Source organism: Falco peregrinus, chromosome Z (genome assembly GCF_023634155.1).
Source record: "Falco peregrinus isolate bFalPer1 chromosome Z, bFalPer1.pri, whole genome shotgun sequence".
Lineage (NCBI taxonomy): Eukaryota > Metazoa > Chordata > Aves > Falconiformes > Falconidae > Falco > Falco peregrinus.
Window position 1 is genome coordinate 60,260,426 of NC_073739.1, and position 107,428 is coordinate 60,367,853.

General features: G+C 39.8%; 1 protein-coding gene across 1 annotated transcript; it reads right to left on the reverse strand.

The window, feature by feature from the left end:
- Positions 1–7,815: 7,815 nt before the first annotated feature.
- On the reverse strand, positions 7,816–104,106 carry HOMER1 (homer scaffold protein 1). The gene is made up of 9 exons (XM_055791559.1): positions 103,619–104,106; positions 76,814–76,970; positions 69,264–69,395; positions 64,217–64,309; positions 56,167–56,309; positions 32,484–32,640; positions 18,659–18,769; positions 16,917–16,997; positions 7,816–11,522 (listed from the first exon to the last, which is right to left on the reverse strand). Exons 1-9 carry the CDS (start codon positions 103,621–103,623, stop codon positions 11,334–11,336), a joined length of 1,068 nt encoding a protein of 355 aa, XP_055647534.1. The 5' UTR covers positions 103,624–104,106; the 3' UTR covers positions 7,816–11,333.
- Positions 104,107–107,428: the final 3,322 nt, after the last annotated feature.

Sequence of the window (107,428 nt, forward strand, 5' to 3'; positions counted from 1 at the left end):
AGAAAAGCTCAAATCAAAAACATGTGACTTCTCTGTTACTGGATTTTTTGGTATATATGTACAATATACTATTCCAAAACCAAACTAGATTATATGAAGAACTTGGATACTTTAGATGTACAGTTATGACTGTTCAAAGAGTTTAACCATTTTTTATCCGGGGCAGGAGAAATACCCCAGAATAGATGACCGATCATGTCCCAGACTACAGTTGCCACTGTTTGGTTCTTTGGGGTTTTTTTGGGGTTTTTATTTTTCCTATAGCCATATGCTGTTAATTTTGGGTTGCGGCAGAACATGTAGAACAATTAGGAAATGTGTTTTGAAATAAGCAAGTGTTTTGGTTATCACTGCCAGTTGTTATGAAGGAGGGTTGTATCGGTACCTAATGCTCTCACTGTGCCCTTGGTGGTGTATGTGACCCTGGTACAGGTGCCTTCATATGTTCTGCTCTGCACGACAAACTTCTGTTTCGGAGTATTTGCTACCATCACCTGGTGTCTACTTTGTCATTGGCATCAGTAGGTAAGTAGCCCATTTTTTATGACTCTTACGGGTATTCCTGCAGGTTGGAAGTATATTTAATACATGCATCGGAATTGCAAATTAGTGAACACTATCTGTAGGCACGCTTGGAAGGCAGTGGTGTGCTACTTGGAGTAAGGCCTAAATGTTTGTACAACACATAGAAGATGGGAGATGGGTAGATCCACATTTATTTTTTTCATGTTTATTACATGTCAGATGTAAGTGAAAGGTACATTGTAAATATTCACTGGGCCACAGTCCTTCTCAAGTTTGTAGAAATAAAACACCACCTCTTTCCTCACAGAAACCATTGGTATATGTAGGGTTAATTTCTGTTACACTGCTTAATACTCAGTAGAGGGGATGGGGAGAAGGGAGAGAAGGAAAAATGGAAAGTGAGTTTTCCTGTTCATTTTTTCCAAAACCAATGAACTGTTCCTTTTCTCAGCAATTCTAACTGCTGCTTCCCAGTGTAGAGAGAAACCCATTTTACAGGCTTTATTTTCCCTGCTGTAGGAGCGAGCTTACACAAATCCTGGACTTCTGCAGTATCTCTTGAACCACCAAACCACTGCCACCACCAAAAGTGGTGGTGTCACTGCCATCACCAAAGCCCAAGCTTTATGCTCATGTCACGGATCACTTGTCTAGGTCTAGTTTTGCCACTGTGTTTCTACCTTTTAGGGAGGGAGGGAAGGATGTAATAAACCTAATGATAAATTAACCTCTTGTAAACTTCAGATGTAAACATGTCGGCCATTTAACTGTTACGAGTATCGCTTTGCTGACACAAACTGTGCAACGGTAGAAAACTATTTGAGGTTTTACCAGGAAGCTATAGCAGCATTGTCATATGGCCTGCCTCTCTGACAGAAGCGCTGCAACCTTCTGTCCACTTCTCCATCACGCAGGACTGCAGTCCTGATGTGTTCCCACAGAGATGTCTTCAGGCCCTCTCCCCTGTGCATGTGTGATTCTCAGTCTCTCTTACTTTCTCTATAAACCTTATGCAGATTGTCACCGCTGTCTGTGATGACAGCATGCTGACTGTCCAGGCTCCCTTGAAATATTGCCTCAAGAGGAGGGACTGGTGGGTAAAACCAGGCAGAAATTCTTAACTGTGCTGTTACCAGCTGCTGCCTGTATGCATTAGCGCAGGGGTCCTCAAACTGTTTAACCAGGGGGCCGGTGCGCAGATGCAGTGGCAGGCAGTCATCTGCGGCTGCTTGGCTTCCCCCCCAACCCCCGGCGGGGGGGTCTGTAAATACCGGGGGCCGGATTGGAGACCCTGGGGGGCCGCATCCAGCCCGTGGGACATCGTTTGAGGACCCCTGCATTAGTGCTTGAGCTCAATCTGTCCTCGTTCATCAGCCAAAGCTCTGGGAAAAATCCAAACCAAAACAAAAGTTAAATCCAAGATCACTCCCTGTATCTATTGCCTTACCCCTTTGTTCCTACTGTATTTGTGTGCATATGTGTGCATATGTGCATGTGTGCATATGTGCAACATGCGGGATGTTCGTAGGAGGTGCTTGTGCCACAGAAATAACTTGTATTACCTTCTTTTCATTCTTTCTTCTCACCATGGAAGACAGTGGACTTCTCTTGGAAACATCTCACTATGCCCCATATTGCTTGTATAAGGCCTAGCACATTCACGGTCTTTCAAACAAAATTCACTGTTTACTCCATTGTTTTATCTTAGACAACTTCCCTGAGAATTTGCATAATGTTCCCACTGTATATTACTGTTTAAAAGTCACAGGAATAAGAAAAATTGAAGAATCATGCAATTCATACATAGCATTTATATTAACTATACTTCTTCCTCAGTACTTCATTTGAGACCCATTAAATTTCAGTAGGAATGTAAATGAGCTCTTAGCATACAAAATCATCAATGCGTGCTCAAACTGTCATGCATTTAACTGCACAGTTTAAACAACACAATAGATGTTTTCTGAGTCAACTTCATATGAAGGATCATAAAATGATGGCCTTCCCCCCCGCCCCTACTTGCTGTGAGTAAAATGACTGTTGGAGTGGACAGAGTCCTGCAAAAACAGTTTGACAAAGAAGCCATTGCACACTTGAATTGACATTAAAACATAAAAAGTTGTAATAAAAAAAAAAATTACACATCCTTTCCTTTTGTGCTGCACCACATATATACCTGTGCCATTCCCATAACAGTTTCCTGAAGGTTTATACCCATGGAAGGTCACAGCCTCTCCCAAGTGACTATACATTGCAGTGTCTGCAGGTTGGAGGCTTCTCTTGGTATCAAACTAAGCTGAAACACAAGGTCATTACTACTCCTGTCCACTGCCGCTGTAGGAATAAATTACTTCCACTCATTCTGCAACAGCGTTTTGTGTGTCCCATCATCCCTCAACCTGCCTTGCTCTGCCACTCACCTTTAAACTAAACTGCACTTGGTGGGTCAGCCTGGTGGCCCCTGCGAGGTTGCCTGTGGCCAGCAAACAGAATTAAGAAAAGCTGCACACTAGTGAGTGACACTTGGAGCATGTCCACTTAATCCATTCTGGGAAAAATGGGAGGAGTGCAGAACTCGTCCTCAGTCAAAGGTAGCATTAGTTAATGATGCTTGATTGATAGAGTGAACCTCTGTTCAGAAAATTAAAATTGTCACTTTTCTTAAAAAAAAAAAGTTTTAAAAATAAAAAAAACTCTACTGAGGGTATATTTTCAGGGAGAACATGAGGGGCACATTACCTACCAGGACATGCTTTGCTTAATTTGCATACAAACTAACAGATACTGCATCTAAAACACATTTAGATACTCAAAAGCAGTTACAGTTCCAAGTCAATTCCATTTCACAGAAGAAAAAAACCCAACCACCTTCAAGTCTTCATCTTTTAATCTCAATTTGCAGTAAGAAACTTTAAAAAGAAACTCTGTGTCCCGACCAGCATCTGTCAAGCCTGTACTGTCAGCCACCTGGCATAAACATGGGGTCTTCTCCCAGCCATCAGATGCCCAACAGCTCTGAAGTCTTCCTGCCATTCAAGGCCCAGATACATGGAACTGCTGCAGTCCTTAGTGGATACTCAAGGTTTCAGGGATGCTTCTGAATAAGAAAGCATGTGGTACTGTCAGTACCAGTTTGGTTAAGTGACTGAATGCAAAATTTAGCTCCTGCTCCCTTTGGAGTTCACCCAGTGGTAGGAACCTAGCTGTTTCCCAAGAGGGCACCAAGATGTTTTCTGTTAGCCTGTCAACATCTCATTGCAACAGTAAGTCATGGGGTTTCCTTAAAAAAAAAAAAATTCTGATACACTGAAGTAACTGTAGATTAGAATTTCTTCATTTATATCTGTGAAGACCTTTCAGCCAATGAAGGCCTGATCCCTTGACACACAGCTGTCACCAACTATTTTCCAAGTCGCTATGCCCCAGCTTTTATCCAACGCAAGACACAGAGCTATGCTTACAGGGGTGATGGAGGTCAGCTTACAACTGCCTCAAGTAGCTGCTCTCACTTCTGGTGCAGCATGTCAAAAGAGAGACTTAAAACATCATGGAAATTCCACAGCCACCTAGTAGCTGCTCCCAAGCTGTAAAACCAGCCTCAATGGCTGGTTAATGCATGTTTCTATGCTGTAAGTAAACCCTCCTCTCTGGCCAGATTGTGGGAATGAAACTGTAACAAGTACATACATATCTAAAAATAAAAATGAAAAGGAATTAAGGCCTCACAGACTGCAGCGTAAGTGAGCCCTGTAGATGAGCAAGGAACCATACCAGGGGACTCTTGGTATGTCCAAACATGCAGGCAACTCTGTAGCCCTGGCAAAGTGCCACAATTTGTAGCCTGGCAAAGTGCCTCAAAAACCTTTGAGCCTATAGCATGGTTTGCTACCTTGCTAGTCCTGCCAGTCCTGCAGAAGATGCGTCTCCTGTCATAGCTGACAAAAGAAATCCTCTGGCTTGACAGGAATTTTTGCTGGCTGGTATATGATCCCTTTGTTTTAGCAGGAAGATCAGCTCAGTATCTTCTGAAAACAGCCTGCCAGTGCTGACACATTACTGTGTTTTGACTTGAGGAGTTACACATGCATTATAGGAATTTTCTATTTCTACAATGCAGTCATCATCAATAAAGAGCATACAAACTCCTGTCTTCTGAAAACGCTTGCATTGCTCTCTGGTTTAGCCAGCTTTCGTTCAAAAGACTTCCTTGTAGCATGCTTCAGTAACACTTGTTAGAACGTTCCCAATGCTTCCTCATTGCCTCTTTTGTCATCTTCTTTGCTGAGGCTAAGAGATGTTCATGCACAACAGACAGCACCCCATCCCTACGGACATCTCTTGTGTTTTGTCGTTCGGGTTGCTGATGTGCCTGCCCAGTGAGCAGGACACTGGATGTTTATGCATCTCATTCCATAAGCAGTTTGGAACTGACTTTCTTACATTTATCACAAACATGTGCTTGGCTGCTCCATGTTATGCAGGAGAAAAGAACATAAACAGAAAAAAGGCAAAATAGAAGAAATACAGGACAAAAAAGTTTTGACTTGTAGGTTCAAATGGTAACAATTATCACCCCAAATAAAGCCTTCATAATTTCTCTTTCAAAGAGGTGGGGAAAAGATGCATATATCAAACCAGCACATTACTCTGTTTCTTTAAGATCTGCAGAATGGAATTTCCCCTCTGTTTTCTCCCCCTGGAAGCAAATCTCCAAATGTGCAGAATGCTCTGGAGCAAAAGGGCTCGACTGGTAACGACAGGCCTACAGTTCGAACCAGCACTTCTGAACAAAGGACAACAAACCCTGCACGGTTGCTTCTGGGCGCGAGTGCAGCAAGTGCAGCCATGTTTGGGCTCCCACACAGCTAGCAGGGGGTAGCAGCGGGGCTGAGCAGTAGGGACTGGGTGCGGGATGCTCACACTAGATACTACTTGAGTCACTCAATCACACATTACTATCCTGGCCCCTCTCACTAAGTCAAGAGAGAGCTGTGCCTTTCACTGATGTATTTCTGGTTCCCATTGCTGCAGATTCCTGAGAAACAACACTACTGGAATTAGAACAACAACAGTATATTCAGATGTAGAGAAAGCAGATGTAATTTTTAAATTTCTGTCCACAGGTAAGGGCTGTGATGTCTCTCTTGCAGGGAGGTCACGACCATTTCGCTTCCCATTTCTTTTGTTTTGTTCAGAGAAAATTCCTGTCATCATTTAACAAAACACAATTCAGACTCAGAGAATTTCAAATGTTCCCTCTCTGAAAAACCTTAAGCTTTGCAAGTACCTGCATGACCTTACTTAACTCAAGAGGGAGAAATGCATAAAACCAAATAAACGTACCTTGTCACTGTAGCTCTTCCTCTCCCCTTAGCACCTGGATGCACGTATTGTTTGTGAAGGTCCTGGACTCTGCCTCCTTCTTGATCTACTGGGAAAAAAGTTCTTCCTCTTCAAGAATTACCACAGTGACAGAAATGCAAGTTGTCTTCCAAGGAAACTTCTAGATTGCTATTCTCAATCTAGTGGAAGTAAAAGTGGCTGACACTGCTGCATCCATGCAGTGGGATGAGACTTGGCTGAGACCAGACGAGAATCCCCAGAGCAGGGATGGACAAGGTCTGAAACTGCTTCATAGTTAAAAGAAAAGAAACAAAACCCCCAAAACCCAGCTCAGAACTTTGTTACACAAACACCACAAGTGATAGGAATTGCTGGCAGGAAAAAATAAGGAGTGTCATCAGCTACTGCCAGTGACTGATACTGATACCAAATCGCCAGCTTTGTGAAGACAGAAGACTGAAGGGATATGAGGTTTGCAGACTCTCAACTTCAGCTGTGTCCATAAAACACACGTGATTGAGCTGGCAGTCACAGTGCTGACCCTGGCAGCCCATAGCAATCAGAGCAGTGTTCTGGGGCAAGCCAGGTGTGCTCAATATTAGCATGACGTGAACACCTAAGGAAAGCGAGAGCCTTTCTAACAAACGTTTTGTCACCTGCTGTGCAGTTGAGGTGGCCTGTCCTTTGCCAGGCAAACCATTCTCACCTATTTTACAGCTACCATGTAAGCAAACCTTTTTGATGACTCTGCATTTCCCTCCTCTGTCCCAAATCTAAACTATCTTTGATGGTTACTCCTCCTTCCCACGCCTGTATCTGGAAATGACACACGCTGGCAGATGTATTGTTGCAGCTGAGGTTTGCTTTAGAAGACCAGTGAGGGAGAAAGTGGGTATAAATCCCGCTAGTGTGTCTTTGGTTCTAGGATGAGCTGCCAGCAATGCAGAGGCAGTCCTAGCAGCTACAGGTCCCTGAGAGGTTGTGGTGGGCAAGCTACAAGACTCCGTATGGTGTGAAAACCCACTTCTATCTATAGTTATCTAGAGGTATTGTGATATAAACACTTGCATCTGCTTTCTGCCTATGTTGCACGGCCAGAAGACTGGACATGAGCTGAACTGACTCCAGGATCTAACACAAAACTCTGTTCGCTGTTTTCAAACATTCACCATAATGGGAAAAATTAATCCTACTTGTCGGAAGTAAGTGGAGTAAGCCAATGAACCAATGCTACCAAGCAAAAACAGAGATTTAAAAAAAGTATCTGTTATTCTGTGATATGTTCTCTGCTTCGCACCATTCCAGAGGTAGTGCACACATGCAGCATTACTCAAAAATTGTAAACAAGACAACTTGAACATTGCTTTGCAGAGTCAGGTCCATTTCCTGAAAAACATCAGTGTATAGCTGTGTATAACTGGCATGTCCAGTTACCGAGACTGAACTACATGCATTTGGGTGAAGTTTCTTGAAGGTCCTTTTTTGTAATCCCTCTTTCGACATCCAGACCTAATCTCCAGTCAGATTTATTATTGGGCTCAAGATCCAAGATTTCTGCAACCAACCAAATTAACTGCTTTTACTGATACCCACAGTTCTACAGAGAATTGAGGTCTGCACATTCCACTCTCCATGCAGTACTTCTGAAAAAGGTTTTGATTTTGACTTTTGAATGTGGTGTTCACAGAGTGCTGTTCAGTAGTCACTTCAGTACAGAATATGAAAGATGACAGAATGAACTGAGGTTTAGCCTCTTATTGAAGGTGAACCTGAAGCCAATCCCTAACTGGTAGAAAAACGAGCAGAAATCAGAAACTTTTCACAACTGACAACTGAAAAGACACATCCCAAAATATTCATCTTTAATGGACGTATTGTTCATTCTTGCAGGGTCTTCTTTAAAGGAATTATCCTGGGAATGCCACCAATAGCATTAAATAATACTAATTTGTGTTACATCTGGTTTAGCCCTTTATTTATTTATATTTTACCTGAAAATGTATTTTTTAGAGACCTTATAACAGCATTTCTGCATTATCAGTTCATTTTCTTCTCCTCTTTCCTGGACATACTAGCCAGGAAAAGCAAATCCCAGTCTGTAACAGACAGATTAATTCACAGGTTTTACTTCGTCCACATAGAAAAATGCAATTTCTGGATCATTGAGGCATATGGATTATGAACAAGACACTCCAAAAACTAACTATCCAGACCGGGATATACTTACAAAAATCATTTATGTCAAAGTCAGGATTTCACAACATAACACACTAATGCAAAATCCAGTAGCACCTGAAAGATTAAGGTAGCTGCTGCTCTCACTTGCACATACTTGAAAACGTTTAAGGAAAGAAAGAAAAAGTACATTCTCCAGAGAACAGCAATTGTATTTCAAAATAAACACCCTGTACTTTTGATTTTCTTTTTTCCTTTTTTTTCTTTTCTTTTCCTTTTTTTTTTTTTTTTTTTTTCTTAATTTTTTGTTTTGTTTTGTTTTCTGTTTTTTGGCAGGGGTTATTTCTGTTATGTTTTTGGTAATTCTTTTTGCCTTTTTTTTACAACACTGTTGTTGCCATATAACAAGTTATACATGATGTGACTGCTTTCCCCTCCAGTGCAAGTTCACTGTCATGTTTTCAGGCTATACTACTCAACACTGTTTTCTCGTATAGATATCCCCATGGTTTCATCAAAGATAGATACAATATATAATATCTGTCTCTGGGAAAGTAATGTCTGAAAACAGCAAACTTTTATCTGAAAACACAAGTGGAGGGGCTACAGTAGGTATAGCCACCGAAGTATGAACTGTAGGTCACAATTTCAAAACACTCATCTACTGTACATAAACAGTAAAAATAGTCTTAGCAATATAATTTTATTTATATGTGCACGTATATCCACCTTATCCCATATTTATGTTTGGCAACTATTTGGGAATTCAAAGGTGCAGCCCTCAGTAATTGTATTTAAAAAAAAAGAAATGAAGCATATCTACTCTATGAGAAAAGAAATTCTCAAATATCAATTTCCAATGTTAAATTTAATTTCAATAGGAAAATATTAAAAATGTGCACATCTAAATTTTTCCATGTTCTGTATATACATATGTGTGTGTACGTATACATAGAAATACTCATGTACCACACATATTCACAAAATTTAAGTGGAAGTATTTCTGTCCACTATTTTCCCACATGTAAATGACATCATATCTTTAAAAATGTCAATAATAATAATATCATTAAAAATAATATTACATTTATTCCATCATCAGTTTTATGTGGTTTTATTCTTTCTTCATCCTTATTATGTCCATTGAGCATTAAGAGGGCAGATTCTCCTTGCACTTCCACAGATGTTATCCTAACTGAATGTCGCTGACATTACATCAAGGACACATCTGGTTTACAGCAGCTCAAGTGACAGGAAAATCAGGCCCAAACATCCCCAGGAAAATTAAAAACAGGTCGTATTTGCTCATCTGGACCTGATGAAGATATACACACCACCATCTAAAATCCACTGAATGGAAAACATGGAGCTCACCACAAAGTTTTCAACCAGTAGCACGCTGAACCAGGCTCCCCCCCCCCCCCCCGCCCCTTTAATAAATAAATAAAGTGAGAAAATACCTAAAAATATGAGGAAAAACTTAAACATTGTCTACATTATATACTGTATAATACATGATGGTTTAGCATTTGACCTAAACCATTCTCCTGACTAGTCAGGGGAGACCTGATACATCACTGGTAAAGAAAAAAACCCGGTATTTTAGAAATAAAGCATGTATTTCTAAATAAAGGAGAACCTGTGTGTATTATATGGTATATACACACAGTACACACATGAAAACAAACTTATCTTTTCTAGTTTTGAATAGCAGTCTCTAAGTGGAGAAAATTGTGTTGTACAAATTTAATAAGCAGCTAGATTTCATGTTTAACATTCAAATAAATCTGGGGAGCAAACAAAGGTCCGTGCATCTTTTGACTCTGAAGTCTGACACTCATTCATACATTTTAAAAAAGCCCTCTTCAACATTACAAGCAATTTATGGCAAGAATGTACTTTGATGCAAGACACACGATGCTTGGCTTACCTTTCAAAGAGGTTGTTTTTTTTTAAATAAATCTATTATATAAAGAAATGTGTGTTTGCCAAAAGTCTGTTAAAATTACATCAAAACAACTTTAAAACCTGCTCACTGAGGATAATTGAATTCAATTTCCTGTTTTAAACATTTAGTTAACAGTTCAGAATATTGCCTGCTGTAGTTTCAATAAAGATGTGATATGAAGACACATAAAAGAGTAAACATGTCTCCATTTCAATTTGCTATGACGACAAAACTTCTAGAAACAGCATTCTTGGCTGGACAAGTTCAGTGTATGAGTAATCCCTTGCAATAGCTCTATGCCCTTAACGCAGTCTGTAATAAAACAGTGCTCCACATAAGCCATTGTTCACAAAACCTGAAATTCATGTGACTATCTGAAAAAGTCTCCTGCAGAACAGGTTAACAGTTAATTGAACATATATATTCTATATATGTATCAAGGCCAGGAAACAACTGGCTATTCCTTGCTGTCTGTGCATGTCAAATTTTACATTTAAAATTCTCAGGCATTTTTTGCCTTTTTTTTTTCCCTGGGGGACTCACCTTCCATCATTAGTTGGCTTTAAAATATAGTTAAGTGGAAGATAGTATCTCACTGCAATTACATGGAATTCATATGAAAAAGTAAACCTTACATTGGACAATACTGTAGAACACCAGAGTAAGCTCCATAAAGAAATACGGCATCTTCCAGTATATACATATATATAAAAACCCAAAAAACAACCAACCAACCAACCAAAAAAAAAAAAACCAACCCAAACCCAAAAGGAAGAACTTTATACAAGCAGTTATAGTAACTTTGTTTCAATTAAAGATGCAACTCTCTCTCACTCCTGGCAAGAATAAATTGGTAATGGCACTGCTTCTCCACAGTGCAAAGTATCCTGAGAAATTATTAAGAACAACAAAATACAGGGCTGTCATCACTAAGTTCTTGCACAAAACACTGCAATTAAATATCTTAAATAAACAAAACAGCAGATAACCTATGTTGTGTCTATCACAAAAAGGGGATGTGACCTGGGACACTGCTAATTCTTCCATTACTGACAATTAGGACAGGATTGCATTCAATTACTGTTAATATCTTTTAAGTTATATGTGGCCAATAATGTGCAAGGAGGTAATTTGTAATTCAAGTTTTTTTGTTTGTCATTTTTTTCTTCAACTAGCTACAAGCTGAGTTCTAAATTTTACATTGAATATGACTCAAATTTAAAACAAGCCCTCTCAGAGGAGCATTTTCTAATTTTGTGCAACTTTGATGCACAGCCCACCACAGTCCTATGAAGAGAGACAGTGCATCTTTAAGCTGATCGGCACTGAAATCCCATTTTCTTTAGCTGCATTCTATTAGCTTGGCCAAGTTATCTCGCAGCTCTGTTAGTTCAAATATTTTTCCATCAAGAATTTCTAAAAGTGTCTTCAAGTTATTGCGAAAAGCTTCTTGCTCATTCTGACTTTTCTCCAGACGTTGCTCTAGATCAGACAGCTGGCCTTCCAGGTCTTTGTTTCGAATTTCTACTTCCTTCAGAGAAAATACATAACATGTTAATGCGCTGTCTGCAAACACAAAGCAGTCTAACCTCCTGCTGGTAGTCATGTGCTATTTTTGTCTACTGCATTTTAAAAACAACTTGTTTTCCACAGTTGTTTAAAAACAACTTCACAGATTCCACTAAGGCAAAACCAGAACCCAAATTGTTACTACAACTGAGTATGTACTGGTACTTCTCCATTTTTGCAGTCATTCATCTGAAAGACATAAACTTTTGGAGAGGGATAAAATTCAGTCAGTGAACAACAGATGCTTGCTCAGGTGAGTTATGGCTTCCATCATTCAGAAATGTGCTACCTACTGAAAACGGCTTCTCAAAGGTTTACTTAAGTTCAAGTACTCCCTGATTTAGACTACATGAGTTGCTCAAGGACACAGTCCCCATTAAATGGTCTTATACAGAAACCCATCCACAATACTGCTTAAAGGGTGGAGCAGTACTACCTTACTCCTGTCCCACATTATAGGCCTTTTCACTGTGAAAATTAAGACAGAAGCATGAACTAGCAAGACTGATGTCAAGGTGACATGGGCTGTAACAAATTTAAACCAGCAAGTGAAACTGAATGTCTTGTCTAGTTGCATGGTGCCCTGGAGCACCCACCTGCAAGCCCCATGGTAGTGCAGCTGCGGGGGCAGGGAAAGCATGTGAGCCACCAGTGCCCTATGGACAAGTCATTCCCATACAGTGGGTGGAAAGACGAAGCAGTGGCACATTACACACAGCTGAGGGGGTCTGACCCTGAGCAAGCTCAGCTCTCATGCATGAGGAAGAGAAGCCCCTTGGCACCAGCCCACTGGGACCTCTCACAGCTCTGGCTTGTGCCTGACACAGGACAGAGGTCATGGCTGCTCAGGTCTGTGCAAACCAGGTGCCCTCTCTTCTATCAGATTACTAATGTTGCAGCCACGTGGGTCTGGAACGCCATATTGTTATTTGTCTCATTCATTGCACATCTCATAAATTCGTGCTAAATTTCATCATTTCAGTTACAAAAAACACTTTTGAAGCAGCACAAAGACAGTGTATTTAGTACAGCCACACACCCTGTGCAGCCACTCTCTGGAAAAGTGCATAGTGAATTCATATTTGCATATGTTAACGTTTTTTTAACATCGCTTCCCTTTACAGCAGCTTTGTGTCACAAAGCTTCAGTGGGCCTGCTCTGAGTTTCTATGGCTAGTTTCACAGAGCTTGTAGGGAGGGAGATTTGGCATAAGAAAATCCTCTGCCAGGCTGGATGTGGCTTTGAGCAACCTGTAGTGAAAGGTGTCCCTGCCCATGCAGGAGGGTTGGAACTGACTGATCTTTAAGGTCCATTCCAACCCAAACCATTCTGTGAGTCTATGATTCTGCCCCCGACTCTCCCCCTGTTTTTCTTATGATTCTTCCATCTCCCTCAAAGATAACAAATATATTCATGTTTACATTGGAGAGATCTCAGCTAACCGTAAGAAACAACTTGACCCATACAGAGTATGTATTTGGGCTGTCAAGAGTAACAGGTATAAGACAGCAGCCTTCTGTCAAAGTCTGTGGGCCAAGACACATTTCCCCCCATGAGGGTCCTGATGGCAGCAATGACCGGCCACCACAGCCCTGGCCAGAGGAGGGGTGGTGTGGTGTGGCTGGTGCTCAGTTTGGTTCCCAGTCTCTGCCATGGGGGAGAGCTCTGAGGTGCCCAGCAGTGGTGCAGGTGGAGAAAGCAGAGCCTTGGGAACCTGATCTTGTAACAAGGGTTATGACCACAGTGAACTGTAATACCTCCCTTCTAGTTTGTAAATGGGCAGGTTAAAAATCACAGTTTTGAGCACTGGCCTTAAACTGCACAGCTGAGAGCAGGAATCTACTCCTTGCTGCCAGGACCAAGAGAAGAATTAATTTAATCTGTTTAACGCTGAACAATACAGTTGCCAAAACACTAAAGGAAGCTAACTGGAAAGAAGATTTGTAGAAACAGTATAAATTAAAATGTATACATGCTTATGTAGAGATTAGCTACCCTACCATGGGTATAAATGAACAAGCTAACTGATGATAACTCAGCCATACCCTCTGAAGGCTCTCTTTCACCGAGCCTACTCCTGCCCCCCAAACCGAGCACTGACAATTACTATTTCCATGTAGTGACTGCATGGGTTCAGGACCCTCCGAGGCCAAGTGACTGCAGTACAGGATAAAAAAGGAAATTCAATGTCCTCTCAGCTCTGCAGAAATGACACACTCTTTTCTTCAGCTCACACTAAACTGATTGCTGTTTTCCCATGTTTGCTCACACATCCTGCTTCTCCTGCCACAGCTCCTCTTCTCACCAAATGTGTGTGTTCTAGAAGTCTCCTTGACACTGCTCTTACCCTAGAGATAATTTCTGTAAGTAGGCAAGCCAGTGATGAAAGAGACCACTTTTGAACAACTTCATGGATACATATATGACTTTACTGCTTGATATCTGGGCCTGAAAAACATCCCACTGGTCTGTATCTAGCACCGAAAATCATCTTTCGGCCCTCCTCAGAGGCTCTTAAACTGCGGAATTGTTCTGCTGTGAGCTGTTGGGGTGGGAGCACCCAGGTAAAACCAAAAGCTTTACTTTAGATGTAGGAACTTCCATCCATATTCAGTAAAAAGGCTAACAGTCTGTTGTTAGTCCTTGCCCTGTATCTCTTCAAATCAGAAGAGCTCCCTTCTTTCGTTTAAACTTCCAGATTGCATATTTTTATTCCATTTTTGACGTCTCTTCCCTAACCCATTTACATCTAGTTTCCCAAACGTTTCCTCAGATACACTTTCTCCCATACTTTCTCCTGTTTTGTTTTCCCCAACTTATGCTTAACGTATCTAGTGATGTGTGGGAAGCAGAACTAACTGAAAGATGCCAGGAGCTGTTGCTTTTCATTCCCAAATTTTACATTTGATCCTTACACATATTTACCCTAGATTAGTATTACTGATTTTTGCAATAGTATTGCATTACAAGTTCATGTCCAGCTCATGTGCAGTTTCCTATTACAAATCAGTCTCCCTCAAAATTGTTGCTACTTGATTGGAGGCAGTGGAGAGGTATCCATGTAATGAAATCTATTCCCCAGTTGTGTCATTCCACTTCATTTGCAGTTAATCTCATCTAACAATAAACTGATTCGTCTGATAGATCCAGGCCCTTTGCAAAGTGTATTTTACATAGGTTTTTTTCAAGCTTTTCTTACAGCAGACACAACCATTTGTCATTCATTGTTTTCTTTTAGAAAATAAATTAATTATTAACAAGTTATATTTGTTGTTTGCACTGTAACAATCTTTTGTGGAATTCAGTGCAAGGATCTGAATAAAATATTCAAACCATACACAACGTCTATATTTAGGAATCAGCCACAGTAATAAAGACATCCTGACTTACTGTGAGCGTCACACTGATCATGACTCATTGATATGTCTTCTCTACATTGCTAATGAAATTATTAAGTAACATGGGCCCTGATACTTACCCTTCACAGTTATAACATACTGCTTTTCACTGGAATTTGCCAATGCTTTATTTCTAATTCATTCCCTGATATAAATGTGTCAGAAATGCAATACACCTTGAAACAGTAATTTCTTTGTATAGCATTTTTCATACAGTCTATATTCCAAAATATTTTAGAGTTTCATAATCCATTTGCAAGCACAAAAAGGAAAAAATAAAGCAGAAAAAAAAAGAGTGAGACAAACAGATACAGACCCTGGAGACAACCATCCTGAAAACAGGTGATGAGTCAACTAGGTGAACAGATGTGAGATGGTTAGTCTGGAGCTACAGAAGAAAACACTGTTTCACTGACATCACAGGTGTAGGGCGAAGTGGCTCAGAGAAGGCCAGTATAATCAAAGCAGGATGATTACAGCAGACTCAAGATCTTTTAGATGGGTTGCGTAAGGTCAGTAATAAGCTTTAAGCTTAAGAAAGGCAACTTTTAACTCAGATCCTAAGTGAGCTTGAAATTTACTTGAATAGAACCATACAGACCTATTTTCAGAAACTGATCGCCTACAACATGAGGTACTAAAGTTATAGATATACCAAAAGGAAGCTACTGACTTCATCAGGTCAAATTTTAATAAAAACCTAGCATTTTCTAATTTTTCATCTCTTACTAGTCTCTCATAATTCTGCTTGCTAAGGATAGCCAATTCCTGCCTCACTATTACCTTTCATATGATTGTACACTGAAATTACTGCATACGCTACTGCTTGAACAATTTCCAACTTTCATTATAAACTCCCTTTCGAGTCTCTCAGATAAACACCTCTTCAGCTGAACACTCCCATTTTTGCCTAAAGCCAGCAACAATCTTGGAATAGTGGAACAGGCAAGCTGAGGTGTATTCAAAACAATCTTTAAAGACTGTTTAAAGTAATAACATACTTTTTTCCAAATAATTTGACTTAAGAACAGGGAAAGACAAATAAACTAATTTTGTTCTTATGTGGTTTATTCTGTAGGTTAAACTGAGATTCAAGGAAGCTCCAGTTCATGTAATGTGTTTCAAAGAATATTTGCTTAATGATTTTTAAGCTGTGGCTGGTCTGATGGGTCTTGCTTGCACGATTTAGGTTGAGCCACAGAACAGCGAGGATCACCTTTCCAGCCCTTTGGATTTGGAACTACTTAATGCCTGAGCTTCCAGTCCTGTCAAAACTCTGAAGTCTGAATGCAGAGTTTAACCCACCTAAGCTTCGGGTCAGCCTCAATGCAAAGGCAGGTTTCACAAGGGAGGTGCCTGTGTGCTGAATGGTCAGCCCAGTGACAGACAGACAGGAGCTCAGATGTAGTAAGGGAGGATATACTTAAGGGCATACTGATTCTGGTGGGCTGAGGTATCTGGCTTTACACACAGTAAAGAAACAAGCAAGAAAAAACACTAAAAACACAGTGATTCCAAATAATTCCAAGAAAATGTCAAAGTGTGTACTACATAAGAATGCTTTAACCTTTACTTTCTCAGGGCATGTTTAAAAGCTGAATACAAACTCATCCCAACCTGCTGATACACAGCTTGACAGTTTCAGTGGCACACAAGACCTATGGGAAGACACTGCACTGAAATCAAGACCAGAACTTCCCAGGATATGTTTCTGCTAGCCTGAGAGTACTCTGTGGACTTGTAAATGAAGTTTGGGTCTATTCCTTCAGGTAAAACCAGCAACTTAGAGCAGGTGGAAATCTTCATACAAATTCCTAAGGATCATCTCAATCCACCATTTGCAATGCAGTCTAACTTGCATATTTTTTTCAGTAAATATTGCACAAGTTGCTGATGTGAACTGCCCACTTGATCATTTTCCCCTTCTGTCTAAATTAAGATGATGCATTATAGCTCACCTGTAACTTCTGGGTCAGAGAATCCCTCTGTGCCTGGAGCTCTCTGGCATTGTCGATTTCTTGTTTCAATCCTTCTATTTCCTAAGGGAGTAGAACAACTTTACTAGGCAACACATTTATGGGCTTGGCCTCAGTGTAAGTAAGCTGGCTACTTCTTCTCCTGAGCAAGCCACTGGAGTGATACCAAAACTGGCAGTTGACTACTGCCCATCACAGCACATGAAGTTTAAGCCCTGCTCTCAATACTCCTGAATCACAGTCCCAAAACAGCAATTCCATTGTGAATAAACAATAAACAGATAAGCATTTTATTTTATGCAAGTCCAAGTTTTCCTCTCCCACACAATAGATCTGAAACATTTTTTTCCTGGAAAATTAAGGGTCCTTGTAATTACAGAAACAATTTTGTAATTTGAAGTGTATTAGAATCTACCCTTGTCCATTTTTTCAAGGGAAAAATCCAATTTTCATCTGTGAGCTGCTTATTATGTCACTAGCAGCATGGCTGAGCATCAAAAAATTGCCTGCTTTGACCACTGATTTCTGTAAAAAGAGAGTCTAAAAGAAATGGTATCTTTAATTCAGCAAGAAAGTAACAAGGTATAAAATTAACAAATACAGACAATATAATGAACTGAAGAGAACCCTTTTCTTAGCTTACTTTCAGGGAACAAGAATAGAAACAGATAATTAAACTAAAAGGTATCAAACTCAAAATGATTAAGTATTTTTCTCTGGAAGGGCATATTCCCATCCCAGAACTTTTGAAAGATCTCTTTGCAACCAATAGCTAAGCATAATTCAAAGTGAATGGGCACCAAAATGGGAAACATTACCAACCTGAGGCTAATCTCTTAAGTATGACAGAGTTTGGAAAGGCTTTGCTCCATTTTGGGTGGATATTCTGTAATTACTGTGCCTCTCCGGCATCCTTCATGGAAACACTTAACAACTGCCCTGCTGGAGGCAAGGCCCTTCAAGACACATTGCCTCTCTGAACAGGCACACCAGCGCCCACCATGTCTTGTCACAGAGGGTTCAAGAGGTCTTGGTCTCAAATGGGGCAAACAATCCTTCATACGTGGCTCCTTCCACCTCTTTTTCCCCATTCATAAAGAGGCAATTCTTGATCACTCTGTGGCACAAACCTGCTTTCCTCTAGGACCTCTGCCAGTGCAGGTGTTACTCCAATTCCTTTTATTTTCTTGCTGCTGGTTCAGCCCAAGGCAGATGGCACAACAAATATCAAGTTTCAGGCCCAGGGCTTGGCATGCATTTAAGGAAAGGGCTGATCTTAGGGATCATAAAAGTCAGCTATATTTACATAGCCTGAAAAACAGATCGGCCTGAAAAAGGCATTGATCTATTACTTGTTCCAAACCCTGCTCTCCAGAAAAAGGAAAGCATGCTTACAACAGCTTCCCTTCTCAGTGAATTTGGACCGCATCAGTGTGATGACTGCTCTGTGGAAACCACTTATGACTTTACTTTTGCAGAGATGCTTGGTAAAAGCAAACAGGAAAACATGATACTTCTTTTGTGGTTCAGATACCCAGTTCTATATTGGACTGATGTTATTATATACATGGAAAAATATTAATAATTTCAAAGGAGCTGGAAAAAAATTTACTTTGTAACATCTACAGGAAATAATACAGTATTTACCAGCCAGCACAAGCTTAATATTGAAAGCCTTTAGAAATGACATAATAGAAAAGCCAAGAATAAATGTCTGTAAATACCTCTTCTTTTTTCTTCAATGTAGACTCTAACTCCTGTATTGTCTGGTTTAATTCTGTTTTATGTGTGTGGACTGCATTGGCTTGACTGCTCACACACTCTAGCTCAGTCACCTGTTGAAATAAGTATAAGAAACACAGAATTCATTTCAACAAATTCAAGGTACTATTAAGTCTTTGCAACAATAGCTGCATTTAAAATATTCTCTTAGTCCTGGGTGACTTACGTTGATTAAAATGGTGAAGATGTTCTTATGAAGTTAGCATAAAATTCCTTAACAAATTGTTTTAGCATGAAATTGTTGCTATGACTTCTTGGAAACAGACTTAATACACTGCAGGCTGAAAAGAACATTAATTAAAACTTATACTTACTTATTATTGAAAATTTTATGAAAGCAGCCGAATTACCATTTCAGAAACAATAATGGCTAGACAATTAAACACAGATCTGTCTAAATAACATCTCCATCTGACACTTTTTAATGTTGCACCATCTTAATCAACTAAGCCACAATGCCCACCCACTTCCTAGCAAGCCAATTAACATTTCACAGTCTCAATTTCTGACTCAGCATCAACAATGCAATAGACACTCAGCCACCAATGTACAGCTGCCAGCTTCTTACTTCCTCTAGTTTTGGATCTCATCTCTCAGTTACAAAGCCAACAGCTCATGGCACAATTTGGATTTGTACAGTTCCTCTATTAGCAGACAGCAGACACCCTCCATCTGCCCTTGGATAAGTCAAGATACCTGGCAGTTGTATGCCCTTTTAATTTTTTAACCAAAGAGATGTTAATATCCTGCCCTTCACAGACAAACAGTTGTCAAAAAATAGCTTCTGCGCTGAAGAAATAAAATCCATGCAGCAAAAGTCTATGCAGAAAAATCTCTCTTCATGTATCTCTCAAATTACAGATCAAAATATTAGAGAACTCTCACACTGTATGTCTGCATGGATGTGTACACTACAACTTCTTTGTTTAAAAACAAACTGTTAAACTGTTAAAAATACTATTTAAAACCTAATATCCATTTTTTCCAGAAGATATGAGCCTGTCAGTCTTAGAATACAGTGTTCAACAGAGCTGCATCATCTACCTACAGTAACTAACAAGTCTGGCCCATAAACTCCTTTGAACAAAGTGCTACCCAATTCTGCAATGAAAACCTTTAGGTTTCCTTTTAGTTTTCTTGGAGAAGTAGGGCAGGCATTCTATGGGACCATTTTATTTCTTAGATAAAAGAACATCTTGAGGAATCAAGGTTGCTGCCCTCCAGCACCAGTGTAGTCTAGCTAGTGAAGCTACTGTGATGCCAGTAATTTCAGACTCTGAACTACTTGCAGGTTCAAAAGGTTGATTACTGAGTGAAGTCAAAGGAAAGCCAAGAGGAAATACAAGAAAATTAAAACAAAATCCCTATCAACTTCTCCTTTCTCAGTCACAGGGCATGAACTGCCCCTCTGTAACAGCCATGATGAGTCTTGTTTCTTCTACTGGAAAACTGTGATTAGACATTTTTGCACATCAGGTTTACAAATAGAGAGAACTGAGATTACAGCAAATTCCTTGGAGGGGCAAGGGGAATGAGGGATGAGGACACAGCTTGGTAACGTAACACTCCACCCCCCACCCCAAAGAACTAAGTTATTTGCTGGAATTGTCCCAGAAGAAGTGCAAGTGCCAGTGCTCATGGCAAAACGTAATAGCAGTTTGCTCCGTTTTATATGCCACTGAGCATTACAACTGAAGTCTTAGATAATGTTCTCAATTTGCTTCTATTACACAAAAATGCATCTATTTAGATTCTTTATGAATGCTACCAAATGTGGCTGTTACAGTACTCACCACTACAATTACACAAACAAGCACAATTGGAACACATCAACTGGGATAAACCTAGGTCTACACAGTGTCTGAACTAACACTGAAATACAGCAAGAATCACGCAGGCACAGTGTAATTTAGGCTGTAAATTAGGAAGGGGACCCTAGCGGTCATCTGGTTGAGGCCTTCTGCTCAAAATAGGGCCAATTTTGAAGTCATGTTTCATTGCCTTTTGCCCAGTTCAGCACCTTTCATTATGTAGCAGAGCTGCCACAGTTCTACACAGGTTCCTCTATTTCTGACATTGTGGGTTTATGGAGAGCTCCAGCTCATTCCTGAATTTTTCTGGAACTGTCAAACTCACTCACACCGCGACCACCCCCACCCCCCCAGTCTTCACACCTTCTGACGTTTAACTGCTGAAACATTTCCAAGCTTTTCTGCTGAACTGAGTAGAATTGGAGGTGGAAGCCTCTGAACCAGGGCTAGGGTTGTTAGGGGAACCCAGTGTCAGGTCCTCTCCCACCTGTTGTGAAAGACTGCAAGGTTGTATGGTAACCTCCAAGAAGGTCCATCTCTCTTTTAAAGCTGCTGCACTCAGCAATACCCACTGGCTCTTACCAAGCACTGCCACAGTGAATACTCATTTACAGAAAGTTTAAGACCTCAACTGGAGAGACGGAAGAAAACCGTCCCCAAACCACCTCTGTCCTAGCACCTAGTGCTTTGGAACAAGTGTACAGAGGTGTCTCATCCTGTGACTAAGGAAGTGCTTAGACCCACCACTGTTCTCCACATGGTTTCCTCTGGGCTGCTACACACGGAGAGGATGCATGTGTTGGTGCAGGCTGGAATCCAAGAAGGCTGGTGGATCAAACTACAGTAGATGAAATGTTACTGCTCTCAGCCGCATGTATAGCTGAAGGCTGAAAACACCTTCCGCAACAGCCCCACCAGCTGCGTGGCTCACATGAACGCTCCCCAGCATGCTCTGTTCCGTACTAACTCAAGACACCTATTGAAATTGCTTAAGCAAACATAACTAATTTTGCTTGCGCAGAGTAGGGAGTGCTCTCACAACCCTCCTTGCCAACAGAGGCAACTGCTGTCAGAAAGGCAATTAATTACCAACACTAAAAGGGATGTGACGCCTTACTCTGGTCCAGCTTTTCTCTGGGCAAACATCCATCTCTTACCGCTTATGCAAGAAAATAATGCATTGTTCAACTGTTCTGTTTACTGTAAAATCAGTAAGTTGGAAAAAAAGACAAAATCAATTTAAAAAAATGGGGTTACATTAATCACTGACTTATTTAAACGCCCATTCCTATGGAGATCTGAAAAGATGTCAAATATCTTCGTGATGTTACCTACTGGAATGTACACATAAAAAAGAAAATCATACTGTGGCCCTTTCAAAAAGATCTGTAGAGTAAGATAGGCTAGAAAATGATGCAATATAAAGAATATGCAATTGAACACAGAAGTAACAAAAGATAAAGCTCTAGGCAAAAATCTGGATAGCATTTACTTGCTCTATTTCCTTGTTTCAAGTTGAATTTATTTTTCTCATGACCAATGGTCCAAAAATCATTAAAAATAACTGTTTATGCATTATGCACAGAAGAGGACATAAAAGGAAGCTAAAATGCTTTAGTCTGACCCTCCCACATGCTATTTTCAGGGACATCTCATTCAGTGTTTTGTGTTTAAAAGCAAGGCTCAATCAATCATTCAAGCCTTTGAACAACAACGTTGAGCAATGTACCTGTGATTAAGCCTTGTTTCCAGGATAGAATTGAGACTGAAAGAACAGTCTTGGAACAATAACTGATTAAACAAGGTTCTATTGTACTATCATAAGACTGCACTGACTTGCATATCTGAAAAAAAGTTAATACTATGGCTTCATATTTGAGACTAAAAAATAAATAAAAAAAAATTGTTCTTAGTTTCTGCTTCTTTATTTTGCAATTATCATCCACGTAAGGATTGTATGTAGGGAAAAGAAATCTGAAAGGGCTTTTTAGTGACTACTTAATGAGCTAACTCTTTGAGTATATGGCTGGTGTAATACCTAACTGCATACTTCATTAGAAATACATCGGCTGAAATAAGACAGCAAAGCAACTTGTTCTGGCAGAGCCCAGACCTTCTCAGCAGAGGCCATTCTGGAGTTTTATGCAAATTTTAATCTAGGGTCAACAGCATATTAATAGAGGAGGATGCTAGGCAGAAGTTTCCATTGCAGCAGACAGCCAGTGTACACTGGGCTGCTGGGAAAACCAGAGGAGTGAGGCTTTGGGCCACATAACATAACAAGGAGTAACACCCTTGGTGTGAGCTTAAGACAGTAACTGCCCAAAGCTTCAGAAGACTGAAGAATCTCTCAAAGAAAACACATCAGATCACAAAGAAACCAAGAGACGAGATTGCATTGAACCCCAACACAGACAACTACTTTGCAAGCAAAAACTTCAGTTAGACAGAAGCAATGAAGTGGGAATGACAGAAATATTTCGAGTGGTCACCTTCCTCAAGCAATTATTGAGTGAATGAATCTGCACTATATTTGCTGCAGGTTGATTCATTTTTTCAAAGCATTTCCCTGAGATAACTGTATATTTGTGATCTCAAAGAAGAATAGTTTTTTATTCAGCATATTAAATTCAGTACCAACAAATCATTAAATTCCTTCTAAACTTCATACAAAAATTACTTCCACTGCTGAAGAAATGCGACGAAAGGCAGCTCAGAATACAGAAAGGTAGAATCATTTAGGTTGAAAAGACCTTAAAGATCATCCAGTCCAACTGTTAACCTAACACTGCCAAGTCCACCACTAAACCATGCCCTGAAGCGCCACACCTACATATCTTTAAAATGCCTCCAGGGACTCAACCACTTCCCAGGGCAGCCTGTTCCAATGCTTCAATATCCTTTCAGTGAATATTTTTTTCCTAATACCCAATCTAAACCTCCTCTGGCACAACTTGAGGCTGTTTCCTCTCATCCTGTCACTCGTCATCTGGGAGAAGAGACCCACCCCCACCTGCCTCCATCCTCCTCTCAGGCAGCTGTAGAGAGCAGTAAGGTCCCCCCTGAGCCTTTTCCTCTCCAGGCTAAACCACCCCAGTTCCCTCAGCTGCTCCTCACAAGCCCTGTGCTCCAGACCCTTCCCCAGCCCCGTGGCCCTTCCCTGGACACGCTGCAGCCCCTCTACGTCCCTCCTGCAGTGAGGGGCCCAGACCTGAACACAGGGTTCGAGGTGCAGCCTCACCAGTGCCCAGTGCAGGGGGACAGTCCCTTCCCTTGCCCTGCTGGCCACACTGCTCCTGACACAAGCCAGGGTGCTGCTGGCCTCCTTGGCCACCTGGGCACACTGCTGGCTCATGCCCAGCCGGCTGCCGACCAGCACCCCCAGGCCCTTTCCCACCAGGCCCTTTCCAGCCGCTCTGCCCCAGCCTGTAGCGCTGTGTGGGGCTGGTGTGACCCAGGTGCAGGACCCGGCACGGAGCCTTCTTGAACCTCATCCAGCTGGCCTCGGCCCATCGGTCCGGCATGTCCAGACCCCTCTGCAGAGCCTCCTGCCCTCCCACAGATCAGCGCTGCTGCCCAGCTTGGTGTCATCTGCAAACTTGCTGAGGGTGCACTCGATCCCCTCGTCCAGAGCGCCGATAAAGATACTGAACAGAGCTGGCCCCAGTACTGAGCCCTGGGGAACACCATTGGTGACCGGCTGCCAGCTGGATGTAACTGCATTCACCACCAATCTTTAAACCTGGCCATCCATTTTTTTACCTATATTGCCAACATATTTTCAGTGTAGGTTTAGCCTGGTTTCTAAGCCTGACAAAATTAATCTGTTGTTTCCTAAAGGTATTTTTATCTCTTCTATTTACTGTGGAATGCAACATCCAAGGTCTACTAGCCTAGGCTACAGGGATGAACAGGCAGAGTGCTCACATAAAAGACAGAATTTAGGTATTAATTATGTATTTTTAGCTGACTGAGTTACATCCCTAAATGGATCATAACTGTGACTGGGACAACATTATTCCATCAATAATTCAAGATGAACATCCTACAAAGAAAAAAGAGCTCTTTGCTTTCCACAAGGAGAAAAGAAATGATGTTGCATGGCTCAGCAAAGCCAGGAATAACTGCATAATGTTGCACATAATTTATGTAGAAGAAGCTTCTCAGTTCTTCATGATGAGCAGTACGATGCAAGACAGCACACAACAAGCCAGTCATAAAAATAATTCCAGTATAGCTTTCAAAAATAAAAAAAAAACTTTGGAAAGGTTTTTGGTGCTAAGAAATGTGAAAATGCAGAAAACAAGGAGAATTGCTTTTCAAGGTTGCTGCTGAAATAACAAAAAGCACAGCATAGTATTATTCATATACATCACTTCTGACAGCAAATTAATTATTGTTGTTTTCCATGATTTACCCATAGATAAAATGGTAACCTGGGGGCAGGAAGGAGTTTTGTGAATTACCAACAACATATTACATTTTTCAACAGAGAAAACAATTGAAGATTTTGCTGCAAAGGACACATTTTTCTCTGTGGACACAGATGCCTCAAGCCATGGAAATATCAAAATGTTTTCCACAGTTAGTCATGTCTACAGAGATGAAAAAGGAATAATTCATCATCTGCTTGATTTTTGTGAAGAAAGTGATGAAACTGCAGTAGGAATATTTGAAAATACAAGGTTTACTAAAATCAATGCTTTAAGCTTCAGCCATGCATTATTATTTGCAACTGATAAAGCTAATACTAACTTCAGGGAACATCTCTTTCACTGCAACATAATTAGCAAATACTTCTTCCTGCTACCTGGCCAGCTGATTAAATACATGCAATAGCAAACACAGTACAGGTATGTTATCCTTTAATCCTGAGGATTTAAATCCATTAACTTCCTCATTCTCCAGCAGTTTTGGAATTACAGGATATATTTCATTCTATAGAGCTTTGATTACAGCAGACTTTTGTGGCATGCCTGCACAAAGTATTCTTTTTATAACTTGCAGATAAATGGATCTTAACACTGTTCTTAGGTTTTGTAGAAAAATGAAATGAGGAGGAGAAACCCTTCCCTGAATTTTTAATTTTTGCCCCTTTCTCAGAGTACTCTGACAGTAGTTTGGTTGGTGGCTTGGGGTTTTTTGCAAATTATAATCTTGTATATGACACATTCCATGAAAGTGTATTCCCAGGAAAAAAAAAAAAAACCCTAATGAAATAATCTTGGTCCTAAATGCAAATCTGCTGTAAAAACAAATCAAGACAAATGGAAGAAGACAGAAAAGACTTTGCCTTCAGTTCACCATATATTCATCATACATAAATCCTGTCCTAGGAAATCCTGTGATAGTCTAACATCAAGACTGACAACATTTACCATTCCAAAAATAATACGGCACTTATCATAGCTGAAATGGATATTGGAGGAGCAAAAATGTACATGTGAAAAAAACATACATATTCCCTAAAATAAAATGCTTGTATTTTCCTTTGACCTCCCCTAATGCCATGCAAAGAAGGTTTCTGCATGGAACCATCTGTAGCAGTTTCTCAAGGATTTTTAAAATATTACCCTGGATTTCTTTTTATTAGAAACTAGTTCCACTGCAAGAAGGATAACCAACCTTATGCAGATAATTACAGCCTGCTCTGAAACATAAACTCTTTTTTAAGGCAGGATTGCAATTTCAAAAATAAAAAAGTCACTATATTCCCATACGTCTTCTAAAAACTCGATTATCACAGTTAGAATAATTAGTCTTTCCAGATCCTACTATGTCATAGAAAACCCTAATACTCTGCAGAATGTCTCTTGAAAACTTGGTCGATATTTAACATTATGACCTCACTTGGGCAAGAGCTGCCCTTTTTTTTGCCTTTTCAGGAGTTTCTAGTGCAGCAAGAGTTTGCTTGCAATTCCAGATGAAAGGACTGCATATGTAAATATATGGACTTCATTGACCATTTTTTGTGCACTCAGAATTTGTCCATCTGCACACACATTTCTTTTAAATAAATGCATAGACAGGTACTAACGAAATTATAATCCCACTGTTTTGATTAAATTTCCAAGCTACCCATACCTACCCTGCAAAATACGTTTTCATTATAAACAATCTATTTTCATTATAAACAAATGGTAGCAAGCTGCTATCTAGCCACATGCTATTTAAAGTACCTTTTGAAGGAAGTTATTCTTGGATAACTTTTTTCTTTAATCAATTAAACCGAATTTAAATATAACATAAATTTGTGTTGTTCAGCGGGGTAGGAGGGATGCAGTCTTAAAGGGAGGATGACAAGAGATAGGCATCACATAAAAAAGGTACATTGCCAATAAATTTTTAATCCAAACTCCATTCATAAATTTTTTGTTACTACACTTTCTGTCACCATCTCTCATATTTCCACTTTTAGATAATGTGCCTCCCTAGCCTCATAAAACCAGTTACTCATGATAGTCCCACACTCGTGCTAGTAAGACTTCTAGCAAGTATGAAGCCCACAGTATGGGCTCTGATTCAACAAGCATCTTCATCACACCTGCATGTTCAAAATTTAGTTTTAGTTACTGTTATTAATGCAGCTGGTGGAAATGTGCAGGTGACCGCTAAAGGGTCTGCAAAGGTTTTCTATAGGTAATCTGAGCAGATGGCCTATATAGCATTCCATACTTCTTGTGGACTTTAGTAACTGCTTTACAGATTGTGTTTTCTTTAAGAAGCACAGAAATAACTCAATAAAATTACCATGGCCTTATTCCTATATTCTCATGCATTTTAATATCCACTTTAAAATTTCTTTTAACAAGTAGTGAAATCTGGGCTCATTATTTGTCACGTTGTTTTGATGACTTCATACTTATTCCATTCATTGAATAAAAGAACCAGAACATAACAGGCTAATTTTACCTTAATTCCTAGGAAATCCTAGTAAAATAGTAAGCTAGATTCAAGAGTTTACCTCTGGGTTCTTTCAGGAATACCCAAGAGCTTGATCATTTCCCTTCATCCCTTTTTATCTTAGATGTCTTTTCCTGCAGATGAATGGTCTTCAAGGACTGCAGCTCTTACTATTATGCACTGGTGTTATTACTCTGTGCTATTGCCCAGTGTCATAGAATGATTTACTTTAGCAGTTAGCATGCAAGAAAAAAGAATCCATCATTTTCATTTTTAACGTGACAAAGGCAGAACTTTGTGTTACTTCCCATAATTCATACCATTCAATCCCTTCCTTTTTGTGGTATCAGGATTAATGTTAGTATCAATGCTATTCTAAAGTAGCTCACGTCAGGGTTTTTCTTTCTGCTACTGGGCTGTTCTAAATTTGTGAATGCCTCCTGACTTCAAAAAGCGATGCAAGGTGTGCAGGAGTGCTCCCCAACCCCATTTAGGGGAACTCCTTGTTGCTAAGTAGCTTCTGAACAGATTAGAGGAGAAAAGGCTGTGAGTTCCCAGTTAGGCTCTTGACTTGGCATCACATCTTTCCAGAACTATTATCTCTGTATTTTAGAAGAAGTCCATACAGTCATTTAGCACACTTGTAAAAAATATGTCTGACAAAATACCAAAGTACAGTATTTCTGATTTAAGCTCAAAATATATCAGAACAGAGCATAACACTTTAATTTATTGAGAACTTTGCACTCAGCCACACTGAATCTGTATTCCCTTTCACCTCAGCTTTAGGCATTATTAATGCAGAGAACAACTGGAAAAAGGAACATAAAGTCCTCAGAGAAAGCAAACAGATGTAGGTTAATACGAAAAACCAAACTATAGATGAGTAAATCTTACGCTTTATCAGAAATGGTAAATAATAAATTAAATTATTTTTAAAAAATGCAGTCAAAGAAAGGGGCATTTCAGCTTTGTTTCTGTATTTTTAGAAGCTAACAATGTGAAACAATCTATTTCAGTCAAATTTGAAAACAATTATAAAATAAAAAAAGTTGGGCTTAAAATAATATAAAACAACTTAAAAAGCAAAGTTTACAGCAAATGCTGCACGAGACTGCACTGTTTAACACAGTGAATGAAAAGAATAGAAGATAAAAGAATAAGATACAATATAAAATCAAAGGATTTTTGTAAATAAAACATGACAAATTTCAAACTGTGGAAAAACATAAGAGGTCAACTACTAAAAGTATTAGCAATAGTCTTTTTTTTAATATAAAGAGGACACTTCATGTAAGTGTCTATTTATTACAAATAAGGCTATTTATATAAAGAAGAAACTAAAGATGGAAATAACAATGCCAAGTTTACTAATCAATACGCATTACTTCCCCTCACACCCCACACCTGACAGAGGATACCAGTCTACTGTAGTTTGCGGACAGATGACTCAGGCACCAAAACTTTTATATAAACCTAAAGCACCTAAGGATTGAATACCACAATTACATTATATATAAACCACATAATGTATTATTAAATTGAAATAAATATAGCAGCTGATGTCAGCAGTACCATTCTTCATTTTGAAGACTGATCTATTTTATAGACGGCTATGATCTTGTAAGTGAGCGTATCCCTCCAATGCATACATATCCACACACATTCTTCTCCAATGGGCAAGATGCTGTGACAGACAACTTTTCCATGTAAAACAACTACTACATTACAATTGAACATGCAAACTAATTTCCAAATTTTTCTTTCTCCTTGAAATCATTTTTCCTATGAGTATTTCTAAAAATCCAGTCTATTTAATTTTTCTCAACAAAGTTTCTTTTGGATCAACCCCCATTTTTCTTCTGAACTAGCAACAGATGCAAGTTGCAGCGTGGCAAATTTCAATTAGATAAGAAATCAGGAAAAATAATTTGACAAGGGTGGTCAAACATTAGAACAGGCTGCCCAGAGAGGCTGTGAGAACTCATTTTTTTGAGATTTCATTCACAGCCCTGAGCAACCTGGACCAGCCCTCAAGCTGGAACGAACTTCAAAGCTGGCCCTGCTTTCAGTGGAAAATTAGACCAGATAACCTCCAAAGTTCCCCTCCATGCTAAATTTTCTGTGATTCTATGAACTAAGGATGAAGTCCATTTCATCTGACTAACAGTATATCTACAGGAATATCTAGATGATTATCCTGTGAAGACAGACAAGCACTTACAGAAGCAAAATCAGCTCAACACCTTCGTTTTCTTAAGACTGGGACACTCACTCCATGCTTTTGCCCCTCTGAGAATTACAAGAAAAAAAGATGACCATCTTTGACTTGATATATAACTTCTACATAATCTCGGGTGAGAATGATTCTAGTTTGAGGAACATCTTTTGGATCAACTGCAGCTACACGTTTATGCTGAGCTTCGTAACAGATGAACTGAACAGGAAGGTAACACAACACAGTTACTTAACACTGCTTGCTACCACTTGTACCATCACCAACAGTCTCTGGATTGGCCATTTCAACAGCACATTTTCGATCCATGTAAGACAGAAGCTTGCAGTTTCTTTTTTAAATGGGGCACTATTTCAGTGTGGAAGGTCAGCCTCAAGCATGCATGTTAGAAGAGCTCTTGTATTGCATCGTATGGATAACAGATTGAGATTGATTATTTTTTTTTACACAGTCTGCATACGTTTGCCTACAGAATTCGATTTATTGGGTTGACCAAGTCTGGATTTTTCTACAAGCAATTCCAACAGAGGGCAGTACTCCTGACGAACGAGCCCCTAGTAATTGACAGGCATGCCCAGGGAGACATAGGGACAGAGTGTTCCTTCATTCCGTGTGAGGTATCAACAAGCCCCGAGGTCACAGATTACAGAAACGTTTAATAAAGGCATGTAAATAGTGATCATGATCCCATCCTGACAGTGCAGACAATCCTATGGTATCAGATTTTGCATTCCATCAGGAAAACAAAAGAATTTCAGGAAATTCACTGGGCAAAGATCATAAAAAAATCATCAGCTGTTAATGAATGTAGCGACCAAGAACTTATTACTACTTCTGTTAACTGTAGTATCATACAAAAGCAAAGTGACATGCTAAAAATTCCTATATACATTAATTCTGTTTTCCAGTAACAGATTTTGTAAGATTTGACTGAGAGTGACAGTCAAGAAAAGGGGACCTTTGCCCATCTTGTCTGGTTGAGTCTCCTCACAGCAAATGAACCTGCTGTTGTTATGTATTACTTTGTTTTTCCTTCTTAGGCAAGGACTGTATTGGCTCAGCTTTGCAACAAAAGCTGTTAATATCTTTTATTAGGAAGAATGCTACCTCATTATGTCCACATTTCAGTGATGAGTTCTTCACTATAAAGTCTATCTGGTGGTCAAATCCACCTGAACGTCTGCACTATAGTAATTTTAATATAAGGTTTTAATTTAAATAGTTTTATCTCAATGACTAATCATCTATTCATAAACCTGGAGCACAGGTTACAACTCCCACCCTTCCAAAGGAGAAGCTTAAATGAGATGACAGACAAAGCCAAAGTCTCCCTCTGTTAAAACACACGTGACAAGCTGTGCCTAACTAGAAAGTTTCTGAGGCAAAGCAGTTTTGTCAGAAACTGCTGGTTTCTTCAACTGAAAGCACTTTGCAAAAAGCACGAGTTTTAATTACACTCCATGCATTTCATCCAGCCACCTATAGCACACACAGTTACAGTCCATCAGAAATTGTCATTCTTCCCTAGCAAATCATTTGGCTGGGAATTCAGGATCCTTATCTGCAAGTCAGTCTAGGTACAGGACAGCCCCAACAACCTGCCATTTCCCCCAGTTTCTCAAGCTCAGGAGAACTCTTGCTGCTCTTCCACATCCCCAGGTTAGATGTAGCCTGCTGAATTTCTCCCCTCTCAGGCACATATAAGGCTTGTTCTTGGGACTACTAACAGCCTCGAGTACAGTCTGTACAGTCCAGTCCAGCACAGGTCTGAAAGAACACTTTGCAGTGTGCAGGATCTGGCTAACTGTAATTGCCATACCTTATTTCATATACATAAGTACAGCATACAAAACCAAATTAAAAGGTCCACAATGTTTGCTACTTGACCTTTCCCTTTCTGTCAGCATACTCATGAAACCTGTTGTCATGCAAAAAAGCAATGCTTTTGTTTGTTTGTATTTTTTTAACTAAGTACATCCTCCTGATACTTAGATTCTAAGTCAACTGATACTAACAAAATACAGCTTCATCAGACATCCTCCCTCCATACATGTGCTAGCCTTGCCTTCACTTTGCACAAAAATGTGTTATAAGATACAATGACAAAGTTATATGGATGAAGGTCAACAGACTATACAACATATAAAGAGTTACATGTGAAAAGAGAAGAGAAATGAGTATACCTGTTTTCATAATGCAGCCTTCAACTCTGCATGCTTTATTCCTCCCTCAAACACTGCCATTCCTTCCCCCACTGAGCACTAATTTCTGGTTTGCCAAATGACCTCTGCAAAATTTACAGTGAAAAGAACAGGACCCACCTCCTCCTGTATGAAAGGAAAGCTGAAGCAGATCTCCAATTGCATATAATGACTTTGAGTCTACTTTCAGTTTTCTTCAGGTGCAAGGATGAGAGGAAGCTGTTTGTTATATGTGCAAACTACAGCAGGGTTTCTTTAACTTACAGATTTTGTGTCGGGTTTCTGTGGGCTTAAATGCAAGAGGGACTTAAGTGTAATGCTACAAAGAAGGTCCTGAAACAGATGTGATGGCATCAAGTGAAGAGTGAAAGCCGGCAAGCATGTCATAAGGTTAGATAACTCTTCCTGCAACAATACCCTTTGCAGAAAAAGAACTGTTACAAAGAAAAGAATTTCCCAGAGGAAGAACCCTGTGTGCTTTAAAATAATCATTAATTTCTGTCTCAAAGACTAACCTAAAGCCCCCAAAATAAACTTACTTGTTTTACTTGAAAGTGAGTGAATACAGTCACCAGTACTTCCACCTCAAGGATCCTGGCTGTTTGCCTAGACTTACCCGCTTATGAAGACGTTCTGCTTCCTCCTGATATGCAGCAAGCTGTTGTTTCCATTGTTTTACATTGGCAGTGGACTCCAGCAGGGCTGCTGTGAGCTTAGCATTATTACCCTTGAGTGTGGCCAGTTCTGCCTCCCAATGCTTGCTGATTGTCGAACTGCACAGACAGAATGAGAATGGTCAGAGCCCCCAAATCTCTTCTTTTTTTTTTATTTATTTAAAAGGTCTTATAATTATTTTTTTCCCAAAATATCCAGCAAAAACAGAACTATGCAAAAATCCCAAGACTGAATGTCCAAATGAGAATCCAAATGCTCAAATCATCAAAAAAATACATTCAGAAAATACATGTATATAATTATTGGGAAAGAACCCCTACCCTCCCAGCTGAACAGTATTTTTGTTTGGTTTTTTTTTTTTTTATAAAACATTAAGGATGATGAAATCCACATCAGCTTCCCAAAAGCAACAGTGTGTAATTCCAGAATATATATATGATTAATCACTATTTTAATATATACATATTGAGTTAAAGTGCTTTTTAAATCTATTACTTCATGAAAAATACAGTAGAAAAAGATTTGTCACCAACTGGACTAAAGAGAGCTAATACAGTGCTTTGGAACTACAGCTTAGTGTCTTAACGCAAGCCTGCTATCCCTGAAATATGCTTTATCAAATACCATATTTAATTTGTACTTGCAAACTCAAAGATCTCAAATTTCAACCCCATAATTCCATTAATATGCCCTTCCTCAGTAATATCAGCAAAGAGACTAAAGATCAAGGAGCATGAGCACAGAGATACTACTGCTTTTTTGCAAAGAGGAAGCTGATGTTGGGGTTTACTGAAGCAGCCTATAGAGGAAGTATCTGCCTATAAATTCATTATTCTCTGAGCAAACACAGGTCTTTGATTTTCACAGGTAATTAGTTTGCCACCATCCACAGACCCTATCTTTGCACTCAGTATGCAAGGGAAAAATATTCCAAACACATCAGGTGGATATATTAGTATGCAAATAGATTGTTAATGCTTACTTGTACAATGCTAACAGCATGTGAGGTGCACACCTACACTTACATACAGAAAATAACTCATTTTACCTAATTACCTTACTATTACAGGCATCATTGAAAACCAAAGACCTGTAACTCTGGCCAATGTCATTTTATATATAGGTTTGTGATGAATTATGAGGATTTACTACAGTCTAGTTATTTATTATAATAAATATTTTAATATGCTTATTTTAACTATAAATTATTACTATTTTGCATGTAAGCTTATTGTTTTGTTTAACTTTGTAGATATGAACAATGAAACAGTCTGCCACCATTTTGTCCACCAAGTTTCTTTTTTCCACTTCATCCGCATGCACAGCCCATCCCACCAAAGCACGTGACTCCTATGAATGCTTCTTAGGTATTGAAAATGAACCAGCCACCAAGGAACATTCATTACCAACTCAGATCACATCTACCATTTCACTAAAACATGATGTCTGATTCTTCCACGCTCCAGCATTTCCTTCCAAATATGGTGCTTTGAACAGCAATACAAGTTCCTTCAGAAAAGGAATACAGGTTCTTTCAAATCACTCTAGCATTTCATGATCTATTCAACTGTTTAGAAGTTCACCACCAGAAATTTTAAATCTTAAACAACCAAACTAAAATAATGATAAGCCTACTTCATCAGGGAACACTGGCTTGCATATTGAAGATGAGAACAAATTCCTGTAACAATGCCTAATCTTCTGTTTCTCTAATCAGATTTACTTTTCACTTAGAGCGGCACAGCAGATTGACAAATTCTGTAAAAAACATGCTAAAAAAATCTACTTCATTGTCATATTTGTAAGCCCTCCTTGATGTTCTGATATAGTAAACAAATATCCTTTCCAGCCATTTTACGCAAGGAAGTGGTTCTTCTTAGCTGTCCTGCTATGGCAGGACTAGTAGCAAATTGTGCGTGTGACGCCTATACATGTTTACAAGATGTGCCTTGCTACTCATTTTTCCCCACGGAAGAAATATACACACAAGATTTTATATTGATGTAATACAGCAGACTAAAAGCTTTGTATCTGGGACAGTTACAGGATGAGAACTGGTTCATTACTATATATCCTAATTTAATATGCAAACAGAGAAGTGAATGGATTTTTTTCAATGCAATAATGCGTACACCCACACTGATAAAAGGTAAACTTCTAAGCCATGAAGATCCCAGAGGACAGACTCTCAGGCAGTGCTGAATAATAACGTGAGGGGGAATTTGTGGCATGTTTCACCTTCATCTTTGTCCAGTGCCCTTACTACCTCCGAAGAAAACAGTCAAGAGCTCTTAAATTACTGCTCGTATACTAGAATGTCAGCATTAAATATGAAGCATGTCTTTTCTATTACCGCTACGGCTACCCTGGTTCAAAAGCTAGAAGGTTTCTTTGGAGCTGGTTATTTTTAAATAGGCTGTTTTCAACAGGAGTGCACCACTATTATTTCTCAGTCATACTTTTTATCCCTAAGAGATCTACATAGTGGGCATGAACATGTCTATTGTAAAGCAGGTGTTATTTGTTTGTAGCATGTACTGCTTTTTTTCTACAAATAATTTCTGCTCTATCTTCTACAGATTGTACTATGGCTCCACAAAAACTGAAACATATTAGTTATATCAGTCTGGTTTTGTATCTGATAATATACAATGACTTCCCAACTATTCAAATTTATCCTTTTTCTTACAAAACTCCACATTCTCTGACATAAACACAACCGTGTGATGGCTCATACCAGGAAACACAGAACCAAATAATTTTTTGTTTCATAAAATCATAATTTGATTAAAATAGCCCACAACCAATCCTGGCAGTACTGACTTACTTTTCTCAAATACTTTCTTGACAAAGTTAAAAAAAAAAAACAACAAAAAAAAAACCCCAAAACAATGAAACAATGATTTGTGGATTATTTTGATTAAAACTGGATTTATTTGGATTTAGATTAATTATTTTAGGACCAGACAAAAGCACACCCACAACAGACCATTCTTAAGCTAGACTACAAGTATCTTCATTGATGCCTGCATCTGTAGAGCTACATTGGTTCAAATTTGTCAATACTTCCAGAGGAAACGCTGAGAAACACATGGCTCAGACACAATGAGAATTCTCCCTTGGAAAGGAAGATGCTGGGACTAACACACGAGAGGGGGAACACACAGATCCAGAAGCTGAAGGTCATGTGTGGAAAATTCTAAGGGTTCTGTTAGAGCCTGTAGCCAGAATTTTGATGGTGGAACAGCTGCACTACAGTCCCTCAGGTCAGGTACAGGAGGGCTGCACATACTCTTTCTCTCTAGAACTTTTTACTTAATTCCTGTCTGAAAGGCTTTTTGCTAAAAGGAATTGATTTTGCCCTCAACGCATCAGATTCTTTCATGGGAAACACACAGAGCTCTGTTGGTTTGTCTTAACATTTGTAAATATCTAAACCAAACCCAAATAATTCCTCACATATTCCGAGATTATTTGTTTTAGGAAGCACATGAAATATGAACATCTACTCAGTGATCACAGTGATCCAAACTGCAATGCAACTTCCACCAGAAAACCTTTTAATTTTGCACTGTGGTGCAAAGAGCAAGGCTGTTATGTACATAGTGGGGGAACACAGGCATACATGTTAGCAGTCCGGTGGTACAAGAATTCAACCTGCGTACACGTTTCATTTTTTTCTGAAAGCCATCCATCCCTTTGCTGGCAGTGTCAAAATTTTAACAGTTATTTCTTCAGACCTGTCAGAATTAGCATCACTGACTGACTGCCTGGCACACTAAATTTCAAGACGGTCCTTTAAAAAAAGACATCCTTAACACTCCTGCTTGTTGCCTGTCAGCATGAAAAGCTCCAACGAACTTTTAAGAATACCCTAACAGAGAATAAAACCTGGCAATTTCCCTTGTGAAACTTCTGAACATCTGAAAATAAAGAGAACAAGCTTTGCTGCATAGACTACATTAGTGCCAAAGACAAGAGGGAGAATGAGCCTCTAACGGATAACAGCTAAATACAAGTATTATTGGCTCAACTGATCATGCTATACAAAAAACCACTTTCATAACAGAAGTTTAGTTCTGATTGCACAGAAAATTATCTTTATAATGACAACTGTTCACAAGATGACTTGTTAGCAGGCAAAAGTCTGTGATCCTTGGTGCTGACCATAGTATCTGGTACGTGTGTGACATCAGACATGGCCACAGTCAGAACACCACAAGGTGCTACACCATCAAGGCAAAGGACTCAAAGTTGGACATTTAACATCTATGGCATCCAGTTATTCAATCACTACACAAAACACTCCTAGAATAATTGCTAGCTGGTATCACACAGCCTAACTGTGACACCCCCTGATAATTAAAGTAGGAGTCAATGATCTTCCATACTTTCAGGCATTCTGACCAGTTAACATCAGGCTGATCTCCTTTCTCATTGGGGATTAGTTACAACCCCACTAAGTCACTGAGGAATAGCTTTGCTATCTGTCCATCTGTGACCTGAATAGAGTGCCAGAGGCTATAAATGCATGATTATCTTTGTCTGCAAAGTAGGTCACTTAAGGAAAATTAATCTGAAAAGCTCTAGTCACCATGTTTAGCCAGTTGGAGAAGGCTTGCGAAGGCAGGGGGCGGGGAGCATACTTTAATGAGTTGCATTCAGAATGAAGTTATTTTGAGAGACGCCTTCATGGAACAAAGAAACAAAAGCAGTTCAAATCAAGACATGTTTTCTGCTTTTTGAATCAGTGTTGCTTATTCATTGTTTGCCGAGTTGTATGCAGTACCAACACTATAAAACATGGTTTAAGCTTTATTTCAGATCTATATAAATAAAATGTGCAAGGAAGTCTGCTTTATTAATATTTTATGGAGCTTAGTATTGGAATCATTGCATAAAATTAATTAATTTTAAACCTGTATTTCTTACTATAGCGTAGTCATGGTTTCAAAGAACTACAATTATTCAAGAGCATGTAACTTCTTCAGGTGTCACACCTGCAGTGCAGATCACAGTATGATGACGGTGCTGTCTTGGGATAGCAGAAATGAGGAGAAATTCAGCTGAGAATGGAGTACTTTCACTACAAAATATGGCATCTGGTGTAGTAAGTAAATCTGTAAAACTTGACAAATATGAACAGAGCAGAGTCCCTGTAGCTGTTGCCCAGGTTGTAAATAGCAGCACGCATTGGAAGCAGCCCAAGAGTCTGGTGGAGTGCGCACTACCAGTCCATGGGAGATGTATGTCAACCAGCCAGTAACAATGCATTAGCTGTGCTGGCTGCAAGGGGTGAATCCTTTCTGACAGCCTTGCTGGTGAGCATTACGGAGCAGCTCTTCATGGTCAGGGAACAAAAGAGGATTGTGAATGACTTGGTTCTGTTAACGGTAGTATCCAAGAGCTCTAGTGAACTCAAGTAGCGTTAATTTCTCTTTGGAAGTGTAAGGCAAGCATTTGGGTTTATGTAAAAACACCTGGTTCATTTGGGAAGGAATTCTGCCTAAGTTCTTTATGAAATCCTCCATATGAAATTAGCTTCAGATAATGCTGAGATCCCAGGCTGGAAGGGTGAGATTTCTGCAATGGGCGATGTTTGCTGTTGCCTATGCTGGAACGATATGACTGCCCTATTAGATGGAGATGTTGACTCTGTTGGCACAGATGACTGCAGCATCCCTCAAGGTATTCCTCAAAGCTCACAAGAATTCTTCTCTCATTCATGGTGAGAATGAGACTTAAGCTCCTCACTTTGTGTCCTGATTTAGAAGAAATTTTAAACGGGTATTTTGGAATTTCACCTCTTTTCAGAGATTTCAAAAGGCATCTTCTGTGGCCATATATTATATGTGTAAAATTACTTTGTGATAGGAAGGATTTAAATTTGAAGATTTTAGAGTTTGCCCTGCTGCTAGGCCAAAGTACCCTACACTCTCGGCAATGATATGGAAATGTATCCCTCTCTTGAACATTCAAAGCAAAATGGGAAACAGAGAGGAGTTCTGTCGTTTATTTAATTACATCTAATTAAGAGTCCTAGAAGGAGTGAGAAGCTCAAGAAAGAGCAGTGGAATAGATTCGGTCCTATCTCACCATTCCAGGAAGGCAAGAAAGAAAAGTTTTGAGTTGCTCTACCATTTTAGTCATTGTACAGAGCTGCTGTAGATTCAGCCACTCAAAAGACTGAATTTATGTGCATGAGGGACACAGCCATCTACAGTATAGTTAAATAATTAAAGACCAGCAAAAGAGGGAAAGCTATGGTAAGAATGACAGCTTTTCTAAAAAGAAAACTTCAGAAACAAACAAACAAAAAAAAAATGCTTCCTTACAGCTACTGCTTATTGTCTTATCTCCAGTTGTGATTAACTGGACACATACAAAAGGCAGTCTTATTTGGTACACTGGAATTTATTGAAAAAGAGTAAAATCCTCTCAAAGTTACAATCAAGAAATAATTACCATGAAATTGTTTTAAGTTAAATATTTTGAGGGAGGCCAATGAGAAACTAATTAATATTCAAAGAGATCCTTATCCTTAATTAGAGTATTCTAAAGAATTTTTAGTAAAGGAGGATAGCTCCCCTGGGGAGAGAGGCAGGAACATTAATGGAGCATGAAAGATCTGTTCTTCCCTTTGGGATAAGGAGTATCTACATGATCTCAATGGAGATACATCAGGGAAACATAGCTGTGAATCAGCTCTTTGTATTGGTTAAACAACAAATTCGATCACAGCAAGAAAAGATGAAGGAGGCCCTTGAAGCAGAGCACATCATACTTTAAGTGAGGTGACAAATAACAAAGCCACACACACTGGAAAGAGAGAAAGGCAGCTGGATGGCTGAAATCAGCAGGTGGGAGCATGACTTTTCTAGGGTCTATCAAATGTCAAAGGTCTATCCCAATCCAGGACATACTGTATTGTATTGTTTTGTTTTGTTTTGCACACCCCTTTGCTCAACTCAGCTACAATATGCTTGAACTCCCAATTTCCATGTCAGTGTATAAGACAGAAATACAGAAGTTTTTTCCACAAATTTGGGCAGAGGGGTGCTTATGGAGCTATTACAGATTTTTGTTTCAAGGTGTTTCATATATGACATTTCACTTTTGTTTAGCCTTTCAGTTTGACCATGCTTTTGGATTCTGAATCTTCCAAAGTACCCATGCAGTCCATGGTCAGAAAACTTGCCTTTCCGGTTCTATTACAGGCTGACCAGTTCTTAGGCATCTCTTGTGCTATGCTTTATCAGTTCACTGGGGAAGGGTCAGTATCTTTGCACACTTGATGGATGAAGATGACCAAAGAGGTTGCGTACAGACTCCTTCCACAATACAGCGGACCACTATGCAATGCTAATTGGTGATTACACCTTGTTTAGATCCACCACCTAAATCCATGTTCTGCATTTTGTAATACAGCCTTCACCCATGACAGGGCCCATAGAAACCACCACAACACAGACCACCTCTCAAAATGGAAGCTTATCACTGAGGAATAGACTGGCTACTCGATTTCTTTTAAGGAATGAAAATTTCACAGAAATCTATGGTAACCCAGCATGGTATTCCTGCAGAAGACAACAAAGCCAGAGAAAAAAAATGCCCAAGTATGGTGGTCACTGCTTACTGAAACACTAAGAGTCAAGAGCAACAGAAAAGCTCCTGACATGTGCCCCATGGGATGCAGAAGGTCTGGTATTAACACAGAATCAATGCTTCAGCTATGATCCTGACTGATCAGGGCATTAAGATCCCAGTCCTGACCCAAGTTAAAAGCAGGAGACAAAGAGAAGAGTCATGCTTCTCCACAAGAAACAACAAAGTTTCCAAGCTTCTTGTATTGTCTCCTAATGCACACTGAATATTTTTCCACAGGTGACATTTAAACTCTGCTTCTCATTAAACTACACTGTTAAGAACAGTTTTATGCATGTCTTTTGTACACCGTATCGCAATGCAAAAGACTTGTATTTAACCTGAATCAGTAAGAAAATCACTGATTTCTCTGGAGTCTCAACTTTTATTTTCATTATTATACTTTTAAAAAGATCTCATTTTTGTCTAATTTTATATAGTATTTTATATAGTAGAGATGCTAGGTTATCTCTTCATGAAGGCCATAGAGCATAAACCAAGATCAGTAACTGTCTTATAACTTTTAGTCCTTTCAAGAGCAATCATAGCTAATTAATTTCTAGCTTTTTTTGCACTAAACATTAAAACCTTGTAGACCTAACACTTATCACATACTCAAAAAAATTAGAAAAGATTTGTCCTTGCTCCCTTACTGAAATTGCTTATCAGTTTCACTGTAAGTTTTTTATTCTCATGCCTGTAAGACCTTGAAAACCTAAATTTTATCACATAGTCTGAAAAAGTTAAAAAAGATCTGCCCTTGTTCCTTTATTGAAATTGCTTATTGGTATCACTGGAAGTACTTTTATTCGCACACCTGTTATGTACCTTATATTTTTAACAACTGATACCCAGTTAAGTTTTTTTAGTGCATTAAACAGCTAGGCATAATTCCTTGCTGTTGCTATGGTGCTGAACACTTCAAATATTCCAACAAAACTAAATTTTCAAAAGCAACCTAAGTTATTTAGGAACTTGCATCCCATTTTCTAAAATTACTAGGTATTTGGCTAGAGATAAAGTCAAACTAACTGGGCCTCCCATGTCACACTTAATCACTTTATGAAAGCAATTAGGTGATGTGGTTATCGGCAAGTCAGACACTAGGACACAGTGACCCTGACACTAGAATGATCTGAATCACGACTGCTTTCTTTCTGGAACTCATTGGTATACGTAAGAATTTAGAATAATTTAATTGTAAATTTACACTTAGAATTAGTAGGGACTAATTTTGCTGAGGCCCCTGGCTAGACAAAACACCGTTTCTTTCAAAAATCCTGCCTGGAACAAGAGTTTGTGGGTGCCTTGAGCCCATCCGCACTCTGCCAGCGATGAACAGAGGAGACTGTTCAACGGCCCCGCACTCCTCCCACCCTGGCTCCTTGCTGAGCGCTGTTCGGGTTTTCAGAGTTTCCCTGAACTGGGGTCTCAATGACACCTCGATGAATCTGAGAAGCTTCTCTAGCTTCACCACAAAACCGCTGTGGTGGTAGCGAGGACAAGGAACAGCTCTGTTCCCAGTGACCAGACCTCCACCACTACGTAAAACAGGGCCAAACAGCGCCAGCTCCTGAAGGCCATATGGACGGGGCACTTCACACACTCTTCAAACTGCCCTGGTCTGCGTCAGCTGGACACACAGATCCCAGGCACAGTTCACACATGGTCAGGTTTAGCACCCTTTCATCTCTACAGTCTTCCAAGGCTTTACATGATCTGCAACCCTCCCATGCCCATCTGAAATTCTTCTGGGCACGTAATGCACTGCTGCACGTCTGCGCAAGGAGAATACCGCTGCAATGGGTGCCAATGCAGCCCTCAAATCATTGCAGGCATGTGGAACTGGAAAAGGACTCCACATAAAACATTAACCGCATCTTACCACCACAAGGACACCGCATGGCTGCAGAAGAAATCCAGCGTCATTGCCGTAACGCGTGGAAATGTGCAAGCCCGCAGCCCTCAGTGCCAAGGCCTGCTTTGTCTAGCTCTACGGATGCGGCCCATGAGGCTGCTGCAGCTACAGGCTGATTCTATCGAGCTCAGCAGCAGTTCTCAGCTTGGCAACACCGGAGTGAAGGCAGTAAGAGCTATGCTTCCAGCAACTGCTGCCACTGCAGAGCTGCGCGGTGGTGGGGGGCACCTCTCCCAACCCTGTAAATCTGACACACACCACAGGTAAGGGGTGGAGTTCCTCAGCACAAGCCTCTGCCTACATCTCTAGGTACCATCCCAGCTTTAACCGGAGTGTGCTCTGCCTCTGCTGAAGACAGAAGCTGTTATGAGTGGTAAGTAGGTAACCTTAAGTTAGTTCAGTAAGTAAGGTAACTTACAAGACTTGCAAGTGCCTATTTTACATCTTAGTCAAACCGCCTGTTAGTGACACCACAGGATGGCTCAGCCTCTTAAGACCCCTCGGTGCTGGTTCCTGCCTTACTTTCATAGCCGACACCGAACTCAGTAGATGCCAGCCAGGCCTCTATGCCACTACCAGCAACAGAAACACATGCTATAGAATGACCTACAGAAAGACTTAAGCAGGCATAAGGATTCTAAATTATGACTGTTTGGCCTCGGTCTAGCTAGTGCATTATGTTGTCTTACAACATCTAATAATAACTCCTGGTGCAATTCATTTTTGCATTACAATTCCCAGCGTGCTTATCCCAGTAAATACAATGACATGCAGCAATTGCACAGCTAGAGCAGGAGATGAACTGTCAGTTTACATGCTAACAAGAAAATAATTTTATTCCATTAAGGGGACAGAAGCTATGTGAGAGCATGGCAAATTTAATTATGTTTGATTTATCTCCAGTGATAGCCATACAATTACTTATTGTCAATAGCCTGTATATCAAGTCCAAACCGAAGCATCTATAGGGCTGTCAGAAGTACTTTGAAGAATAAGCAGTAAGTCATGTGAAGTATATGATCACAACAAAGCATTTATTGACTGTACAACTTGCAAGTGAGTTGCAATGTGGTTAATAGTGCAACTTACAGTTCTTTCCATCCCAGCTTTTTAAGAGAATGGAATTATTAAATTTGCCTTGTTTAAACCAAATTTGAATCAGAGAAAAGACTGAATTTCTTGCACTGCATTGATCCTAGAGTCAAATTACTAAAAAGAGATTAAATTGATGAAAAAAAAGACTGAATTTAATACATGGAAAGTCTCTGATACTGTACTTTTTCTATGAACTACAGGTTAACACTTAGAAGAAGCAATCTCCTCTCCTGTGCCATAACAAATCCCAGTTCTTAAGAAAAAATCTAATGTGGCACCTTAATTCACTGGTATTTGCTAGCTCTTATTTACTCAGTCTAGACTAAGTGATCTTAGGTTTTATTCAGTTTGTCTTCAGAATAATTCATAGGTCAGATGATCTGGCTCAAAATCTTAGCGGGGAGTTAAAAATATAGTAATTTATAGACCCATTCTTCCTAATTTGACACTTAATTGACACAACAGTTTCATAGAAGAATATAAAGCGTGGCTCCCCACTTCTCTCCCTACCCCACCTTAAACTTAACTCATCACACACACCCAACAGGGATGCAAGGAGTATGAATTTGCATGTGAGGTTTGCTAGTTGTGAATTCACAGACAGCAGAACTGATCTGAGCTCCCATCCTTTCACGAGTCTATGCCTCTATGCCGCAGCACTGTTTCAGCACGTTTGTTTTCTAATATTGCAAGCTCTATTTCACTTCCCCTGATAAGGCACCTAGACTAGGAAAAGGGTAGCGCCAGCAGCATGATGTGAAGACATTTAAAAGCCAGCTTTCCTGAGCCTTCTACTGTGCTGAACATAAGCTCAACACAAATAATCCCCAAAGTGCTAAAGTAGAATTAAACAAAATACTAAAATCTCTGGAGAGTGTAAGAAGTAGATGCTACACAATACGTGTTGTCATGTAATTAATTTTAAATTTCAGAGTATTGCCTAAATAAAGTGAACAGGTAAGTTGCAGTCATACACAGTGATCAGTTCAAATCACACTGCTGGCATGCAGGAAACTATTTTAGATATCCTTTTAAAATTCAGGCCAACTTAATCTGAATGTATTACCTACATAAAAAAGCATTTGGCTGGCTTCAGATAACAAACCTGCACCTTATTTCTATACTTATTTTCACTACAGTGAGGAGAAAAAAACCTTTTCTTTTTCTTCCTTTGGCAAAGTAGAAAAAAGAAATCCAAACTACCCAAGAGTTGGATAACTTACTAAAATTCAGTCAATTCAGCTTTAGGGTTTGGTTTGCTTTTGGTTTGGGGTTTTTTTGCAATTTTTTGTTTCTGTTTTGTTTTGTTTCTGAGCCATAGTTTAAATAGAACCACTTCTTATTTTCCCATGTGGTTGCAATCTCCCAGAAGAATGGTTTCTACTATTTTATCTTTAATTTGAAAAGCAAGTCCTTTGCACTTAATGACAAAACATTATTACACCACTGTGCCACAGAGTAAAATCTGCAAAGGCAACAACCCTACAATCAAAGTTCAACATCACAAATGCACTACGTGTAATGTTTTATTATTGTGTACTTGAGAAAACAGAGAGCTAGACATCCCAGACATTTTATTTCAGCACCTTCACTCAGTTCCAGCTTCCTTCATTTGCCAAATGGCTTAAAACCTGATTAAAAATACCCTTCCTATTCTAGTTCATTGCTGATTTGTGCCAACCCAATTCATTACAGACAAAACTTGATGGCTGTTTGGCGTCACTGTGAAATCCTTTGATGCTGCTTATGAATTGCCAGTTGTCCACATCTCACCAAAGTGCTATTCAGCAATTTAAACTCATCTCAGCAGAGCCCCTTGTTGTATGATTAAAACACTAATCAACACAAACCGCTTTCTGCCTGTAGTACAAAATGTCACTAGCTTCTACAGCAATATTAAAGGAACTCAAAAGATGTGATGGAAAACTAGAGGAAATGTTGATCTCCATTCAGCTGTTTTCCCCATTTTATTCTTCAAGCTAACTCTTACCTCAAGAAGAGAATATATTAAGTACTTCAGGTTTCTGACAGACAAAATATCCCACTTTTGTGTTTAAGTGCACCTGCCCCTGACCTCTACCCGTGTCTGCAGGAATTAGGTCAATGCTATCAAAGTTCCACTGCAAGGTCTTCCTACTATAACGCAAGCGAAATTAATCAACATGACACAATTACGTTCAATAACACAACTTATTCGGGTGGAGCCTGAATGCACATTCAGACACATTCTGAAATGGCTTACAATAAAGCAACTTCAGACTTTTACTTGATGAGTCAATGAGGTTTTACTCTAGTCTTCCAGGGGGCTTACACTATCTGGACAGGAACCATAACCTGGAGAGTAGGAAGAGTGAATGAAACAGCCCTCCAGGGAGCCATGGCAGGGTCACAGCGCCAGGTGACAGTTGCCTCCATGAAAAACAGGAAGCACAACTCTGGATGAGAATGTTGGCAGGAGGTACTATTTAAGGCTGGACCTGGTAAAGAGGGATTGGTGGATGAAACCCTTCTTCCCCAGGTTTAGATATTTAAAAGCTAAAAGAGGTTAAGTATCCTGAGATGGCGCTTCATCTGACCAGTCTTAGGTGCCTGCCTAGGAGGAAATGCATCAGGCACTATGGAAGCCCCTCAGGCATAGTTTTTCAACCTCAGTGTCTTGTGGATGTGGCAGAATTTGCTGGTTCTCCCCAAGAAGACCCAGGACACATCATTCTGCAAAGAAATTACTACCTTAACTAGGTGCTCTTGTAAAGCCTGCCTCTAAAAAAGGGAGAGCTCTTTAGCAATCTTAATTCACCTGACAAAACCAACACACTCACTCCAAAAAGTATCTTATTAATAAAACAGCATGGATCTTTTGGATCAGACTTGAAACCAAGCTTTCCACTTCATGTGAAAACTAAGAGCTCCTGGTCCTTGGTCCCACATCTCTTGCAGGGATGGAAAATGATCCCTCAAAAAATACACAGCTACACAGCTTACAAATTTCAGTCAGCTCCATTCCAGATAAATTCTAGAAGAAAATAACTTTGATGAAAGCTATTTTTTGTATAAGAAATTAATTTAAATATGAAACAATTATTTGAAAATACTGTTAGTACTCATGCTATGTATTTTTAATATAGAATTTTCTAAACTGCTTTTCTCTGCTTTGTCAAACTTTAGTTTTTAAATACTCATCCTTTCAAGAAGTGGGCAGAGGTAATCCATTTGGCTGAATCCTATCAATAAACATCTAAGACCAGCAAGTGACTTCATCAAGCTTACCATGACTTCTTTGCACCACACAGACAACTATGTTGGTGCTGAACTGAAGAAGTCAACAGACACAGCACAGTTAGTTCCCAAGCCACATGTGCCTGGGACTGAAAAATATTCCAGGGGACAGAAGCATTCACAGACCTCTAGGAGCCCCCACCAGCTGCTCAAGGTACGGTTGCTAATTTGGCAACTTTAACTATGGCATCAGAGAAGTAGCAAAGGAACAGGAGCTGCAGCCACCTCGTATACTCATGCTCCATCTCTGCTTTCTTTTAACCCAAGCAGAATTTGGGACAACAGCACATCTACCTCATATCTTCAACAGGAAAAGAATACTTAAATATTTGTTTGTTGCCAGCTATGATTGGCTCTGACTGTCATGGTCAATCCCCTAAGAGAAAGTTATCTAACTGATCAAAATATAGTTAACTTTTAAGTCCGTATGTACTTCATTATCACCACCTAAGCACTTTATAAATGGCAAAACCCATGGACCCAAGGATCCATGTAGCACATTTTAGGTGAATCCACACTTAATAACTTACCAGGACTTAAAGTGGAAACACTCCATGACTTAAGATGCTTGGCATCTTGTAACTAAGGTCAGATGTCATGTAAATTCCCCTACGCCATATCTAATAGTATCCTTATAAATGACAGTAGGAATAAAATGAATGACAGGCTCTTAAGCTTAAACAGAAGATGGTACTACCCAGACTGATTTCTGTTTCTAGGATGCACCTCTTCTACAAGGAGAGGGGGCAGTTAAGAAAGGAGTAATGAAAAAAAGGCTTAACATAGATTCTTCCTCTCCAACTAAAGCAGAGAGATGAGGTACAGAAAAACAGAGATCTTTCAGAAGAGCACAGGCAAAACAGACACTGTACCTGGTGCAGGGTAGAGGGGCCAAGTGAATTGGAAACACAGAGTCCACTGTTGAAAAGAGCCACTACCTGAAAGGTGTGGGCTCTTCTTTTGTGTTTGTTTTTGTTTCAGGTGACTTTGTTTTAGCTCCTGTCTTCTCTGGTACAGCATCATCAAATCGTTTGCGTTGGAAGGAACCTTTAAAGACAATCTAGTCCAACCTCCCTGCCACCAACAGGGACACCTTCCATTACAGTAAGCTGCTCAAAGCCCCATCCAACCTGACTTCGAACACTTCCAGGGATGGGGTATCCACAACGTCTCTGTGCAACCTGTTCCAGGGCCTCGCCACTCTCACAGTAAAAAAATCAGGTGGATATTCAGATACTCAAGCAATTGAACAACTGGAGATGTTTCTTCATTAAAAACACACACCTCACAAATACTCAAAAGGTATAGTATAAGTAAAAAGAAAAAAAGTTTAAAGCCCACAGGTTTAGGTTGGCTTTAAAAAAGTAAGGTTCTATTTTGAGAATATATTGTTGTTATAACGTATTTCAATATACCAAAACTGACAAAAAGCCATCTTCTCTTGCTTTCTGAGTTTTTTTAAAGCTGTTTTTTAGCTTGTGGACTTTGGACTCAAAACTGTTCTGCAACACTTCAATTTCTTTACTTCTAAGGAATATGACAGAAACATTCTTCCACTACTACAATGACTGTAAATTACATAAGTTCATCCATGTTCTGTATATTGAGTTTACAAAATAATCCAAAGTTGACAATAAGTGAACCTTGAGATAAATAAAATACACATCGATCAAAATAAGACAGCAATTCAGATTATTCTGCAGCATACTTAAAAGTGACCTGAAGGCCAGATCTTCAATTCTCTTTAATTTCCTTTCTCTAGAACTGTGTAACCTTTTCAGCAATTTCTATGCGGATGGCCACACATACCGTGAAAACCCAAGTCTAGACTGTTCTCTCATTTCATAGAACCAGATTATAACTACAGAGTCCATTTAGAGAAGTAAAACAATAATTGAACAAGTCTGGAAAAGTTTCTTTAGCATTTGTCTAGCCATATAGATGGTTACATATTGTATTTTGTGTTGGTAAAGACAACTAGACTAAGCCTTGCATTTGAAATGCTACACACCAGCTACAAGAAGCCTTTACCTTCTAACATGAACTTCTGAGTGGCTGTAGGGGCACAATTTGAAGAGCTCCTTTGGTGAGGCAAAGCACGTGTGTGTGCAGATGGATACAGTCTGTGTGATACTCTTACTGGCAGAACAGACTGCCATAGGAGAGTCTTGTTACAAACAGTCAAAATTCTAGGCTCTGAAGAAAGCCTCCCACCTCCTCACCAAGATTTAATCCCAGGCTAGAGGTACGGGCATAAATGGTTCACGTTATCTTGGTCATGAAATACTTTCGTGCATCAACTTTCCTAACTAATGAGGAGACAGTGACATCTGAGTGATCAGACTGCGTGAAAAACGTTTGCCCTGCAAAACCACTCCTCTGCTTTTGTTTTTGACAAAATATTTCTTTTCCTCAAGGGTCATGACTGTCAGAAAACTCATTGGAGACTCAGAGGATCAATAGCTGTTTGATTCCCCGCCCCCCGCCCCCCCCCCTCCCCCAGAAACTTCAGGTGTTAACTGGCTTTCTGTTTCTGCTTTTTTTTTATGGATGGCTGAAAAATAGTAAGTATGCACTGAGTCTTCCAATCCAAACAAGGCATAACATTTCTAGTTTCAAAGTATTAAAGTCTTTCCACAGATGATAATAAAATAAAAAGCAATTCTACAAAGCAGCTATTTCTTCTCAATTTTTTTCAGTGTGCTTTTTCTGGAGAATAGTGCATTGAGACCTGCAGCATTCCTTTGGTGTCTGCTCTCTTTGATACTAATCACACTTCTCAGTTTTGAAAAAAATTCTTGAAAAGACACTGCTTATAGCTGGACATGCTGACCTAACCAACAAAATTTACCCAGAGAGACACCTCTGCTGTATTAAAGACAACACCTCAGACCCCTTCATGGTGTCTAGGGATCAGTTTGCAGCTTATTCCTACGTATTGGTTGAAGGGTTTCGTATGATGACATTAAACAATATCAGAAACACTGGTAGAAGTAGGAGTAAAGAAAACATGAGGTATCAACTGTCTACATAAGATCCATAACTATCATTTTAACACTTCTTGAAAAGATGATTGTATGTTTAAGCTTACAACTGACAAAGCAGCAGACTCTAAATAATATATGTACAAATCATACCATAAAAGAAACCTCTCAAGACACTGCTTACAAATTTAAAGCAGCATACACACTGGTATCAAAATACACAATAGAAAAGGTTCATTATTAAGGAGATTACTAAGAAATTCTAAAATAAAGAGACTAGTTCTTCCACCAGTCCCTAAAATGACCAAAAAAAAAGTCTCTGTGTGCTAAGAGTAGACTCCTAAAATGAGTAATAACGTTTCAGAAGACTGTAGTCTTGAAAATACTTTAAAAAAGTAATGGTTGTGAATTAATGAATGCAACCCAAAATAAATGCAAAACCACTCACCCTACAGAATCTGATCTTAGTGTTAAGTATCATATATCCCAATTCACAGAGCCAATGCTTACAGTCACTGAAGTATTACAGCCTTTTAATGTAATCCATACTTCGGATAGGTTGAACACAATGAGTGTGTTTTAGAAAATGAAAGGTCATTCCTTAAGCAAGATAGTTCCTTTTTTTTTTTTTTTTTTTGTCATTTTTACTGGCCTTTTTGTTTTTTAAGCTATGTGATTAAAGGGGGAAAAATTGCACAGTACAAGTAGTATGGTTTTAGTTTGGTTTGGGTTTTTTTGTTTTGGTTTTTTAATACAAACTGCATAAGGATTACACCCCTTTTCTAAGAAAATATTTGACAAATATGTTTCAACAGCGCTGAAAGGACAGGATTTATATTATTCAATTTCAAACACCAGCTCATATCATCTGCATCACCCCTTGGAGCTCTCGCTAAATAAACTGCAGGAAGTAGGTAATTCACATGCTCCAAATGTGCTTAGGTGCACAAGGGAGATGGTGAAATTACTCTCTTAAACATTAGGCTGTTTTTACTTTGGCTCTCCTCCATTCCTCCAGCCATTAAAATTATTTAATCAAAATTAATTAATTATTAATAGCTCAGTTGCAGGGTTTCTTCATTTTTGTGAGCTAGGCAACACACACACTAGACCATTCCTCCAACAGTAGACAGAAGTCCTCCCAACCTCCTTCTGTTACTGGAGATACCTTGTGAAAATGTTACAGGATGAGCTGTATTATGCTGTGTTTAAAACCATGCAATGGTTTACTATGTATTCCCAAGATACCTTAAAGAATTTTGAGAAATTGTTGCAATCCGGCAAGTCAAGAGACATGAAATAAAATTACACAAACACAAGGTAAGATTTTCCTTTCAAATTACTGATTTCCTAGCAATAACTTTTATTTTGAAGGATAGCCTACTTGAGCTAGAACCCAGCAGCTCAGGCAGAAGTGCAGGAGTGTGGGAAGCAGCAGGAATTGTATACCCCGTATACCTCCTCTAGAGACCACCAGGCTCTTGCCTGTGGAGCACACAAGGCCAAAGAACAGTACAGCTATGACTTTCACAACATCAAACAAGTCTTCGTTGAGATAAGTCAAGGCCTATGTCTAAGTTGCTGTATCAACCAGTTCTTTGCCTACACTGACAGCAACAACATACCTTTGAGTTTCTTCTCTGTGCATACCTCAAGAAAGAATAATCTTTTCTCAACAGAGTAATTGAATTTATCAGAGTTCCTCTGGTGTACCCATTAGAACATCACAGTCCATTACTGTACTGTGCAATGTGAAGGCAGTTACTGCCTTTTATGTTACAGAGAAACATTTTTTAAAAGTCTGCCTTTATCAGTCTCCGTTCTAGATGGGGTTTTCAAAACCCAACTGGATAAAGCTTGGAGCAGCCTGGTCTGACCTTACAGCTGACCTTCTTAGAGCAGGGGCTTGGATTAGAGCCCCTGAGCTTCCTCACAACAAGGACTTATGTTATGATCAGGTTAAATACCATTCAAACCCAACAATTAAAGAAAAAAAAAAAAGAGTAGTAATACACACCTCCAAGCCTACTTGGTAAGGAATCTATGCATAACCTTACAAAGAACATCTAAATACTAGGATTTGAGTATAAATTCAAATTACAAAACACCACAGAAGTTATCAAATCAAAACTTTTCCTTAAAACCAACTTAACAGTTCAGCATGACCCACAAAGTACCTTCACTATAACATAACTAAAATATTTAAGCTTGTAGAAGTGAGCAACTTTAATACACAAAGTGAAAAATGTACTGAACAGATTTCTGCATACAACTTTTAATGAAAACTCAGTGAAGGAACATGATCTAGTAGCAAGGTTTTTGTTTTTTCTTTGTAGTACAGCATTGGATGTACATGCAGCATTATTAAATGGTAAGCTATCTAGACAATAACATATCTAGGATACAAACACCATCTGAAATAACTCAATTTTCACTAAGGCAATGAGTCAAAATTCCCTATTAAAAACTTGTTTGGATACAAAAATAAGTATTTTAACGAACAAGTAACACATACACATATATTTGCTGATCAAAACATTATGTAATAGAAATTCCAGGTTAATGTATTACAAGAAAAAATGATGTAACACGTTCAAATCAAGGTTGTCAGAAAACTGAAGACTTTCAAGATTTGTCCCAGAAGAATCCTCTTACATTTTGTCTCTGAAAGTGTTTTTATCAGCTTCATAAGGTGCCAAAAATGGAATAAAGCTTGTTACAGACAAATGTATTCTCTTCAAGGGGGAAAGAGCAAGTTCACCAAAGTTATCAAAAAGCCCCAAGCAGCAGTTGCAGTTTGCCAGACATACTACTCAGCTTTAATAATTGAATTACATTCTAAGGCTGAACAAGCTTAGTATAGTATTTCTTTGGGCTCACTCAGATGACTAGAAATTCTATACTACGCACCATCAGGATTAAAACTTTTATTTAGAAGCCAGAAGTAGTTAAAAATTTTTAGCAACTTTTTTTCTCCCCAAACCTCATTTTATGATCAAATTCAGTTGCGGGGGGGCGGGGGGGGGGGGGGGGAAGTAAATCACAGCTTGAAGAATTTGGAGAATACTTTTTTAAATAAGGAAGATGTCTGAGGAAACGAAGATTCACTTAAGAATGAAAATACGTATTTTTTTTAGTCTTAATTGTTTTAAATACTAGATTTGATTAACTAGTTTCTGCTAGAAAAAAGCCTTCTTAGACTAGCTATCATTCAGAGAAGAACTGATAAATGTCTCAGTCAAGATTCTGAAAAATCCTAATGCCAGGCTTAGGCTACATTTTACTTTCATTTGTTCTGGCACCATCTAGTCATGTGAGCAGTGTTCAGTCTATAGTATATTATAGGATGTGGGAGTTTCCAGTAATATTACTTCATAATTCAACATTAAGCATCATAGTTTAAAAAAAGGCAAGATATTTAACTACAAGGGTTTATCTTCTGTGCAAGGCTTTTAAATGTTAATATCCTTATCTCTCAAGCAGTTGACTGGAGTTATGCTTGTGAACAGCATTAGGACTTCCCAGATGAGGATAAATTAAAGCAACTGGACTTCTGCTCTGTTATGCTCATTGGATATGAATGGGATTTTAGACATATACTGGAAAATGTTCAATACTTACAATTATTTACTGAAATAATAAAAAATATGAGCTCTAATAACACAATGCTGGTGACCTAAGTAATGCTGGTTTTTGGCTTTTGTATATGAGCGATCAGAAAATAACTATTAATACTGACATAGGCTACACTTACACTGCTGAAATAACAGGCCTCAACTACTTACACTAAGACATAAAAAGGCACAGAGGGGAACACTTGCAGAAGAGGGCATATCTGGCCAGTGAGGACGTGTTATAACAAAATCAACTTGAACATTTTTCAAGTGTGCAGATTAAAAATGATGAGTAGTAAGATGTAGACTAAAGCATGACCTCCACAGCTGTGATTACTGACCTTGTTAACTCCTGTCAGACTCCTCCCGTTCATACAAAGGCATTAAAACCCCTTACCTATATCACTGTTTTGACAGAAGCCCCCCTGAAAACTTTACCCTGCCCTCAGCCGCAGAGACATCTGCACTCGGCTGGGCTTGCTGACTCTCCTGGCAGCCACACAGCTACCACCTCACCAGCCACCCTCACCGTGCAGTGTCATGGCACCTCATCCTGCCCATGAAGCTCCCCATGGCTGCCTGGGCCCCCCAAGTCCTACATGTGCCTTCCCTGTGCTCCAGCCTACACCGAGGACCACTCCTTCTGGTTCTTCACAGGGTAAGTATGCACTGCCGATGCCAGAGCAGAATATAGCTTTCCTATTTATGGAAGAAATTAACTTGCTATGGTAGTATTATTTCAGTAAAGCATAGCCAGCCTCAGTGACTCTGATGTCCCCTACAGCTGAACTCATTGATGGAAGACCACAATGCCTTTTCCTCTGAAAAGCACCTAGCAATTGATCAACAGGTCCTGGAGTAAAGGCAAATACATAAAAAGCATTGCCATGCACAAGACAACACTCAAATGCCCTTCCAGCATTACCCTCCTCACCCAGGAGCACTGGCTTTCAGCCTCTGCTGAAACACAGGGTGCAGGAGGAAGAAGCTTGGTGGTCGGCAGGAGGATCAACAGGATGCACAAGGAGAGGGCTCACTCCTCTCCATCACACATGAAATGCCACCAACACACAGCATCATCAGAAGGGCGGGGAACAAGCAGCACAAGCCCTTTCTGTACCCATGACACATGAAAAGCCCAGGAGTCTTCAATGATTGGGGTGCAAGGTTTTATTATTTTTTTTTCTTTTAAATCAGGGCAAGCAGACTGCCTGCAGAGACGACCCTTTTAGCCATCACAAGCAGCTAGGTACATCTACCTAGTTGCCAAAGTAGTATTATGAAATGCCTCTACAAAAACATGCCCATTTAACCAGGACAAACACAATCCTGAAGGCTTCACTTTCCCTCTCTTTCATGCACGTTTCATGCATCTTTATTTATTTATAATAAATATATGATCTTTATTTAATTATAATAAAAGCGTTGTCAACTAGATCAAAATTCAATTTATTTTAAAGAGTTTTAAAAATTTGCATTTTCTTCGGTCATAGCTCACTAACAAACCCGAAGATACCCTCAGCAAGACAAAATTCTGGTCTTTTGAGAATCATCATGAGAAGTGACCCTCAAAATGCAGAGTTATTTTCAGAAAACTGATTCTAACTAGTCGTATTTAATAGGACAAAAAACTAAAACCCAGGCACTCACACAGCATACATAAAGTAGACAGAGAAATGCAAAGCACAGGAGAGTTTTGTGACCTCTAATCCACACCATCAAAAATTAGAACTGGAGAGTTTCTAAACATATCTTCAGTCACGCCCCATGCAGAGCAAAGCTTAGTTACTATACTGGTGTACAAAGAAAACACATTTACATATGCAGAACAAGAGGGGAGATATTGCAGCTATCATTTAGGAAAAAAAACAAACAACACTACTCATGTGTGGACTTTATCACAACTCCTTTTCACAAAAATCTTGATAGAGAATTCCAACACACAGTTTAAATGAACTCATTACAGAACACTGACAGATGTGCAACATTTATAAAACTGCTTCAACATGCATATAGCACTCTTACAAAGCACCATTTCTTCTACAATATGTAATAGATGCACTGGTGACAGTTGCAGTATAAAAATAAACACAAACACTCTGTTAAAAAATTAGTGCAAAAGTATAATTTTTTTCTCATTTGAAAATGTGTATCATTTTTCTCAGATACGTTTAATAGTATTATTCTCTTACACAACGCAAGAGGTCCTGCACAATTCCAATTCCCTCTCTGCTTATTCTGAATTGCATGACACATCTGAAGCCCTAGTATTCCCCAACCTTTGATCAAGAGCTCTTAAACTCCATTTAAACTGAATTAGACAATATTCTAAAAAACATATCTAGTATTTCTAGCTCTGTTCCAAGTTTATTAAGTGTTTCAGTTACTCTCCATGGTCTCAATACATTATTGTTTTATTGAGAGTGACTCATTTACAATCATTTCTAATAAGCAAGATATATCTATCTTAACTCATTATTTGTATCATTAAATAAAACCCCTAGCTTTCTTAAAGAACAGAGCACAGCAATACTAGTGCAAAGAATTATAATTCAGTCTGAAGCAGAACTACATTTCCCTCATATTTTGAAAAAAAGTTGAAAAACATTTTCAACTGTCAGAGAACTGTTCAGTTAAAGGCTGCTTTAAACTTCTTAATCCAGAAGTGTTGTAAGAGTCCCTTTTCTTCCAACAACTCATCAGTGAAAGGCTGACATCCAGTCTTACCAGTCATTTAAAGAATGTGTGCAAAAATAATTTAATTGGAATACTCTATGAAGCAGTTAATTTTAAAAAGATCTCAGACATTGAAATAATGCTTCCTGTTAAAGGGACACCTACACTAACCAGTATTGAAAGGCTCACATTAAGCTGATTAAACTATAAAATAATGGTCCCCAAACCTTATTCCAAGAGATTTTTTCACACACATTTTTTTCTTAAAACAAAAATTTTATCGCAAATCTGAAAGCCAGTCCAGTTTTTGGGGGGCATTTGAGTTTGGGTTTTTTTTCACACAATATGGGAGAAGGTCCCTTTAACGAGGAAGGAGACAGGTATCACTTAATCAGGATGTGGGAATGGAATCTGTACCTATGGGTAAATGGCAATGCATTCTGGGTTGGTTCAGCCCTTGGTTCTGAGTTCTGCGTCACTTCCGGCATCGCTCTCTCGTCATCTGTCCCGTTAATACTTTCCGGCGTTAAAGGAGACTGAATATCCCCTCCAGCTGATTCCTTAAGTAAAACAAACAACACATTAAAATTACAAACCGACATGTTCAGGAAGGCTATACGCGGTAATTTTAGGTAGCATTAATGTGAGGCTCAGACTCCCAGCATCTCTCATGATCATATTTCATTATGTGAATTTAATTTAGAAGTGTATTACCAGAAGATTCACATCATCTTGTACAAAACACAATTGACCTATAAATTATTTGGAAGTATCCAGCCTCCTGCTTATTACAGACCTCCCTCTCACCTGCCCTCATCCTGCCACACAATGGGTGACTATTGACACCCAGGATACTTGTCTCTTACTTTATACCCTAACATGGTGAAACAAACAATTTTGATAGATGATTCAAAATCGAGCTTTCATATTGTTTATTAACCAAAGTGAACAGTGGAAGGGCCATTGGTGGTACGATCAGTTACATACGAGCCACCTGTAACCAACACTTGTTCAGCTGAGTTCTTGCAAAACTTCCATAGGCATGTTAGCCTGGCCTAGCTCTTGATGATTATGGTATTACTTGGGAAGGAGAACACTCCAGATACCTTCAGGCAGCTTCAGCTACTGCTGTGTAACTGGACACCCAAAAAACTGAAAGGCTGCCTCCCAGCTGAAGGCACTGGTGTGGTTTTAATCACCCTTCATCTTGCCAACATGTACATTTGTGTTTTGGCCAACAAACACCATTTGCTAATCTCTAGTCACTGAAAAGTACTTCTTTTTTATACAAATAAAGTACACCCTTGTAGCCCACATCCTAAGTTAGAATGTATGTGGTTTAATTTTAGTATTTTCTTTCCTATTATGTTCTTTTTCAAGTAATGATTTTTGCAGGAGATAAGTGAGTCATATAAGCTAAATAGCTCATCTCAATCTTCAAATGTCTTTGTAGGCTTTTAGTAACCAAGTAGTAACATTTAACTCTAAGATAGAAGAGTTTCATGAATAAAGTTCAATGGATGTCATGGAGAAGTGTCTATACAGCAGAGGACTGGCTGAATTACAGTATTTCCAGAAGGTAAGTATCTCCTATGGCCACACAGCCTTCTACCACCTGCATGGCGAACAAATAAAACTGCTGGTTAATGTTATTCAACTGAAGCACAAGCACAGTTTCTGGAAGGCCAGTCACTCCTCTTCCCAGCTCTTTGACATTCTGCATAGGAAGCTGAAGAACTGCAACCTCAGAAGTAACTGCAAAGTATCTGAAAATAGTCATGATCTTACCAGATCAAGGTTTAATTTTGAGCCTCCACTTGTAGCATTCAACTAGTTTAGAAGGATAATGCTTTTTGAAAGCAAATACTGAATCTGATCCTCCATCTATAGGAAAGTTGTCCTTGACTCTGAGATTTCACTAGATGGAAAAATCAGTTCTTTTAAAGAAAGTAAGATCTCACTGTCACCATCATCTTCCACACCTTTCTGATGTCCCTTAACCACAAATGTTCAACGCATTCAAAACTGCACTTTAAACTACATTAAGCATTTTCAGCAAAACAATTGTCACAATTTTGCTTTTATTCTGCCACATTTCTCACATAGAGAGAGAGACGTATCTCACTCTACAATGTGAATTAGTGGGTAATACAACAGTTAAATACTGACTTCAAGTTCTAGTATATTTAGCGTTCATAAAATTATACAACGCACACGGACCAGTCTCTCCATTCTGGACCTTCTTATTAAATTCCTACTGATTAAAAAGCAATAAATAATTAGCTTACACTGATTTAATTCCAGAGATATAAACTGTTATTTATAATATAAATTTAAGGGGGTTTATTATGTGAATACTTTTTTGTATTCACATTATTATGTGAATACTATTATGTGAAATTGTTACCTACTTTCAGGAAGAATCTTGCTATTTTATACTCAAAACTATTCTCTTCAGTGTTAATACTTTAAAAAGCAAAATTAAATCTAGATTTTTACAGAACAGTTTTACTGAACTGAAATTGAACCAAAATTGTGTGAAAGGAGAGCAGAATTGGCAAGGTAATCAGACAAATTAATTATTTTTCACAAATTACACGGTTTTGTCTATTTTCCTCTGCTAGGATAGACATTTGATAAACAGATTGCACTGACATGAAATGAAAGCCTTTAGGGACCTAAGAGTTGCTCTTATTTCCTCCTATTCCCAAACTAAACTGGATATTCTAAAAAATACTTGCCACACCCTACAAAACCTGGATGGCTTGTATCTTTAAGCTAAAATTCCTGCAACATTATTCTTAAGACACATAAAGCCACAACCTATTTACTGAAATGTTTTAAGTGTGAATGCATAATAATTATTTCAGCAGAAGAAAAGCAAATGTGCAAGTTCCATCTAGGCTTCTCTTTCAGTAAAGTACTTTAGATTTCTAATGTGAATGAAATTAAAATGATAAAAATTAATGCAAACATCACACACTGTGTAACAGCTAATGGTTCACTGTAAATTCATGAGGGGCTGATCCTGTATGTAGAAGCAGCATCAGATTGTAGTATGTATTTCTTCCACCAGTAATACAGGTTAATTAGTGCTCCCACATACTCACAACTATCTCAGCCTGATAAATAATTTATTTGCAGCCAACTATAATGAAGCTGGCTATGAATAAAGCACCGAAGACAACAGAAAAAGCCACTTAACACTGAACACATTTTTTACAAATGTTTATAAAAAATATGTTCCCATTTTCTATTAATTAGAGTAGAAGCATTCTAGAAACATTTTTTTGAGCTGTCCATATGTAATGATGTTTTTATTCCATACCATTATAGCTACACACATCCACTCTATACTTTACAGTTGAGGAAGAAAATGTGGTTTGCTTATAAAGCTTTTCACTCTTCCCTTCTATTTGGGAGAGCAGGTTAACTTAGTTCTAACGTTCAACTGTATAGACACTGTATGGAAACAGGGCTTAAACTGAAAATGACAAGTCCCTGTAAATCAATGGTATATTTTAAAGCTAATATTGCCACTTATGGCAGCTACAAATAGGTATTTCATGCATTTGAGAAGTAAGGATTAACATCTCTCCTGTGGTATAAACCACTATTATATCACATACAGGTTTTTTGAGGGTATCGAACTTTTAAGTCACTTGCCAGCCTTGGACTTCCACAGGGACTGAGCATTTTTCTACATGACAGGTAAATGTGAGAGCCTGATTCAGGTACATTTTGCTATTTAAGAGTTTGTCAGAGATCTACGCTGTCTAAAGGAGCTCTGTCCATACTAACAGGTATGCAGGACTCCAGTGATGCCAAGCAGTATAAAAATGACAGTGTCTACAGTATATACACTAAACATAACAGTGGAGAATTCACCAAAAGACACCTTAAATTTCAAAATCTTACAAACAAAATGCACACAGTCACAAAAGTCTTTAAAGTAGAAGAAGCAGACTTCACAGCACAGATCAAGCCACTTTTTAATGGTGATTAAATATGGAAGAGAAGAAAAGGAAGAGTAGGTGGTTCTAAAATCATGAACAAACAATATGAATTCCAGCTTGTTTTCTTATTAAGTATTATACTATTTTCTCATTAAGTATTCTGTACACTTCCTTGGCATTGCTGTTCTTCATAGTGCTTCTCTGTTCAGTACTGACTGGCAATGGTGTAAGTCTGCCAGCTACTGATTCAGATACCATAACACATGTGAAACTTGTTCCAGTATAGAAATTCATATAACACCCCAGAAAGTTACTTATTCCACAAGGTTTGTAAGCCAACAGGTGATAAACCATGACCATTTTTCCAAAATCAACCCATTCCTTGCACGAAAAACCGTTGTGATTCCGAAACTTTTCAGTCAATAGCTATTCCTAAAGGCCTGCATAGGAGGGGCTCGGAATCACAGGCAAGACTATCTTGAGTAAATTACTCACCAAACAATTTCAGAAATTGCAGGTCTTAATCTGAAATGACCAGGATTGAAAGAAGTATCTGAGGACAGATTCTTGCTTACAGAAAAAGAACTGAGGTTCAGACGCCAGTTGGTTGGAGGACTGATGTGGTGAGCCTGCAAACTGCACAAACTGTTGTTTGGTTCTGTACTTGAGCCTGATTAAGGTTAGTTTAAAAAAGAAAAGAAAAAGGGGGGTGGGGGCAGGGGCAGACAGGATGACACAGTTTTCAGGCTATTGTCTTCATGCAGCTCAGTGAATTTCAGGCTATTGTTTTCATGCAGCTCAGTGAACTCCAGATTGAAGTGCTGCTCTTTCAGTGCACAGGAAAGCTTGTAACTGAAAATGGACCATTGGGTGGCCTGTCACTGTAAGCTCCATGAGTCTACGACAAGCAAAATATTCCCTGTATTAAAAGATGGGTCTGGGAAATAAGAGGTGGCACAGCAGGGGAGCCAGTATTTTAGTTTTATATAAACAAGGTAAGAGCGCTACAAATCTTTATAACCTAAGGCTGAGTTAAAGGGACATCAGGTGCTGTACCTATGTCCATAGGTGGTCTTAGAAGTAACAAAATTGACACTTTTTTTTTCTAGATTGAAGCCTCCAGACATGCCAGATATAGGTAAAGTGTGTACTATTATATAAATCCATCTCAATATAGATGGGCTGGAAGTACAAGTTCTCTGGCACAGAAACAATGCTTTTCTCTTCATTTCAAGAAAGCACTGTGTACTCAGTGGGACTTAACACAACAAAGCAGCATCCCTCTTTGTGATTTGTTGGTCCAGGCCACTGTCTTTCTCGGTACTAGTTCTTTTTACAGTCAAGGTAAACGCTGTTTTATATATTATTTGATTTTCAGGGAAATTAAAGCAAAGCCTGCTGGTAAATAGGAGAACAGATAGTATTAAAGAAACAGTAAGAAGGCAGAGTTCAAAATTAGCAGCAGCATAGATTAAGGGAAAAGGAACTCCTCCTATTAAGTAACTGCAAATTGGGCTACGGATTATTTTCTTGTTCTACTGTTTCTTGTTTCACTGTTTCACATACACAAAAACGCCAAAGAATACGTGCCAACAGATGAAACAGTGTATCCAATAAATATTCAACAGGGAACTACAATTCCTGGCCACTGAGGCACTATTCTGGTGGAAATACCTAGCCAAATAGTACCAACACTTCCCTAATGCTCGTAACACCTTAGAGAAGCAGCGTAACTTCAGTGGACTTAAGGTAAGACTCTCCTTAAGTTTTACCATGGCTAGCTCTGGTAAGTACTTCAACTACAAACACATATTCTATTTCTGAGATATTTCTGTTACTATCTCGTTTTCTATTTCTTCTCCAGTTCCACAAGTTTTTGCAGGACATTTAGAACTGAAACACACATACCAGTAGTATCTGCAGCGTTGCATCAAACAATAGTGTTTGTGCAGGGTTCTGTTACACTGGTTGTAGAGATGTATTAAATAACAATTCAATCTGTAGGGACATACTGAATGCAGAAAAAAGCACATGTACTTTTCCTTTTTTAGAATTGTGTAGCAGAAAGGGTGGGCAATTTACTATATCTGGTAATTTAGTTAACTTGTAAATAATAAGGGCATTTTTTAAAGCAGTACCAAGAGAAATATAGCATTTTATTTAAGTCTGACATGTACATTTTCCAGTTTTGATATGCAATCTCTTCCTACCTATTATTAATTTAATGCAAAAGGATATCTGCAAGTCCAAGACAGCAGAGAAAGTGACACTTTCAGCTAGCTGGGTTACCATTATGGAGCTCACTACTCACACACTACCTCCCAAGCCTTTCCTGCCAAAGCTTCCTAAAAAAGCAAGGTTCCTTGAAAGTCTTGACTGGCCAAAAAAATACCACTGAAAATACTTCCTTCCTCTTTTACTGTCCCCCTCTGCAAAGGATCACTATGCAAAAGGGAAAGAAGGGGTACAAAATTGCTGAGAAAGGCAACACTTCATTTATTTGCCTTGCAGCCACTTTTTGGCAGATGATCAAAATGATGGCAAATGCTCCTTCACATGTCTCTAGGGTGCCACCTTCTCTCCCCACTACCCATATTCCCCTCAGTCATAAACTTCCCTGAATGAGCCCCAGCACCATGGAAGTGCTGCAGTTTGACATAAAGCCATTGCTTCTCATCTGCTCCAACCTACAAAGTTCCTGACTGAACTCCCTTCTCTCTGGGGAACTAATGAGAAGCATTAAGTATGTGACGACTATTATGCTGATGTGTCAGCACTTGCACTAACTGTACCTTTCAGAATAATATGTTAACTTATCAACCCAGCGAAAAGCCAACAGATGAAAAGTAAGGCCTGAATATGAAATTATTCCTAAGTGTGCAGTAATTAAATTGGAGCTCTCAACGTGCATTATAGAGTAGCTCAAGGTAACATTTCTGTAACTGCCTACAGTATAAAATGTTAGGTTCCAAGTATAAAAGGGAATTTCTGTAAAAAGAATAGTATTAATAGCTCATATAGTTTAAGAGAAAGCTTTAATACTGGGCAGCTGCTAGACAAAAGCATCTTGTCTCTGACTGAGTAGTTCAAATTTATGTCCAAACCAAATAATAAGTCATTCCATTTGACAATGTCAGATTTAACTTCTGAGTCTAGGCTTTTAATCAACATGTCAAAAAAGAAGTAGAGTAATTGTTCTGCCTATAATACTGAGTAACTAGAGGCTTGGCTGAAGCACTTCACTGTTTCTAAAGCCAAGTGTATATGAGGTTATAAAATACCTATTTCCGTTATCTTTGTGTTTGTTTACGGAATTTATCTGAAATTTGGAGACAGTCAAGAAAAGTAATAAAAAAATACTCCCTTATTCTTTTCCTGTTACAGGACAGCAAGTGGTTTCCCGTTAATAGCAAAATCCAACCTAGCACTTGGGTAAAATGCCTACTGGGCATGAGGATGGTTCATTGTGTATATTCTTGTGTTTGCCACTGACTTCTCTTGGAAGGACACCAGATGTAGCTTTCTGGTGGCAATGAAACTACTTGCACAGCATGTTGCAAACTGCCTGCCATACTTGTTCCATCAAAGATCAGGAGCATGTTACAGTGCAAAGCACCCAAGAGAGGCACTGACTTAATGAATGAGGACTCTCCAGAAAAAAAGACTCAGCTGCATTAATCCTGTTCAACTCAGGAACCCCTGTTACAGTTTTAAAGCTGCTTCATCCTCCAGAAGTAATTACCTTTGTTGTCACTATTGCTTAAAACAAAACAAACAGCTATACACAGAGCCAGAAACACTGGGGTGTGGGGGGGGTGTGGCGCGCAGGAGCAGCAGGTCAGAAAAGCCTCATGCAATTTCTTTTTTGAAATCAAGTTTGAAGTACTACTTTTCAAGCAAATTAATTTTAGGCACTACTAATATAAATGAGACTACATTAAAGTTATCCTCCTGTTAGGCCTCTATTAACCCAGTTCATGTTTTGAAACGCCTTTTATAAACTCTTCTTTTACATCACGGCTAACTGTAACAGAACTCCAGAATCAGCATGTGAACCTGTCACCTTCCTTCAATACATTACACAAGTGAATACCACACAGTAGGGAATAAGTAAAAATAGTTTGCTGTTTTGATTTTTGTTGTAACAATTCTTCTGTAGAAGTCCTTTACAGTGCACTGCCTGAAGTTTCACAGATTAAAAGAAAAACACACAAAAGATGTTTATTACAGAATTACATAACTGCTCACCATCTTTACTCATTTTCAGGGGAAAGCTCAAAGAAAGGAATGGGGGTAAACAAAAGGCTAATTTTATTTTAAAGCAAGTCCTTTTGACACCTCTCTAATGTATACTAGATGTACTCTTAGACCTCTTGACACTTCTAGCTGACTGTTGAGGATTCCCAGTAACTGGGAAGTACCCCATTCATTTTTAATACAACGTGTAAGATACAATACAGTAGGTAGCACAGATATGAAGTACTAGGCTTGAATCAGGCAGTAAGACTCACTTGAGAGGGTGTACTTGTTAGCTCCATCTTTTCTTGAGATTTTTCCTTTGCTAGTCGTGCAGCTTCTTTGAATTCCTGAAATTTTTCAGCAAACTGAAGGTACATTTGTTAAAAAAAAAAAGGAAAAGAAAAAGAGAAACAGTAGGTATGAAGTAATACATTACATGCAGAACAGAACGCTGTACTTAACATTTCACAAAGTCAAATTCTGTCAGTAGAATTCTTAAATTTTTCTCCTTATTAGATACTCATTTAAGAGAATTACACAGTGATATACCTTTCAGTACCTTTCAGACATAACGGACACATATGTCAGGAAAGTTCTGAATGATGCAACAAAGTTTGATCTGTTGCCGATAATGTTAAAACCCCTTACCTCAGAGATGGCTAATAAGAGTGACAAGCTGCCTTAGACAACTGCTTTTAGATTCAGTTTTCACTCTCTTCCTAACAAAAAATTATCTGGTTCTGAAGCCTACTGTGGTCACTATTAGCCTAGAGCTTCCAGTGGGCTTCATTCTTTCATGATTGAAACAATACTGATTTCTTCCTAAATACTAACAGTATTTATAATTTCAATAGAGCTAATTAGGAAAGCAGCAGTGGGAATACTGAGTCAAGTTAATTTCTTATTGTTCATTGACATCAATCAAGTTGAAGAACAAATTGAACTACACACATAGAAGAACACTAAATTCAAGAATTGCACATTGAACTGTCACATGAAATATGAAGCTTAATTTCTATGCTACATGTACATCTTCCAGAAAATAGCTAAAGCAGCAATTTAGAAATACATGAATCCTTAAACCTGAGAGATTAAATCAATTTATTAAGAACAGGGTCTAGTTTCTCTGGTTATAGAAGAATTTGGCTTCTTAGATCACAGCTTGACACTACACCAATTGCTACAGCAGCCAAGCATTGTTTTTGTTTCCTACTGCTTCTATACAGAACATTATCTTATGATGATCAGCTTAAGACTGAAATGATTCTGCAGAAACACTGGAAGCTTCACCAACAGCTTCTGAATCTCTCCAGCAGGAGCATACAAAGAAATTTTGCACTGCATGTATTTAGAAGAGACGAAAGCTACCCTTTCTTTGTGTGACACAGTCTCAACTATTTTCAGTAAGAACTTTGCTTGCTATGCAAGATCAAAAAGACCTTATTGTTTTTAAACTTCTTCTCCTGGCAGGCTATTAAAATTTGAGGAAATACCATTGCTCTCTACTTGTATATTTCACCTATTGGGTTATTTAAAAGCATATGCTAAAGTCTAATCCAGCATCACAAAGTGTCTCAGAACAGATGATAGCACGGGCAACGTATCAACAGAACTAGATGATACTTATTTAAGACCTGTATGTAGACTGCAAAATCTGATGGATAACCTATTATTTAAATCAGCTTTAAGACCAGAGAGGATTGGTAAATGGAAAACATATGCTGAGATTTATAACAAATGGGTGAACAAGGCAGTGAAAATTATCTGTATCACAGTGGTAGAAACTGTGACAAAATATATAGTAGACAGATAAATATATAACATTCTAAAAAAAAGCCAACAAGGCTAATGTAATGGAAACTTTAACAATTTTACTAGAATTTCTTGAGACAGTCAGGTGGTGCATCAAAGCAACATCTTGATAAAATTCCTGAAATAACAAAGATTTCATGGTATGAAAGGAAAGGTTCTCTAAAGTATCAATATTTTAAGGAAAAGATGAAAAATCAAGCAGGGAGACTGCAAGAGGGTCTTACAAGTAACTATGGTGGCACTTTTCCCATTTAGCATACTCTTAAGTTACATAGAATAAAGCAGGTCAACTAATTCAAAGGGGTAAGACAGAGAGCAAACCTGAAAATGAGTATTTCCTATACATCAGGACATTATCAAAAGCACAGACTTATATTCTGAATGAGAATATTGTCTCAGTTTTTTCTGAAGACCACAGGACATTCTGTTCCCCCTACTGCAGCAGCAAAAGGGACTGTGCTAGCAAATCCTCATCCCTTGGAAGGAACATTCTTCAGCATAGGAACCATCTTTCAGGTATCACTGACTTCTGATCGAACAATCTTGAGGTGAATTTGTGGTTTAACTTACAGAGAAGAGGTCTAATGCAGGCAAATACATGATTAATTAATTTTCTTCTGTAGTGTTTGTATATGAAGTTGATTAGAGTGCTATTATTTTTCTATCAGATATTCTCACTCCACTAATTCTCAGTCACAATAGTACACAAAGAGGTTACCGTTGTTGCACTCTAATAATTAGTTTACGAGGAAAAATGCACATAAATCAAAGGTGAATAGTTCAAAAGGCAAAAATTTGCTATAAACTAAGCGGAAAATGATCTAAGAATAAACAGTTTATTTTATCTGCGCTGATTATTTGCTTCAGTAACCTGCTGAAATAAGCCACAGATTAGACTAAGACTTTTGTGGTTGCAGGCTGTCTTGTGCTCCCTGGAACTTGAAATGTTTCATTGGGACCAAGAAACACTACTGCAAAACAAATTACCTACAACCAGGCTATTCACTTAAGAGCTTTGATAAATCAAATACAGAAAAGAAGTTCCAGAATCCATTTTTAAGGCAATTTCTAGAAGCAACCTGTTCCTGAACAAATCCATTAATACACTTTATTTGCTAGCCCTATTATTAATATCCAGCAGTATCCTGATCCCTAAATTAGATTTCTTGTCCTTCAGCGCCACATGTACCAAAAAGTGCTCTGGTAAATCTGACTATAATGCCAGTGCACAAATGTAGGACAAGGCCTCAAGGACAAGAGTCCAAGTACTGATAGCCTGATGAACAGAGACTTGTTAGAACTTGTAGGGCACAAGCCCTGGGAGCAAAGGAACAAGCTAACTGCAGACCCCTGAGCCGTCACAGTTGAGGAGGCAACCAGATGGACAGAGAAACAAGTAGCCAGATAAGGGAACGGATGGCGCCGATATGTAATCAAGAAAGCCGCGTAGAAAGAAACTCCCTAACCTTGGAATAAAAATTATTGCTATGTCAAGATAAACTAGTAAGTACCTATTGTTCTAACGGTGTGCCTTAAATATTAACCAATCAGTGTTTTTTACGCTTAAGATTTAACCAACCAGTGTGTAATATGTAGAAGGTAGAAACATATATAATTGTAAGAAAATCACTAATAAAGGGACAACTTGCTTGCATCAAGCTGCGTCTCGTCTCTTCATTCGCCGCACACAAAAGTGAGAGTTAGCAATGTGAGCAGAGAGACAAGACAAGAACGAATAGACATGTGATTTCTCTACAGCTACACAGCAGATCCAGGGTTTCCAGTTCAGCTCTTCTGATCCCAAGACCAACACATCTACCAACTCCAGTGACTGAATAGACTGCAATCTACAGAAGTTTCCTCTCGCCCATCAAATATGTATTTTTTAATTTTAAAATTACACAAAAAAATTATCTTTATGAATTTTAGTAGCAACAGTCAGCAATTTCAACTCACATGAATATCAGTTTGATAACTAAGATATAATATAACAGGAGCGGTTTTCTAAAAAGGTCCTGAAGATTCCTCACCATAAGTTTCTTCCCTTTATCTCCCACATGGGGAGAGCAAGAAAAGCATCAAATATAGCACAAATAAAAAACGCAAAATATTGTCAACGACAAGGATAACCTAGTACTTAAACTCAGGCAAACACAGAGTGTGCATGACTACAGCATGACACTGCCTCCAAAGAAGCATTCTGTGATTAAGGAAAACAAGCTAGTCTATGAAAGAGGTAAATTAAATTAGCATTGATGCTAAGTTAATTGAATTATTAAGAAAAGTTATTACCATGGTGGTAAGCAAGTGCCTCTAGGACATACATACCAATTTATATAGTGACAAAGTTTCTAAGTTCACTGAAGCAATGACAAGTGCACAAACACACATGCAATATTAGTACCATTCAGAATTTCCCGTGTTTGTGTTGCTTTGTGGAAATGAAAGCTATCTGATCATGAAAGAAAGAAATCTTCCAAGTGTAACACTTGTCCAAATAAATCAGATGTATTGGTTCTCATTTTAATGGTCTTCTAACAGGCCTATGCTTATCCTTGGATAGTGACAATTACTTTCTCAAAAGGGCTGGTATGATTTTACTTTTTTAAAAATAACAAGCCAATCATTATTCCTTACTTAAACACATATTTCACATTCCTTTCACCGCACTTGAGGTTCCAGATCTTTTGTATACCTCAAAGACGAAAATTCTCTGCTTAATGTAGAGACATGTTCTTAAACTCAACTGGAGAAAAATTACACTGGCTTGTACAGGTTCTTGGACTCATCTACCAGAGTCATGTCAATAGCAACAGGTATTTAGAAAGGGTACTTGGAGGAATTATAACATCAGTTTGAGAAACAGCGGTTACTGCTTTCCTTGGAACAAGGGGTACACTTCCTTCCTGCATAAGCAGACCAGAAAAAAACCCTCATGCATGGCACTGTTTCTTTAGTAAACATTTCAACTTTTTTTTATTCCAACAAGAAAATACATTTTCTTTTACAGTGAATCTATTTGCCACTAGCTTCATTTAAACCTGCAGATGTTAAAATACCTGTAATTTTATGCAGTACATTGTAGAAAAGTGATAGTGAACGTGGCTTAAACAACAAAAATGTGTCAGAAGACTACCAGCAATTTTTTCCTAGAAGATCTTAATACAGAAGAAACACTAAATTGTCTATTCCTTTAAATTCTACCATGAAAACATGTAATGGAAGAACAACTTTTTAAAAAGAGAAATCTAACAAATTAATAATTAGAAAACAACTTACACTGTGATAGCTTAAGTGTCCCACCTTTCCTCCATCAGTTTGAAGAAAACTGGCAGGTATCATACTTCGTCTTATCTTTTCGCATTACAAGGATCAATAGAGAACATTCTTATGTAAATTATTTTTAAATAACAACAGTAATGAGCACTGAGTCAAGATACAGCAAGCAGGAACCAAATATTCTTAAGCTGCTTGACTAGCTTTAGAGCTGCCACTGGTCATACTTACTTTTGAAAGGTGATGTTCAGATGAAAATCCCAAGCCATAGACTGTATTCGCCCTGCTGTCTGCCCACTGGCCAAACTTCTGGGATGTTTTAGTAAATGTCATGTTGGGGGTGATAGTGCTATTTATTATTGCCTGAAAAAAAGTAATAATTGTAAAAAAAAAGTGGGTTGTGGTTTTGATTTTTTTAAGACTGCTCATAACTGAAAATGCCAATATTGTAGTAAAGTATCTGCATACACTGAATGAGAGACACACTGGGAACTAGGGAACAGTTTTCTAATTCAATCGCAGCTAGAATTACAAAAGCATATTTTCACATGCATTCTGTAAAAGGAGCAAAAGTTGGGGAAGGTACCTGTTTGCAATTGTATGCGATCATTCAGTAGTTAACAAGTCTATAAAGTCCTTCAAAGCATCTGCATAGGCTAGTAAGATCAGAAGAACAAGCAAAGTCCTTTTTTGTCTCACAGGTGTTATTTCTTTGTCCCTTAAGGCAACACCTCTCAAGCTCCACTGTAAGTTTCACTGTTGCACTCCCCCCACACCCTACCCCCACTGCATATGCAATTCACACTAGAAAACACGCAATAAAACAAGGTGGACAACTTCTTTTTAAGTTTCTGTATTACAAGAATATGCTGTTCCTTTATACACACACAAGCATCCCTAACAGCAACAGGGTCATACACCAACTGCAGAAGAGCTACTCTTACAATAATTTTTATTCTCTAGTTCTTGTTATATACAGGATGGAAGAAGTGCATCCTCCAGCATACAACTTCTACTAATGTAAACAAAAGCCACAACTAATAGATGATATGCTGGTTCCTTGAGAAGCAACTAAAGTTCACCATGGATTTCAACAATATTTCCATCACATCAAAGTTTGTCTAACCTAGTGAAATCTGTGATGTGGAACTGTGCAGGTCACTTAAAGTACGTAAAGATAAAGGATAATACTGACACCACTGGGTTTCATTTAACTGAAAAACCTGCTGGTTAGTACAGTTTACAACCAGCCAACATGAACAAGAAAGATTATCCATAAACTAAAAGATATGTGTATTTGAAGTGAAATACAGGCATGCTTTCTCATCTGTCTGGTGCTACTAAGAGTTTCAGCCACATTTGTTAAATAATTCACAGCCCTTTTCATGAATCACTGATGCTTTGTAACACCCACATGAAAGAGAACATCCTTAAAACTTCCCAGAAAATAGCACACACTGTGAGCAGAAGAATTCAGCAAAAATCTTTCTTATATGCCAGTTACTGTGCTCCAAAGCTTACTGTCAGTACGTGTCCTACCGCAATTGTCTTACAATACCAAGTTGGGAATCTTTCAAACATCAGTGTGCATGTCAATAGGACAAGAGGAAGCAGCTTCAAGTTGCACCAGGGGAGGTTTAGCTTGGATAGTTGGAAAATTTCTTCACCAGCACAGTTGTCAAGCATTGCAACAGGCTGCCCAGAGAAGTGGCTGGGTCACCACTCCTGGAGGTATTTAAAAGACATGTAGATGTGGCACTTAGGACCATAGTTTAGTGGTAGACTTAGCAGTGTCATGTTAATATAACGGTTGGACTTGATGATCTTAGAAGTCTTTTTCAGCCTAAATGATTCTATGATTCTATAACCCCTGCCTTACCCCTGGCAGGTTAAATTCAGTGGTTAGTGAAGAATTCTAGAGCAGAAGAGCAGCAACAAAACCCATAGGGTCCAAACCATCTTCTCTGTCATAAATAGTGAAATCTTTCTTTTAGTTTTTGAATAGCAGGAACTGCATAGATGTATAGAGAATAATAGTATTTTCTCAGGATGGTGGGAGTGAGAAACTCCAACATCAGAGAGACCAGCTACTGCTCTCCCAAGCCTAAGACCTAGAAGTCAAAAGCAGCTTACCTCTTGTGTCAGATGGCCTTGGGGGTGAATATTAAAATGAGTAGTCATGGAGTTTACTTAGCATGCTTCACTTTTGCTGAGATGTGGATAGCACCAGAGCTCAGCTACCATCAACATAACATTTTCCCTGAATTCTACAGGGCAAGTGTAAAAAATGTACAGCTGATGGGCCAGCTAAGCTCACAAAAAGTTCCCATGTGCATATGGTGATTCTCAGATGAAGTGATGGAGAGAAGTATTGCAAGAAAGTTCAGAACACATTGTATTGAATATGTAGAAAGACAAGCAAAGATACTGCAGCACAGATGAATTTAACAGAACTGGCATCTTCTGCAGTAGCTTTGGCAGCTCCACTATATTCACATTAAATGAGAAAAGCAAATTTGGATATAGCTGACGATATCAAACAGGCAGTTCTCTCCAATAACCTTTGCTTCAAAATGCAAGTTTTGACTACCATTGTGAACAACTCCTGGAAAATTCTGGAATGTCTGAAAGCTTAGCTTTGAACCAACAAGTCTCATAAGGTCAAGGACTGGATCTGCCACGTGATCAGAGACTGGAGAACCATCTCCAGCATCTCCAGTCCACAAAAATGCCTCCTCAGATTTTCATATAGGAGAAGTTTGTCAGTGAAGTCACTGGTAACTCAAAAATCATTTGCCTTTCTTCAGGCGTAAGGTTTGGAGCCCAAATAAAGCCAGCAAGCCTGCACCTGCACAGTGGCCTCCAACTGACCTCATAGAAAACATGCTACCTATAACGGAAGAAATAACGTGAGATAAAGAGGTGGACTTCTTGGAAAACAAGTGTTCTGGAGCTCTTTTTTTCTTGTATGCTTCTTGTCATCTTGTGCACTGTTAGTGCTTGGAAGCCCACTTTTGAAACAACCTGGTGGAAGCCCAGCACACAGCTGTGCAAGTTCACTTACTGTTCAATCTCTCTTGCTGTGAAAGCTGCCAACAGTATCATGTTTGAAATTAAATATCCTGGGGACAGCGTAGAAAAGAGTCTTCATCCCATCTCAAGCTTTAGTTGTCTAGCTTGCTTAAGCCCTAGTTCCACCCACTGCTTGATTATTTTGAGCTTACATCACAGACTTGAGAGTGTGTGTATTATGTCATGGATGTAACTTCCTCAGCAAAGCAGATGACTCTGAGGACAGAGACTTAGGACCTCCAAGCAACAGGACTGGCATTTGCTGCAATGAGAGCAGCATACCTGGTTACAGAATAACCCAATGAAAAACCCTGGAGAAACCAATCAGCTGTAGCTGAAAACTGCTCCCTGCCTTGGCTGACCATGTGGCTGGTTGCACAAGAGAGACCCAGAACAGGCTGCCAGGACCAGGATAAGCTATCCGTTTTGACAGCAGTTGGCATTTAGGCTGGGTTACAGTGACTGTCAAACTGCCTCCTTGCAAGGAAGAAAGGCAGGAAGAAAGCTTTTTAAGAAATAATTGCATTGAGAAAGAGTTGCTTTGATTCTTTCCTTTATTTACCAGCAGAGAAAACTAAGGCGGCTCAACTCCCATAGACAGTATTAGCCCAAAGACAGCAAGTTTCTCACTGGGAAGACTACATTCAGATCCCAGTGATACGAAAAAGACTCCTTTCATTAGATTTACCAATTTTACAAGGAAATCAAGGCTTTCAATCCTCTCTGAATTAAAAACATTAAGTGTGCTAGATCTCTCACATACTACATTAACCATGCTTTTTAAAAGTGCAATGCTAGAGCATACTACAGATACAATCAGTGTCCGCTACTTCTGGAAAATACTAGATGTGAATCCTGTGTATCTGCAGCTTAAAAAAAAAAAAGATCTCTTTTTTTAAATTAAAATTTATAATTAATTCTGTCTTGTCTACTCCAATAGGTACTGTTTTAACTGCTCTCTTCTATGCCACATTTCACTGTAGAGTTACCTGTATAACAAATGTCAAATATTTCATCAACTTTTAAGAATATTGTTAGCATAAATGTACAAGAATATCTTAAAAACAGAACAGAGTCAATCTGACAGGCAGACATTTAGCTTTTGAAGAAGCTTTTTGAAGAGATTTTGTTATCTTTAGATTTTGTTGGAATTATAAAATAGCTTTCATGTTTACCTTTCATATTAGCTTAGCTATGAGAAAACAGGGCATGTGTCCTAGCTGTTCATTTTACTGACTGAAAACCCAACAGCTGTGAGACATACAGAAGTGGTCAAATATGATTTTATCTTGTGTACCTAAAGTTGATGGCAACAATAATTAAGACACACAGTATTTTTTTAACTTCTTCAGGGGAAGATCACTGAAGACCTGTGCTTACAGGCTTTGCAGACCATCTATTGCAGTAACACTGACAGGAGACTTGACTCAGAAACAATGTATACAAGGCTCACCGAACCTAGAGACTGGAAAACCACCCTTATCCAGAGTCTTCTTTTGTTTTAGATGAGCACAAACTATTTGAGTTTTTTTACTATCTTGCATCTGTGAAAAAATTATCAGAGTTAACTAGTACTGCAGGAACCGCATTGCTTGATCTCTTTTTCTCAGTGACTGCCAGAGATTGAGTGGGAAAGACAGTGGGATTCTGGGAATAATCCTAATGTCTGCAGTATTACTGAAGAAACAAAGGAGGCTTCCTTCCATCACCTAGGAGAAAGAAGTACTAAACCACATTTTTCCAAGGAGCTATGACATAACTATAATACTTAATGAGAACTGAAAGCCTTAGCAACAACTGCTCAACGTTGTCATGTCATGTTGCATACTATTTTTTTTTCCAGGCTTTCTCTTGACTCCTAGTGGTAGGAGAAAAAAGTCACATAAAAGATACTCAGGAGGTCACAGAAAAGAGCCTTGAGTTTTATCAGGTTGTTTGCATCAGCATATCCCTGCCATGGGCAGCAGGGATGCAGATACTGTACATGACTATAAAATATGGTCTGTACACTGAACACCTTACAGTCCTAGAATATTTACTGGAATCAAGTTAGAAGGAGATGCAACATTTTTTGTGCAATGTACTTTAAGAGGAGACTGTAGCTTTGGAAAACAACATTACACAGAACGCATTAAAAATAAGCAGAACTTGCTTCTGTAAGGGTCTATCTCAGCTGAATCTGGCTCACAGACCCATTGATAAGGAATAAGGGAAAAATCCGTCTCTCACAAAATACACCAAAGGACCCCAACAAGCAAATTCCAGGGGGAATCTGCAATGTATAAAAGCATCCCTCAGAGCTGAGTAAAGATCATGTCTTTAAAATATCCTTTTGTTTTCAAGAAGAAAGATTAAATGACTTTCAGGCAATCAGTACAGAAGTTAAGATTTATCCAGGAATCCTACTGAAACCCATTAACATAAAGAGAGGGAAGGGTGTGGGACAGAAATAGGATTATCATTCAAATCTGAAGTCTCTGTCTTTCAAATTTTCCTTACTGCAGTCTAAGTGAACATACATGTGAGTTGCCATCACTTACTGACGTACTCAGCACCTGAGCCACTGTAACTGAGCAGCCACATGCACATCATTCTCTCCACTATACAAACCCACAGGGTGCTATAAACCCCAACAGCACCAAGCTGTACAATAAAACCTGGTTGGACCCTTTACCTCCAAGGGAGAGGCATGACAGCTTCAAAACCAGTATGGTTCAACAAGTGGTTTTGGCCACTGGCAACATGTGTGTTTGAGACATTTTCAATATAAAACATATTTTTAAGAAAACCCCCACAGAATCATCTTTATTCAGTTTCATTTAAAAACTTCAGATGGCAGAATTAAACTGAGTAGCTTTTTCTCCTTTGCAAATTCAGTGCTTCTGTCTGACCAATCAACAATGTAAAGGCATTGCAAGTTCAGATGCCAGTAGTGTTACTGACACCTGGCTGTATGCCATATAGCAGGGACACTATCTGGACATGCTCCAAACCTAAGAATGATTTATAGTTCTATTTAGCCCGTTGTATATACTATATTCTATATGTGCAAGTATGTTAAAAAATGGCAGTTTAGTTAGAAAAATAAAAAATTCTCTGGGAATTTCGCTGAAAACTTCCTTATAATTCTTCCATGGTTCCCCCTGCTATTCACCTATGTATTTTTCAAATGAGTGTTGTGACACCTAAAACAATGGGTCTTTCTTAATCATGATAGGGATCCTAGATCTTAGACATCTAATACTTGGATGACAACATCATTAGGATTGCAGCAATCACAGAGAGAGTAAATAAAAGTGATAGATTCTATTACCTATATACCCTTGCCAATAGTACTACAAATGTAAAGGAAATGCTGCAGTGGACAAAAGGACAAATAAATAGAAGAACAATTGCTTGACAATTTAACTCAGCAGCCGCTTTGCATGAGTTGCAGCTTTGGACAAAGGCAGAGGAACCCCAGTGGACACCAGAGTAAGGACTTTGTAAACTGTGCAGATCAGTTAAGGTGTTACAGATTGCAATTGGTAGTCTTGATTTCATACTGTACCTCGTTCCAATCCCAAAGTCTTCAGGTATTTTAACTATTTGACAGAACTAAAAGGATAATTTGAAGAAAAGGTGGGAAGGGAATAAAGAAAGTAAAATTTAAACTTGGAAAAATTCTGGTAAGCTTTGACACCAGAGTCTCAATCACTTAAAGTAGTACCGTATAGACATCTTTGACTATGAGATATATTTCTATATACTTCTTTATCACAGAAATTCTCCTTCCTTATCTAAAAAAGCAAACCTCTGGATATTTCTAAAAAATGCAGGGTAATATTTTTCAGCTTTCAATAAATATCCACAAAATCTCTGTGAATACTGCCATGCTCTAACAGTATTCAGTTCCCATCATTATGAACTGATGCATCTACGAAAGTTGCAAATGAAAGTCTCTTGGAAGGATTACACCTTTTGACTACACTCTGTATATTTTCAATGTCCTTGTTGCAGACTTTTCTGACATACTGTTCGTAAAGTTACTGATTTTATACCCACTTGGAGTAGAACCTAAGGAACAATCAAGTATTTTCTCCATGTAAAATTAATTTCTCAGACAAGGTTTCTTACAACATCAGCTCAACACATTATCCTTCCTAATTAAAAAAAAAATCCAAAACAAAAAAAACTCCAAAAAACCCAAACCAAATGATTGTTTTCACGCAAGCTTACCACAGAGAGGTTTATCAGGAGGGAATCCTCACATTCTGTACAGTAGGAACTGAAGATTATGTAACAAAGGATTTACTAAGTGGGCACTGAACAGATGTCCTTCATAATGCTGAATCCAATGATATTGATAGATCATTGAATGCAGAGATGAGAAGAACAGGTTACTGTAACCCTAGCTGTACTTTTCAGTGCATCTCACAGGGGCTGTCTTTTTAGTCTGCTGGTAATATTAACTAAGAGGTCATCACTTAAATTCAAAAATAAATCTATCGAAGTAAAGATGAACCTATGAAAAACAGCGTTTTTGGATGAACTCTTAAAACATGTAATGAAGCATTTAAAACATGTAATGAAGCAATGTGATCATTTTAACATGTCAGTAATCTATTGCTCAGATAATGACAAAAGTATCTGAGAAAATACATGAAAGACATCAGACTAGGAAATAGATGAAAAGATTGATGAAGCAAGTTTTCTGAAATAAAACTTACCTTTGCGCCATCCAAACTGATTATCCTGTAGACATTTCTTGTGCTGTCATAGAAGTAGGACACAGTAACAGCATGCTTGCTGGTGGGAACCCAGTTCTTCTTAGTGTTTGGGTCAATCTGGAAGACATGAGCTCGGGTGCTGAAGATGGGTTGTTCCCTGAAGGATAAAGAGTAAAAGTCATTAATCTAATTTGTACATAATACCATTTCACACAAGTTATCTGTCAGTTGTGCCCACTGGGATGTACACATTTCACCTTGCATGACAATTTTTTCCTAAGAACTTCCGTATGTGCTATTGCATAGAGCAGGTAAGTGCATTAATATATATATGCAAACAAAGGCAAGCCTTCTAAGGCAAAAATCAGCACTCAGCTTCAGAGTCAGATAAAGACAGCCATCTCTAATATAGATTCAGCTCTGTCCCACCATCTCCCCAGCCCTCATCCTCCGTGTATCCCTTTAAACTAACTGGCATTAATACATACATAACTCCATCTCGCTACACTGCAGAATGTTTATGACATCAAAACCCCATCTTCTAAAAAGTCTTTTAATACTCAAACTATTCTAAGCAATTTTAGACCATCATCTGAAACTGAACTGGCTGATTCAATGCAATTACTCTAAAACTAACATTAATTATAGCCAAGAACATGTGTTGTGAAAGTCTCACTCTTTGGAGTTTCACACCTAAATATTTTCATAGCAACACTAAATACATGTAACATATATGGTTCAAAGTTAACTGTTTAGCAAATAAAATTATATAAAGTAAAAAAACCCTTCTGGTCAGACAGAAGCACTTCAGAATTTACAACTGATTTTCCCCATGATCATTACCAGGATATACAGCATTGCACAGAAATCTAAAAATCTTTTTGTATCACTAAGATGGCTGTCAGTTTAAATTCAGCTACACTTTAGCGACAAATAGAATGCTGTATTCTTCAGGAATGTTTTAGTGACAAATAGAATGCTGTATTCTTTAGGAATGTTTCCATTAAATCCCAAAGATAAGTACTGGAACATTAAGCTGGATTTAACTGTCTAGGGTTTTGGACTCTTGTTTTCTCCCATTTCTAGGATGTGAAGTAAAATATCCTTTGTCCCTGCCCTCATTTTCCTTTAGGAGTTAAGTTTTTAATACATTTTTCTGCCCAAAATAAATGCAAAAGACAAAATTAGGATTTTGGGTACTCACAGTCAAAGGGGTTTAATCTGGCCTCATTACAAGGGGCACATATGAACACTCAGAAATAGTTCTACTGCTTGGCATCAAGAGCAGCTGAGAGCAGCTGCTTTCAGCAGCAGAATCTTACTACTCAGCTGGGAGTTAAGGCTCCATGAAGCTCATTTGCTAGAAGATGTGGGGTGCTCCTATGTTGGGTGTTGCAAGAAGTGAAGAAAGGATACAGAACAGATCAAAGACAGTGAAACAGTGTTTCAGTGAAAACTAAAGGAAGGCAGGTCACGGGGATGAATGCACATGCTAGTCCTCCATACAAAGGTCCCTGCACACTTAACACCAACTCATCCTCTCCTAAATCACTCAGCTGTAGGAGGTTGTGTAGCTGTTTTCCTGATCCCAATCCCTTGCACACAACGTTTATGCAAAGGTGACTTTCATAGCCCTTTTGTTTAACAGAATCTTTACACCAGTTCTTATCACTCTTTCAAATATCTACAATTACTTCTTCAATCAAACTTTAGGTTTTGTCTTCAATTAGATATTTTGCATTTACCTCCCTTTAAGTATATCCCAATGTAATATGATGCATACTACCATAAGCATTTACCTCCCTTTAAGTATATCCCAATGTAATATGATGCATACTACCATAAGCATTTACCTCCCTTTAAGTATATCCCAATGTAATATGATGCATACTACCATAATGCAACCAGTTCCTTAACTCTGGAAAGTTAAAGAGCTCATCAAAACAAAAATCTTAGAGGCCTGACAATTATTCGGATGAAGATGGACACTGAAACAAGAAAATGAAGGCTCTGACCACATTAACTAAAAAGATAAAAAAAGAGTTGAATCCAAATTATACGGTTAATTAATACACATTTTACCAGTATGGATATTCAATTCTATCACAGTACAGTGCACCATACAACTGGGACTTTCAACATACCACAGGTTAGGATTTTAATATATAAAAGGTAGGTGAAAGCTGTATGACTAAAGCAAGTGGGAGAGTCAGTAAAAGTCAACTGTTCGGCCCTGAATTACTGCTCTCCTGCACTGTCAGCACAGAAGTCTTCCATAGCCCCAGATAAATATAATCAATTTATTTGATGAGGTGGTCTGCATATTCCTGCTGGTTGCTCAGCAGTGTTGCTCAAAGACAAAGCAGAGCACTTTTCAGGGTATGTGTGTGGGTCTGGCGTAATTACACTTAGGTATGGAACAGCATAAATGAAGCTCACATACTTTTTTAATTACTTCTGATAAAACGAGAATTATAGTCTTTTCCTTCCATGTTTTAACTGAAACTACAGCTCTGCAAAATGACAAGCTGTCTACACTCTGTGGAAAAAGCTTAACTCCCTTCATTAAACTAGTTGACTAAATCTTGATTTTGCCAGATTACTGGGATAATTAGGATTTTTTTCTGACAAAGATGCTAAACTTCAGATGCCTCTAGAATTAGACCAACATTCTGACAGTTGATGATGAACATTCATCATTATTTCTTCAAACAAATGGAAATTATGCACCTTTAGTCTACAGGACTAAATGTGTTACAGAATCACTCACGGATGTGCCACTGAAGTCCCTTAAAGCTGCTGTGTATTTTGGTCATTTGTACTTTTCTGTAGCAACATACTACAGATCTACTTCAATTTTAGATTTTCTAAAACATTCAGAAACAAAGAAAAAGGTAATATATCAAACATATGCAACATTTTTAACTTCAGCTAATCAATCTTTACTGAAACTTTTTGTTCTTCCATTATCCAGAGGCCATGATGCCCTCCCAATATGGAAGTTTCAATTAATTCAGTTGAAGTGATATTAGTTATAAGATTATTAGTATTTGTTAAATCGGACAATAGTTTCCTTTTTCCCTTGCTAAGTGCTCAGACAATTAATACATATAAAAATTATATTTTATGATAGATAATATATATTTTTTTAAAATCTAATTTTGCCTGTATAGTTAAGACAGGAAGAAGGCAACAGCTTTAGTAAGAAAAAACAACCCTATCAGTTCCTTACTCTCTTCTCTTCCTCTTTCAGCTTTCTCTTGTCACTCTTTCATTAACCAGAAAGTATTTAGTATTCACTAAAAACACTAATAGGAACTAATACAAGAACGCATCACTAGTTACAAAGAGAAGTCATACATTTTTTCCAGAAATATTCTGATACTGAAGAAAAAGAAAAGAAACTAACAAGAATGACACAGTAACATGGTTTGGCTATTAGAAACATCTGCTCAGACACAGCAAAAACGTTAAGCCTAATATGCTGCTGTTGTTAACTGGCTTAGACTGCAACATTACAATGGTAGAACACAGACGAAAAAGAAACGCCAAGTTCTCCCGGACTGGAGTAGCAATGTGAGGACTAAAGAAGTGTGAGAAGTACCACTTCAGCTGGTAGACGGACACTGGTTTTTTTCATCATTGATATAAAAATTGATAGGTGATCAGTCCTAGGCTAGGCTTAGGAGAAAAGCCTGTGTCCTAACAACCACTCCTTCCATTCTGACATTTTAACATATCCTTTTCAAAAAAACGCAACTACTGAATATAAGAACATAAGGTTTCTTTTTTCCATATGTTAGATCAATTAAAGTTTCACAAAAAAAGCTTAAATTAGTAGAGAAGGTTAGAAAGAACTTTTCTTACTAATCCATAATCAGTATTTGCTTTTTTTTAAAAAAGTATCTATTCTTTAACATGTCTGGTACTTCCAGATCATGCAGACACTAATGCTGAAGACCTCCTTTCCCTTCTTTCTCCCCCCACACTGTTGTTTACCATGACTCCAAAGTTATTTTCACTGCCATAATATCTGTAACTTCTCAAGGCTGGGATTCTGTTGTCTTACTTATTATAAAAACAAAGAAGGCATGAACTTCTACAATATTAGTTGATGTCCTACTTGTGTCCCCTTTTAGTGTGTTAATGATGCTAAAAATAAAATGTAAAAAATATACACCTCCTTCCCCCTACATACTGGGCTAGATTGACAGGGCTTTGGTAGGGAGGGTGCTGCACTGTGTGCAACAAGGTCAGGGACCACCCTGTGCAGACCCAAGAACAGACCAGGACTGGGGCTAGAGGAAAAAAAAGACACAGGAGATTACATGCGAGCAGGGGCTAGAGCAAAGAGCTGCCCAAGCAGAAGATGGCAGCAGACATGTGACCAGGTGTAACACTTAAGGGATTGTGGACCATGGAGGAACTGAATAACAAAAAAAACCCCAGGAGCCACCATAGGCACTAACCATTTTCTGAGTGCCACCTGGGGTGAGGGGATGAGAGATCAGGAAGGAGCTGGAGAGGGGTCCACAGGGAAGATGAGGTCCGTTTTCTGTGTTTATTTAATTGTCATCTTCATTGGCAATACACTAAATTGATTTAGATTTCCTGAGTCAAAATGATTTTGTTGTACATGACATTCCTTCCCTGCCACAAACATAAAAAACAGACCTAAAACTTCATATAGCAGCCTCTTGGATCCTCAAAGCATTCAAATACACTAGCAGTTTTAAAACTTTATGCAGAGCTATTTTCCTCAACCAGTAGGACAAAAGGGGATGAATGAGCCGGTCCAGTGTGATGGGGTCCTCCTCCTCAACTCAGCTTTGATAGCTCTAAAGTATCTATCAAGTAATGAAAAGCCCATGAGAATGAATATTTATGTCAATCATTTCAGCAATTTCTATCTCCCCTGATATGGATCTTGAAAACTGCAAAGTGCATTATCCAGACTTACTGTTTTTGATGCACATGGACTCCTCATACAAGACTGTTTTCAAGACAAGTTCAACAAAATAGGCCTTGGAAGTCCTTTTCATCACATTTGCAAGTTGCAAACAGAGCAAGACCTTATCCTTCAAATTTTAGTCTCACAAGTTTCAGAGGAAGATGATGCCTTGCGCATTCAAAAACAGGGCAATGTCCCTGTGCACAGCACTGGAGTACAACCACACTCCAAGCTTCCCACCCACAGTGAGGACTGGACGAGGAGAAGTGTGCTGCTCTCAGCCCATTGCAGCCATGGGCACAGCAGACCCTGCCACGTGGCAGCCCGCATGCTCAGCACACACGCTCCGAAGGCTAAGGGCTGCACACTCCCTCAGCAGGTATCACACATGTTTTTGCAGGTGGTACTTTTGCACACAGTGAGTTCTAAGCCTGTGTAAGATCTGTGATCCAAAGTAATTTCTCCCCTTATCAGACAACATGAACCCCCTGCATGACCTCCCAGGCATTTCCTGATCATCCCCAGATTTAGGATAGGACAAAGACCTTTTTGCTTTTTCAAAATGACAGCATACCAAGACTACAGCTTTCTCCCAATGCCTTGCTACAGTCTTAAAAAATACTCTCCCTAACTTGTTTGTAAAGCTGTAGCAAGCTTTTATTACTCTAAGCAGCTTGAGGAGAGATCCCTAAAAGAAATGAGGAGACCAATTAAAAGTGCAGCTATAGTCAAAACTAATTTGTCAACTATGGCATCCAAACACAGACAATGGTTTCTCAGGAGTCTGAGTGAACAAGCTCTGCAAACACAGGTCAAAGCAACAGAAAACCACAGAATTTTCCTTAATCCCAAAAATGCTCTGAAGTCTGATACATACCGTATACAGTAGCATGGGACAGTAATGCATAACATTGTCGTCTTCTTGTATGGAAGCTTCTGAAATAAATTATTTTTCTGGGCAGAAATTGACTGACAACTGCCATCTTGAAATAAAAACCAAAATTATACAGTACTTGAACAAAACACACCAGCATACTTGTGAAATGAGTACATCTTAAGGTATTTCTTTCTGTATTACATACACACAATAACAACTTTAATGCCTCAAAACATATTTTGAGATAGTAAAAAAAGTGGAACTTACAATCGAGCAACCAGCTCAAAATCTCTCCCATTGCACCAGCAGTTTATCTAGTTTTACACTTAAATTCTTAGATCTACTTTTGCTGTTACATTTTGGGGTTGAGTCAGGTTTACTGAAGGTGAGCAAAAGCTTAGGAAGTTGTTCCTAAAAAGCTTGCCGAGTTTTCTGTATGAAGTTAATACATATATATGCCTATTCACCTATAAAGCTAAATGGCTTGCTTTATAGAATATCTTCTATAGATCCACAGAACTGCACAGAGCAGTGCCTTCAAGGTTTTTTCTAAACTGTTTTGCTCCCATTTAACAACCAGCTTTTAATATTAGATCTTTAACCACTACTGAGTTAGCATACCATCACAAATAATACTAGCGATTTTTCAGGATTTGAACCTTTCATTAAACCTGTAAATTTAAGTAAAAAATTTATTTACCTTTGCCAGAAACATTACATACTGCACGTAAGATTTTCAAGGATATGAAGCTTAGCCCAACTAAAGCGTTTCAGCTTGAAATCAGATATCACACAGTATTTAAGGGACATAAGATACAGAAGTCAGAAGAAAATTATTTAGTGATTTGCTCATATTTACATTGCTATGAAATCAGTGTTTTGTCATGGGTGATCAGTGGACAAGTCCTTGCTAATATGCCACAAGACAGCTGCCAGGCCTGCTGGTTAATCACCTCAGCCAGCTCCAACATCGTGCTTTTCCAAGGGTAAGTTGTAGCCTGTTTTTAACATTTGTTTTTATAAACCTACAATAGATATTTTGATGCCCTGTATTTCCCATGTTTCAGAAGGAACGGTTCAAACCCTAGCCCATAAACTCTTCCCACACATAAACCTTTGCCCACACTACAGCACACATAGTGCTGTACACACAGCTTCTTCATCCACATTCTTTGTTCATTAGCTTTAGTCTGTGTGTGTGTGTGATCAAAGAAGTTTCAAAGTTGGTAGAAATACAGAATATGGTTTGAAGTAATTCCAATCCTATGAAATTAGATCAGACTTCGAAAACACTAAAGAATTATTCAAACATTAGATTTTTAAAGTTCCTTAGATGTCAAATAACTTCAGTGGATAATGGCAAACCCCCACGGAATCAATAAAACAGCTTCTAAGAGTAAAGGGTACAAGCTGGGCAGCAGCGTTGCTCTGCGGGAGGGCAGGAGGCTCTGCAGAGGGGTCTGGACATGCCGGACCGATGGGCCGAGGCCAGCTGGATGAGGTTCAAGAAGGCTCCGTGCCGGGTCCTGCACCTGGGTCACAGCAGCCCCACACAGCGCTACAGGCTGGGGCAGAGCGGCTGGAAAGGGCCTGGTGGGAAAGGGCCTGGGGGTGCTGGTCGGCAGCCGGCTGGGCATGAGCCAGCAGTGTGCCCAGGTGGCCAAGGAGGCCAGCAGCACCCTGGCTTGTGTCAGGAGCAGTGTGGCCAGCAGGGCAAGGGAAGGGACTGTCCCCCTGCGCTGGGCACTGGTGAGGCTGCACCTCGAACCCTGTGTTCAGGTTTGGGCCCCTCACTGCAGGAGGGACGTAGAGGGGCTGCAGCGTGTCCAGGGAAGGGCCACGGGGCTGGGGAAGGGTCTGGAGCACAAGGCTTGTGAGGAGCAGCTGAGGGAACTGGGATTGTTTAGTCTGGAGAGGAAGAGGCTCAAGGGTCACCTCATCACTCTCTACAACTACCTGCAAAAAGATTGTAGCAAGGTGACTGTTGGTCATTTCTCCCAAGTAACAAGTGGTAAGATGAGAGCAAATGGCCTCAAGTTGTGCCAGGGGTGGTTTTGTTTGGATATTAGGAAAAATTTCTATACAGAAGGGGTGGTCAAGCATTGGAATGGGCTGCCCAGGGAGATGACGGAATCACCTTACCTGGAGGTGCTTCTAAAACATGCAGCTGCGGTGCTTCAGGACATGGTTTAGTGGTGGATTTGGCAGTCCTGGGTGAATGATTGGACTTGATCTGTAAGTCTTTTTCAACCTAAATGATTCTATAAGCAAAAATATTGCTGGACTTCCCCCTTGAAACTGCACAACGGAGACACTAAGGGTGAACCCACAGAGTCATAGCTGGTTTTAGAATTCAAACTGACTTAGTAGCTTTAGTTCAGTGAGTGAGAAATCACACATGCTCTAAGATATTGTTCAAGCTGTAAAAGCTTTTTACTCTGGAAACTATTCTGTGATGGGTTCATATAAAAATCTCTGGAAAACAGCCTACAGGAAAAGACTCCAGAGTCATGGTATTACTTATAGTGAAGGCAGACAATTCGATGTAACAAAAGTACCACAGTAACCATTCCAGTGGAAAAGTGACAGAGAACTTCATACTCACCCCATTTTACACCTGCATCATTTTGTATCACCCTAAAGAGACAGCATACCACACAGTCCCACACTATATTCACTCAGCAGCTGCTGGTGATAACGGCAATCCCTTTTCCTCTACCTAGTTTTGGGGTTTTACTTACTTGTACAAATAGCAGAATTAATAAAAATTGGTCTAAAACAAAACTATAACTCACAGTTGGACCTCCAGTCTCTAACAAAAGGAAACTTCCACCAGAAACCTTCCTGTGTTTTGGGGCAGCACATCTGACCCAAGAGATTCCTCTGTGACTATTAGGAGTTGAGCTTTTGCTCTCCCAACAAGCACTCTTTTTGACCTGGCTCTTTATTTGCATAAAATTATGAGAAATTATTATCTTTGAAATGTCAATGCCTTTATAAAGATGAGTTGAAATGTGAGAACTATTTGGGCAGGAGACGGAACAGTTGTGCCATATTTGCTACCTTAAAACCCTAGGCTTTGAAGAAAAAAAACCAACTCAAAATATTTTACTCTGGGCTAAGAAGTAAAGGCAAAATACATATGTATAAGGCTAGGTGCAAAGAATATAGTTTCATATGAGCTAGGCTAAATTTGACCCGTATGAGTGGACAGAACCCTACTGAAGTCAGAGATTATGGACTTCCATTACATTTTTTGTATCAATGAACAGAAGTTTCTGTGTGACACAGTAGGCAAGTCAGGAAAGCAGGTAACTTCAAAGTGTGGGGCAGAAAACATTTCTGAAAGCAATTCCTTCTGATAACATTTTGGCATATGCACCACTGTGTATGGCATCTTTATGCGCACGTAATCCTATAAAGCAGTGTATTCAGGAAAAAAAATGAACCACTCTGTGCCAATCTCAGCTAAATGCTCAGTAAGCCCATACATGAGATCTTCCAGAGGAGAAGGGGAGAGAAGAAAGGCAGAGGAATATTCTACAAGCAGACACTGCATGACAACTGCAGGCAGCACTAAAAATTTACAGTCATAATTTAAAATTGCAAAAGCTAGGATCACCATACCTTGGGAAATAAGGCTCTTGCTATTAAACAAAACAAAAAAACCCAAAACCTAAACAACATAATTATAAACAGCAATGAGAAAATTCATTTAAACTTATTCCTCTTCTGTCTGAGCTTCCCATTCATAAGAGACCAGTGAAGAATAGTGGTTATTCATAAACTTTAGAATAGTAAAAAGCTTCTTCCACAGTACATATTTAAAATTAACTGTAGCACAGCACAGAGACTGCAGTCTCACAAATTTACTAACATCAACAGCACGGAAGCTGGCAGAGTTGCAAAGCACAGAATCAGTGCCCAGGTTCCCACTCACCACAAAGGATAAGAAAAGCCAGGCACAATGAGTTTATTATCAGGACAGAAGTGGTGGCAGAACAGGACACTGCCAGTGCTGGCAGACACAGGCACAGGAGAATGGAGGCTAGTCTTAAGACCAGGACACAAGTGACCTGGCTTTGATCTGTCTCTGAGACCTACCTTCTTGCCTCATTGTAAGCCATTCATTTGACATGACCAGTTCTTCCTTGGCACCTTCCCTCTTAGAAAATACACTTTTCCAATCTATTTCACTGGCACTTCTGTTTAGGCACCTCACTGAATGTGAAACCTTACAAAACATCAGGAACAAAAGTCCCTTAAACAGCTGTCCCCTAAAAATTTGTCTCCAATACTCTTCTTTGCCCTGCCTGCCTTTATGGCTTTAATGCCAGATTCATTTTCACATGCTCTGATCAGTGTTTTTACATACACACACACATATATCCACCTCAAAGATATTACAAAGTGTGTTAATGAAGCTGGTCACTAATTCAGTTAGCATACTTAGAGCATACCAAGGAAACAGATTCTGTCCTCAACATCTTGCATTAGGACAAACCCCTTGCATATGACAAGGCACAAAAAATGCAAAAGCACTCAGGAGCCAAGAATTGTCTTTTGTCTCATCGCATCTTCAGATGGCTAACATCAGGTGGAGAAGGCTTTAACATATTAACTTAAAACTTATGGGATTGATGGAATATATTATTTTGATAAATCAGTGTTAAGTTCACTGCATAATAGACATTTTTTTTTCCTTTTCTTAATTTCCAGACCAAATTTGAGAAATCAGTAGAGAAGACTTAAGTAAATTCTCTAGTTGCATTACAGAATACAGTGAAAATCTGAATGACAGTCTCTGCTCATTTTCCTTCAAACAAACAATGGATCATACTCATCCATGATACAGTGAAATCAGATGGGTCTTATTAGATATGCTCAATATCCAGATGAACAGCAAAAACTCAAGTTTTGCTTTCTCACAAACTGGAGAAAGCAAAATCTGAAACATGAAAATGTATGCATGTTTATCAGAGAAAGAACAAGACATAGTGCACAGGATTCTGCAGTGGAATTCAGCTTGCTTAGATGTGAGTCACCATCACACCCGTAGCTCAAGCATTTCACTCTGCTATCTAGGTAGATTATCACACTAACTGCTTGTCCTTACCACACTAAACCTCTACTGGAAGTCTGCCTCCTAACTGCACAGAGAAGCCTGCAGTCTAGCACTGTATACCAAGATGGTACAGGCATTCCTGCTGACTTCTATCAAGCACAGTCACCATGCTCTCAAAGTCCTGACCAAAACAGAACACACTGCATTACATTTGCCAGTTAAGATGCAAACTCTTGCATTTGGAATAAAACAGATACTACTTAAAAGTAATGCTTATATTCTACAGGAAGGAAAAAACCAAACAACACTTTTACATTTTTGGTGTAATGTCAGTGAACATGGAGCTGCTTGCGCTAAAGCGTAAAAAAGGTACCTGGAGGGTATGTACAGTGTAATGCTAACCTGATTCAAAAAAAAAGGAAGAAAAACAGGTAAACACTGGATTTGCTTTCACCTCTATAATTCCACAGGTTTTTAAGAAATGCCCGTTCTTCAGTGCCAGCAGCTATCATATGCTGCTCAAGTTCTGCAGGTAAGCAACCAGCTGAAGTGTTACAGGAAACATCCACACCAAGAATTTATCACCAACTATGAAAGTTCCTCCAATAGCTGTAAGGTTTTCCTTTTTTGTCCTTCCACCCAAGCTTCAAAAGCTCATTTTCACACCATGAATCAAGTGAGAGCTTGGGGAGTCAGATTGAGATAACAAGAAGAGTATTACCCAAGGGTAAGTACCCAGTCTTATCTTCATGCTTTCCACTTCAGTTTATTAAGTTATTCCAAGGACATATGCATCTTCAGAATTTTTCTAGGCACCTAAGATATTATTCCTCTAAATCGTGGAATTAAGTGGACAAAGGTATCTCTGAATTAACTTTTACCTTAAATTTGTTTTTAAATTACAAGTTTGGAGAGAACTAACAACCAGCTTTTAATGACTTAAGAGCAGCTAAATTATGTTGTTGAATTTTAGGACAGATATTTACCTATAGTGATCATGATAGCAGATATTAATCCAAAGTTGTATTTCATTTTTCTGTCCAAAAATGCTCGTCAAGGAAGCCAAGAAAGTTCTTCCATCTCTGACTAGACAATAAAGTTTAAGGCATATAGCTATTTTCCGCATCTACTCACTGAAAGCATTAACCAAACAGAAAAATGGCATAATGTCAGGTTCTAGTCTATGAACAAAGACCTCTGGCACAACAGGCCAAGGAGACGTTTCTGAAAGCAACCTGGATGTTAAAACATTCCTGCAACAGCCCTTACACACAGTAAACTAAGCTAAGCGGCATCTGGAATAAGAAACAGGCAGGTAATGGTGTAAAAATATTCCTCATTTCCCTCCACTCTACAGCATGCAAAAGCAACTTCGCCACACTTGCAACACAAGACAAAAAGAGAGGAATGCACCCTACACAGCACAATGTAGCAAAGTAAGAAATAATGTCATTCATACCTGTTAGGAAAAAAAGTTTAGAAAGGCCCCAAAGTAATTCTTTCTAATTCCCCTAGTTCCTTGACAACCTCTGTTCAGAGGCAATCTTTCTTTGCAATCTACATCTAAAATATCCCATGAAATAGAGCTGTGAGTCAGTCAGATTACTTTTACAGAACTCTCGCAAGTATTTTAAGGGAGAACATAGAGCAGCTTAACTGTTCAGCTTGAACTTTCACTGTTACTCAGCACAGCACTTTTAACACTGAGCCATACAGCTGTAAGTTACAATTTCCTTCCTTCTGCAGCACCAGTTTTCTTGAATTTAAATAAATAGACATTTCTAGACATGTTCCTCCGGGACTGTATCTGTAGTCTTCAGGACCATTACAAGACCTAAGGGGAAAAAAAGAAGATAAAAAGAAAGAAAGAAAGAAAGAAAATCCCCATGCTATACTAGCAGAACAAGCACAGCTCTCCAAATACAGAAGCTGAGAGGGCAAGAGCACAAAGTTGCTTTGGGATCCAGAGACACTGCTGTTGAGCCAGGACTCCATCCTCTGCTCTACAGGCAGGCCCAGCAGTGATCTCCCTTCCAGGTGCATGGAAGAGGAGGAGGAGGAAGGCAGCTCCAGATGGGACATGACTTTGAATCTACTCTCCAGAATGCAAGCCTATTCCCATCCAGCAAGTTTTCCTTGTCACATTTTACAGACACCCTCAAATTAATTAATGGACTCTTTGAGATCTTAAGTTCTGTCATTTCCTTTGCAAAACGATTTTCAGTTTGCGAGATGGGCTATTAATGTCACTCCCAAATAACTCATTAGTCTGATTGATGCTGACTAAACAAGGTGAGAATTAAGCCAAATCGGATGGGGCCACTTAGCTGCTGCTGTTGAGGCACAGATGGGGAACAACAGCACCCTGCAAGTGCATGAAGACTCTTTGATGTTAATCATACTTTTGGTGGGATGTAAGGGTCATAAGACAGCAGCAGCAGAACTGCCATCCAGAGCACCACATTCAAACAACTGACAGATTGAACCTCCTTGCTTTGTCTCAACATGAAAGCAAGAGACTGTCCAAAAATCAACACCCTCTGTTCTAAAGTTTGGTTAGATCAATTTAGTTGCTGTAATGAAATCCTTCAGCAGCATTGACAAGTGTCACTGTGCACAGCTAGTGCAGCAAGAAGAAATTAAGAACAGAGGGCTGGTACTAGGACACGCAGTCATGCAGAGCACTGAAGTAACAGAGTGGCAATCCTACATTAGCTTTAGTTCCATAGAACATGGCAGCGTTCAATAAACAATGTAAATGCAGTTACTTCCTAGTTTGACATTCAGTGTGATTTTGTGTACCCCATCAAGTCTCATCATTGCCTATGACAAGAATTTCTGTTCTGATGGCTGTATTTCACAGGTATGAGGCAACACAGACAAAGCATTTGGCAACAGAGACAGGTGAAAATTTTGGAACCTGAGAAGGAATAGAAGGAAGACAAAAATCATAGAATCAATTAATTGTATGTCTTCACTGAGATAATCAGCAATTATATGGTAAACAGTGATAGTATTTAAAAAATCAGTATTTTTAGATTATATTAAATTTAACTTCTGTTTTTGCAATCTTCTTTGATTTTGAGAGACAACACTCAACTAATACTGGCCATAATTCTGCTATTCTAAAAACTAGATATCACGGCAGCTTGTTCACAACAGAAAACCCAAGGAATATGCATCTTAATTGTTTATTATCAGTCACTTGGAATTCATCTTGAACATATTTCTTTAGCAAAATAAGGTTTTCTCACTTGGCACCACCATCTTTAGCAACCCTTCCTTGTAATGCTTCTTACCAGTTTCCTTTCATTATCCACCTTATTGGCTTTAAACTTCCATTTTGCTTCCTTGAAATGATGATACCTCCTTACCTTGTCAACCCCATCAGACAAGTCCACTTCACCTTTTTCTACATCTCCAAGTTACTCATTTTGATGTGCCTTCTACATGTGAAAATGCTTTTTATTTTAGCAGGCCTGGTATTTGCCATTCCTTTCATTTCCAGCTTAAAACCCACAAACATTAAGAAGCTGTCAGTTAACAGTCACTTATGAGAGCTTTTACACTTAACTCTCAGAAATAAACATCCCAAAATAAATCACCAGCACAACCTGCACATTGACAACAGACACCTCAAAGCTGAAGTCACGCTTCCACCAGCACCAGTGGAAGTATGAGAATTTACATACGGAGCAAGCAGAATGAACCAGGTTGAATAGACATGCATTTCATCACTATCACCATCAACTGATCTTTGAACACTTTGCAATCCTATCTAGACTGCTACAGCTGTATGCCAAGTTTCAAAAAGAATCACTGGTCCACATCACAAGATGAGAACTGGATTATTTCATCTGTGTCAAGGAACTGAGTTAGACTCCTGGAAAAGTAAACAGATTCATTTTATATTCATAAGTAACAAATCAATTTGAACCATCCCACTGAGCACTGCAAGAACTATAAAGCCTCGTTAATTCACTTTGAGTATGCCATTGCCATGCCAGCAAGCTCCTCACTTCTGATAACTTACAGCCTACTAAACACTATGAAATTTGGAAGCAGTGGTTGCATCTATATTGAGCTGTAACTGTAAGTGACAGATCTCAGTTTCCCCAATTGTTTGCATCACACATATGCCGAAGACATTCTGAGACTCCTCCTAAGGCAGGACACCCAAATACAGCTCCTGACAGACCTCCAGAGCAGTTTGCTCATCAGATCACTGAAGTCATTCCTAGGATGACTCCAAATCCAGTTTCCCTCCAGTGGTGTCCCTCGCACTGTCAGGCAATTTCCCATGGTAGTGATGAGATTCACAACAAGCATACAGGGTGTTCCGGTTTAACCCCAGACAGCAACCAAGTACCACACAGCTGCTTGCTCACTCCCTCCACCCAGATGGGGAGGAGAATCGGGAAAAAGGTAAAACTTGAGGGCTGAGATATAAACAATTTAATAATTGAAATAAAACAACAACAATTGTAATGAAAAGGAGAGAGAAGGGGAGAGGAATAAAATCCAAACGTAAGGGGGGAAAAAAAACAAGTGATGCACAGTAGAATTGCTTACCACCCACTGATCAGGCAGCCCTGGCCAACTCTCCACAGTTTATACACTCAGCATGACATTCTATTGTATGGAATATCCCTCTGGCTAGTTCAGGTCTGGTGGCCGTGTCCCCTCCCAATTCCCTGTGCCCCTCCAACCTTCTCGCTGGCAGGGCATGAGAAACTGAGAAGTCCTTGACTTAGTGTATTACCTAGCAACCACTAAAACCATCAGTATGTTACCAACATTATTCTCAAACCAAATCCAAAACACAGCACTGCATCTGCTACTAAGAAGAAAATTAACCTTACCCCAGCTGAAACCAGGACACAGGGCCCAATCCATTCTTAAATATACCAGTATGACCACACACTGCGCATGGAGCACACTGTGCCCTGCACAGCCCACTGCAGAGGCTGACATGGGAATAGGTACAGAGGTCTGTACAGTAAATGTCAGCCAAGGGGCTGTGCCAAGTGCTGTGATGTAGGGATGGGTCCCAACAGCTGGAGAGGAATGGCCACACCTGGACTAGGCCGTCTCACTGATGAGCAGCTCATAGGGAAGACAACCATCCTGAAAACACAATGGCTACACCAACACTACCCTTGGGTATTGCTATCCAAATAATGTAAAGAAACATTTCTTCACTGACAGCTCATGCAGTTGCTTTGATTGCACTGGTGGAGGCTCGTAAAGACAACGTATTATGTGTTAAGTTGTTCTGAAACTAGATTCTCAACCACTTTGCAAATCATACCTCAAAATACAGGTTATATTTCAGAAAGGAACCTACAGTGATTGCAGTTCTAACCCCAAGATAGCAGGTGAGGTATCAGGCTTCACACAGACAGAAGTTATTTTACTTGGAAGTGTAATTACAGGAAAAAGATCAGATCTCGGGAAACTGCTCAGCGTTTTGACAAACTGAGCACCAAAACACACAGCATACTGTTTGTGCAGAAGTGTTGGCTCAAATGCCTGTGTGACAGGTAAAACTGGAATTTTCTTACCTATTTCACATGGAACTGGAATTACCTACATGAGACTCAGTACAAAAAAAAAAATCAACTTAATAGTTGAATAAAAATATTCAAGCAATAAATACATGCTACTACAGTTAGGAATGTCTAATCAAAGATCAGAGCCTAGTGCTTGTTAAAAGCTAGTTAGTTATTTCAGTATCACCTTTTTTTATGAACAGGAACCAACCTCTTTACGTGGTACCTGAATGAACTAGTAGGGTTCGATGCATTCAAAACCTATGTATGAGCCAAAAAATAGAAAAGCCTCCCTCACCCACTCCTTTGCATAAATATCACAGTAGATATTAAAATGTAAGAAGTCAAACACAAGTGCTTCTGTATCCATGAAATAAACAGTAGCCAGAAACAACCAAGCTTATTAGCTACTTAGAATGCTTTCATTGCGAAATCAGTCTTAAAGAAAGCTATACTGAAAAACACATTACTCCTGTAAGCTAGACGTGGTATAGTCTTCCCAAACCGGAGCACTTAGGTGCTCAATGCTTGCCTCCAAAAGAGGCTTAACTGAAGCATCAAATACATGTCCATGTAGCAGAACCTGCCATTTCCTGCTGACTTAACAGGTTTTGTGTTTAGAAAGAGAATACATACTATGATATACAAATGCTTAACCTAGTGAATGGAATGCCATGAGTAGGAAGTAGTAATACTATACTGAACTGCAAAATAATCTCAGTATTTACGAAGAAATGAAGAGGAATGGTTCTTCAGGAAGATGAACCTCATGCACGTAAGACAAGATGATTTAAAGTGATATTTTGTATATGCCAGTAAAAAGTTTAAAGCATCAGTTTTAATCATTACTTAATCGGCTCTGTGAAGTCTGATCCTGACCACCAATTTCCTAAACCTCTAGCATACAAGCATATCAGTTTATAAGCTAAATGGATTCTGAAATCAAAATCCTTACGTTTTTTCTAATGGCCATCACTAAGGTGTCAACTGACACAAGCAGGTCACCATGACTGCAAAGTTTCAATGAGGACGGTTAACTGCTATTGTGCCACTCTGGCTAGGGATATTTCCTCTTCAATACAAGCTTCTCATAGAAGAATACTAGCCATATTTTTTAAACGTGAAAGATGAAATTCCACTTCGTGATCACAACCAGCAATGCTAATCATAAACTGTGTGTTATCATCCAGTTCTTAATAGCAACACACAGTCATATACTTTCCTGCAAAACTGGGATTCATGAGGTAGCATTCAATGATCTGATTTCCCAAAAATCAATAACCTTACCACACTCTGAAATAATCGCTATACCCCTCCCAGTACTTCTCCTCTACAATGAGGAAGCTAGCAGGACTCGTCCAAGATGAAGGCAGAAGTCACTGTCTTAACAACTGGGTAAATTCCACCCATATTCTTTCTGAGGTACTTCAGAAAAGTACTGTCATATGCAAGTTGCAGGATCACCAAGCTAGCAATTTTTAGGGTCTAAATAGACTCATTAGGATTTTTCCAGAGCCACACAAGGCATTAAACCAAACCTCTGTTCCAGATTCCCACTACATAAACAGCATTTTCCAAGGCTGTAGACCTGTTTGTATGGTTGGACTTAGTAAAACCACTTTGAACTTGAACATGGTGTTGACAGTTAATATTCTTCCTTGACAGCATTTTCCCTCCAGGGTGTTGAACTATTCTTTTCCATACGATTCCAGAAACACATGCAACATCCTATACATGTTGCTCTAAATGGCAACAAAGTCCTCTGAATTAGCAGTCTTGGATTTTACAAAAACAATAGCCCGTGGCAGAAGCAGCAAGACAGTAAGACAAGCAAGAAGGTGGAACACAAGGCAACCTTTACAGGATCTAGACTTGAGCCCCATCTGTAAAGGCTGAGTTAGTCCAAGTGATTTGAGGATTACTGTTCTATCTCTGAGCACTCAAGAGCAGCAGTATTCTTTAAATCTAGGATTTAGGGTTGTTACTAAGGAGCAGAAGAGAAGGACTCTTTAAACGTATTTTCATGCGAAGTAAAATTGTTCTTTGTAAGAACAGTTGGGGAAGTAGCAGACTGTTTTCCTTTGTGTAAGAACTTCACTCCAGAATAATATTAATCCTCAAATCCTGCTAACAATAAAAGTCACAGATGTTATAGAAAAGGCCTCTATAATGCCCTTCAATCCATCCCAGTAAACTGATTTTAAAAATTCATAATTAATGTGGACAAAAAGGGAGGATTGTTTTAAAAGATGTATGTCACATTTAAGGTCACCAAATACACAATAATCAGTAAAAATTATCACAAATCTTGAGCAGTCTATTAAGATCTGTTACAAGAGGCACAGGCAGCACTTGCATTCTGATGTGAGGTAACTTAGGGAATCCAGAGTTTAGGGCTAACATTACACAGAAATCCAATCAAAATGGATCATTACTGAATGATGTGCTTTAGTGCCTCTGTCTTTTTCCAAAAAGCTTCCCAAAGATCCTGGGAGTTTTACTATTGTGCATAGCCAGACATGGCAGCTGTGCAGTACTTCTGAAAAACCAAGCCTATCTAGGGCTCAAATCAGCAGGACACCACCTATTCACTAGCACTGCCACAAGAACCAAGTTCCTACGTATGTCTAGATGCAGAGCTCTGGACTTGGCCTGCTGAAGTAGGCTTGCTGAAGCAGATGCAGGAAATCCTTCTGTTTTGTAAAAAACCAAGAATACTTCCATAAGAGGGACATATACTCAGATGTTGAAAAACCACTTGGAAATCAGTATCCAGAAGTTGAAACTAAATTAATCCAAGATAAATTGCTCCTGTCTAATTGCAGATTAACTCTTGTAGTCACACACAGGTCACTGAAAAATACAGCTGATGCAAAAGCACAGGTGTTCCAGCTTCAAATTGGCCAAATAGATACTCAGAACCTCAGTTACTGCACGCAATGATTTGACAACAGTTACACAGCATGTATTATTCCCTGTGCTTATTTTTGTTGGCATGGAAAATATTTCATACCTTAAGAAGCCCTGACATGGCTGCACACTCCACAGCAAGTCACGAGTTGGAGAAAACACTGGTTTCTGCAGTATCACACAATATATTTTTCTAGATTTTTGTACAGACAAGCCAGGGCTAGCAGACTGTTGAAAATGAACAGGCACAAGAAGCAGGAATTGTGAGAATACATGTCAAAGATGATTTATTTCACCAACACTTCCCTGTAAAGTGTTGACCATTTAAAACTCATTCTTCAGTTTTTAAAACTCAAGGAAGATCTCATTATATGCCCTGTTACAAGAATAGCTTCAAGATTAACTATGGATTCAAGACTATAACATACTATTTACAAAGTAAGTAATTTTAAAGCATTCTTAAAATCCAAATTCTAAACCTCGGCAATATTACCTGTTATGTTTTTTACTAAGACACTATGATATGGGGAAAAAACGCCACCTGTCAACAAGCTGAGACTCAACCTAGTAGACAGTATCAAAAAAACCTTTCCAGACTCAGAGCTTCAAAAAACTCAAGACAGGGACAGCTCTGAGTCTGGACCTTTTTGAACACTTCTTGCCAGAATAAACAGACATTGCAAAAGGTAGGTTTATTCCACCTGTAATGACACTTCCCTTGTGCCAACATCTGTATTTGTACAGCCACACAGTCAGCTAGGTTACAATACTGATGCGGCTCACTGCAGAAATGTTTGTGCTGCAGTAGACAACAGGAAAAATCACCCCCAAATTTCTGTTGTTCCCACTTTTTGGTGGCAAGCTTAGTAAAATCTTAATGATCAAGATGTTGAAAGGAATGCAGCCACAAAGGTCAATGAAACAGTGCCTGTGAACCATCTGCATGTATATGGAGGAAAAAACCAAAACAACCCAACTGGGAGGAACTATGTATTTGGAGCTCTTCTCTCTTTATTTAGGTAAAAGCCATTAGTCAAAATGAGTGATGCAAATTGCTTAAGTTAGCTAACTTAATATCTGTAGCTAAAAAAAGAAATAATCATGCCTAGATACTGGAAATGTCAATATATGCTTGCATCTGGCAATCCAGCATCATCTTCTGCATGTTTAAACAGTGTTTCCCTAGACTAATTTTTCTAATGATGACAAGCATTCACCACGACTTGCCACCAGAGAAACATGTCAGAATGCAGTGTGTTGCCAGAAGCGTATCTGTCATGCCGTTCCAGAAAATCAATACAGTATTCATACACAGTTCCATTACTTTGCAGAATGGAGCAGGCGACATTAATACCACTACCAGGGCTCTGTGTAGATACAACAGAGCCCAACACCACATGATGCAAAGCCCTGGTGGAATAAAATCACAGCTCCCTCTAGCACCCTCTCTAACCTCTCTGTCCTGAACGCAATACTAATTTTGGTGGATCTCACATGGCCCAGCCTTGGAAAAAATAAAAACCAAAACACCCACAACAGAATGGGGAAAGGAAATACATTATCAAAATTAGATTTTAAAGTGGGTTTTCCATAGTGCAATGCTTCCACATGTATTGTACCTTACCTTTAAGAATGAATATATCTGAAAAAGCCTTGCAGGGGGAACAGCATGAAACCCTCAACTAGAAAGCATGCTCTTGCAAATTTTTTTACAGAAGGCTTTTACCCAAGTAGGACTTTTAAATACCTGTTTCAACCTAACATGGTATATTTAAAAAAAAAAAAAGGGGGGGGGGGGAGGGGGGGAAGAGAGAGAGAGAGTAGACAGAGTCCTCAGATTCTTGTTTTCACTTTAAATTAATACAGAATAATTTGTCCTTTTGTCCATTCTTCTAGTTTCCTGTGACTATAACCACACACATGGGGAAACCTGAGGTTTTTCTCAAGTGCAGAACTGTCTCAGATACAAAGGGTGCATTCTTAAAACACACAAAACACACAAAAAATATATATATGTGTGCATATATATACACATTTACTTATGTGAGTTCCATTGCAGATCTGGTCTCACCCTCATTGGGTATCTCTACACCACATTGACTCCCTTGCTAAGCACCTCTTAACCTTCTGGTTAACTTCTGGACTAGAAGAGACATCAGCTCTTGGTAATTACTCTAGGCCTCAACAGCTTTAAAATTAAAGATAACTAAAATAGTAGAAGAACTAAGTTTCTAATCTGTATGAAGTGTTTGCATTGTTTAGATGATCACTGATATGGAATACACTGGAAAACCATAGGCTCAGCTCAAAGTATGTCCCAGGCACCTACACTGATGAGAAACTACTAGTAAATTAGTGTTACATCATGAAATAATGCTCTTCTCTTTATAGTACACTAACACATAGACATAGATTTGGAAAGCTGTGATTTAAAGAGGGATCAGCTAAGAGCTCTAAACTAAATTACAGTCTTAAGAAACAATCATCAAGAATAAAAGTTTTCCAACAAAATTCCCATAAAAGTGATAGCTGAATACTACTTATTTTACTAACTAGCAGGCAGAAACACTCTAATTCCAGTTAGGTATTGCCTCCTCCTGTTAGAAGTGCTGGCCTCTTACAGTATTTCAAGCTACTGCAAACTCTATGGTTTCAAGACTGCTTATTTCATCAAGTATTAGCTCGACATCTGGTTACGAGCCCTGTAAAGACAACAGGCATCATGGTAGGCAAGCACTGGTTGGATGAGAGAAATCACAAAGCATTCACCTGATGTTTGCCTTCAGACATTAAGAATAAAAACATTCTCAACATGATGAATGTGAAGGACTTAAATGTTTATTTTCAGCAGAACTAGGATTTCACTCAGAGAGCTGGTCTATATATAATCTTTATAACACATGGTAATACTGAAACAGATCAATTGCAGCCTTAAGGTACTACAAGTATCTTCACTAGATCAGCACAGAAATATCCCCCATGGTGTTCATGACACTCATTTATGTGTTGCCAGGCCAGAGGAGCTGGTTTAGATTTCTCATGCTTATTTCACAGTCATAAAACTACTGTGACAGAAGATAATTTAAGCATGGTAGAGGTCTCCACACATTGCTGCCTGACAAAGTAGTTCATTAACCATTTCAAGCTGATTTACATACAGTCCATCTGTCCAGGTATTTATACCTAACTAAATTTTTTTCAGATAATGAAGTTTTGTGGGTGTTGCCTATAGTAAGTGATGTTGACCTGGTCTTGTTATGCTCTCCATGCTGCTGCAGAAGACAGCACAAACTACTTTGCTGCCATTGCTTTCACACAATAAGCATCTCATTTTACCCATGAGATAGCAAGATGGCCAGGAATTGCAGTAACACTGAACTATTGCCACGAAGCTACACCTTCTGCTCTATTACCTGCAACATTTCTGTGTCAGAGATGCACGGCTAAGACAAAGTTTTTGGGAAAGTTATCATTAAGCCTTATGGGAGGGAAAAAAGACAGGTTAAAGAACCCAAGTCAAATTCAGTGGTCAACAACACTTCTGATTCCTAACAGCTTTATAATGCTCATGTCTTGTTAACCAGCTAGGAAACTGAAAAGCTTAAAGAAAAGACCATGGTTTGGAAACACCTAAAAAAGCAAGTCAACAGGCAGCAAACCAAAACCAACTTCCTCAAGAATTGTGGTCCTGTATGTTCAAACAGTATAGACTTTCACATATTTCTAGACTGTAAAGTTTCAAAAAGGCTTTGTAAAAAATATTACATCCTACAGTTTAGAAATAGCATGATCTGTTAATTCCCCCACAGCTATGGTATCATCTCTTCAAAATGGGACTCTGCATCCTGAATGCTTTAAAGAAATGCATTTGACTAACTCTCCATCCTTCAAAAAGACTAAGAGCTAGGAGTGCATCACCCAGCAAGACATTTTCCCAACTGCCAAAAACTAAAATAAAATACGTATTTCTAGGCAATATAATGCTACTAAGTACATCCTAAAATACTCATCTTCCATAATATTCTCCAGCCAATTTAAGAACCCTAGTATTCTAATTCTGCCATCTCAAACTGACATGTATCATAACCACCTTTATGAAGATAACATACCAAATATAGTCCAACAAAACTGAAGAGAAGCTGAAGTCTTCATAGACACCTTGACTAACACGACATGATGGACAAGCACATCTTATAGAAGCTTTAACTTTGTAATTTATTATCATCCAGTAAAAGTGAAAGGAAAAGCTACTAAGATGAATTTGGATACTTGTCCACAGCACAGAAGGTCATAAAGGAAAGTACTTCTGAAGAGAATAGCCATTAATAAATCAGGAATTAATCCAAAAGATTAACAGGACAGCCACTTCTGACCTGTACCAGAATTCGTGGCTGTGCACCTTCCATACTGTATCTAGCATGAAGTGTATTCATTTCAGCCTAAGCAACAACTGCATCACAGTCTACAAACACAAACCTCTTACTCCCCTGCCAGCAGCTGAAAGTAAAAGCAACACCAATGACCAGTAATGTAAAGTGATGGTTTGCAGCTTTACCTGGTCAGTATAATAATCCTAGCTGCCAACATATACCCTGAGTATGTTAACTTAAGATCTATTTCTTGAAGATTTTTAATGTAATCAAACCTCTGCTCAAAGAAGACTGATTGCACAATGCTGACAAATTCTGCAATTCTCAATACTGGGAGCACAAGAGAGAAGATATGAACTAGGACAGAACATACTGAGGTCATCCATCTTATTTATGCAAAAGTCCATGTTTTCCTATTAAAAAACACTATTCTGTGTGGTCAATCCAACAGAAGGGCTTACACAAATAAAACAGTTGTACCACTCAACAGTGACTCTTCGTAGGAACTTGTCTTCATGCTACATGGATGAGGAACTAGGCAAGGAGAGACACTGGCAGGTAGAGAAGCGAGACTGGACATCCTATGTGCCTGGCCTATACAATCCCCACAACTTACTCATTTACTTTTTCCTGTGAGATGAGAGATGCCCACAGTCATATGAAATACAGCACAAAGAAGAGTGTCTCCTGAACTACTGCACCGTATAGACCACACTCTAATATCAAGTTTCTCAAAACAACTATTTAAGAGCAGCACCACTGGCCCAGAGACCAGTCACCCACCGCTTGGTATCCACCACATACACAACATATAACTACTCGGCTTGCCTGACGGTACTCACTGCACCTGAGCAGGCTGAACTACACTGGCAGAACAGTGAATTCTTCACTATAAGAAATGAGACTAAAAAAGCCACTGCTTGTTTGGCAAAACAATTCCTCTCCCTTATCTCAAGTTTTCTGTGCTCTGACCATTGGAATAGATAACTCTCCACTCATCAGGTACTACAAGTTCACTGTTCAAGCTTACGGAGAACAGCAGCACCCATTAAACACTGAATATAGTACACAGATGCTTGTGTGGCCAGATATATGGATTATCAGCTTGCTTCTACTGCACTCAATTTTAAGACCTTAGTAGAGTATCAGAAAACTATTTTACAACTGCAGCATTTAGAGTCCAGTACATCTTGGTCTAAAAGTATTCTGAAATCCATGGGCAACTGCATTTAGGTGTTAATACAAAATCAAGACCTCTGCTCAGAACACTAGCAAATGTCTGATACTTAACCACAGATGCACAGAATTGGTGCTGGCCCTGGCTTGGATGAGCTCACTCACATTTAGAGTGCAGGGAGCTTACCAGCAACACATAAGGGTTTTGTCCATACATTTGTACCATGCATTTCTGGTTTTGTCCAGCTTGTTAGAAGATGGTCTGCAGAGGAACTCTATTGCAATAGCCTGATGTGTACTGTGAGTCGTCAAAATGTTTGCCAGCCAGTTGTGTCTTCTTGACCCCAATGGGCCAAGAACTGAAGTCATCACACGAACAGCTTCAGTATTTAGGATTATTTCAACTCCCTCTAGAGATACGTTTCCTAAGAAGCTATGACATTAAAACACCAGTAATACTGGAGTTGATGAAATGGGAGAGTTTTGGGTTGGTTGGTTGGGGTTTTTGTTAAGTTTTTGTTTTCAGAAATGCCCAAGTTAATTCTGGAGAAAGAATGTTTACTCCTCTTCAACAGTTCTCTGTATTTGTAATATGATACACTCAACTGACACAGCTACAAATGCAATACTGATTTTAAATAAAGGAGAGGTTTTCCATTATTAGCATTTAAAAAGCCATGTAATTCCACATCTGCTTAGCAGTTTTAAGAATATATCCCAAACCCATAGTATCATTTAGCCTTTTGGCAGGTTTCTGAAACGCATTATCACTTTCTGGAATATGTAGATAGCTGCAAGCTTGGGTTTATTCTGCTTGGGATTTTTTTTCCCCTTTAAATGGACGGGAAGACAAACAGGAAAAAAAACCTAACCTAAGAAGTCAACCCTTCCTACATCTTGTACTGTGAACCCCAGTGACTAGGACAGAGCCAAGGGTGCTGCTGTTATCACCCCACATGCAAGGAAGTTATTAAACTGGAGAATTCAGGGTCCTTAATGGCCTGAAGGAGACACACTGTTACCTTCCGTATTAATATACCAATTTCACATTTGAACTCCTGAATGACCAAAACACAAAGGTCATGACTTGTAACTTTTATACTCTGAACTATGTCATAAAGTCTCAGAAAACCAGCATCTTGCTAATGCGCTAAAAGTCTGCCCCCACCTTGCAGTTAGCCAGATCATACCAGGTTTCTGTTGCTTCTGAGCATGAAAAGCTCATGCTTCCATTCCACTAACAGACAAGCCCGGCAGCAGGGATTATTTTTTCATCTCGCTGTGCATATTACTAAGCATAGACCTGCAGAAAGTCTTCACAAGGATCTAGGTCTACTAATTTAGATGGGCTTGGATTCACTGTAAAGATGCTATTTCTCCTCATTTCCTTTAAACCTCAAGTGGATGTGCCAGTCTGCTAGTACACCTGCTGTAAAGCAGATTTCCTTGCAGCCTTCTTCACTTTATCGGGAAATCCACACATATTACATCCTCTGAAGACCCCGGAGGAGTCAAAACGAGCCTTCACTGCTCCAGAGTTTCACCTTGTCACACTGCACTCAAAGCAATCGCTCTCAGGACCGACCCATCCCTTAACGACGCCGGGAAGGGCCTCACGCTGGGGATCTGGAAGCCGAGACGGCTCTTCCAGCGATCCGATGTGGCTACGGCGGAGGCAAGCCTCTGCAGATCGTGGCGCGTCGCTCACGGAGCGCACCGCTTTTCCTTCCTCGGGCTGATGCACAGCATCGGTAGCAGCAGGATCCCTGCTCCCTACGCACCGCGCCAGCGGCACCACTCGCCTCCGTGTGCACCCAGCAGCGCCCGCCCGAGCCGCCACAGCTCGCGTGGGCAGCCGCCTCCCCCCCGCCCCGGCCGCCCGGCGGCCCCCGCGACATCCTTACCCCATGGCGGCCGGGCGCCGGGCACCGCTGGTGCCGCGCGGGCCGCGTCCCCGGGGCGCTCCTCGCCGCGCCGGCAGCTCCGCAGCCCCGTGGCCGCGGGCCGCTGCGCTGGGCTCGCCGCGCCGCGCAGGCCCGGGGCGCCGCGCCGCCGGCTGGCGGCTGCCGGGACGAGCGGGGCCGCCCGCGCCCTAGGGAGCGCCCCCCGCGGGCCGGGCTCCCATGGTCGCCGGCTGCGCCAGGCGCCCGCAGGCAGCGGCTCCGGCCCCCGGGCGGGCGGTGGCGGCGGCGGCGGCGGCTCCGGGGGCAGTCGGGTCCCCTCCTGCGGGCGGACGAGGAGGCGGTGGCCTTCTCCGCGACGGGCTGGCGGCGGCTGCGGCGCTTCTCGCCGGGACGTGAGCGGCCGCCGAGGGCTCCGTGTGCCTCAGAGGCGCAGCGGGATGGGGCAGGCGGTGCGCGCAGGGCTCCACGCTGCCGCTCCCCCTAGCACCCTCGCCGGCAGTGTGGCGGGCACCAACGCATTCTCCCGAGGAGGCAGAGACAGCCGTGGCACCGGCGCTGGCATCGGGCTCCCGGCGTGAAGCGGCTAGCGGCGGGCTGCGGCCGCGCGTCGCCCGCGGGCAGCGGGGCGCCGCGCTCCCCCGATCCGCCCGCCCGCCCACTCCCGGCTGCGGAGATACGGGGCGCTGCTCCTCCTTCCCGCGGCGGCGGGTCCGCTCCTCGCCGTCACGCCTTCTTCTGCGGCGAACGGGCGGGCATCATCCTGGGGCGCGGCGGGTCGGTCGCTGCCAGCGGGCGGCGGGAGGGGCTGCCGCCGCCGAGCCCGCGCTCCTCTGCGGCGGGGCCGCGGGCTCAAGCCCCGCCGGTGGGATGGAAGGAGGGAAGGAGGGAGGGCGAGGGGGCGCGACTGCCGCCTCAGGCGCTTCGCTGCAGCTCCGGCGCCCCCGAGCCGCTGCCTCTGGCCGCTCGCATCCCCCGCCTCCGCCTCACACCTCCGCCACCGCCCGCCCGTCCCCTCGCGGTGGGCAGGCGCAGCCGCCGCACGCAGCCCGAGCCTCTGTTCCGCTCCTCCCGTGGGAAGGGAAGGGAGGGCAGGAGCCGAGCCGAGCCGAGCCGCGCTACAGTCCTGCCCTATAGTCCCCCGCGCACGCCGCCTAGTCCGCTGCTGCTCGCGGCAGCACCTGCCCGCTCTGCCTCCATCCTCCGCTCGGGGAGCTTTAAATAGCACACGTCACCGCGCTCCCCTACGCACCGACGTCACGCACCGCTCCCGGCGCTGACGTCACCGGGGTGCGGAGGATGATGTCAGAGTGGTCCACGCCGCCGGAAGCTCTTCTATAATAGGGAATGGCGGCGGGGGGAGAACCGGAGGGCGGGCGGGCGAGCTGGCTCCGGGCCCGCCGCGACGACGACGACAGCCCCGCGCGCCTCCTCGGGGCGCTGGCGCGGCCGGCCCGCCTCCTCCCGCCCCCGCCCCCTGCCGCGCCGTCTCCGCGGCAACGCCGCGCGCGCCCGCCGCCGCGCCCCGCGCCCCGAGCGGTGAGCCCCGCAGCTGGGCGGGAGGCCCTGCGCGAGCGCCCCCGGGAGCCGCGCGTGGAGACGGCGCGGGGCCCGCTCCCGACTGCGGCTGCGGCAACTCTCGGCCTCTGCCCTGCGGGCGGGAGCGGCAGGGCGCCCCGCTCCCGCGGCAGTTGTACCCCGTCCCAAAGGCTCCCCCACGCCCCTGCTTTGCGAGCGCTTCACACTCGACTGCGTTACCGACTAACGGGGAAGGAAAACCAGCAGCCGTTCCAAAACTGCCCCCAAAATGCTGGTTCCAGCACGTCCATGCTAGCAGTATGGCAAAGAAATAGCCAGCCCTGTCAGCTTGCTAGATCCTGCTATTTTTGGCTCAGTCGTTCAATGGTGCCATGCAAACAGCGTGTGTTGCTGCTTCTAATTAACACAGCAGCCCGAGCTTGAGCACCACCTACTACCTTGCTGAGCACCTACCTCATCTTAGGTTCAGCAAATTCTTCCATCAACTCTCCGAAGTTTTCCTGAATTTATAAATGTTAGGTGTAACTGCTGCTAGATGATGCCAATGGCATTGGGATACCTGAGGTGGATCATGCATCCCAGCCCCTTGCTACTTTTAGGATCGCTTTCAGTATTCTCACAGTATTTTCCTCCTCAAGCAACACTGTAGTCACCACAGGCATATTAATGGGTGTAAGAGGGAGAGATCAGTAAGATACTAGATGTTAATCCCCAAATAGAAATGGAAGAAGACCCAAGTTTTACCAGTGGATGTTATGGCATTGTAAAACATGACAAAACCAACAATGGTAGGTTCACAGCTGTTGCTTTAACAAAAAGTTGCTTGTCCTCTCATAAGAGCTCCACTACCTTGGACTGAGTGTGTTCCAGGAAAAGGATTGGAATGAAAGGCAGCAAAAGGACTTTACTTAACAATCTGATCTCCCCAGAGTAAGGACAGCCATTTTCAAAAGCTATTTTAATTCACACATGCACATGTTTTACAAATCCTTGCTTTGGCATTTTGACCTATAACCAGCTATGGGAAGAGTGAAGATGACAAATTAAATATCAAGGGAAACCTTCTCTGAACACATGAGTAAAAAACCTAGTATGAATCATTTGGAGCAGTAGCAGTAAGGCAGACTGCCTCACAAGGGAGAAAACAACAGCCTTCCCAATTCTTACACGCCACCTCATAACGTAAAGGCTGAGCTACAAAAACTTTAGGCTGAGTGGCAACAGTTTGAGGTTTGTTGTGGGCAATGCTTGGAATATGCATAGTTAGGATGAGGCCGCATCACTTTTCTGGACTGCCCTTGTCATTTCTTGGTTGGGTTTCACATGCTAACTCTGAAACATATGAAGCTCAATGTATCTTCCACTAAAATTAGTTGTACAGGCTTCTATCAGTGAAACTGTTTGAGGCAGTCCCACTGCAGGTGGGGGAAAGATTAAGAAACTAAGGCTCTAAATCCACATGAGCAACTCTTGTTGCATCAGTGTTGTTCTTTCAGCTGAAGCTCACACACTAATGCAGATGCTTTTCACTATGTCCACAGTATTCTGTTTAGGCATCACAGAGATGGCTCCATCTGTCTCTGCCTTTTAACTTGTTCACATATTTGTCTTGCATGAACTATGTTTTCCCACTGTATGGGCACAAACCCAGAAATCCCCGAGACTTAAGATAAAAGGAAAAATATAAAAGACAGCACATTTAGTCCTGGGGGAAAGAATTGCATTTTCACTTGAGAATCAGAGGTGTGAACAGATTCAGGGGCAAAGAAACTGTTATCTTCAGAACAACCCCTTGTGGGATACCAAGAGTGTCTTTACTGACTTGTGAAATGCCCTATGTATTTCATGCTCCTCTGCTAAGTTATACAGTGTGAGTACTGGGACAGTTGAAAACCCAGGTGTGGGAACAGTAGGGACAAAGAAAGCATCACTCCAAGCAAATCTCATGGTTCATCTTTTTGTTTCTTCTTAGTTCTTCATTTAAACAGTATTAATTGATTATTACAGTTAAGTGTAGAAGCTCCACGTAAGTGATCACTTCCTTCCATATTTATTGTTACTGTTCCTCCTGGTCTGACAGCTTTTGCTAAGTCTTAAGCTTTGTCTCAATGACACTCTTACAATTTTGATCAGTTTCCAGGTTGATTTGGTTGAGTTAACATTATTTGTCTTGTGGGAAAAGCCTTTGTTTATGCTTGCTAAACTTACTGAAATCACTTCTCTGTCTTGCTATTCTCCAGATTAGTACACAATACAAAAACACAGTGACGTATG

Bases quoted from the DNA above. Each gene is read 5' to 3' on its own strand.
- HOMER1 (XM_055791559.1), bottom strand. The intron at 56,310-64,216 runs GTGAGTCTTACT...GTTTTACTTAAG, and splicing joins TAACAAGTACACCCTCTCAA to GAATCAGCTGGAGGGGATAT. The intron at 32,641-56,166 runs GTACAGATTCCA...CTGTCTGTGCAG, and splicing joins GCATTGCCATTTACCCATAG to TTCGACAATCAGCAAGCATT.